Source organism: Rhinolophus ferrumequinum, chromosome 12 (genome assembly GCF_004115265.2).
Source record: "Rhinolophus ferrumequinum isolate MPI-CBG mRhiFer1 chromosome 12, mRhiFer1_v1.p, whole genome shotgun sequence".
In the NCBI taxonomy this organism is placed as follows: domain Eukaryota; kingdom Metazoa; phylum Chordata; class Mammalia; order Chiroptera; family Rhinolophidae; genus Rhinolophus; species Rhinolophus ferrumequinum.
This window is the reverse complement of record NC_046295.1, coordinates 77,072,952-77,194,510: the sequence shown is the minus strand read 5'-3', so window position 1 is coordinate 77,194,510 and position 121,559 is coordinate 77,072,952. Positions and strand designations below refer to the sequence as shown.

The window sequence follows — 121,559 nt, the reverse complement described above, 5'->3', positions numbered from 1 at the left end:
GACAATAGTAGAACCTATCTCATGAGGTGGTTGTGAAAATGTGGTGACATTAAGATGTGAAAGTTTAAGAAATGGCCAGAAAAACCCCCAAATGAGAATGCATACAGGCTTTCATGGTGAATCTAGAAGGGCGCATAGGTGCAAACAGTGACTGCAGTCTGGAATAGGACTGAGGAAGATGGGGTGCTCTCCAGCCCCGAAGGGAGCTGGGCTGCAGTGTTCCCAGGCACTGGGTCCTGTGCAGCTGCTCACCAGATACTTGAAGTGCCCTTTGGAGCTAGGTACTCGTGGCTGAGACAGCAGCTACCGTGTTTCCCCGAAAATAAGACCTACCCTGAAAACATGTCCCAGTTAAGCTCGTCAGCCAGACAGACAGATGCATTTAGTACGTTATGACGATGTTCCAGAAGATGACATGACTGTATTTAAATAAATGTAGATTGTTGTACATGAAAAAAATAAGACATCCCCTGAAAATATGCCGTGTCTTTTGGAGCAAAAGTTAATATAAGACCTGGTCTTATTTTCTGAGAAATACGGTAATGCCCATTGACTATCCACGTGTCCACTCTCATTTCCCAGCCTCGCTAAGTCAACTTGGGCCAAGTGACTGGTTCTGGACAATTGTCTGTGAGCAGAAGTGATGTCTGCCGATTTTGGGGTGAGTTTGGAGTTGATGTGTCTTCTCCATATCTTTTCTCCTGCTGTGGGTCCCAGTGGTAAAGCTCTGACATTTGAGGGCTAGCAGACATCAGACGGTGTGAGACAAAGAAACCTTTAGTGGGTTCAGCCGTGGAGATTTGGGGGTGGTTTGTTGAGGCAGCTAAAGCTAATGGCCCTGCTGCATACAGTACTACTATTATTTCCACTTATGGAGGCCGGGTAACTTGCTCATAGCCACACAGCTTGTAAGTGGGCAGAGCTGGAACTCAAACCCAGGCTGGATTCGCATGGCCGGTTTTTAGAAACTATACTTACTTCACCTCATCACAGCCTGTCCCCAAGTGCTGCTGTTACATCTGATATCTTCTGAGAATGTCCAGCAGGAGAGGGCCAGAGGGGCAGCTGGAATAGTCAGGCCACTTAGAAAGTCTGGTGTGAAATCCTGCCATTCTGGATTGCACTGAGCTGTTGCAATACTCTAGTTTCACTCCCACCAGTGATGGTTGGTCATGATAAGCAACACCCAATAAGGAAATGACAGCTCACCCTTGCTCGGTAGAGGTTGCAGCTGGCGACTGGAGCCCTCATTCTGTAGATGGATTTACAAGGGATGTTGCTATTTCATTCTCAGCTCTTACCCGCTTGTCCCCCAAACCACAAAAGCAGTACTGAAAATTATCAGCTCCAGAGATAGACTTGGGCTCAAATCCCAGCTCTGCCACTTACAGGTTGTGTGACTTCGCCTCTCTGAGCCTCAATTTCCTCATCTGTAAAATGGGGATAGCAATACTAATGACTCATAGGATGGCTGTAAGCATTAGAGACAATGCATGTAACGCACTGAGCACAATGCCTGGCACAGGTAAGACTGTTATAACAAAGGCAGGCTCTCTTTCTCCCAGGTGAGATAGGGATTTATCAGAGGAGAGGGAATCCGCGTACAAATTCACACCAAGATCATTCATGTTTATTTACAAATAGGATACATACACGGGAATCACGGGGACATCTTAGGAACCTCAGAGCAGGGAACACATTTTCATCCCTGTCCCCCTCTTTGCCGGGCTCCCTCCTGACTCAGTTTGGGCTCGCTAGAAAGCGGCTTCTGACACTTTCTTGCTGGAAAGCCTGCAGGTGCACTGTAGGTTGGGCTCTCGCTGCTTCTCATGTCCACCTCCACCTGTCCCAGTGGGCCATGGACAAGGGGCTGTGAGCCTCTGCTCAGTCATTCATGTCCAGACCAAACTCTGGATACAACTCTTTGGTGGTGACACCTCGGATCACAGCTGAAAAGAAGGATGAATGTCCAGTGGGAGGAGTGGGAGAATGGCCAAAGCCTTGACCCACCCAGGACTCATTCTTGCACCTTCTTCCTGCTCCCCTAGTTGCCAAGATAACCCTGCTGCTACTCCTCCCAGGCCCCTCCACCATGGGCCCTGCCTCCTGGTCACCCCAAACTAGACTCACAGAACCCTCACCCCAGAGGAGTCAAACAAAGCTGCCCTGGAATCCTTTCTCCACACAGAGTCACTAGAAGCATCTGCTAAAAATGGAAACGTCCATTTACATTGTATCCAAGGCCTGCTGGAAGCCCCACTCCTTCGCCTGGCTCATGGGCCATGCCCTGGCTGTTTGGTGACGTGCTGTTCCTCCTGTGCCTTCAAAGGCTCTTCTTTCCTCCCATGGGAAGGGCTCTCCTCGGAGGGCCCCCGACCACCTTATCTCACCCCACCTGCCACCTTTTCCCTCCCTCAATGTTCTCAATCTCTGCCATTTGTCTCCTTCATAGCACTTAACACATTTTATAATTCATTCGTGTTCCTTTACTTAATGGCCATTCCCCTTCCCCACGCTAACACCGAAACAGAAGTCACGCGAAAACAGAGACCTTCAAGTGTCTGCTTCTCCAACGTGAGCCCACGCCCTGGACAGTAGCACAGGGTAGACAGGTCTGAAGCTGGGGTCTATCTAACAGGCGCTAATGCCCTCACCATCAGGACTCCAGCCCCTCACGCTCCTGTCTTCCTGGGCCCTGCCCATTCTCCTCTCCTCATCCATCTGTATTTCCCTCCTGGTTTTCTCCTTCCCCTTCTTTGGAACCCATTCCCCCACTGAAACACAGAGAAGCCCTCCCAGCTGCGGAATCCAGGATGCTGACAGGCAGTTCTACGACACGTGATAAAAGGGGCCGGCCTGGTGGCTCAGGTGGTTAGAGCTCTGTGCTCCTAACTCCAAAGGCTGCCGGTTCGATTCCCACGTGGGCCAGTGGGCTCTCAACCACAAGGTTGCTGGTTCAATTCCTCGAGTCCCGCAAGGGATGGTGGGCTGCGCCCCCTGCAACTAACAACGGCAACTGGACCTGGAGCTGAGCTGCGCCCTGCATAACTAAGATTGAAAGGACAACAACTTGAAGCTGAACGGCTCCCTCCACAACTAAGACTGAAAGGACAACAACTCGACTTGGAAAAAAGTCCTGGAAGTACACACTGTTCCCCAATAAAGTCCTGTCCTGCAGCAGCTGGACCCACAGCCCCTGCCTTGAACACCATCCCAAATGGTCACCGGCCACAGTGTCCACCAATCCAAGCCAGGTGATGCATCTGCGGCCACCTACACAAGTCCTTACCTCCCAGGTGGGCTGTCTGAGCCAGCGCAGACACACAGGTATCTGTGCCTTGGCTAAGCCCTCAGGTCAGTGAGACTGTGTTCAAGGAAGAATAAAATACCCCTTTAAGTCACACAGAGTCGCCCTTGCACTTTTTGCCTCTACAGCAAGTCAGCCACTTGAGGCCAGGATGGTGTCTTAATCAGTGTGAGTAGGCCCCAGAAGACTGGGAACCCTAGTCTTCAGTGCAGCAGGTGGGCGAGCCCATGCTCAAATCTGCCTGCAGCTCCAAAGCAGATTCTACAGTGGAGGGGAAAATCCCCAGGGAGCTGTACAGCTGCTTCGCTAGGTGACCGGAGGGCAGGGGCACTCAGAGAATGGAGCAGCTGTGAAGGGTGGGAGGGTTGGCACGTGAGAAGGCCCAGGAGCAGAATGCAACCACCCCTGGGGGGGGATGGGGATTCCTTCCAAGCCCTGATGCTCCCCTGGAGTCCCGCGTCTCACCGAGTTTGCCCAGCAGCATCTGGCCTACGTCCTTGATGTCGTTGTACTCGTGCAGCTGGGAGATGTGGTCGTCCAGTTCATCCACACTGTAGCCTCTGGGTCAAAGGGTGGAGAGAGAGAATCGTTAAGAAAGCTGATGAGGACGCAAGGTTCAGAGAGTAATGAGGCATCTACTTAACAAATGGTCACTAAGGGCCTACTAGGTGCACTACACTGGGGACATAGAGATGGCAACACAGACACTGCCCACTGAAGATTACAGCAGGGCAGGGGTCAGCCCCTGGTACATGCTCCCTGTGCCCTTAGGGAGGAGTCCCAACCACACTGCTACTGTGACCCTGGCCACAGGTGGGCACACCAGTGGCTAATCAGATCCCCTCAAGTGAAATGCACATTCAAAAGCTGCTTAGTCTGTGCCATGTGGCTGGAGCAAGGGGTGTGAGAACACGCAGGAGTTGTGCAAGAACCAGCACCTCCCAGGCACTGAAAACCCCACCTGCAGAGACAGAATGGAGTCCGGGTGCAGACAGGTGCAGAGCCGAGAATGTGGGCCCTGGAGAGAGACTGGGAGAGCGATAACCTCCATTCCTGCCAGCTTTCCAGTCCTAGCTCTTGGTCCACCCAGCCTGACCACACCCGACCCCAGAGAGGCTGCTGAGACACCATGAACCCAACGGTATGGTTCTGTTTTTATGCTGAGCTAGTATGACTGCGTTGCAATTACTGGGCTCGAGTTAAAAGTTATCTGAACGATGCTGAGGAACCCAGTGAGACTCACTCAGATATTAACTGGGAGAGCTCCTTGTCCAGCACGTCCCTCTTCTCCTTCAGTTTCTGAATGTCAAGGTGCACAGAATCCTCGTTGGCCCCAGCAGCCTGGCCAGACTTGGGAGACGGCCGCTGAGTGGCACAAAAAGTCATTAGCCAGACGGAGCCATTGTCCCCCATTCACAACCTACACGTTTTCCTCAATATTACCACGTCTGCTTGGTAATAGACACCTCCCCACGCCCGAATAAGACCACATTTCCCAGCTTCCCTTGGAATTAGATGTGGCCCTAAACCTAAGTTCTGGCAAATGGAACTTAATCAGAAATGGTGTATGCAACGGGACACTGGAGCTGCGCAGTGTCTTGGATGATGAGATAGACGCCACGTTGAAGATGAGGTGCAACAAGACAGAGCCCTGGGTCCCTGATGACTGTTAAAGCCATTATTATTTGGGGTTTTCATTCACTCCCAGCCAAACCCAATTCTAACTAAAGGACCATATCTGACTCCAGAGAATCCACGTCAGGTCTACTTGGATTCTTCTCTCAAGTCTATGATGTTGCTGGGTTTATTTCATTGGATAACAAAATCTTTCTCTGGGACTACAATTCATCTTTGCCCTTTCTGCCTCTCAAAGCTGCGAAGGCGAGTGCCTGGTATGCTGCTACTGTTCAGGAAACGTGTGTTGGATCAACTGTATGAACGCTACCAGAACAGACGGAGGAAGACGTGGTTCCAATCTTCCAGCCAGTCAACAAAGACTACCAGGAGCTGACAAAGGCTCCAGGGATTCACCAATGGAGAAGACAGCAAGCCTGGCCCCTGCCTTCATGGAACCGATAGCATAGTCCCAAATATAAAACACCAAACAACTATGCTCTTCTTGCAGAGATCTCCATTTAAAGTTCTACTCACAGGTCACACTTCATCAGAAAGGCCTTCTCTGACCACCCCATTTAAATGGGTACTTCTCAAAGACTCACTATCCCTTTGTCCTGATGTTTTATGACATCTGTCACCACCGGACATGTTATGCCTTTCAGTGAAAATATTTTCCTTTTCCCTCCTTTCTTCTGCCACCCCACCCCACCCCACCCCACCCCACCCCCGTTCAAGCCGTTGTTTCTCAGTCTAGTTGTGTAGTCCATGCTGGTATTGAGTCTTGCGCTCCCCCAGGCTGAGGCAGTTGGTCACAGGTCAGCCACTCACAGAAGCTCACACACCCTCCGGCTGCTCACGGGCAGCCCAGCTCCAGGGAGAGTTGTTGTTCACAATCTTAGCTGTAGAGGGCGCAGCTCACTGGCCCATGTGGGGATTGAACCGGACGCCTTGGGCTTTAGGAACACGGCACTTCTACAGCCTGAGCCACCGGGCCAGCCGGGAAATATTATTTTCATTGTCGGCCTTACACCACTGGAGTGTAAGGTCCATGAGGGCAGGGACTTTGTTAGACTCACTGCTGATTGCACTGTGTCTACAGTAGTACCCGGCACATAGTAGGCATTCAATTTATCTAATGAATGCATGAATTACAAATAACTAATCAACTAACTACAAGTCTTTGAAGTTGAGTGCTTTGAAGTTGAAGTGCAGTGTGCTACAGGCGTGTCTAACAGGGTCGCTGGACTGAGCTAGAAGTGGGGGTGAGGCTTCTCTGAGAAGCTCAATTCTACAGGATGAGTAGACATCAGCTTGGCAAAAAGCTGGAAAAGTATTCCAGACAGAGGACAGACGGTACATCCAAACGCCCTAAGACAGGAGAGAGCACATATGTTGGAGGGAATGAGAAGGGTTTACCTGTGGGTGGGATGGGTGAGGGAGGGCATGGTGGTGTCAAAAAGAACCAACCCCTTGTGGTGCTGTCAGGAAGGAGAGACAGAGCCCACTTGGAGAGCCTGGGGTGCCATTGACAAAGACAGGGCACTGCTTCTTCTTTGAAGCTTGGTGGGCACGAGGAAAAGAAGGGGAAGGGCTGAGAAATAACCCAGAGTTTCTTCGGATAAGGGGAAACCTTGGAGAGGGCTGGGGGTGGGTCAGCTGCTGTGGGGATGGAGAGGACGGCTAGGAGCAGCAGTACTTACACGGTGGAGGGTAAGGGGGGCGCAGGCATACTCACAGGGGATCGGAAGGCCCCGCCGCAACTTTTGGAAAGTCCTGGTTGAGTCCTGGAGAGGAATCCGAGGGAAAAAATGGCTGATTGGACCTAGAATTCGCTCCGGGAAGAGGGGGTACTGTGGGGGTGTTGGAGGAGTTGGGAAGTAGGAGCTACCGGCACTGGATCCAGTCGGGAAGGGGGCAGATACGCTCCCGGGATCAGGGTGGAGATCCTCGAGGAAGGAGAGATTCTGATAGGATGGAGTGTGTAGACTGGGTCGGGGTCTCGAGGTGATCTCTGGGATGAGAAAGTCTGGGGCAGACTTATGGGAGTCAGGTCAGGGATTGTGAAGGGATGAGTTTTCCCCCTGCAGCCCGCTCCTAGCCCACCTCCTGAGCCCTGGGGTCCGGGGCCCCCGTTTCGAGGGGGTTTGCTGTGCAGAAGGGTCCAGGGCGAGGGACGGAGCGCGGCCTCTCAGGTCCGCGGGTTAATCAGAATCCTGCGATGGAGCCCAAGAACCGTCACACAGCGAGCTGCGCGCGCACCCTGAGAAATAAGGCCCCGCCCCTCCCCGAGGTGGGCGGAGACAGGGGCCGCACGCACATCTTTTGTCGTGACGTCTTTCTCATAGACCAATAGTATTAGAGAATTGAGGCCCCGCCCACACCGCTGCGGCCTAGTTACCCCGGTCCCTCCTTTTGTGGCTCCGTCTCGCACTTGCGCCGTAGCGACCGGAAGCACACTCCGCAGTGGATGTCGGGTTGTGGCTCAAATTGTCCCGCCTCCTCCGCCCCCGTCCCGGGATGTCGGAAGAAACCCGACAGAAGAAATTGGCCGCGGCCAAGAAAAAGGTAAAACGTGCCGGGTCGCGGCTCCCTGACCCAGCCCAAGGCCCCTCCGACGGCTGGGCCGTGGCCAGAGTATGTGCCGCCTCGGAGGCACACGGGGCAAGCCCCTCGGAGCCTGTTGGCTCCCCACCAAAATCTTCTCACCAGTCCCACCCCCCCACTCCCCGGCAGCCCAGCCCCCGCCCTCGCTTGTCGCTCCCGGGTGACTTTGGGCCGGTAACCCCCGGGACTCCCGGCTCGGCCCTTGTCTCCTGCCGCCAAGAACCGGACCTTCTGGGCTCTCTGGGCTCCGTGGGCTCCCTGGACTCCCAGTTGCTAAGGACCTCGGTCCGGGCCCTGCGCTCCCTTCCCCCTCCGCGGAGCGGCGACTGGGGCATCCATAGGGAAGAGTGGAATGTAGTTACGTCACAATCACCCTCGGAACCGTCTTTACAGCCGCGAGCCAGGTGTTCGATCTAAAGACCCAGCCTCCTAGTGTTTTCGCTCTCTCCGTTTTCTTTGGTCGCGGCACAAATTTCCACCTTGAAGGGGACTCGGCACTATGGGACCTAGATCGGAGAGGTTTCAGGCTTCCTGTAGACTGTACCCCATGCTTAGACACTGATAGCGTAAAAAGCCTACATTTCACTAGTGATCTCAAAACGTTGACCACATCTCTGGGTGGCAATGGGGAGAATGTGTTTAGTTTGGTTTTCTCCCGTTTCCAGTCCCCAGAGAGTGTTCCTAATTTTTAATCTGAATTCTCTACCTCACGTTCTAATCATGCCCTATGATCCTGAGACCAGATTCGCCCTCAATCAGTGTTCTTTGGTGTGAGCTCTGCTTGTCCTCTGTGGAGCAGATCCCGAGAAACTGCTCTTCACAGCTGGGAATCATCCCCAAATCATCATCTCAACATGGGGGGCTCTGAGTGCCACAGGATAAATATGGGACTGAAGCATCCGTTTTGCTGGAGGCTCTTGAGAGAGAAAAAGCCTTTTTATATTAGTGCATTTAGGGATTACATTTACATAGATTTGTAAGATTATAATAGACGTCTCTCAAAATGGTGCTTGAGTTGTCTTTGCTACAATCGCAGATTCACTAGGGGTGTGTCTTCACTGCCTTCTACCATTGGGCTCCATTGATGTCAAAGTTTGAGAAGTACTGCTGTGCATCTCAATAGATGTATAAGAAGGGACCCTCATGCCTGATCACTTCAATGTTTACTTTTCCACCTCTGCCTCTGATTTTGCCCCCTGGCAGCTGCTGCTTTATGGCATAACCCCTGGACCTCAGCGTCAGAAGACTGAATTTAAATTCCATTATTGCCTTTTTTTTTTTTAAAGGCTATGTGATCAGTCCCTTTCTTCAGCCATGAAGTGAGAATTACAACACCTTGTAGAGTTGTTGTGGCATCGCATCAAATGGCGCATATGAGTATTTTGTAAACTGTAAAGTAGGATGTGAATACAGGGCTTTATAGTTCTCGTGAGTCTTACTGCGTTTCCTCTCTGCAGTTGAGAGAATTTCAGAAGAAAAACAACCTTGGTGTTCCTTCAGGAGCAAAGAAGAAAAAGAAAAGTAAAAATGGCAGTGAGACAACCACTTCTGATGGTTGTCACTCGCCTGAGGAGGTGAGTCTTGGCTGGCCAGGCTACTGGGGATGGAAGACTAGAACTTAGTGGTTAGATTGTGGAAGAAGTGTCAGGTACTGGTTAAGAAGTCTGGATTTGAATCTTATTTCTCCCTCTGCTAGGGATATGATTTGGGGAAATTCTTTAAGCTCTTTGGGTCTGTTTCCACATCAGTAAAATCCGGGTACTACTTACTTACCCTCATGGAGTTTAAATGAGACTGTTGTTTCTATCTGAATCCCTTAAATACAGAGCCTGGTGTAGAGTAAACATTCAGGAAAGGGGAGTTGCTATTGGACTTACTGCTCTGGTGGTTTTCCTCATCCCCAGCCTCAAGGGGAGGCCACTTACTATCAGGCTCTCCCTTTAGGAAGCACCAGAGGAGCCCCCGGGTGTGGTGAGGAGAGCCCTAGGCACTGGATTAGGAGTTTCGAGCTCATCTCAGCCACAGCTTGCTGGGTAACCTCAGGAAAAGGACTTCCTCCCCTGGGCCTCAGTTTCCTCATCTGTAAGATGATATTGTTGGATCAGATAATGTCTTCCAAACTTATGTTTTAGCTGTAATCCCCTTTGGTTCAGCAAACCTTTACTTGGAAATCGAGGTTTTAAAATGGAGATGAGGGTCTGGAGCCCTGCCAGGTTCGCCTCTAGCAGCCTGGGCCTGAGGAGAGGGGCTAATGGGCATATTCAGAGCTGCACTGGTCAGGTGACTCCACTCTTTGTGAGTGCATCGTTCAGGGGACTTTTCCATCTGTTCCTTGGCGTTGATTTCTGCCTCTGGCAAGGCAGCAAGCGGCTGTTTGGAACGATGGCACAGGCCGTGGTGTTGACCTTCTTCTCTCTCCTCTAGCATTCTCTTTCCCGGAACCCATCTCTTCTCCCTTCCCTGGCCCTCTTGCCTCTCTCTAAGACACTTTTCTCTGTCTCTCCCTGCCCTTGTTTTTCCCTTTCCGCCTCCTGTAGATTCAGGACATTCTGAAGGTGCTGGTGTCCGACCTTAACCGCTCCAATGGGGTTGCGCTGCCCCCATTGGACAAGTGGAAGGTGAGGCATGCCGAGATCCCCTCTCTGGCTTGCTCTCTGTCAGCTCTGCACGCCCCCAAGGCTTCTCTGGTTTGGGGGATACTTTGCTTCTGGCTTCTTTTGTGTTGCTGTCATTAACCCTCGGCCTGTTCATGTCTGCTTTTTCACCTGCTTGATTGACTGGGGTTTTTTTTTTTTCCCTCCCCCCATATCTTTCAGCATCTTGGAAAAGTTGAGATGTACCTTGAAGTTTTTTTTTTGTTTTTTTTATTAAAGTTTATTGGGGTGACAATTATTAGTAAAGTTACATAGATTTCAGGTGTACAATTCTGTATTACATCATCTATAAATCACATGGTATGTTCACCACCCAGAGTCAGTTCTCTTTCCATCACCATATATTTGTACCTTGAAGTTTAAAAGTAGTTTGGGAATAGTTTCCAGAGCAGGTATGTGGGATTTGCGCTTTTTGAGCCTCAAGTGTGAATGTCCAGTGGTGCTCTCAGACTAGGAGAGATTAAATAAAACTAAACCTTCAGGTCTTGTCCTGTGGGCATCTGTCCCTAAAAGACCCATAGACCACAGAGCAGTTGGTGGTTTTTCGAGGTGACTCATTCATTTTGGCTTGAGAGTCGGCAACCTAGGATTAAGAGAGAGGGGGTTTGCATTGTAGTTACAAGGTTTGAGATTATTTCTTCAGAGAAACTAACTGTAAAAATGTAAGGTTAAGCAAACAATGGGGGATCAGGACATCTGTTTCACAAATCAGCTGGACACTTAACCATATTCAGCGGGCCCTTGGTAGTGGAGGTACTTGGCCAGATGCCGGAGAAAGTAGGGGAACCAGAGAGAATGCCCACGGAGGGAGGCAGGCTCCACTGAAAGAAGCAGGATAGGATGTGGCAACATTCCAAATGCCCAACTGAGGGAGAGGTTGGTTTTAAGTGGACTTAAAGCTGGAGGGGGTGGCATTTGAGGTAGCATTCATCTCTGTGGAGAGAGGGGGAAATGGGAGTCCCAGGCCAAGGGCGTGGTGCAGGTAACGGCCAGGAGTATGAGTTCATGGAACATAATCTGTGTTTATCAGGAGATGACCTTCTCCGGATGTGATGTTGGCACTTCCTCCTTAATTAACTTCCTTGGAGGACGTCTGCCAGGCCAGAGGAGTAGGGCTAAAATGGCACCAGATCCTGTTGGAGAAGGCCATGGCAAGAGGGGCTGGGATTGGGCCCTGCTGGCTGGTGTTAGTCTTTCAATCATCAGGACTGCTCACGCCCCGTCGGTCCGGTCTCTGTAGGTGCTATGACTCACCTTGTCAGCTCAGAGGAGACGCTGAGTAGCACGGGGCGGGCAGCACCGGCCCAGAAGAGTCCTGAAGCCGAGTCTTTATGCTAATGTTCTGTGCCCACATCCCTCTGTCCTCCTGGAAATGAAGACCCAGACCCCATAGTCTCTTCCTGTTTCCAAGTCCTCTCTTTATCAATAACTGTTTCCCACTAAAGTTTTCTAGTCCAGTAATGCAGGCCAGTGATTGCATTATCCTGGGCAGAAATGATAGCATTTCCAGAAATGGGGACTCATGGAGAAATAAAAAATGTTTTTAGTGGAATAGGACATTTGAGAGGAGTGGAGAATGTTTTTGTGAAACTCCAGACTTAGCTACAAGACTTAAAATTACGAAATAAGTTGGTTGCTTACAACATAATCAGGTTATGTATATTTAAGTCCTTAGAAAAAGACTTTTTCCCCCTTCCGAGCTTTCTTGTGTCTTATGCTAGGGATCAGTAGGGACCCAAGAGAGACCCAGCGCTGGCCAGGGCCCATGCCTGGGAGAGTGCCCACCTCCCCCAAAGTCTCCTGCCTGAATCCCTGCTCCTAACCTGTTAAGAGTCAGTTGTACAGGTTGGCAAAGCAACACCGGGTTCCAGGGTCAAAGGTCACAGCTTGGACAGTAAACACGCAACTAGCTTGACCCAACCTCAGCTTCCTCAGGCTTTGTAGCACTTGCTCTAAGGAGGGCAGCAGATAGGGGTCTTCAGAGGCCAGGGCTGAGGGGTCTAGAGAGAGCAGGCAGCTACCCGGCCCCCCCCAGAGAGGTGCAGCCTCTTCCTCCTGGACCCGGTTTCGCTGGACAGGCCTTGGCTACCCAGGGCTCTTTCCTCATCAAGCTTCAGTGTGTCACCCATATTCCTCATCTCTTTGCCCATTTGTCCTGTTGGACGTTGGCTCTCTAGAGCCAGAGGCTTGGACTAAGTGTCCGGCCTGAGACTGGGGGGAGGCTGGGTGGGGCTCTGGTCAAGCAAGTGAGTCCAGTTGGGGGAGACAGAACAGCTTCTCCATGGCTCCTGGTCCTCAGGATTGTTCTTCAGGAAACTGAGTCAAAGGGTAGACATCTTCCCTTTGGTTTCTTAGGTGGTTTCTTGGTTGGGGAGGTATTTGGAGCTAGGAGGTTGGGGTGGTGTTACTTTTTCCCTCTAGGAACAGGAAGAGGCTTCTAGTTGGGCAGCTTCTTTTCCAGAGAAGGCCTGAGTCGAGCAAACGCAGCCAGTGGTGGGGGAGGAGAGAAGGGAGGAAAGGAGGGGGAGACAGGAAAGAGGCCGAGAGCTGTGCTGACCACATCTCCTTCTCTATCACTGCTACCCTCTGCCCAGCAGGGGCCCACGGTGAGGGTCACTGAGGCACAGACAGGCTTTCTGGAAGAACAGTGCCTTCCTTCTCCCTGACTTGGCACACCTTCCTTCCACCTGCTGTGGCTGCCACAGGTCAGACCCTGGTACTGTCTTTTTCTGAGGCCAGTGAGAACAAGGCCCCCGTGTGTTCACAAAGGAGGTCGTGCAGTCTTCTTTGAGCTCTGGCTGGCCAGACGCTCCAGAGCAGCCCCAGCCCTGGGCGAGCCACAGCCACACCCCAGAGTGGCTCCCAGCATGTGTGACTGTCACTCTGACTGCAGCAACACCTGTCCTACCCGCTCCGCACCCCCGCATCCATGGCAGCGAGATGCCGTCTTTCCCGCATGGCCCCCTAACCCCTTGCTCTGTTCTGTGACAGGGGCCCAAAGACCGTGCCGCTCCTGCAGCACCACCTGCTGATGACACCATGTCCCCTGACGGTGTCGTTTACCAATGTGCTAGTCCCCCCCGTGTCACTAGCATGGCATCAACTCAGGTTTGTGCCTCTTCCGCCTTTGCCCACTGCCCCACTTTATGTGCGCCCTTCCTCCTTCCCAGAGGACTGGACCTACCATGGACTCTTCCCCTTTATTCAGGTAGCTTGGTCCCTAGGGCCAACCAGCACCCTTCCTGAGGCCTGGGATGGGGGCGGCCAAGACCAGATGTTTCCTTAAGGTTCAGGAAGATGGAAGGTTGTCGGGATGAGTTTGGCCCGCCCCACCCCCGGGTCGTTCTTACCACACATTGAATGACCACCTCATGCGTTTCTTCCCAAACAGAACTATGATGCTGAAAATGGTCCTAGTCCTCTGGAAGAAAGCACGTGAGTGTCTCCTATGGGGGCAGCCGTCCCTAGGCTGAGGGAGTCAGGCAGGCCGCTGCCCGTGACCCTTTCTTTCCCATCGAGCCTCCTGCACCCCTGACTCCTGTGTTCGTCCCCAGATTTTCATCTACCGAGGGCCTGCGTCAGCTTTCGCAGCAACTCAATGGTCTTGTTGCCGAGGTACCCCAGAAACTGGAGCCTAGAGGGGGTTGGAGGGGCAAGGACAATATGATAGAAACCGAGGCAGAGTTCCTAAGAGGAAGGGAAGGTGCTGGGAGCAGCCCGCTGGGCTGGGTCACGTGTTTAGCTAGTCATTCCTTCTCGAGTCTCCTCTTCGAAGCTGTGCGAATGCAGGAGTTGGACCACGAGATGGGGTATGTCATTTTATCCTGCTGCGGAGAGCACAGGATGAGAGCTGCTTAGGAGGGGTGGGGTAAGGGGGAGATAAGATCCGGGAGAGGCTGGCGCAAAGGGGTTACAGGAAGAGGGGGCAAAATTAGGCGGAGAAGACAGGAAGTCGGAGGGCTTCGGCGTGGAGGGGACAGAGAGCATCTCCATGTGCGCTCTCTCATCTCTCCTAGTCTGCGTCCTTCGTCAACGGGGAGGGCCGAGCATCTCCTGCTGATGTAAAGGTTCTGGAGGTGAGTGGCCCTGCACTGTGGCCCAGGGGCCCTGTAGGCCAGCCCCTCCCCCCAAAGCAGGGGCTGGGTGCCCCGCTGCCAGCTGAGACAGCCCAGACACCCCCCAACCCTAATGATTGCTCTTTCTACCTCTCCCCCTACTCTTCCTCCAACTCCTCCTTTCTGCATGCGCCTCAGAGCCGGTTCCAAGAGCTAGCTGGAGCCCTGGAGTCCAGCACACTAGGAAATAAACAACTCAGTAGCAAGATAGAGGAATTGGTAAGAGTCCAGGGGGTCCCCGAATTCCACACTGCCAAGTGGGGGCGCTGAAGAAAGGGGCTGGTGGCCTCTGGTGCCAAGGGAGAACGGGATGCCGGGGGCCTAGGTCTCAGCTGGAGGGACCCTAGAACACGGAGCATGTGGTATGGCTTTTTCTGTGGCTGCCTTCTTTGCCTGCTCTCTGTCCCCCAGCCACCCCTGCTTGAGCCCTCTCCACACTTGCCCTGGTTGCTCTGTTGCCTCTGGGGAAAGCACTAGCTTTACTGTTCTGCTCTGGCCCTGACTCCGCCCCGAATTTGCTGTCTTTGACCTTGAACAAGTCACTTTTCTCTGGGCTTCAGGTTCCTGAGGAGGTAGAATTAAAGGGTCCATATAAGCTCAAAAGAATCAAACACTTAAAGATCCTTTTCGTTCCTGTGTCTCTGCTACTGAGAACAGAACCCAGCCTGTGGTGTGTGCTCAGTAAATATTCGATGAATGAATGCACCCTTCCAGACCGTGAGCTGGCAGAAGGGGTAGCCTTCCCTTCTCAAACCCCATTTCTAGAGGTTTATGTCCTTGTTCTCTCACGGGAATCTGGATTGAGGTGCTCATTTCTGTAGCTGGGAGCAAAGCTACCCAACACCCAAAGTCTCTGCTTGAACTTCGCCATGAACTTTCCCTTGAAACCCCATTCCTGGCCCTTGCCCATCCCTCTTTCTTGGTCTGGGGAGCGTAATAAGGGGGACAACTTCAGTTACCTTCCTTTGACTCTTCCCACAGGAAAAACAGAACCGGGAAACTCTGGATCAACTAGAAAAAGTAATGTGATTTCTTTGCTCGTTATACATGGCTGAGGGGTTTGGGAAGGCCTTAGACGCAGAGACCCATTCTTGTCTCGCCTGCTCCCAGCCTGCAGAAAGAAGGGGCCTGCCTCACCCTTCCCTGCCCCACCCCAACCTGGCCTCATGGGTGGGCCTGTCCGAGGCTATGGGTGGCTTTCTGGGCGCATGTCGTTTGCTATTTCATCCGTGTCTCCTCCCAGTAAGATAACGTTTCTTTTTTCCTACAGGAGAAGGAGGAATGTGAGCAAATGATTGCGAATGAAAAAGGGGCTCTAAGAAAACAGCTGCAGGTGAGTGGAGTGGCAGGGATGCCCTCGTATCCCCTAGGGAACATTTCTTTTCCTCTGTTTCAGCACTTGTTTGGCTTTTCTCCCAAAGGTTCATATCCAGACGATAGGGATACTAGTGTCTGAGAAGTCAGAATTACAGACAGCCCTGTACCATACTCAGCACGCAGTCAGGCAGAGAGAAGGTGGGAATCTAGCCGCCCTGTCCTCCTTCAGCCCAGCAGCACATGGGCAGACCTCCAGTGGCATTCCATCCTTGGGCTCCATTTCTGCCATTCCAGGAATGGCGGAGGAGTTTGCTGGTCGCCTGCAGTCTTCCCAGCAGCGCGTCAAAGAGCTGGAGCGGATGCTGTCCACCTTGTCCTCGCAGCAGAAACAGGCGAACAGGGTGAGCCTAGCCACCCACCCAGCCACTGGAGGCGCAGCTGCCCCGAAGGGGGACAGCCTCGAGGTCCCTTCTGTAGGGTGGAGTGTCTGGCTGCTCAGAACGCAGCGCAGGCCATTTCTCGCTGCTTTGAGGTTGTGTGGTTGTTAGAAGGAACCCGGGGGTGAGTTGTTTGCTGTGGGGATGGGGGTGCGCTGTCTCCCCAGCGAGCACTGGGTGCCAGCCCTGCCCCAGCTCGCTGTGGGCCTGGCCAGGAGCGAGGTGTTTGGGCTGCATAGGTAGAGAGCAGTGTTTTCAGCGTGTTATCCTGTGTGCAGAAAGCGAAGAGGTGTGTGTGAGAGGGATAACACAAGCCGTGTCCAAAAGGGACCGTAAAACCCAGGGGAGAGGACCACGGTGGCTGGGAGACGTGTACCTTCTGAGATGCAGGGCTACGTCAATGTATCATCCATTCAAAAAATGAACAAAAGATTACAATACAAATTGAATCTCCCCCCTTATAATGCGCTCCCACCGCAGGAAGAAAACGGGGTTCAAGAATCAGACAGACCTGAGTGTTCAGGCATAGCTCTGTGATTTTAGGCAAGCGACTTAACCTCTGATGCTCCGTGTTGTTCACCTGTAAGATGGAGATAATGATAGTAACTGCCTCCTGTGGTGCTTGTGAGGATTAAAAGGGTTAATACGGTGCCTGGTAAGCGTTCACCAAAGGTTTACAAGTGACGATGGTAATAGTAACAACAGCAGCAGCATTGTCTGCTATCTCTGGGCCTCTGTCAGCGGCTGTGAATTAGATCTCTCTCCCTGCCCCTTCCACCCTTACCGGGTTCTTATCAAAAGCAGAGGAGAACGTGGGCATGGAAGTGCTTTGAAAACCCGGAGTGACTCCGGGTGAGGAGGTGTTGCTGTGGAGTTACTGTAGCTGCTGTTAGTCTGAGCTACGTCTCCTGCCTGCCCAGGCCTGACCCGGCCTTTTTCTATTTACAGCAAAAGGACGAATTAACCAAAGACCGGGACACCCTCACGGTGGAACTTGTGAAGAGAAAGTAGGAAGGGGGTGGGGGCGGCGTTGGGGGGCCCGGGCCTGGGTGGTGTGTTGGGAAGTGGGAGGACCACAAGCAGCATGGTGAGGCAGTCGTCCCCGGGGACGCGTGCAGAGCCAGCTCTCGTCCCAGCTGTGTTCCCGACTTAGGCTTGGCCGCATGCAACGCATATCCTCTCTGTGGCCTGTCACTTGGGACTTTTGATCCCGGGGCCCCTTCCAGTGCCACTATTCTGTGGTTCTTTGGTGAGGGCAGTGGGGCAGTCACCAAAGCGGTCCTTTCTGTTCTTTATTCATGCCTTTTTCCACTGCCCCCGGTCACAGCCATACCATTGATGACCTAAAGCAGCAGAAATCAGAACTGGAGGAGAAGCTTCGGGTCTTGATGACCGAGAAGTCGGCCATGCAGACTGGGACAGAGGAGCTGCAAAAGAAGCTGGAGATGTCAGAGCTCCTACTGCAACAGGTGAGGGGCTGCAGCCCCAGGGACTCCAGGGCCCACCGCACCCCTCCCCCCGCCCCCCGCCCCCCGAGCCAGGAACTAGAAAATTTAGATCCTTCTTCTGGTCCTCCATAGAATCCTCTAGATTTTGATTGAAAAATCTATAACGTGGGGTCCTGCCCAGAACTGCCGGATCAGAGTCTCAAGGATAGGGCTTATTTATTGTTTAAAGCATTCTGGTTGAAAACCATCGTTTTATAGATAACATTTATCAGGCTAGCCCATGAATCTGTTTACTTCTTTTTGGGGCCAAGCCACCAGGTAATCTGGGTATCTGGGTCAGAGAGCTCCTCTTTTTCAGTTTTTCTTCACACTGAAAATACCCTGCCTTCATGTAACTTCCTTCCACTGGGGTCTTTCTTCTCTCCAGAATAACACAGGAAAAGTGGCATCTTTTTTCCAAGACAGACTTTCAGATACTTTGAAAGGGGGTGTGTGTGAGTTTCCCATCCTTCCTACCGTGTTTCCCCGAAAATAAGACTGGGTGTTATACTGTATTTCCCCGAAAATAAGACCAGGTCTTATATTAATTTTTGCTCCAAAAGACGCATTAGGGTGTATTTGCAGGGGATGTCTTATATTTTTCATGTACAACCATATACATTTATTCAAATACAGTCATGTCATCTTCTTCTGGGACATCGTCATAACGTACTAAATGCTTCCGTCTGGCTGACGATCTTAACTGGGGCTTATTTTCGGGGTAGGTCTTACTTACAGGGAAACACGGTAAGGTCTTTTTGGAGCTTAACAGCCCCAGCTCATTCAACCATTTCTCATGCTATCATCCTCTTGATTGCTCTCTCCTGGATGTGACCTGATTGTCAGCGCTCTTCTGTGGGACCCCAGAGTGAAATTGGTCTGGCCTGGGCAGCAGGCAGCTCTTCCGACCTCCTCTCCTCTCCTCCCATTCATCCATCCACTAGGGGGCAATCTTTATGCCTGGTCCTGTGATAGGCAATCTAATAAATGGGCTACGAGAGATAGAAGTTAGAGCTTAAGGGTGCTTTGACCCAACCACGCCACTTTGAGGACCAGCACCCGGGTGTAGCCTCACTCATTATAGCCACCTAGGTAAAGGTATGCTGACGATATGCTATATTCATAGATAGGACTACTGTGCAACCATTACAAAAATTGAATATACCTGGTATGCAGCAAAGTGAAAATAAGTTGTAGAACCATATATGCTAGAACCATAAAACAACAGAACTATAATGTGCATTCATTAAACATGTGCGTGTATGTATAGAAAGGGTCTGGAAGGATGCACATCAGATGGATGGGATTGGGTGCTAGAGGAAAGGTTGGGAGGACTTTGAACACTTACTGTCTGAATAGTGTACAATGAGTATTTAGTAAATATAAACCCTACGGACGGGGTACAATAATATAAGGAAAGAAATCTTTATTGACCCTGAGTTGCACGTGGTTCCTAGCTCAGACCCTTTAGGGGAGGCACTGCGTGAAACAGCCTGGGTCCCCCAGATCTCACCTCATTTTTCACCATCCAGTTTTCTAGTCCTTCTGAAACCCCTGGTGATGGCAGGCAGCAGTTACTGGAGCAGGCCCTGGAGGAGCGAGCACAGCTGGAGATATATGTGGGGCAGGTGAGGCTTTGTACACGGAGGGGTGTGGAAGGAGATGACCCCAGGTGACCAGGAGCAGGTGAGGCCCAGTGGCAGCCCCTGCTAATGTCTATACTCATTTTTACAGCTGCAGGATTCGCTAAAGCAACTGCAGATGGAGAGAGACCAGTATGCAGAGAATCTAAAAGAAGAGAACGACATTTGGTACCGAAGAATGCAACAGATGACAGAGCAGGTGACGTGACCTTCTCAGATAGGTCACCCCACCTTAGATAGGTCACTTGATCTTTCTGGGCATCTGTCAAATGGGAATCCGATCACTTGCTCTATGCAGCCAGAGGCAGATGTGTGTGTTTTGTAGATGGGGGTAGAGAGGGAGATGGTCGCCTGGCCATTTCCTCCATCCCCTCCCTCCATACTTTCCTTCCCCCATGCTTTGGGCAGATGCGCAAGTTAGGTGAGGAGAAGGAGCACAGCATGAATCAGGTGCGGGAGCTGGAGGCCAGCTTGGCTGAACTGAGGAACCAGATAGGTAAGCTGAGGTTGGAGTGATCTGGGAGCAGGATTTGTCGGGGGAGCCGATGAGGGTGGTTGGACTGCCCCCGAGGAGGTGGGTGGATGGAAGGGCATTGTGGCAAAGGGAAGAGGTCTGTACCAGGAGTTGGCAAATCTTGTAATCTCGCTGAGCCTCAGTGTCCCCATGTGCAAAAAAAGGGTAGAGTGCCCACTGTCAATCACCACACTGTCTTGCACATAAAAATGTAAAGATCTCTTTGAAAGTGTCTTGAAAGATTGAAGATCACATGAGCATGAGGAATTATCAGTCAGGAAACCAAGATTTCGGGTGAGGAGGCCGAGTTAGGAGCCATGGATCAAGAATAGGGTTTTTGACTTTTCACAAAGATGGCGCCGAAAGCGAAGAAGGAAGCCCCTGCCCCTCCCAAAGCCGAAGCCAAAGCGAAGGCTTTGAAGGCAAAGAAAGCAGTCCTAAAAGGCATCCACAGCCACAAAAAAAAGAAGATCCGGACGTCACCCACCTTCCGAAGGCCCAAGACACTGCGGCTCCGAAGGCAGCCTAAATATCCTCGGAAGAGCGCTCCCAGGAGAAACAAGCTTGACCACTATGCCATCATCAAATTCCCCCTAACTACCGAGTCAGCCATGAAGAAGATAGAAGACAACAATACACTTGTGTTCATTGTGGACGTCAAGGCCAACAAGCACCAGATCAAACAGGCTGTGAAGAAGCTCTATGACATTGACGTGGCCAAGGTCAACACCCTGATCAGGCCTGATGGAGAGAAGAAGGCATATGTTCGACTGGCTCCTGACTACGATGCTTTGGATGTTGCCAACAAAATTGGGATCATCTAAACTGAGTCCAGCTGGCAAATTCTAAATACAAACTTTTTCACTGTAAAAAAAAAAAAAAAAAAAAAAAGAATAGGGTTTTTGAGATTATAGAGGCCAGAGGCCCTGATGGTATGCTTCTTTTCTCAGCTGTCCCCCCACCCCAGGACCCCCCAGCAGGGCCCTCAGAGATGGAACAACAGCTTCAAGCTGAGGCAGAACAGCTACGAAAGGAACTGGAGAGCCTGGCAGGGCAGTTGCAGGCCCAGGTACAAGACAACGAGGGTCTGAGTCGCCTGAATCGGGAGCAGGAGCAGCGGCTGCTGGAGCTAGAGCGGGCAGCCGAGAGCTGGGGGCAGCAGACCGAACAGCACAAGCAGATCCTGGAGAACATGCAGAGTGACCGCGTCACCATCAGCCGAGCACTATCCCAGAACCGCGAGCTCAAGGAGCAGCTGGCCGAGCTGCAGAACGGCTTCGTCAGGCTGGTGCGCCGCCCCACCTGCCCCACCTGCCTCCGCCTTGTCAAGTCCTCAGGCACAGGGCGAGACACCACCTCTCTGGGCCTTTGTTTTTCCACCTTTAAAATGGGGTGGTGCAGGCCCTAAGTGAAGTGGTGCCTATGGAGACTCGCTATGACCCAGAAAGCCCTGCTCCCATGATTTTCCACCCTTCCCTGAGCTATGGGAAGGGGATACCATGTTCTGGGGTCTCCACCTGCATTGGGTGGCTGCTGATGGCTTCTCTCTCTCCAGAGCAATGAGAATATGGAGATTACCAGCGCGCTGCAGTCAGAGCAGCACACCAAGAACGAGCTGGCCAAGAAGCTGGGCCAGCTGCAGGAGAAGCTGGGGGAGCTGAAGGAGACGGTAACCTTGCCCCAGCTGAGAAGGGCTCGGGGATAGGCACCAGCCTCTGGGGGCGGGGAGGCACTTGGGCAGGGATAAGCTGGGTGCCAGGGCCGGAACAGAGGCAGCCCCAGCGTAGAGATACAGGTTACCCCAGAGTTCTCCAGAGCCTGTGACTGCTTGTTGCTCCCTGCCATCTGACCTTTAGAGGTGGATAACCCTGCATCGTCATCCCTCCTAGAGGCCTTGAGCCCAACTAGAGAAGAAGAGACGTGGACGGTGGGCAGTGGGCGGCTTCTTGCAGTGAGGCCTGGGTGCTAACCTCAGCCTCCCGGTTGCTATTCACATCACATCTCTAAGCCTCAGTTTCCTTAACTAAAGGGGAGACGAGCATTTTCCTCATAGTGGTACTGAGGACGCGGTGAGAATCAGGCACGTACAGTGTCAGGCAGTTAGTGTAGATGCTGGTTGGTGCACTCTGCTTTTCCACCAGTCTGGCTCAGAGTTAAAATAGGTGGTTACGAGCTGTGGGGCTGGGTGCAGGTGACATGGGGTTCTGGGCAAGGGAGTCAGTCACTGAGGCCCTGGAGTGAGGACGTCGGGCCCGGGCAGGTGGCCGAGCCCCTCCGTGGTTACCTCAGGCACAGGCGTCTGCCTGTGCTACGGGCTCAGAGTCGGGAAGCAAGCCACCCCATGTCCTCCCTCCCGGGGGCTCCTTGCAGGTGGAACTGAAGAGCCAAGAGGCCCAGAGTCTGCAGCAGCAGCGGGACCAGTACCTGAGCCACCTGCAGCAGCACGTGGCCGCCTGTCAGCAGCTGGCAGCGGAGAAAGAGATGCTGCACAAGCAGGTCCTGCTGCAGACCCATCTCATCGACCAACTGCAGCAGGAGGAAAGTCAGGGCAAGGCGCAGGCCGACATGGTCCGCCAGGAGCTGCAGGAGGCCCAGGTGAGGGATTTGAGTGCTGGGCCCCGAGTGGGAAGGCCTGCAACCCATGTCCTTTCTCACTCTCTTTCCTCGTCCCTTAGGGGCACCTGAAAGCTGCCAACCAGCAGAATCAGAAGCTGCAGGCCCAGCTGAGCCTGATGGCTCTGCCTGGGGAAGGTAATTGGGACTGCCCAGAGGGAGCGGACAGAGCCCAGGGAGGAGGGGGACTCTTAGCAGCATAGGATTGAGTTAGAAGAGCCCTTAGGACAGCGAGTCCGTTTCCTCCGGGGACTGGCAAGCCCAGGGTCGCACGGTGAGGCGGGGCAGATCTGGGCCCTGTTGCTGGGCTGCTGCACCTCCGTTGGGGAGTTGCCTGAGGACCCTCTGGCTGCCCAACAGGAGCCGGACTGGACAGTGAGGAGGAGGACGGGGAGGCTCCCCAGCCAAAGCTGAGCATACCAGAGGACCTGGATAGCCCAGAGGCCATGGTGAGTCGACCTCCCTGCCCCTGCCTGTCCCACCTTCCTGCCTCTCTCATATCCCTCCCAGACACCCTCTGACCTGTTGGCTTCCGCCCTCTGACTTCTCTTGATCCCCCACTCCCCTGGGAGCCAGTGGTCAGCCACGGCACAGTCCTTGAACCACAGGTGTGCCCAGAGGCCCCGAGGAGTGGAGATCCTCTGCCTCCGCGCCCCTCCGTGTCCTGAGCATTCCCCTACAAAAGCACACACGCACCTCTTGCCCTCAGGTGGCATTTTTAAACTCGGCCTTAGCCAGTGCTCAGGAAGAGCAGGCACAGCTGCGCGGGCAGCTGAAGGAGCAAAAGCTGCGCTGCCGGCGCCTGGCTCAGGTGGTAGCCCCGTCCCAGCACGAGCTGGAGGAGGCCCCAGGCCCCAGCACTGGGGGGGAAAGCGTGCCTGTGGAGACCCACCAGACCCTCCAGGTGGCCATGGACAAACTGCAGGTGAGAGAATCTCCCCCAGCAATGGGCGGGCAGGGTGGGGCGCGGTGGGAGGGGCCAGCCACTCCTGAGTCTGCTTGTTGGCTGCAGAGCCGCTTTACGGAGCTCATGCAGGAGAAGGTGGATCTGAAGGAGCGGGTAGAGGAACTGGAGCATCGCTGCATCCAGCTGTCCGGGGAAACAGACACCATTGGTGAGTGGGACGGCCAGGGCAGGGGCATTGTACGGTGGATGGGGAGCCTGACAGCTGAGCCCTGTCCACCTGGCCGCCCTCCTGCAGGAGAGTACATCGCCCTTTACCAGAGTCAAAGAGCCGTGCTGAAGCAGCGGCACCGCGAGAAGGAGGAGTACATTAGTCGGCTGGCTCAGGACAAAGAGGAAATGAAGGTAGAGGCCCTGACCATCTCTGCGGGGGGAGGGAGGTGGGGTAGGAGCAGGGGTGTGGGTTGCTGAGCGCCTGTCCCTCCAGGTGAAGCTCCTGGAGCTGCAGGAACTGGTGTTACGCCTGGTGGACGAGCGTAATGAATGGTATGGCAAGTTCCTGGCGGCTGCCCAGAACCCTGCTAGCGAGCCCACTGCAGCGCCCCCAGCCGCCCAGGAGAGTGGTGCTGCTGACAGCCAGGATGGTGAGTAGAGCCCTCGGGAAAGGCAGGCAGGCAGGCAAGAGCTCGGCTTGCACAGCGCTCTGAGCCCTGCCTCCCTTTCTCCAAAGATCTTCGCGAGGTAAGCCTCGCTGACAGTGGGGAGCCTATCCAGGGAGAGGCCCTGCAGGGCTTAGCTACCCCTGAGAACCCCACCGCGCAGCAGATCATGCAGTTGCTACGAGAGATCCAGAACCCCCAGGAGCGCCCAGGCTTGGGCAATAACCCCTGCATCCCCTTCTTCTACCGGGCCGACGACCACGACGAGGTGAAGATCATGGTGGTCTAATAGCCCAGCACTAGCAGACAAAACTGGACCGTCTCCTCCCCATCCTGTCACCCCTTTGATCCTTAGACTAGCAAGATAGGACCCCTGAGAAAGGGGTATGATGAGATACACACCTACGGCTCCCTTGGCCCCTTGGCCAGGGCTGTCTTAATCTCTGGGCTGTTACTAGTTTCAGAAAAACGAAGAGCCAGAGTTAGTTTATTTAGGAGGCTTCTCCTCACCCCCACCAAGCAGTCCTTCAGAGGGGCTCATGCATCCTCTACTCAGAGGCACTTTGGGGCATAAGTGCCCCCCTCGCCCAGTTAGACAGCTGGGCAGCACTCTCATAGGCCTGGGGACAGTTGGGGCTCACCAAGGTCGGGCACGGGCATAGCTGGTGGTGGGGTGGGCTCCCTCCCTCAGTGTATATATTATATCTATGTAACATTTTGTATATTCTGGGAGTAGGGCAGCCCCCTATATCATAACGGAGGTCGGAGCTGGCAAATGGGGAGCAGTTTCTATTAATTAAATATTGGGGGGTGAGGGGAAACTTATTTATTGATAGTATAGGACAGATGGAGACAGGGACGGGGGTTATGCCCGGGTGATTTGACTCCTGTTTTTTGCTTTTTATTTCGGAATAAATGGATTTAGCCATACTGCTTGGCTTTGCGTGTTCCCGTTTCAGGTCACTGGGTCCTGGGTTCCCTGCCGTGGGCACTGAGCAGGGAGCAGATCCTGTCAGCAGAGGGCAGGTTTCTGCACTGTGTCTGAGCATGTCCAGTGGGCTGGTAGAGATCTAGGCCTGGTACTGCATGCTGCTTGGTGAAGCCTGGGGGACCTCACGGGGATTGCCATGGGGCTGGAAGGGGCAGTCCTGCTCTAATGGCCGACAGACCCAGAAGCCTGAGCTAAACCTGGGCAGGGAAAGCAGGGTGCCAGCACTCAAGAGCTGACTTCCAGGCCAGATAGTTTCCGTTCCCTGACCCTTGACCCTGCCCTCTCTGGGGGCCTGTTTGTCCTGTCCCTCCACAGTGCCCGCCCATGCCCCACGTTATCCCTTCAGGCTGAGTTGGTGGCCCTGTACCCCAGTGGCCAGAGCAGGGTTCACAAGATGAGGACCTGCTAACTTCCAGGTGTTTTCCTAGTAGGCCTTGGAAAGGACGGGGCCTTGTTTCACCACTCCTTACGGCACCCTAGCAATAGCTGGTCCTTCCCCACCCCTGGACCCCCATGTTGAAACCTTCACCTCTCCCTGACTGCCACAGAAAACACAAGCCAGCAGAGGACACACTGTTGCCCATTGTCCAGAAATGGGTTTTATTGTCAGCCAAGAGACAGCAAGACGTGGTGGTCAGAACCACACAGCTGCCTGTACAGCACCTCCACACTCGGGGGAGGGATGGGAAAGCGGCAGAGGGGGGCTGGCTGTCCACAGGCTGGGCATGACAGGGAGGGTCATCGGAGGTGGCACACTTTGGAGAGGGGGATGTCAGGGTGACAGTGTTCCCTTGTAATTGGGCCACAAGACTCCCAAGGACAGCACGGTGATTCCCAGCATTAGAGGCGAGGCTATGGCGGCCATTTGTGTGTGTGTGTATGTGTTTGTGTGTATTTTATATATATATATATATGTATGAGTATTTATAGATATTTATAGAACGGGCAGGAGCAATACCACAGAGGGGCACAATTTTCACCAACGTCACGCTGGGTATGTCAGCTCACCACTACAACAGACTAAGTCACAGATGGAGGGGGGAGGCTTTGGGGTTGGGAGCCACTGTCAAGTCACAGAACAGCCGTCCAGGCAGGCTTGGAAAGGGAGGTCTCCGAGGAATAGAAGGGATCTGGTTAGAGGTCGAAGGGGGGCCTGGGGCTCTCAGGACGGGATGGACTTGCCTGACCCGATCGGCTGGCAGTTGGAGAGAAAGCCAAGAGAGAACAGGAGAGAGAAGGAGGGAGAGAGCTGGTAAGGCAAGGGCGACCAAGCCCAGCAGGGGTGGGACGGGAGGGCAGGGGAAGAAGCAGCAGGTGGGTGTGGGCAAGGGTTCTGGAATAGAGGAGAGAGACAAAAAGGAAGGAGGAAGGGAGGAGCTGGAGATGGGTGTGGGTCAGAGCTTCACAGGGGTCTGGAGTGGGGTCTGGGCTGGAGGCTGGGGCGGCCCTCCCCCTGCCACGCACACTGGTCTCTCACACACCACCAGGCAGCGCACCCACAGCTCCAGACACGTTCAGACCTGTCTGGCTTCCCTCTTCTCTGGTCCCCTTATCTTGCAACCCACTGGCCCAGGGCCGCCACTAGCCTCAGGGAGTATGGGGCTGTGAGCCCCATGGAACAGCCACCAGGCCCGATGGAAAAGACAGGAGAAAGAACACTGTTTGAACCAGGAGGGCAAAGCGAAAAGGATGGCTGGAGGGAGCACTGGAGGCCCCTCTGGGTGGGCAGAAAGCCCAGGAGTCCTCTGAAGGGACTCTGGGGAGGCAGGAAGGGGAGGCAGCCGGATGCCAGTGGCCATAGGTTTATAAGTCTAAGAGGGGAGCCTCAGCTGGTCGGGGGACCGCAGGTCGTGTAGGTGAGGCTGGGCCCTTCCTGCTGAGGAAAAGCAGAAGAGCGAGAGTCAGTGGCAGGGGCAGAGTGGCAGGCAGGTTCCCTGGGTGAGTTTTGTGACTCAGCCAGGGTGGAACTCCGAGAAGCTGACTTGCCCAGGTCAGCAGACATAGTCATCCCCTTGGCTGAAGGGTGTAGGTCACCCCTAGGAGCAACAAGCTCCCCATGGGGGAGTAACCACCCCCACAGACTGGGGGTGGTGGTTTATCTGGAGGCAAAGATGCTGCCTTCAGTTGAGCGCTAGCAGGCGTGACAATACCAAGGAGGCAGGGGCAGCGACTGTGGAATCCTGCCTTGCCTGGGAGCCATGTTCTGGGCTGATGGCGTGGACCGGACCTTCAGGCTTTCAGAAATCATCAACCAACCAGAGCCTTCGGCCCAGATCGCTGTTCAATTGCTGACACGATAGAGGTGGGACTCTGACCTCCTCTGCCCTATTGTGGATTTGGTTCCCAGAGCTACCAGGCTGCGAGCTGGCTGCCCTGCCCCAGCAGCATGGCTCAGATTGGGGAATGACTATGGTACCCCCAGGGTGAAGTTCTAGGGTCTCTGGCTGCGTGAATCCAGCCCCACATACAACTCCCTCCAGGCTCCCTGCCTCGACACCATAAACCATGAGCTCTCTGCCCTCTGACAGCTCCAGAGAGCACCCATGTCTGCCAGCTTGGGTGCGGAGCCTGTCCCAAGAGCTCCCCAGGCTCAGCCATGGAGGTCCTGAGCAGTGGCACTGAGTCCCGAGGCTCGCTGAGAAGGGAGGTGAGAGAGCCAGCTGGCAGTGAGGACAGAAAGAAGAATAAGTCTGGAGCTGCAGAAGGGAGAGGGAGAGGAGCCTGGCTCTGAGGTCCCAGGTGTGCCCCCCAATGTGGAGCTGGTGCAGCAGGGGGCAGACACACCATTCATGCAGCAGGCCGAGAGGCATGTACCTACCGTGGCTGACGCTCCTCAGGGGTCACTGATAGTGATTCTGAAAGACAGCACGAAATCAACATGGCAGTTCACACACACGGACGGGGCAGGCCTGGGGGTGGGGGACACGCACACGCACACGCCCGGGCGTGCACACACATGCTATGAGGCCCCAAGGCCCTGCATGCACACACTGACACACATGCCCACAAACAACACGCATACACCTCCCACACCTCCCACTGCCCAGCACCCCCACTGGCCGGCACGTGCAGCACAGATCTGGGGCATGCAGCCACTTGGCACACTGAAGCACACGCGTGGGCTGAGTCACAGCACAGAAGCTCGCCTGCACACAGGAGGCATTTGCACCAGCTCCCTCCACACTCGTGCCTAGTGTGCTCAGAGGGTAACCTGCAATGCTCCATATGGGGCAGGTTTTGCTTTCGTAGGGTCCAGCTGTCATTTCTCCACCTAAGAGCCTTCCATGGCTCCCTACTGTCCACAGCATTGAGTCCTAATGAGTTAAACTCTTCTGTGGACTTTGAAGTTTCTCCAACCTGCCCCACTGTACCCACTGCAACCTTTGCTTATTCTTCCTCATTCTATCTGCCCTCCACTCTGGCCAGTGGCTCTCTTCAATGCATCCCACACCGAACCTTTACCCACATGGCTGCTCCCTACCCAAATGCCCTCCAACTGCTTACTACCTGAGGCGTATCTCAGTCAGCCCCCAGACCTCACTGAAGTCAAGCTGCCTCAAAGCTCCCCCAGGTTGCTCTCCTCCCTGAGGCAGGGCTACGGTTGACCAAAAGTTTCCCCTGTTTTAGTAAGTCTGGAGTTAGAGCAGGTACCAAATCTTACAGTTCCCATATGTCACACCTCAGCAGGTCAAGTACCCTTAAGAATCTGAACTCACATTGGAAGTTAGCCAAGTGCTCCTAGAGCCACATTTGCAGTTAATGCAGCATCCTTCTAGCCACTGTCTCCCTTGATCCCCACACCAACCCTGGGAGAAAGGCAGAACGTTGATTTTCATTTGATAGAAGGGAAACTGAAGCCCTGGAAGGGAAAGTGACTTGCTTACAGGCCCAGGGTGAACCAGAACCTCTGCACTCCAGCCCAGGGCTCTCGACCAACACCATGCTTCCTACTTTGGTCATCAGATCACCATAGAGTAAGAGCCAACTCTATCTCACTTTGGGTTCATGGAGGCTAGACCCGTGGCCCTATCCTCCAGCCATCTGGAAACATACATGGATGCTATTGGTCTGATGTGCCCTTCCTCAGAAAACATGGCCAGTGGAAACAGGGCAGACTGAGTTAGATATCAGAGTGAGCTTCCTTAAAAGAGGGTCATGGATCAAGAAGGCAAAGCCAAGGGATGAAGTAGAATCCTTTTTTCCTGGAAATCTCTGGGAAAGGGGCAGCCTTCACGCACTCCTGCCCCACACCCACCATGTTGGTCCAGGCCAGGTAGGGCCAGAGGAACAGAGAAGGAAAAAGCCATCAGATTGCCCCACGGCTCCCATACCCCCTTCCCAGCTGTCCCATGTCCTACCCCATGCCTGGGAGCCATTCTTACACTCTCACACCTGTGTGCACGCCCACACACACCACACACCTTGCTGGTCACACAGTCACAGCCTGGCCTCTGTTTCTGTGGGCCAGGGGTGGGACACCCTCCTGGGGCAGTTCAAAAGAGTCAGGACTGGAAGTGGAGGCATCAGGGTAGCCCTGAGTGTGAGTGAACAAAATCTGCACATCAGGAGAGGATGGGGTTCAGATGCTAAGACCTAAGGTAGGCTCACTAGGGGATGGGAGAGAGAAGTCGAGGACGAATAGAGAACGGAGGCAGCGTAAAGGGGAAAGGAAGAGGAATGCAGTGTGTGGGAGATAGAGAAGAGTAAAAAGGGAGGGAAGCGCCATGCAAGTGCTGGAAAGAAGGGGGCAGGTGGGATGAACCCCACGGCCCCCTCCCCAGAAACGACCACCTCCGGGACTCAGCGCTCCTTGGGGAGCAGGCTCCGCCAGCCCTCGGCCACTCCAAGAGTGCCTTGGATGGAGAGGGCCGGCTCTGGCGGCCAGGGCCGATGCTCCAGATCCGGCCTCATCTCCCTCCCCGCCACGCCCGCCCGGCGGTCTCTCCCGCCGACGCTTTCAGCCCCTACTCACCTGGGGACCCCGGGCGGGGCGCGGTTGGGGCGCGAGGGCACCTGGGGGGGAGGACCGAAGGGGTCAGGGGAAGCCCCCGGCCTGGAGGGCACGGGGGGCGCCCCCCCCAGGGCGGACCCAGCAGGCGGAGGCCCAGGTGCAGGGCCCCGCGACCCGGGCCGGGCTGGGGGCACGGCGGGGGCTCGGCGCTGCGGCGTGGGGCTGGACGTGGGTGACCTGTGGACCACAGGGAGCGGAGGACAAGGAAGGGAGAGAGATGAGCGGCTCCGCCCCACCCTTAGGCCCCGCCCCCAGCCTTGTGCCGGCCACGCCCATGCGCGCAAAGCCCCGCCTCACCCCAGGTGAACGCCGACGCTTAAGCCCCGCCCCCGGTGGCTCCAACATTCCAGCTCCACCCCGCCTCGCAGCCAGCACTCCACGGCAAGCCCCACCCCGCGACAAGCCCCGCCCCTCTCTAAGCTCCGCCCCTCGCTCCAAGTGGGAGCCGCCCCGGTGACGCGGGCGCGCCACTGCCCGGTCCCGGCCCTCCTCCCGCGGGCCCCGGGTTGGGGGGCTTTGGGGCCGTGGGGGCCAGCCCTGATACCTGCGTCCAGCCGGTACGCTCTGCACCTGCAGCCAGGAGTCGTCCACAGGCGGAGGCATAGGCGTGCTGACAGTTGTCGTGTTGATGTCTCCGATGATGCTGAGCGCCTCCTTCAGTGCGTGGTACATGCGTAGCATCTCGTCACGCCGCTGCGCCTGCTCGGCCGACTCCTCCATCAGTGTGTTCTGGTCCCCGCACGAGTACAGGTTGGCCAGCAACTCCGAGAAGATGAATTCCTTGGTCTGCGTGCGGGCGGTGAAGAAAGGAGAGGGCTGGGACCTTTCTGGTACCACTCTGCCCGCCCCCACTGGCCCTGTTAGAACTGTGGGCTGGACTGTAAGCTCTGGGAAAGGGGCTCTGCCTAAATTCAGACACCTCCCCTGCTTCCCTGCCTATCCACTCCCCATCCGCGACCCTTGTCCTTTTCTCAGATGGTCCAGAGAGGAAGAGTGACCTGTTTAAGGTCACAAATCTGGGAGGAAAGCTCAGGACCTGTCATACAACTAGGCCACCTCCTTACTCAGCTTTTTTCAGCCTCAGTTTCCTCATCTGTAAAATGGGAGTTATTACACCCTTTCCAGGACTTGCATGCTCCACTGGACCAAAATAAGGAAGATGACAGTTTAAATTTTTCTGAGCCCTTGAGTAACAGGTGTAAATATGTGCTTGCACTGGCGGAGATGTGAGTCTCTGTGCGTAGGGGGAGGGTTAACGTTCTCCTTCAAGTCCCCAGGTGTTACCTGGCCTAGGCTCTGGGACATTCATGGAGAGATGCTGAGGTTTTTACACCATAGGCCTGTGTCGTATTTGTTATTCACGAATGTGTTGAGCGCCTCCTACGTGTTGCTATGCACTTTATATTCATTTAATCCTCTCCTCTATTATATACCTATATATACATATATACGTATAAGGAAACAGGCTCAGAGAAGGTAGTTCATTTGCTCATAGTCGTACAGAGAATTTATGGCAAAGCCAGGCTTCTAACCACTGGTGGTAGTGGTTCTGTGGAGTGTATATTTCAAAATGTCTGGGAAGGAGTTCTCAAAAGACACAGATTTCTAGCTCCTTCTGGAAAACATTTAAGTATGTTTGAAACAACTCGGGTATGTGAATCTATAAAATAGTACATGAAACTCACATTATATTTCTGTTGAATGGCTCTGCTGTGGACCTATGCCTCCCTCCCTAGACGTGGTCCCACAGGGCTGGCCTGTGTCTCCCTGGTCTCAGCAGAGCCCCCCGCCCCCCAGCGATGCACCCACGTTGTTAATCATGAGGTGCATGATGGTCTTAGGCATGAGGTCCCGCACGGTCTTGTTGACGATGGCCATGTATGAGTCCACCAGGTTTCGGATGGTCTCCACCTGCCGTTCCAGCTGTGGGTCCATGGAGTGCATGAAGCTGTCTGAGCCATTCTCTTCAGTGTCACTGGCCTGCCATGGAGAACGGAGGGAATCAGGGTGGCTCGGTCCTTGAAGCCAGGTTCCAGCCCCCCCCAGGATCTTAGCCCTTCCCCTCCAAAAGTGCCTGGAACACTGAGGCAGAGAGAAGCAACTGGCCCGAACACACAGACACCAGCTTCCCCATATGCTCTGGGTCTCTGGGCTCTGCCCCCAGACTCTCAAGACCCCAGACCCTCATTCAGCCTTATCTTGGCTGTGACTCTAGTGCCTAGAATTTGCCTCAGTTTCCCAGTCCATGAATTAGGAAAGACATCTCCAAGGTTTCCTCCTGACTCTAAAGGCCTGGCTAGAGCTGATCTGATGCCAGGCTGCAGACGCGTGGCAGCAGGTGAGGGAAGGGCATACTCACTTTCTCCTTGTCCTGGGAGGCCCACACCATAGCCATAGAGGTCACCACACAGAATTGCCACCGCAGCCAACAGTGAGCACAGCCGAAGCAGATACACAGAGAAGAAAAGGGGAGGGATTGAGTGAACCCTGCACTGCACCCCAACTCTAAGGCAATGCTAGACACTGCCACAGTGAAAGAAGGGAGAAAAGAGAAGGCAGTCACAAGAAACCACCATCGTATGAAGGGGATGCAGGAAATGCCATGTGCTGCAGACAAGGGGACACAAAAAACTGCCACTGGATAAGGACGGGAGGAAGATTTAACACTGATCCCGTCCCAGGGCAGGTAGGGGGAGGGTCCCTCCTATTCTAAACCCAGGGAGTGTTTGAGAAACGTGCTATGAGTTGGTATCACCGAGGATGGTGCTTCAGGCCTCCTATTATCGGCGACTTGCCCCTCCCCTCCCTGCCCTGTCACTCACTCCAACGCGCTCGGGGTACACGCCAGCCCTCAGGAAGGAGGCCTTCCAGCTATCCACCTCCTCCTGTGTCTCGCAGGCCAGTTCCAGCTGCCGATAGTCCTTGTAGACATTCCTGCAAGATGGGGCAGGAGGTGAGGGGAGCTAGGGTGAAGCCCATTCACCCTGGTGGTTAAAGGCATGCGTGGACTGGGGTCATCACGCCACCTGGGGGCCAGTCCTGGCTTTCTCATTTCCAAGCTAGGTGACACTGGGTAAGTCCCTTCCTCTCTCCAAACCTCAGTTTCCTCATCTGGATGATGGGTTAACAACAACAATTCCTGCCTCCTAGGGTTATTGTGAGGATTCGGTGAAATGAGCAGTATAAAATACTCTATTAGAAAGGGACTGAGCCTTCAATAAAGGGCCACCTATGACAGTGCCGCTCCTGGCTTGGGTCTCAGCCCCCCACCAGCTCCCTCCCTGTCTCTCTTGGGACTCCCCTGATGGCAGCTGTATTGAACCCTCATCTGTGGATAGGAGAAAGCCCATTAGAGTCAGCCCTGGGTTGGGAGTTGAGAGGCCTGGTACAGCCACTGGCCCCGCCCGGACACTGAGCAACATGGAAAGGGGACCAGGCCTGACTGGGGCTGTCCTTTGTCCCCAGTGCCTGACAGTGTCTTACGCAGAGCATCCACTAACCAAGTGTCTGTGGAAGGACGGAAGGGGAGGAGGGATGGAGGAAGGGAGGAAGGAAGAGAGATGGAGGCACAGTGAGCAGGAAGGAGCTCTTGAATGCTGCCTAGCACACACTAGGGACTCCATGATATTTGTCAAATGAATGACTTGCTGTGGGGCTTGGGGCAGGTCCCTCTCTTTGCTGGACCTATGTACCACCTTTCTCCTCAGTGGGGGTGGTTTGGGGCTTGCAGGGTCTGGGGCCCCAGCGGGGGGCAGGCAGGCACCTCTGCTCCGTGTTAAACAGGGCAAAGATATGCTTGCTCGACATGAAGCCCTTCTCCACGTCCCGCAGCTTCAGATTGTCCACGGACAGCATATATTTCTTCTCTTTCTCCTGTGGGTAGAGCCATGGGTGAGGGGGGGGGCACTGTTCTCTGCCACATCTCACTCCCTAAGGGCTCTCCATGCTAGGGAGCACCTGTGAACCCTCAGAGTGGCCCCAGGCTTCTGGGGACCAGCCCCTCGTGCCGCACAGGCGCTGACGAAAGCCTGGCTATGAAGCCCTGGGCCTGCTGGACACCTCCAGTTCACAGTGGCGTTCAAGTCATTCCACCACCTCTGCATACCTGCCAGGGTGGCGAGGCTGAAGGTGGCTCCCACATCCCGCCCCCAAAACGCCCTGGATGCAAGCCAGGCCGGCCCCAACCAGAGTCCCCTCACTGGAGCCTCTCTCGCTCCTGGCCTGGCTGCTGGGCCTGCTTTGGATAAGCCTCTGACTTCATTTCCTGACTGTAGAGACAGGAAGGGGGGCCACCAGCCCTGAGGCTTCAAAGGGCTGGCTCAGCCCACACCCCCCAGACGCCCATGTGTTAGCAATCAGCCACATAACACAGGCCTGGCCATGGTGAGTCTCTGTGCAAACGTGTATGGTTGTATGTGTGTGTGTGTGTGTGTGTGTGTGTGTGTGTGTGTGTGCGCACAAACACATACAAACCGGAGCATATATCCTATCACTATTGTGTGTGTGTGTACATGTGTGTCTGAGGAGGTGGCCAGCATGGCCGTGTGTCCACGTGAGCATGTTTGTGTGCACACTTTGGTAGATGTGTGTGGAAATGGTAAATGCCTATGTGTTTGCATGAAAGTTGGACAGTCGGACACGTACTGTCCAACTGTGTGTATTTACGTACTCACAGTTTGTGCAATGGGCTGGAGATTCTGGTCGCTCTGTAGTCGTCTGGGAGGAGTTATGTGTATATGTGGATGGGCATATGGGTGCCAGGCCTATGTGCACATGTGTGTGTGCCTGGTGTGGCCGACATGTGTCTGTGGGCTGCTGTCAATGGGAGGGCCCAGGGATCTCTGGAGGAGGGACCCCAGGATGGGGCTCTGGGAGGAGGGGAGAGGTTTCTGCTGCTTGTACCCCATTTGCCCACCCAGCACCACAGGATTCATGCTGGTGTGGGGGGAAGGGGTGGTCTATGTGGGTCTCTGGGAGTCAGGGCGTGGGCAGGAGCCTCGCCCAGGATCTCAGGTGGGGGCCTGGGTCTAGGAGGACCCTGCTGCCTGTCCTTGCGTCATCCTGCCCACCGCCCTCTGCCCCCCGCACCCGCCTGGCCTGTCCAGCCACATAAAGCCCTCTTTATGGCAGGCGGATGGCCGGGAGCCCCAGAGGGCGGCTGGGGGAGGAGAGAAGGAAGTTGCACACGAGGCCAGAGAACATCTGGAAGCGTTCGAGGGAGGCCCCGCCACCACCACCCTGCGCTCTGGGGTTGGACACTAGGCAGGAGTGGCCTCCTCCCCTCACCCCTCCCTTCCTGCTGGCCAGCCCCCTCCCCAGGCCCCTCCCTCCCAGCCACAGCTACTGCTCACCCCTGCCACGTCAAAGGAGGCAGAAGGGGAGCCGGGAGCAGAGAAGGGACCTCGGGCTGGCTGGGCTGGGGATGGGGGCCTTGGATCTCCAAGAGACGGGCTGAAGCTCCCACCCGATGACAGACACTGCCACCTGGATGGACCAGAGGACACGTCCACTCCGTCTACCCAGTGTTTAGACTATCTGTTCAGGATCCCAAATTGTACAGTAGTCTGCACATTGGTTAGGCTGGCTGGGTTAGACCCTCGGCGCCGCTGGAGAGCCGGACCGACCCCCGTCATCCCAGAGCTGGAGCTCGGAGCTGGGGCAGGGACGTGGGGGGCATAGGGAGGACTGGGAGGAGGTGCAGAAGGATGGGGGTGCCATTCTGTTGTGGGATGGGGTGAGGGGTGCTGATGGGCGGCAAAGGAAGACTGAGAAGCTGGGGGGAGGGGTTGCCAATGAGGGCTGGGGATATGGGTGGCCTCCGGTCTGCCCAGAGGGCCACCCAAGTCCCAAAGACCAGAGTGCTGGCAGCTGGAGGGAGAAAAGGGACAGATCACCCTCCCCCTAGCCGGGACCACCTCCATGCCCCCAGATGTTCTAGTGCAAAAATCCACTCACACCCAACACACACACATCACGTAGCCTTGACACGCACACCTCACAACTCAGGCACATACATCCCCACACCCGCACTTTAAATCACACATCCATGCCCTAAGCACACATGTACACTACATGTGCACACATGTGTGCACACACACACACACATACACACCCTCCCAACGGAACACTGGCCGTCTCCCATCCTTACATCCCAAATACACACATATTCTCAAATACACACATACACCCTTCCTCAAGCCCACTCACTCCACACACACACTTATACACCCAGCACGGGCACACACGCCCAAGAGTCACACTTCAGGCACACACAGTCTGCCCCCAAATGCACACACAAACCCTCCTATACCAAACACACCTAGATGCTTACACCCCAACAGTCTCCCACAAAACACCCTCACACAATAGCCACAAGCCTCACACCCCCGCACCTCCCAGCATTCACTCTCCACACCCACTCCCAGGCCCCACATCCACTCAGGGCTGGCTTCAACACACGACTAAACTCAAATGTACACACAAAGCTCAAAAAAGACTCCCCCCCACACAGGTACGAGACAGGGGCCCCTCTCGGATACACTGCCCCGCCCCCTAGTGTAGCCAGTCACTGGCCCTGAGTCCCAGGTCATACTATCTGCACTCCCCAGACCACCATGGGGGGCGTCTAGGGACCCAGCCTGGGCTATGGAGCAGGAAGTAGCCCCCCACCCGCCTGCCATGCCACCTCACACTCCATCCCTTCCATGGGCCCTTGTGCTCAGGGAGAGGCCAGGCTTGGGGTAATGAGGTCCAGATGGTTTGGCACCCCTGCCAGTGACGACAGAGGGCCCCGCCCAAGGTGGGGATGGGGGGGTACTGCCCAGAGCGACTTAGAGGGGGCAGGGATCAAGGAGGGGCTTGGAGACCAGAATCGCAGCCCCCACGTTGTGCCCTCCTTCCCCATTGAAAGTACCGTCTCCTCCAACAGACCCCTCAGGAAGAAGAAAGTCCCTTCCCCCACTCTGGGGCCAGCTGGAGTTCATTACCACAAGCCTCCCCCAGCCCTCCCTGCTCTCTCTGGTCACCTCTGGAATCCAGATGTGGAAGCCAAATAGATTCATTCTTAAAGGAGACCAGCAGCAGGGGAGGGAGGTGGCGGGGGTCTGTGTGCACTCGTGGGCAGTGACGGGTTTGGAGTGGTGCTTCTGTGGGGCCTGGAGGCACGCTGGGGATCTCCCTTGGACGGCCAGGGTCTGGGGGACTGGGGTACAGGGGTTAACAGGGTGTCTGGCAGCTGGACTAGTGTGTGTCATGGGCCTGTGGGGGCCACAGACGAGGCGGCACGCCCTGGAGTGGGAAAACAGGAAGGCCGCAGGGCTGGAGGGGTCAGGGAGGAGAACCTAGTACCCCTGCTCACCCTCTCCAGGGCACTTAGCCCCAAGCTCCCCAGCCCTGCCAAGCCGTCTCCATCCAGCCTGGATGAGCCCCCAGGATGGCCTGCCACCGGTCCTTGCAGTCCACCTCCAGACCAAAAGGTCTTTGATGGGATTTTTAAAAACCTCTCTTGGGTGGTCCAGTCCACGCCACGCCCGTGGTAGCGTCTGAGCCACCAGCCCAACCCTTCAATGACCACTGGCCCTTTACTCACCTCGTCATCTTTGTACCAGGACAGATTCTCGGCGGTCAGCACAAACCAGTACTCCTTGGAGCCCCCCTTCATGATGCCAATATTGTTGATTGTCAGCCAGCCTTTCCGGATGACCTGGAGGGGGCGGGGGCGGGAGGTCAGTGGGCAGAGGCCAGGCTTCCGGGTGGAGGATGGGGTAGGCAAAGAGAGGCACTCGAAAGCCCACCCCTGCCCCAGCTCATGGAGGCCTGGCTGGTCAGGGAGGGTGGGGGCCCTACCTGCCCTGGTTTGAACCAGAAGCGAACAGAGCGGAAGACAGAGGAAGGCAGGGGTGAGCTCAAGATAAAGAGCCCTCTGACAGTCAGAGCTGTCTGAGTAGGGGACTGGTGGCCTTGGTAGGGGATGAGCTCCCCACCACTAAAAGAGTACAAGCAAAGCTTAGGTGGCCAACTGGGCAAGAGAACTCTGAGTGTCTTTTCAGCTTGAGATCCAATTGATTCTAAGACTGGTTTCTGACCTCAGAGACTTTGCACATGCTGCCGTTGCCTCTGCCTAGGAAGTACTTCCTCTCCTGTTCTTACCCTCTGGGTATCAGCTCAGAAATGATATTCTCAGGCAGGCCTTCCCTGGCCTCCAGTATAAGTCAGGAACCCCATTTTAATCTTTTATCACTCCCTTACGTCTTCTTCTGTGATAATGATTGCAATTTCAAATTAATGTGCATGATGCCCGTGTGTGCATGTGAGTGTGCGTGTGCGTGTGTGCATATGTTTGTGTGTGTGTGAGATTACCTGTTGATGTCAGCTTCTCTTGCTAAATTGTGAACTCTCTCATTCACTGGTGTACCCCAGTACCTTGCAGAGTGCTTAGTAGATGGTAAGTGATCAACAAATATTTGTGGTATGAATATACGAGTGCTGTAACAGTAGGATTCTAACAGCCTCTGGCCCCAAGCCCCGGACACAGGTGGGGTGATAGGGAGTGGGGGCAGAGGGGAGGGGCTGAGCACCAATTGTTCAGGCCCCTTCTTCCTGGGGAAAGCTCAGAGTAACAGGCAAAGGTCTCTTTTCACAGCAGGAAGCAGCTGTTCCTAGGACTGTCCTGGCCCATCACCATAGGCCAGAGCTGTGGATGGTATTCTAAGAGCAGAGTCACTGCGCAGACGCTGGGCCCCATGACCCCTCTCCTACCACGTCCCCATCCAGTGGATCCCTTCAGTGTCTTTGGGATTGAGTCCAAATGCCACACCCTAGCACTGGGATTGCCCAGCATCTGACCAACAGGTCTCGCCATCCTGCTCCCTGCCCTGCCCTGCTGCCTTTGTTCTCCCTCAGCCACCCCCAGCCCTGCCCTCCCTCTGCTCATCCAGAGCCCCAGCAGCAGGGACCTCCCGCTTCCCCGACTCCCGCCCTGCCTGGGCCCTGCCTGCTGGTCCAGGTCTCCACGGGGCAGTGCCAAGGTCTGTCTCCTGTCCAGGGGCCAGCAGTGTAGGCACCAGTGAGTGTTCGTTGAACCAAACTGCCCTGAGATATTACATCCATCCATTCCTTCATCCTACTGCGCACCTACTGTGTGCCAGGCACTGGGCTGGAGGCTGAGGATTTACTGATGAACAAGACAGACCCAGCCCTTTCCCTCATGGGGTTTGGGATGGAAATAGGTGTGAAGTCAATAATCATACAAACGCACAGATTATTACAGAGACTCTGGCCTCTGGAAAAGCCCAGGACTCTATGGCTCATGTGTACAACTAGTGTGGAGAAGTGATGTGTCAGCAGAGATCTGAAGGACAGAACAGGTGAGGACAGACTTGTCTCTTGACATTTCATTCATCTCTTTCCTCCACTTTCTGGCGGAGACGGCTAGCTTAAAAACATGTTTCTCTCTCATCCATCTACTCATCCACCCACCCCCCCACCCCCCCACCCATCCATCAAACAGTTATTGGAGCACCCCTACTCAGTGCCAGGCACCAGCGAGGCATTTGGACCCGCCCCAGCCCCCACGGTCTCACACTGCCTGAAGTAATGCTTAGCTCATGCGTACCGATGGACAGACTGACTCCGTGTGTGGCTAGGCCTTGCCTCTGGCCTGAGAGCATGTGTGGACACCCTGGTGCTGGTCTGTGCAAGCAGCTCAAGCCAAAGGGTGCCATCTTGCCCATCCCCACTACAAACGGGCCCCTTCCTCCCCCTCACTATACAAGCCAAGAGCCCCAGTCCTGGTACTCACCAGAATCTCATCCTGCAAAGAGGTAACCATAGCAACCACGAGAAGCATCGGGAGAGAGGAGAGAGGGTTACTGAGGCAGAGTGGGAGGCGTGTGGCCGGCAGCTGACAGGCTCCTTGGCCCCTTGGGACCATTCCCCTTCGGGGAGGGGGCTCTCAGAGCTTGGCGTCCATCCGGCACCCTCCATCCCTCGGGCTGGGGCACCGGGGCTCACTCACCTGGTTCCCTGAAGCCTTCTTCTTGTTCATCTGGTTGCTCCTCTGCTGAGCACTAATGGGGAGAGAGGGAAGCGTCTCAGAACTTCTCCTCTCAAGAAGCCCAGCTCCATTGCCACTGCTCAATGGACACCAAACCCAGAAGCCCTGGGTTTTACTCTCTCCCTCTCCCCGTCACATGAGGTGTCACCTTCTCTGCTTAGGGAGCACTCACTTGGCAAAGCCTATGAAGTCCTCATGGTTGGTATTCATGTAAGCCAGCTCAATATCGATGAGAAGCATGACCTTCAAGGATACACAGGTCAGGAGGCACGTGGAAAAGACACCACAAAGTTTTAAAATGTATGAGAAGCTGGGAGAAACATACTTGCAGCACGTATCGAATCCAAATAAATAAATCCATAATCCATGATCCATAATACATACATAACAGTATCCATAATAAATAAATAGTTTCTACAAATCCATAAGTGAGACGAGAAACACAAATCAAAATAGCCAAAGAACATGAATGTGTAATTCATAGAAGGGATACATGTAACCAATAAGGATATGTAAAAAATGCTCACCCTCATTAATAAAGAAATATGTTAAAACCACGAGACCTTTTTTAAACCTATCAATTTAATAATAAATATTGGTAATGACCAGTGTGGGCACAATTGTGAGAAGACGGATTCTCTTATAGACTATTGATGGAAGTATAAATTTGTATCACCTTCGTGGAGGGCAATTTGGCAATATTTAACAACATTAAAATGCACATATTCACATCTAGAACTACATCTCACAGATAAATTCATTAAGTGAGCAAAGATATAGGTACCAGGGTGTGTGTGGTTTACAACAGAGAAAAATTGGGAGCAAGCCAATGGCCAGTGGAAGGTGAAATAGATTATGGTACCCTCCGAACAATAAAGCTGTTCAAAGGATGAGGACAATTTCTAGGTTTTGGCATGGGAAGATCCTCTTCGCAAATGGTTAAGAGTGATGGGATTCGTCATTGAGCTGTGGTGAGAGTGACATTCCTGATGCACATGCAGGGTTCAGACCCGGGAGCTGCTGCTTCCTGTGAGACTGGGGCCTGCGCTCACTGAGCCTCAAGTTCAAAGGAAGTGTTTTGGCCTCATAGGAGTGGGGAAGATACAACGAGATGAGGCAGGTGACACATCTGACATGTAATAGGTGCTCCACAGATGTCAGCTCCTACAATTATCTTTAGAGAAGAAAGGCACGACACAACCCAGGATTGTGGTTCTTTAAGATTCAGATGGAATCTGGAATCTGTGTGTGCCTAGGAAAAATGCCCGCAAGGGGACACACCAAACGGTTAATGGTTATTTTGTGGGAGGGAGGGGGGCAGGGAGGACTGAATGGAGGAACATTTGCTTGTCATTTAATCACTTCTATATTCATTGAATATTTTATTGAATCTTTATCACTTTTATCATTAAAAGGAGACCAATAAGGATTTAAAAACAACATCAACAACAAAAATGTGACCGACTGGGGACAGAGTCACTGTGGAAAAGGGATGTGTAAGGATAGAGGCTGGGAAGGGTAGCAGAGGTGGTCATAGACAGAAGGATGACAGAGATGGATGAGGAAAGAGGACGAGCCTGTGAGCTTTGTGAAGCCAGAAAGAGGACACGCTTATCTGTGCTTCTTCCAGCTTAGAGACAGCATCCAGTAATATTGTTTGTGACTGAATGAATGAATGTTTGATAAATGACTACATAAAAGGAAGGGGGTGGCTATGACACATATAAGGTGACCCAGAGACACAGCACATAGACAGAGGCCCAAAGAGAGATGACCAGAGGATAGACCGCCAAAAAGTTGAGAAGCAGATGGTGGGAATGTAGAAGGGTGCTGCACTGTGGAAAATCACTCTGGTGCTTCCTCAAAAAATTAAACACAGAACTATTATATGGCCCAGCAATTCCACTTCTGGATATGTACCCATGAGAATTGAAAGCAGGGTCTCCAAAAGATACTTGTGCACCAATGTTTATAGAAGAATTATTCACACTAGCCAAGAAAGGAGTGGAAACAACCCAAATGGATAAACAAAATGTGGTCTATACATACAATGGAATATTATTCAGTCTTAAAAAGGAAGAAAATTCTGACACCTGCTACAATATGGATGAACCTGGAGAACATTTTGCTAAGTGAAAGAAGCCAGACACAAAAGGACAAATGTTACATGTTTCCACTTATATGAGGTCCCTAGAGTTTTCAAATTCATAGAAACAGAAAGTAGAATAGTGGGTGCCAGGGGCTGGGGTAAAGCGGAATGGGGAGTTAGTGTTTCATGGGGACAGAGTTTCATTTTGGGAAGATGAAAAAGTTCTGGAAATGGATGGTGGTGATGGTTGCACAACAATGTGAATGTATTTAATACCAGAAAACTGCACACTTAGAAATGGTTAAAATAGTACATTTTGTTATATGTATATAATATATTCCAGAGAGAGAGAGAGAGAGAGAGAGAGAGAGAGAAAGTTGGTGTCAGGATGGAAAGTATGAGGGAGGCTGAGAAGGAAAAGACAAAGTGGGAAGAAGGAAGAGAGTCCAGGGACCTGAGGAAAGGCTAGGGAAGAGGGGCTGGGACGTGGGCTCACCTGCTCCTTTGTGCGACCCTCGCGCTCCCGGATGTGAGTGGTCACAATGCGCTCCATCTCCTCGCGCAGCCGCGGGTATTGCTGGAGCTGGGGAAAAGTGGGAGGCGAGAGAGCCACGTACACAGGGGGCACAGGCAGGGAGCACCCAAACCCCACCAGGGTCCAGGGGAATGGGGTGGAGGAACACACAGAATGCCTGAGAGCAGGGGTAGAGAGACCTGGGGTCCCAGGAAGCTGATGGCACCAAACCATGGCCACCCCTTTCCCCCAAGTGTGGGTTCCAAATGGCAATTCAAGGTTTTTCCTGGTTTCAGGCCCTCTTCACTGTCCTACCTGAGCAACTTCGAGGAGGAGGGCAGTTCCCATGGGCAGAAATGCCATGGGAATCAGTGTGCTCCTCGGCTGCCAGCGTGGTGGCAGTCATCTTGGAAGCAGACATATTCCACTGAGGCCTTTGCTTGGCGGACCATAAGCTCCCAAAGCTTTCACTGACCCTCAGGGCTACCCTTGCCTTCCCAAAGCCTTGGTGGGACAGTCAGGTGGGGCATCAAGCAGGGAACTCCTGTCCGGGAAGATTGTGGGGAGGGCAGGGCCTAAGGTGCCAGTTGGCCTCCTGAATCAGGCTGGGGACAGGCAATGCTCCTTGTCAGAGCTGGGAGATGGGAAAACCAGCAGTCACACATACGACATGCAGAAGCCACAGGCACAGTCATGCGAGGGTGTGGGGGGGCATGCGGAGTGGGGGTGCCAGCAGCATGAGCAGTACCCCGCGGGGGGCCTGGCTGGGCCCCTGGCCCTCTTGGTGGAATCCACCCAGTTTAGCCTCCCTTTGCATGCTCCAGCCTGGAACCATCATCCCCATCCACATCTGTCTGGCCCTGAGCCGGCCAGCCACACTGTCTCTACCCCACTCCTTTGGGGTTAGGAGCTCAGCACCACCCATTTCCCCCCAGTTTGTATCAACTGAGGCTGAAGGGGAAGTTACTGCAAGCCCTTCTCCTCTGCCTGTGAACTCTGCCCTCAGCTCAGTCAGGCTCTGGACAAAGTCCAGGTTGACTCATTCTCCCTCAAGACACTGTTGGATGTCACCTCCATCCGAAAGCCTGCTCTGACCACCCTGAGAGCTGGGTAAAGGGTCTCTCTGTGGCCCCTGTTACCTTCCCTCATCAAACTGTATTATAATTGCCCTGAAGGCAGGGGCAGGGCCAGGCACACCACCAGTGCTCAGAGAGGGCACATTGAAGGAATGAGGGAATGAATGGATGGAAGGATGTCTTTGCCCTCCTTGCCACAGTGTGTGGACATGGGTTCCTCTGCCCTCTGCCTCATGAACAGGCAACTCCTTGAGGAGGGAGACTCGCGGGGCTGCTGATGGTGGGAGCCCAACCACAGGGACCTCCAGTCCTGCTGGCCAACCCTTCCCATCGGTGGCCACATGGGGCCCGAGGGAGACAAAGCCAGAACCACTCTTGTCCCTCGTCCCATGACGAGGATCAGGCCCCTCAGGGGGATCTCCCTGTGTGGGAAGAGAGCTGGAAGTTAGCGTCACTGGGTCACAGGTAGTGATTCTGAGCGCAAGATGGAGGCCAAGGATATGGGGGGGGGGGGCATTGGGAGAGGCAGGAGGAGAGGGAAGAAAGCAGCGCCCAGGAGAGGCAGATGTGAGAAATGTCACATCCTCCCACCCCCACCCTGTCACCGCACCATCCTGTGGCTGTGCCAAAGGCGTGGCTGATGTGGCCAAGTACAAGGGACCTGGTGGAGGGGCAGCCTGAGACCAGTGGACCCTGCTGCCCCATGAGACTCAAGGAGTGGTTCCCACTCCTTCTCGAAATCTCCAACTTGAAGCAGAGATTCAGGAGTGAGTCACAGCCATCAGGCCTCCTCTGAGATGGTCCCAAGTGCTCTCTCCGAGGGTGGGGCTTTGCAGAGGAGGGAGGAGGGGGGCAAGTAGGGAGGAGGAGGGAGCAATTTGCCAAAGAGCATGACCAGTTCTCCCACTAACTGCCTGGATATTACATTTGTCAAGTTTTCCACGTGTCCCACATGGCAGGGAAGCCTCAGCTCCTTTGAGAAGTCTTGTTCCCTTTGAGCTTCTTTTTCCATTCTGGCTGCCTCAGAGCATTTCCAGGACTTTTAGCCAGTTTTTAAAATGGAACTTTTCTCTTTCAGTCCTTGGCTGAGCAGGACAGCCAGCCTGGAGGCCACCAGTTAGTGGTCGGGGCAAAGGCCCTGGAGCTACATGGCTCTGGGTTCAAAGCTCAGCCCCTGCCCTGCCGACTCTCCTTTGAAAAGTGAGTGGTCCTCTCTGAGCCTGTTGCTCCGTGGGTAAAACGTGGTAGTAATGGCACTTTCACTTTGAGGGTTGTTGGGAGGACTGAGCAGCAATCACATGCCTGACAGGAAACTCTAGATTTCATCCAGAGATGAAAACGAATTCCGGTAGGGATAGGATAATGAGAGCTGACTGGTTTTCAAACCTCTGGCAGGAGTGGCTTGCTAAGCTTAGAAGTGGAACACCAAACACCTCGTGTCACTTTGTTGCGATCTTTGTTTCATTGCGGTGGTCTGGGATCAGAACCTGCACTATCAGCAAGGTCTGCCCGTGAGGGCTTCCATTGTCTGTGTGATACTTTATGTAATCAATTCCCTCTCGATGAACATCTGGGTTGTTTCCAAACTTTTACCATTAACAATAATTATTGCTTTCTTTTGGAAGGCAATTCAGCAAAGTATTCCACGGTTTTTAGATATGTATATCTAGTAATCGGTCTTCTAGGAATCTATCCTAAGGAAATAATCGTCAAGAAAGAAAAATAAACGTCATTATACATAAAGATGTTCATTGCCAGGTTATTTATAATATTGGAAAACTAGAGACAATTTAAATGTTCACCAATAGAAAAATGGTGAAATAAACCATGATAAGTCTATTCGATAGAATATTACACAATCATTAAAAATGTTTATGTAGACTATGTACTAATACTCCAATAGTGCATATTATTAAGAGAAAAAAACAGGATGCTAATACATTCACAGTGTGATTACATTACAAAGTAAACAAACCTGTGTATAGAAAAAAGCTTTGGAGGAATATAAATTGGTGAAAACTTTTTGGAAGGCAATCTGACCAAAATTGTGAAAGCTTATATTCATTGACTAGGCAATTCTATATTTAGAAATGTGCTCTAAAGAAACAAGATAAAAACTATGAATACATCTATATACAGATGTCCATTGAAGCACTGTTGTAAAAGAAAAACAAGAAAAACCAGGTTGGAACAACCTAAGTATCTGTCAACAGGATATTGACTATATAATGACGTATGCCACATTTCTACTGGGAAATACAATTCAGCAGTTCAAGGGCATGCTCTTTATGTAGCTACATCCAAGGATTCCACACTGCTCAGTAAGAAGGAAGAATTTATGGGTCAGTGTGTGTAGTGTGATCCTGTTTAGGTTAAAACTGGTGTATATTTGTAATTAGTTAGGATGGGTGTGCTGTTAGCAGTCCTTCACTCTAGGGTTGTGGGATTATGGGGACTCTTGCTTTCTCTGTGCTCTTGGAATATTTTTGTCACAATCATGTGTGATCAAAACAAAATTAATACTGATAATTTCATTTTTTTAAAAAAAGGAGTATACTGGGAGGAAATGTACAAAAATCGCAATAGCGGCTCTCTGGAAAGAGAGGGCTGTTGCCTTCTTTTTACTCTTTGGCATTTTCCACATTTTCTTTAATTGAGAATGCGTAACTTTTATAATTAAAAACCAACGTTTAAAAAAATGTTAGTTATATTTTGTCTTTCATAAAGCGATTTGTGGCAGCTCAAAACACACTCTTGGATGTTTTTCCAAGTTTGACAAAAGTAAGACAGTGTTGCTTAGCAGTCACAATGCAGTGAGACCATGACATATGCCACGAAAAATACTAGGGCATGGGGGCGTCCAGCCCAGGTTTGATTCCACCTGGAGCAGGCGCTGAGTGGATGCTAACTAGCTTAGTCTATCCCCACTTGACACAAAAGTGGGCAAAAAGGAGAAAGGATTGTGAAAAGTGTGCACAAGGCTAAGTGTGTATGAGCCGTGGAACTGACACTTATTTGAAACAAAGTTAAGGCAGTTGTGCCCCCACCTCCCCAGAATAGGGAGCTTTTTTAAATACAGACCAGGCTGAACCCTCCCCCAGAGGTTCTGGTTCAGGTTTTTGCAGGGAGGGGTTGGCATTTGATTCTGGAAAGGCTCCCCCAGGCAAGTGATGCTCCTGCACTCCCCTGGGAAGAACTGCTTCAGACAACCTGGCTAAAAATGATCCAAATGCCCAAAAGCAGACAAATAGGAAAAAGGCATCTAAAGGTCACGGACGACTCAAAAGCGGCTGACCCTGCCAAACACGTTATAGATCACTGTAAGGCGAGCAATCCAATATGCTTTGAGGCAAATTGGTTTCGAGGGACTGAGAGAGTCTCCCACCCCAGAGGCCCCGATCCCTGATCTCTACCCTCAGCCTCCCTCATCTGAATCCCACTCTGCTTTTCTTGTCTGAGACTCAGTTTCATCATCTGTAAAATTGGGATAATACTACCACTTCGCAGGGTTGTTGAGAGGATTAAGTCAAATAACAAGGGCAAGCACCTAATCCAATGCTTGGCACATAGTAGGTGCTCAAAAAGTAGCAGCCATCCCCTTATGATCCTCGCTGTCATTGTCATTCTTATTGGTGGAAGGGGCCACTGAGGATGTTTGGGTTGGAGCAAAGTCTTCTGGCAGAAATGGGGGTCTGAAGGGATTGTGAGTACAAGTAGACCCAGGGTTATAAGCTGGCACGAAACCTCAGGGCGGGAATCACCTGGCCAGCATGGGCATCCAAATGGGTGGCCCAGAGGCTGCCAGGCCTGCTTAGTGCCCACGGGAGGCTGTGGCCATGAGGCAGGGACAGCCAGGCCCAGTCCCACCCAGGTGGCCGCCATACCTTTTCGCTACACTTTCTGATGGTGGCCGTGAGCTCACTGACTACCATATCCACACACTTGATACTGGGCTCTTTGAGCTTCTGCACCTGCTTTTTCACTGTGGCTTCAAAAGCGAGGTCAGGTGTGAAGAGGCCCGTCCTGCACCCGGGGAGGAGGAGGAGCAGCCACAGGTGGGCGGGTGGGTGAGGAGAAGGGGAGGAGTGAAAGCCAAGCAGGGCCAGGGTTGGGGTGGAGGATGGCACAGGCATGGGGCAAGAGAGAGAGACACCGACACAGAGAAAGAGAGAGAACAGAAGACAATGTGAGCGTGGGACCCAGCCCCCCCTACCACCACCCAGGGTTGGCACCTCCCAGGTGCTGTCAAGCATCCCCCAGGGCTCTGTGGGTACGGGGGTGCTTCTGAAGGACCAAGCCCCTGCTCTATACAAGGCCGCTTACTGAGTTCAGATCATCTCCCCAGGGCTTCGCCCCACTCCTCAGCTACACTGAGCTTGCCCTCTCTTTCCAATGTCATCTTTGCCACAGCCTTGGGCCCTCCTAAGGGTCTAACCCAGGCCAGAACACCACCCACCCCTTCTGTTCAATTCTAGGTTTCCCAATACCTCTTGGGTTCACTTCACCCTGACTCCAAAGCCCAGTACAATTCCCTACCTTCACTAGGGTTGCTGCATCCAGCTGCCCAGGCTGTGCACTGCACAACTCCAGGGGGCTCCATTTGCATAGACTACAGCGCAGATAATGCCTCCTGGAGTTTGCAGTGCAGCTGCCTGACCTCCACTCTCCAGCTCCCTGCTCTACTCCTGCCCTTCCCTTTCTCCTCAAGGGGTATCTGTTGCCTTTCCTCCAAAGGGGTCTGGAACAATTCAGCTTGGAAAGACAGAAAGAGAGAGAAGAGGAAAGACAGAAAGAGTGGAGGTGGTGATAGAGAGGGGCCAGGGCAGCAGTGGGGAGAGGAAAGGGAGGGAGGCTGGGGGTAAAACTGAATGAGCACTGGACTTGGAGTCCAAAGCCTTGGCTTCCAGGAACAGTTCTGTCACCTCCTAGCTAATATGACCTTGATCTCTTGAGCCTCAGTTTTCCTGCTGTGAAATGGGTGCCATCCTGCCCTGCCCTCCTTGGGTGGTTCTCTGAGGCTCAGATGACATAGCAGATGGAAGAGGACTCTGTCTCTGGAAGGCCAGATGTGGATGGAAGGGACGGAGCAGGTCCTGAGTGAGGCTGGGGTGAGAATGGGGAGGATGAAGGGCTTTGGGGGGGAGTCAGGGTACCTGCTGGACCTGGGTCCTCTGCACTCCTCTGGCCATCCAGGCCCCTGGAGCAGCACCCAAAAAGGTCCTGTACCTCACTTGTGACCAGGGCCAAGGCTTCCCCAAGACCCCTCCTTGGAGCCCCAAAGATGACTCACCTCTGAGGGCAGGGAGGAGGCTCAGGGTCCCCTTAAGCTCTCTTCTTCCTGAGCGGGGGGGCTCTTGGTGGGCTCCCAGGGTCGACAGCCACCATCAACCCTGTTGTACTAGTGTCTAATCTCTTGGTCTCCTAAGCCTGGCGGCCAGGAGACGGGTGAGGCCCCCTCGGAGAGCCCCCCTCTCCTGGTCTGTGGTGACCTGCCTCCCCCACCCCGCTGAGGTCTGTACATGCTACCGAGGAGGCAGTGGGAGACGTGGGGAAGGAGCGCCTGGCAGCAGTGCAGGATGGGGGCAGAGGCGGGGGCTGGCCTGGGCCGCCAGGTTACCTTCTTGGTGCACTGTCTAACGGTGCTGATTAGCTCCGAGATAACCATGTCCACACACTTGAGACACGGTTCTCGGATCTTCTTCACCTGCTTTTTCACAATGGTCTCAAAGGCCATGTCTGGGGTAAAGAGCCCCGTTCTGAACACCCAGAGCGGGAGAAGGGCAGTGTCACAGGCCAGCTCTCACCAGGAGTGCCAGGCCAGGGCCCTGCCCCACTCCCCTGAGCTCTGCCCTCAGGGTCCTCCCACTACCCCTCTCTGGGCTTCATTGTGCCTATCTGTAAAATGGGCAGGAGGGATTCTAAAGAAGGACGATCAATTGATGTTCTTTGGGACAAGACAAGGTCTGCTTATAACTGCGTTCAAGTCCTGCTTCCTCTTAAGTTTCTGTTCATACAAAAGTTTCTATGGTTTGAAAACTGCCGAACTGGGTTCTCTTGAAGAGCCTTTCCAGGAATAGAGCATTTTATTTAAAGACTAAGAGAGGTGTTTTTTTTGTTTTTTTTTTCTGGGGCTTGGCCAATGCAGTTATCAGTCTGTAAATTCCATGCCAAACCTTGGAATTGAGCCTGCATGAAAACAGGGGCACTTTGGTCTTGTTCACTGCCTGGCACACAGCAGGTACTTTAAATTTCCTCGTTGAAAGAACACATCGTGTAAATATGGGCTCCTGAAGGGGGTCTAACCCCCTTCTATTTCCCAGTGCCCCCTCCTGCTCCACAGACCTTGGGGTTGGCTAGGAGGGAAGTGGGGTGGGATGGGGCCCACTTTGGGCTCTTGGGACCACGGAGGGGCTGGAGTGATGAGAGGCCCTGTCCCATCATAAAAGGACACAAGCCAATACCTAGACGCCCCACCCCAAGCCCTACTCAGTGGTTCGGGCAGCTTTGAGTAGCTACCTGGGTGGAACTGGGGGTGCTGTCGAACCCTAGGAAAGGGCAGAGGGCCCAGACCCAGAGGGTGCTACCCAGCCACCTATGTCCTGAGCTCTGCCCAGCTAGTCCAGTCTCCAGGCCCTGTTCCCAGGAATAGCAAAGGAGGAGAACAACAGGTTGTAGCAATGGTGGTGGCCCAAGCCTCCCATCCATCTCCCCAGCCGGAGCCTGCCCGAGCTGGGGGCCAGAAAGTCAGAGTTGAGGGGACCAGGACTCTTGGTCCTTCCTTAGGGAGGTTAGCTTCACCAATCCGTGTGCCTCTGAACTAGATCCCCTGCCTTCCGGGGTTTGCCCCCCCTGCCACCCCCCTCCCAATACATGCCTAATGCCATGGATATTCTTGATAGCGTAGCTGATCTCCCTGCGGAGTTCCTTCTCGTCAAACTCCATCTGCGCACGAGAACAAAAGATGGCTGGTCAGGGCCTGTCCTGCTACCTGATGGGGGAGGTCAAGATGGGGGCCTGCCCCGCTCCCAGGGCTGGGCACCAGGGCCTCTGGTGGGGTCAGAAAGGCGTACATGGGAGAGTCCTGAGCCCCCCTGCCCCGGGGAGCCTGTCCTACCTTGACTAGCTCAAAGGGGAAGCGCTCATGAAAGATCCGGTTGATGCGTGCTCCCCCCGAAAGTTCATAGGTGTCGATCTGGTCCCCTGAGCCCTCAATGCGCTTCTCAAAGTCCACGGCGAACTGCTGGACCATCCTGGGGGGAGAGCGGTGTGGCCTGAGGGGGTGGCAGCAGCCCAGTGGAGGGGGCCCCGGGAGAGCCCTGTGCCGAGATGCTGGGGGAAGGGGCAGCTCAGGGGTGGGGAGGGCCTCACTGCAGCAGGGCCTTGGTCTTGCGCGCTGGGTCATCAGGGCGGAAGTTCTTGTACTCGTCCACCTCCTTCTCGATGGATAGCAGCTGGCTCTGAAGTTTGTTCCGCAGCCCCGGCAGGGTGTCCCGAATGTGGTTCGTCAGTTGCTAGGGTGGGGGTGAGATAAGGGTTAAGGCCGTGGTCACAAATCCAGAATGCCCACAGGGTCAGGCCGCAAGGGGGGCTGTGCCGGGGAGCAGGCCGTGGACGTGGTGAGGTAGACAGCTGGAGTGGGCAGCCACAGCCCTGCCCACCAGAACAAAAGATGACTAAGGGCAGCGCCTGGCACACAGCAGGTGCTCATTGAATTCATGAATGAATAACTCAATTTTCAAAGAAGCCAGCAATCTAGATTTTTATTTGAAATCACCCACTTTTTGACTAATTTAATATTTTCGGACGCCATGGTCTGCTTCAGGGGCAGCGATGGCTGGCAGCTGTCCCCTCCTCAAGTCCTCACTCTGGCTATGTCCTCACACGGTATCTCCCTGAACCTCACGATGACCCTAAAAAAGTGTCTTATCATCATTATCACCATTTTACAGATGCAGAGGTAGAGGCTCAGAGAGCTGGAGAGTGTCTCTGGGTGAATACCAAAGCTGGGATTGGAACCAGGACTCTGGCCTCCAGACTCCCCAATCCTGTCCCCTGCCACACTGCATTCCCCATTGCCTTCCTCCTATCAACACACGCACGTCTCAGTTCTGGGAGCCCCAGTCCAGATGGAGAAACATCCTAGGAAAGCCCCTGGGATTGCTGTCCCCCTCTCCAGGTCAGCCTCTCCCCATTTCAGAAGGAAACAAGGTCTTCAGCCGTGTACACTCCAATACTGGCCTCCAAACCCAAGCCCTTGCCAGTGCCACCCTCCCCACAAGGTCTTGGTCTTCTCTCCATCCTTAGGGGTTCCAGAGCTCCCCTCCCAGGCCCCAGACAGGGAAAGGGAAAAGTCAGCAAAGCTCTGCTACTTCATTGTGGGACAGTGGGCAAATTCCTTTGCTTTTCTGGGCCTCAGTTTGTTCATCTGTATAATAGGGATGCTAACCTCTGTTGGTGACCCTCACAAAACACACTTAAATGATTCTGTTCTCATGCTGGTTTCTCCAGGCCTCATTCTGGCCTGAGCCACTACCTGGTTGAGGACCTTCTGCAGGTAGGGTGTGCCCATGCGGTCAGCCAAGTGGCGGTAGGATGGGTGGGAGAGGAAAAACTTGCGTTCGGCGGCCAAGGCAGCCGTGATGTCCTTCTTGCCATCGATGTCCTTTTGGCTCCGGTTCACCACCCCAATGTAGCCTGTGGATGGGGTCGAGGTCAGGGTCAACCAGCTTTTTAGAGAGCAGGGGTGAAGGGAAGGCAGTGGAGTGGGTCAGGGGAGTGGCCTGCCTACCTCTGCGCAGGGGGAGCAGCTTGTTCTCCAGCACGTCGCGGGCATCTGTGCCCTCGTCCATCAGATCCAACTTGGTGATGACCCCGATGGTGCGCTGACCTGGGGGGCAGCAAGGAGAGGGTTGTCTACATCTGCTCTTGCCTCACACAGGAGGCCCCATGCACTCTCACTCCCACACTGCTGCCCCCATCTCGCCACTCCCTCCATCACTCACTGCCAGCTTCTGCTCTCCCTACCCCTATTCATTCTCCACAGAGTGGCCAAAATGATTTTTAAAGGCATAAATTGGATCTCACCACTGCTCGCTTAGACCCTCCAGTGGCTCTCTCTTACACTGTGGATAGACCCCCAGGGCCTTGCGCCATTGGTGGCTTCAGGTAGGAACCTACCCTGGGGGTCCACCTCCTTGGCGATCTTCAGGGCATCGGAGTTCGCCAGGTCGGAGTTGGCCGGGGACACGGCCAAGATGAGGCAGTTCTCCTTGGTGACAAACTGCATAAGCATGTCCCGGATCTGGAACTCGATGTCGGCAGGTTGGTCCCCCACTGGGACCTTGGTCATTCCGGGCAGGTCCACCAGGGTCAGGTTCAGCACTGGACAGGGCGGCGAGAGGGCGGGCTGAAGGCACGGGGCGTGGCCGTGGGCGGGCGGATTCAGGAACAGGGCCGGCCCAAGGGAGAATGGCCGAAGATGGGTGGGGTTAAGGAAAGACACTGGGTGGGCTAAAGCAGTCCGTTGGAGGCGTGGCTAGGAGTGGGCGGAGTCACGGCAAGGTGAGGCTTGGGGGCAGGACGCTCAGAGGAGGGGACTGTGGGGGCGGAGTCTGCCGGAGGAGGGTCGCCCACACAGGGAGGTGCCAGCAAAGGGGTGGGGCCAAGAAAATAGTCCTAAGGGGCAGGACTAAGCGAGGGAGCCCAGAAACAGGGGGCGGGGCCAGGTCTCCTCACCATGCGGTGAATAGACACGGAGGTTGATGGGCACGGGTGAGATGCCCTTGTTGGTGCCGGTGACCCGGTCGGTCTCAGCCTCGATCTCCAGGCGCACCTCCTCGAAGTCGGTGAACTTCTTCCCCTTGCAATGCAGGAACTCAGCATATTCTGCTCCAGAAGCGGGGGTGGGGGGTAGGGGATGGGAGGATTGGAAAGAAGGTGGGGGAGTCAGCATCATAGCCCGGAACCCACCTGCGTCCCATCTACCACTGGGAATAGAACTCCACCCCAAACACTGCCTTCTCCTCCCTCCCCACAACAACGCTGCCTCTCGGTTATGGATTTGTATCCCCACTGTCCAGATGGGGAATCGAAGCCCAGAGAGGGGAAGCCCTGCCCAAAGTCACACAGCAAGCTAGTTCAGCAGCTAGGCTGAACCTTGGGTATGGGGTGGGGGACTGGAGAGGCCAGCCCGCCTGCTGGGTGGAGGAGAGCACGTACCTGTGGTAGCATTGACAAGCTGCAGGACCAGGGGCCGTCTGGTGACAATGCCAGATCCTCGGGGCAGGAAGTCCCTGTGGTGAATAGGTGAATCAGAGGTGAGAGGAGGGTCAGGGACCAAGGAGGTTCCCTCTGTCCTAGGTGCACCTGTCCTGCCACCAGGGGCTCCAACGCTCCCCCATAGTATCCCATCACACCTTAGCCCAAAGGCTTCAGGTCATTAAGGGGAGACCGTAGCTCAGAAAGGTGGAAAAGAGCTCCCCAAGTCCCCTGGGTCACAGAATTGATGCATCTGAGCTGTCAAGAGACAAGACCAACAAGTTCCCAGGCCTCTCTCAGGTCTGCCTTATGTTGGTTCTGAGCCAATGGGAAGTCCCTGTCCCAACTCAGCCACTTCCAGTCAAGGCAGGAGAAACTGAGGCACAGGGTGCCCCACATGCATAAGTGTCCAGTGGCCACAGAACGGATTCCAAGGAAACAGAGCTGTACCTCCTCCCCTCCCTTCCGCTGTGCGGAAGGGCTGCATCTCACTTCCCCTTCCCAGGGCCCTGTCGGGCTGGGGTTGAGGATGAGGGGGGTAGGGGGAAGAAAGAGGCAAGGAAAAGAGCTCATGCCTAAGTGCCTACTGCACTCCAGGTTCTTTGTGGGCAACATCTCAGGGACTCCACACGATAGCCCCGTGAGGTAGGTGCTGTTATCATCCCCATTTTACAGATGAGAAAACTGAGGTTCAGAGATGTTCAGGTTGCGCCGCTGGTATCTAACTAGCAGACCCTGGACCCAGATCAGTTTAACTCTGCAGTGAAAGCTCCCTGCTCTTCAATCCCATGGAGACCCAGCTCCCTTGAAGAACTGGACTAAGGGGTTCCAAAGGCACCCCCTGCCCCCAGACCCGATGTCTATACCTCAGACATCTGCTTGTGCTGATGTCAACCTCAGCGGCCCTTTTGGCTAACTCTTGTGGGTACAAATTCATTCTGTCCTGTCAACTCTTCTCATTTCCCCTCCTCCATGGCCCCACCCAGGCCAGCACAGGCCTGGGGGTGGAGGCCTCCCCAGGGATCAGGCTGTCAGAACCCACAGTCACGGGATCCCCAGGACCCAGGAAAGGGGAGAGGAAGCTAGGGTCTGAGGGACTGTAAGGATCCAGTCAGCCGTCTCATTCATGGAGAGCCACACAGAGGCCCAGGGAGGGGAAAAGACACACTGAAGTTCATGCAGGGCTGGGACAGAGCCAGAGCAAGAATCCTGCGCTTCTGCCACCAGCCCAGAACCTGACTGGGACTCAGACAGCTTCTTGAACCCCAAGGTTGGGGCAGAGGGTCCCGGGGACAACAGAGTAGGTCCAGGTTCCTGGGGTCCAGGCCTTCTCTTGGGGTCCTGTGGAGGCCTCCCTCCTCCTGTGTCCTTACCCTGCCGTTCCCTCTGGGGAGATAATGGGGAGGACTCAGCCACTTGCGTGGAAGAAGGAGAAGGATGATAAATCCTGCATTTATTCATCATTTCTAGGTGCTAGGCAAGTACTTTGTACTTTGCCAAACTGCGAGCTTCAGAAGGGCAGGGCTTGCATGTTTCTGTCCCCCACCACTGTACTCCAGTGCCCAGCACAAGGCTTAGCACACAAGAGGTCCTTAATAAATGCTGACCGAATCCCCAAGTCCTCAAACAGTGCTCTGATAGGCAAATGATCATTTCATAGATGTGGCAACTGAGGCTCAGAGAGGTGGAGGGACTTGTCCCAGGTTACCAGTCGGGGCTGGCAGAGCTGGGATTTAATCCTGAGTGTCTGTTGGACCCCAGAGCCTGGGAACTTCCCTGGGAAACTCTGCTGCTCCCTAAACTCGAGGAGCCAGACGTGGCTTTTTATTGACTTCATTTCAGCTCTGCCTACGACACATTTAGGAGCAGCTGCTCTGTGCCAGGCCCTGTGCTGGGCCTTGGGGAGGGGAGACGATGAGTCAGACAGTTCCCACCCCAGGAGCTCAGTGTGGGGGGGAGACAGACGACAGACAAGTAAACAGATAATGCAATGCAGTGTGACTTGTGCTGGAACCGAGGTGCAGCAGGCAGCACAGAGAAGGAGGTGATTAACCGTGTGGATGGACTTCCTTTCCCTCTCTCTCCCATTCCTTACTGACTCCTTTGGAAGGGTGACCCCTAGTATTTGGAACAGGCCACTGTTCTTACAGAGCTTGGGGTGGGAATGGGGGCCTGGGGTCCACTCTTTTCCCCACTAGCTCCTCACCCAGCAATACCATGGCAACAGTAGTTGCCATGGAAACTGCAGGAGGGGCTGGGAAGGATGGGACTCCCCACAGAGAGGCCCCCACCATTGCAGAGACACGGACTTTCCCTAGAGCTCTTCCCTGAGAGCCCTTCCCCCGCACAGATGGGCCCATGGCAGGCCTGGGCCCTGGCAGGCCTGAGGGGCAGAGGTTTGGGAGGGGCCGCGTAGAAGGTGCCCAGGGCTAGGCTAGAGGGGGTGGCCGGGGTCTGGACCAGCCCTGCCCCAGGACTACTTACAGGACAAGCAGCTTATGGGAAGTGGAGATCAGAGGGCAGGGCCATATGTAGGAGCAGAGCCCGTCCTCAGACCAGCATTTCCTGGGTTAGGGTGGGGATGGGGTGCTCGCGTGGGAAGGGGCCCCATCTCTGCCATGGCCCAGGTTCTCAAAGTGAGGCCCTCATATGGCAGGAGGGCATCAGAATTCCCTGGGCAGCTTGTTCAAATGCATATTCCTCAGACCTGCTGGGTTAGAATCTCAATTGGAGAGGTGGGGCAGAGGAGGGGAGAAGGGGAGCTGAATTTTAAACATGCTCCCCATGTGATTTTCATGTTCTCTTTCAAGTTTAAGGATCACTTAGTGCCAGGCATAGGCCCTGGGTTCGAATCCCACCTTGGCCATTCCTGGGCCTGGTGCCCTTGGGCAAGTTGCTTCGCTCTGGGCCTGAGTCCTCAGCTGTGGACCGGTGTGATATAAACTGGGCGTCATGTACTCTACCCCATATGGCTGTGGCATATGGAGACTTTCGACGGAAAGAGCTTAGCCTGTGCCCTGTATACAGTAGGCGCTCAGCAGCTGCAGGGGGCTGCCGAGGACTGCCTCCTGTTCTCAGCCTCCTTCCTAGGAGGATTGCCAAGTAGCAGCAAGGAATCCAAGATCCTGAAGAACCTGTGCCTCACCTCCTCCGGCCACTGACTCGTATCTTAGGATTTTGGCCACGAAATGTTGGATAGAAACGATGGACACTGAGGAGGAGAAGCTTTCAGGCGCCATCTCTCTCCTCCCATCATTGTCCACAAGGTGGGACATAGGTCCAGAGAGGAGCAGGGAGCTATGAGGACATACGGTGGTGAGAGCGGTGACCGAGATGGGACCCACGCCTGGACAGGCATTGAAGAGCACCTGGTGGGCTCCCCTGTCCAGACTGGGAGAGCCTCACTCCCTGCCAGACTCCTGCGCTGGGCACAGGCTCAACACCTAGTAGGTGCTCACACAACTCAAAGGAGGGAGCATGGCTCAGGCCTCGCAGTTTCTCAGCTCCAGCCTTCACCTGGACACACTGTTCCCCCGGCGCTCTGTTAACGTGCTCCCTGTCACCGCCCCATCGGGGATTTGGGCCTGATGCAACCTCCAGCCAGTGATGCTCGTGCACCTCCCACCCGAGTCCTAGTTTGTCTGAGCGGGAGAGAACAGGTGCCCAGAGAAGTGTGTCGGGCCCACCAGCCTCGGTGGCCGTGTGGGCAGGATGGATGGTGGCATGCCAGCTCTCCCCACTCATTCTGGGCAGATGGTGGTTTCCCAGGGAGGCCTTGCCTTGCCATCTGCAGAGGCTCCTTCAACCCTGAAGCACAGGGAGGATGAAATAAACACCTCTCAGGACCTCCAAAGCACATGCTTCCTGTCTGAACTGGCACTGTCACCCCCAGAGGGATCTGGAGAAGGTACACTAAAGGTACCCCTACTTGGATGCCTGAGATCTGGGGCCAGAGCACAGGGACCCTGGTTGCCAGGTCCTGTTGAATGCAAACTATGCCAGAGGATATCATGCTTGGTCTGGCATGTACCCAGTGGCTGTCATCCGTATAAGTCTCCTATTTCCTGGGCTCTGATGTCAGATAGGCCCAGCATTGAATATCAGAGCTGCCAGTTAGAAGCTGTGTAGCTGTGGATAAATGACCGTACTTCTTTGAGCCTCAGTTTCCACATCAGTAAAATGGGCTGCTATGAGGTTTATATAAGTTAATTCCTGAATTAATCGTAGCTGTTGTGATTATAAATTATGATAACTTGTTAAGCAAGCTGAAAACACAGGCTGGGCTCCCACAACAGTGTCACCAAATAATGCAGGAGGGAGGGAGCTGGAAGGTGGGTTTCCTGGGGGCTGGAAGAGTAAGCAGTGGGCCAGGATCTTTTCAGCCACATCTTGTCCCTGGGAGTGGAAGGCCAGGGGCCCAAGTGGGTTCTGAGGTGCCCTCTGAAGCAGGGAGCTGGGGTGGAGGTGAGGGAGCAGACGGGCCAAGAAATACAGTTGGGAGGAGGTGAGGCTGCCTCCAGGAAACAAGTCCCTCTCTGTTCCCCCTGCCCCAGGAGGCCCCAGGCGTGCCTGTGTCACACAGCCCATGAATTTCCAGCAGAGGTTTGAACATTTCAGGGCAGTCCTGGCCTTGGCTTCCCCTCATGTTCTGATGCCCTGAGAGCAGGGACTGGCTGGTAGTGTTTACCACCGTGTCCCCAGCACCCAGCACGGAGTCTGCCACATACCAGCCATGCCTGGCACCCCTGTTGGCCAAACGAATGATTTCAAGATGAGCGCCTCCAGTTGTCCTGTCATCACCCTCACTGTACAGATATGGAAAGTGAGGTACAAAAAGGAAAGAGTGCTGTCCAAGATCATAATGCAAGTTGGTGACAGGGTAGGACGGGTACCCAGGGCTCTGGACCCCAGGTCAGGCGCTGTCTCCACAACAACCATTTCCTCTAGCAAAGAAAATCTATGATCTTTTCTCCATCTTATCCTTCCATCCTTCCTACCTTTCTTCTTTGTCTCCTTCCTTCCTTCTTTCCTTTCTTCCCTCCCTCCCTTCTTTCCTTCTTCCTTCCCTTCTTTCCTAGCATTGATGACTTTATATTTTCAAAAGGGAAATAGATTTTTCTTTTGCCCCCTACTTTTAAAAATCATATGTTCTCCCTTTTTTAAATGTTCAGAAAATACCTAGAATGTTTAAAAAATAAAAAAGCAACCATCATTGCCACACCTGGGGAGCACCACTGTGAACATTTTATCATTTAGAATAATAATCATGGCAAACACTGATGGATGGTTGACTGATCGCCAGGGAGTCTGCCGGGGGGCTTTCCAATCTACATCATCACAAGGTGGTTTGTGGGGGAGATGGAAGTATTCTAAAATTAGCTGTGATGATGGTTGCACGAATCTGTAAATAAATATGCTAAAAAATCATTGAGTTGTGCACTAACACCGGCTGAATTTTATGGCTTGTAAGTTACACCCCAGTGAAGCTGTTTAAGAAATCTTCACCCTCTTGACTACTCCGGCACAGGGCTGTTTGAAGTTGCTGTGACCAGTTTCCCCATCTTACAGGGGAGAAACTGAGGCTCAGAGACAGGAAGTCAGGTGCTCCTCACATGTCCACACACAGACAGGACTCCTCCCCACACTTAGGTGGCAGCTGGAGCTACCCAACAGCTCACCATAAACATTTCCCGTCATTCAGTCGGGAGCTGTATCTGGACCCTTAGCACAGCAGTTTGATGCGAAGGATGCTCAGCTCCACTGTTAAATTATTTCCCTGCTCTGAACCTCCATTTCCCCATCAGTGAAATGGGACACAGTCCACAGAGCAAAGGGTCCCCAGGGGCCAAGAGAAGGTGCCCAGCTGGAGCACCTCTCCTAGGCCACGCTTGAGTGCCCTGGAATTCTCTCTCAAGCAATGTCAAGCCCCATGTTAGGGTCTGCCCTCCGGAGGGCTGTCCTCACTGTGGGGAGACAGTCCGGGGACAAGGGCGGATCCTTTCTTGGGGTATGGATGGAGCTGAGATATGAGGGCTGGGGTATCCACATGCAAAACCAGGAGGCCCCTTGTGGAACAGGATGGAGTGGGAAGAGAGGGGCAGCCTGGGAAGAAGGGCCACCTGCTCCCACTCCTCCACATCCCACCACAGAACTCTGAAATTTTAAATTCAAAACCAGCCTGCCAGGTTGTTATGCAGGTGTGTTTGTCAAGGTGGGAGGGCAGAATGTATTGTATTTAGCAATCCCGTGGCTTGATTTATAATTGGAGTATTTAGACATATGGCACATGGGCCTCTGTTTCTGTTCTTATAGCACTGTAGCCATGACTGGCTTCCTCGGCTCCTGTCCCTTGTACCAGCTTGCCTGCATCCCCTCCCTTGAGGCTCTGACCCTCTGACCCCAGCCAAGACCCGAGGATTCTTCTGGCGCCAGGATCAGATGCAGAAGCTGATGCCATCTGCCAGAGTCACCTTTCATTCCCAGCTCCACTGGGTGGGGCGGGGGTTGGGGAAGAGGTCTCTGGCCCAGGCGGGCCGTGAGTCTAGCTATGGGCCTGTCTCCACCTGTGGCAGGAGCATGCTCTGAGCAGTGTGTCTGCCCTGCAGGCAGCAACATGGGCTCTCTGGGTGGAGGTGGCTGTCCAGGGGCCACTAGAGCCTCCCACCCTTCCTGTGGCCTCCGCTCCTTGGGCCTTTGCTCAGGTAGGCCCCGCACCTGGAGCATGTTCACTCATTTGCCTGAAGACGTATTTTTGCTCGGGTCCAGATTTAAATGCTCAGATGCCTTCTCTGGCCCCCTGACGACTCCTCTGCCTTCAACGCCAAGCTCCTCGTGCCCTTCTTCAAACACACAACAAAAGAGCTCTTTGTGTGATTTAGCGTCTGTCTGTCCCACTCAGCTGTGAGCCCCCTTGAGAGCAGGGATGGTCCGGCTTGTTCACAGCCATATGCTCAGTGCCTGGCACGCTGCAAGTGCCAAGGAGATGTCAATTCCCTCTGCCTGCTCTGGTCAGTGACTTTCTATCTATGATGTCTCCGTTATCTCCTATTCCTCTTTGGCCTCAGTCTCAAAATCTGGGAAATGGGACCACTAAAGTGTATCCCGAAATGTTCAGAGGAAGAGACAGAACTAAGTAGGGGGGATGGGCTGCCCCCCATGGGAAGGGCTGAAGCTAACCACGAGAGGGGCCCTCAGAGGCCAGAGAGGAGCGCCAGGTCTTGCTGAGATGAGAATGTGGAGGAAGAGGCGAGAGGACTAGTAGAGGCAGGGAGCCTGAGTGGGGTAGGCAGAGTCAGCGGCTCACAGGGAAACCCAAAACCTTGCCTCCCAGGCTACCCATGCTTGCTCTGGGCAGAGGCTCACTCACCAGCCCCTTGCCTCACGCTGGATGGAGAAGGTCCCCCACCCCTAGCCCCACCCTGGCCCAGGCAGGAACAGAACTGGTGTGTCTTCTATGCCAGGCCTTCCCCAGAGCACTTTGCAGGCATTATCTCAACGCTTACCGCAATCCCATCCGATGAGGAAATAGTAGCTGAGTAGGGCTCAGCTTGTAAGTGGCACAGCTGAGCTACAAACCTCAGTCTGATTCCAGAGCCTGAGCTCTCAGACCCTCTGCCACATTCCCACTGGCCTTGGCCTCTCCGGGGGCCAAGCAGGCAGGGAGGGTGGGCTCTGTCCATTTGTCAACCTGCCTGGGCACCAGAGTGAAAGGCTGGGGTGCTGGAGCCTGGAAGCTTGTCCTAGGACACCCCACTCTTGGAGCTTGATGGGTATTAGGAGGAGGGGTAGGCAGCCGGGGTCAGACAAAGCAGAGCCTAGAGCACCAGGCATCTGCTCATGAAATTCTGGGGTGTCTGGGGTCCCACGCACACTCCTCTATCTGCAGTACCCCTAGGATGATCTCATCTACTCTACAAGGACGAATTCCAAATTTATATTCCCAGCCCACCTTCCCTGAACTCCAGACTTGCATTCCCACACTGCACACGCTACATCTCAGACTCAACATGTTCAAAACCAAACTCCTGATCTTATCCCCGCCCCCACACCTGCTCCTCCCACACTCCGTTAATGGCACCAACACCCACCCAGGGTCAAGATGCTGAAGTCATCCTTGATCCCTCTTTTCTCACCCTCCACAGCCCATCCACGGGCCAGTCTTGTGGGACCTTCCTCAAAATATGTCCTAAACCACACCCTGTCCCTCCTCTCCACTGCTGAAGCCTGGTCCAGGCCCCATCACCTCTTGCTCATCCCAGCAGCCTCCTCACTTGTCTCCTGTCCCCTCTTAACGTCCCTAAGTCACACACTTGCTGGAATCAGCTCAAGTCACTCCACTACTTAAAAGCTTCTGCTAATAAGGAAAACAAACCCAACTCCTCACCATAGTCTGAGGACCTTGTAGGTCTAGCCCCCATCTCCCTCTCTGATACCATGTCCCCAGTGCCCCCCAAACACCAACCACAGTGGCTCCTTTCTGTTCTTCAAACACACCAAATTTTGTTACTGCCCCAGGGCCTTTGCATTTGCTGTTCCCTCAGCCTATAATGCTTCTCTCCACATGGCTTCTCATCCCTTAGTTCTCATCTCAGATGCCACTCCGTCCTAGAGACCTTCCCTGACCTCCCTGTGGAAAGCAGCCCTTCTCTCCTCCCCGACAGTGACCACGTTCTCCAGGTGTCTTCTTCACACACATTCTTCTGGATTCACTCTTTCAGTTTTCTCTCTGCAATGCAGAGCTTCTGTCTTTTCTATCATAGAATCCCCAGAGCCGAGACACTGTGGACACTTCATGAGTGTTTGCTGAAATGACTGAACGAATCAGCCTCAGTTTTCCCTCTGTAAAAGGGGGATGAAGAAATAGCATAGATCAGACAAGTCCGAGCAGGGTCCTGGGCAGCTGCTGGCCACCTCCATTGCAGAGCTGAGAACAGGGTCCTCCTGGGAGCCCGGGAGCCCAGGCCGGCCTACAGCTGCCTCTACTTCCTCTGATGCATTTTTCCACTTCCTCTCCATGGGGGATTGACTCCTGGGAAGTCCCAGGAGGCTGAGCGGCTGTTACCATGCTCACCAGTCTGGGGACCCAGCCCTAGGTAGAGAGGTCAGGAGCCCATGAGGGAGCAGGCAGGGCTTGCTGGGGGCCCCACTGAACCTTGGTTTTTCACCTGCTCTACCCTGGGCCTGCATCTGGATACCTGGTGCAGCCTCTTCCAGGGCCACCGTCAAAGAGCATTAGGGTTCGGAGAGCAGCGCAAGGGCCCAGGCCTCCTGGGCCAGAGTCCACATCCTGCACCATCACTCGACAAAGAGTTGCTGAAGTCAGCTGTGGCCGGGCTGGCCTGCTGTGCTACCTACAGACTGACACCTCTCTCTCCTGGACAGTAAACTCCAAAAGGGCAGGCAGGGGTCAGGTCTGTCCTGGCACATGCAGGCCCCCAAACCTAACTATCAATACCCGCCCCCACGTGTTGACAAAAGGACTTTTACACCCATGGACTCATTGGAGCTCCACAGCCACCGTCTCAGGAAGGCAGGGCAGCAGCCATCATTGTTCCCATCCTACAGATGGGGAAAATGGAGGCCATACCATTCCATGTCCCTGTGCTCAGTACTGGGCTTGGCTCTCAGAGGCTGTGCAAGGTCGAGACTAGGAACCTGGGCTCTGGAGTCTAATAGGCACTGTCTATGTGACCTTGGGCGAGGCATCTAACCTCAAGGTCTAGTTTCCTCATCTAGGCACCATGGTACCTGCCTCATGGGGCTGTTGTGAACCATCTTGTGAAGCATGGTGTGGGCACATGGGAAGGGCACAGAAGATGGGAGCTAAGGTCGCCTTCCCCACCAGCACCTGCCCAGAGCACACAACCTGGCACAGAGCAGGAGTTCAGCAAACATTCAATGGATGAAAGGTAGGAATGTGGTTTGTACACTGTAAAGTGCTGGATATCTATGAGTGCCATTTAAAGGGTTAAGGCCTCCAGGGTCCCTCCACCCCCACCCTCACCCCCTCATTCTGACTGCTGGCCCATCTGTGTGTCTCTTGCCTGTGTCGCTGCAGTTCTGGGGGTCACGTGAGCAGGAGGGTTCTTTGGGAGCCTTCCCTCATCCTCCACAGACAGACGGTCTCCTCCTCTGCTGACCAGATGGGCCCAGCCGCCCCCACGATGGCTTTCCAACATCCCACAGATACATCACTTCAGTCAAGACCTTTCCCTCTCCCCACTACAGTTTGCACTGGGCTTCCCAGGTCATTGGAGGGGCAGAAATAATCATCCAGTCCAACTATCCATATTAGATGGGAAACTGAAGCTCAGAGAGGGCAAGTGACTGGCCAGAGGTTTCACAGCAAAACCTGATTTGGACCCAGGATGTCTCTCCCCAGAACTGCTGTTCCTCAGAGGGAGGGGCCTCTACCTTCCTCTCCCACATTGCCAGTGGCTTCCTTAGCCATGAAGGTCATTGGAAGAAAGCTAGGGTTTCTGAAGGTGAGGGAGAGAGACGACAGAGTGGAGAGGTCAGTGTCAATTCTCCGGCCTCCAACCTCAGTCTGCCCAGCCCCCATCCAGCCTCCAGCACCAGGAGAGCGCCATCCTCTCTCTCTCTCCTTCTCAGTACCCCAAAAAGCCATTTCTGCCTCCCCTATCTTGAGGGAACTTGGGGGGGTCACAACACTGCCTGTCCCTCTAAACCCAGGACCTTCTGTCTTTGTGGTTGCCCCCCACTCGCTGCCACCTGGCCCTTCCAGCGCCTTGTGGGATCAAAGGCAGAAGGAGGATTAGGTTCTGCAAATGGCTCCCCCCTCCCCGCCATCCTGCCTCCCTGTCTTAGTCATCTCTGCCCTCCACTGCCTTCTCCCTCCATTACAATCCCTCTGCCAGACCAAGGGGAGAACGACTTTGACAGACGTCCTCCACCCAGGGGCGGCGGCAGAATAAGGGGCCGGCTGCTCATAAAAGGATCAGAAGCAGTTTCTCCCCCACCCCCCTTCCCTTCCTCATCCTGCAGCCCGCGCCTCCCCCCACGGCCGCGCTGCGCACGGATGGCGGCGGGAGCCGCAGAGGTGTGTGTGTGAGAGGGGGTAGGCTGTGCCTGGTCCTTGATGCCCACAGAGCTATGTCCTCTACCAGGGGCTATGGGGGGTGTCCCCTACCACTGTCCAGGAATTCCCATGGGGGGAGGGAGCTGTCCTCCGTAGAGCCTAGGGGTAGGGGGCCCTGCCCCGGGGGTGTTGCCCCTCCAAGGTACTCCTGGAGGGAGTCGGAGGGAGCCACTGAGTAATTCAAGGCCCCTCGGTGCCCTTGTGAGGTATCGGGGGACAACCCTGTGTAAGGGTCTCCTGGCAGAGCGCTGTCTTCCCAAACGGATGGGGCGGAGGAGGGGGCGTGATACAGTAGCTGGTGGCCTGACGCCGCTCGTGGACAAGCGGGGGGCGCTGCCGCCTCTGAGGGGCTCTCGTGGAGGAGGAGGGCCACCTCCCTCTGGCTGGAGGTGGGGGGCGCACGGTCGCGGGTGCAGCGCCAGGGGCTGTGAGGTCGCGGCGCCGTCGGAGCCGGGGGCGGAGGCCCAGGGGACCCAGGTGTAGGGAGTGCGCGCTCCGGGGAGCGCCTCTCCTACCTGCCAACGAAATTCTCCAACACAGAGCTCTTGCCGGCGCTCTGGCCTCCCACCACGGCGATCTGCGGCAGGTCGAGGTCCGCGTTCTGGCCAATGGCGGAGAAGGCGTCCTGCAGCCGGTTGACCAGCGGGATGAGATCTTCCATGCCGCGGTTGCCCATGGCTGCGGCGGGCCCCGAGGGCTGCGATCTGGCCGCCGCTTCGGCTCCGGGCTCCGGCTCCGCCGCAGCAGCCGCGCGCTCCGACTGCCTGCGCCTCGGGCCCCCCGCCCCTCCAGGATTGGAGGGGAGCGTGTCCCGGACTGCCGCCAGAGGGCGCCCGCGGCGCTGCAGTCCGGCCGCCGTGCGCAGGCGCCGTCAGCGGCCCCATGGGGATTGCAGTTTTCTCTTTCTGCGGGTTTTGGGGAGCTTGAGCCAGCCGTGTGTGGGAATGTGGATAATGCGCCGAAGAGGTCATTCTGAAATGGGTGAGGGTCTCACCCCCTGGTACCGGGCCTCTTGGATAGTGGTCATGGCTGCCTCACTTCATCTTATAGATAGGGAAACTGAGGCTTGGCGAGAAAATGGCATCCTCCAAGGGCACAGTCTCCTGACCAGGAGTTCAATTTGGCCTCACTGCCTTTTACTCTTAAGTTCTCACACTAATTCATCTCCAGCATGTCCCTTTGGGCCTCACTTTCTCTGTTTCTAGAAGGAGAAATATAGAACATTAATTCAACAGATATTTACTGAGCACCTACTGTGTGGCGGGCCTGTCCTAGGCACTGGAGATACAGCAATGAACAACACAGACAAGGTGTCTCATAGATCTTACATCCAGGTGGCAGAGACAGACAGTCAATGATTGACTACACAGATCAATGAAATAGCAAAAGTGAAAAAAAGTTTATACTAAGAACAATGGAGGAAATAAACGGGTTGTGAAAAGAGGTAACTGTGTGGGTATGAAAAATCCACTTTAGCTTGGGAGGAGTCATGGGGATTCTCTGAGGAGGTGACATTTGAGAAGAGACCTAAATGATGAGAAGCCAGCCAGCCACAGCCAGATCAGGCCCTATCCTAGGAGCCTGGCCTGGGCCTTAGACAAGCTGTATCACCCAGGTCCCTCCACGTCTCTAAGCCTCAGTTATCTAATCTGGGTAATGGGGATAACGATAGATTAGAAATGCCTGTGAAGGGCATGGACCTGGCCTGGCGCTCAAGAGACTTTTACTACACCCTGCTTGCAGGATGCCGATGCTGACAGCCCTCGAGACAGTTGGAGCATCAGCCACCCACAACACCCCTCCTGAGCAGCTGCTTCAAGCCAGCCTGGTAACCATGTTTCCCCGAAAAAAAAGACCTAACCGGAAAATAAGCCCTAGCATGATTTTTCAGGATGACATCCCCTGAACACAAGCCCTAATGCATCTTTTGGAGCAAAAATTAATATAAGACCCTGTCTCATTTTCAGGGAAACACAGTTATTATGCTCTGAGAACCAGAGAGGAAGCCTGGAGTACAGTCATTAATTTGAGGAGGGGCTGCAGTTTGCAGATGTCTACCTAGAGGGGCACCGTCATGGCTGGGTTGTTTTTCCTAATTACGATAGTGAAACTTATTGTAAAAATCAGCCTTTACACAGTATTTGAAAACTTCTGGTCATCCTCCCACCCAGAGATAATCAGTCTTTATAACTTAGTGTTTATTCTCTGGCTTTTTGCATATGTATTCACTTTGTTTTCTTTTGTTTTTACAGAAGTGGAATCTTATACATCCTGTCCTGCTGAATCACTGATGCCAGACCAGCAGCCTGGGCATGACCTACTCAGAAATGCAGAATCTCAAGCCCCACTTATAACCTGCTGGATCACAACCTGAATTTCATAAGAACCAAGTGCCCCAGAAGATTCCTATGCACTTCAACGTTGGAGAAGCTCTGCAACTTGCTTTTTTAGTAACGGTATGTGTTTGACCTGTTTCAATGTAAGAACCAACAGATCGGTCATGGTTCTTGTTCACGGCTGCATAGTTTTCCAGTTTGGCAGTGCCCTGTTTTTGTTTCCTGGTCTGCTAAAAATGGATGTGCTAGGCTTGAAGAATGGATGAATAAAATGCCACTGTGGGATGTAGAGAAGGGTTGATGTTCTGGATAGAGGAACCAGTATAAGCGAAGGTATGGAATCAGAAAGGAAATGAACCTGAAATCTACCCTGGCCTCAGTTTCCCACAGATTTTGGTGAGGACTGAAGAAGTGCTACTGTAGAAGGTTCTCCCCAGGCACTGAGAAGCTGGGGGCTCTGAGGGCCAATAAATTAAATGAGTCTTAGAAATGGCTTTGACTCTCTCTTTTGAGCACCCAAGAGGGAGAATTCTCTCTGGACCTCCTGCAGCTTTAACCACTAACGGCTAGGCAGGTTTACAATAGGAACATTCACTGGGCATTTCCTCTCCACCAGGTTACTCTGCTGAGAGATTCAACCCTCAGGAGGGAGAAGTTTTTTTTTTTTTTTTTAGATTTTATTGGGGAGGGGAACAGGACTTTATTGGGAACAGTGTGTACTTCCAAGCCTGTTTTTCCAAGTCAAGTTGTTGTCCTTTCAATCTTAGTTGTGGAGGGTGCCGTTCAGCTTCAAGTTGTTCTTTCAGTCTTAGTTGTGGAGGGCGCAGCTCAACTCCAGGTCCAGTTGCCGTTTTCTAGTTGCAGGGGGCACAGCCCACCATCCCTTGCGGGCGACGAACCGGCAACCTTGTGGTTGAGAGGACGCACTCCAACCAACTGAGCCATCCAGGAGCTCAGCGGCAGCTCAGCTCAAAGTGCCGTGTTCAATCTTAGTTGCAGAGGGTGGAGCCCACCATCCCTTGCGGGACTCGAGGAATTGAACTGGCAACCTTGTGGTTGAGAGCCCACTGGCCCATGTGGGAATCAAACCGGCAGCCTTCGGAGTTAGGAGCATGGAGCTCCAACCGCCTGAGCCACCGGGCCGGCCCCGAGAAGTTTTTATTAGTTCCTTTTGACAGATGAGGAAACCGAGGCACAAAGGGGTTCATGAGGAATGAGTCTAAGGTCACAAAGCCAGGAAGTGATAGAGTGAAGATGTGAATGGAGGTCGTCAGACTCAGAGCTTCCACATTTCTATCCTACACTACACCAGCTCTTGTAACCTATATATATTTTAGTGCACATAAAACAGTAGCCCTTTCTGATAGGGTTTCTGTTGTGCATACAGTAGGTGCTCAGTAAATGCTGGTTATATTGAATTGAACAGTGGCCTTCTTATACAGCTCGTCGGTCAAGCCATTATATTTAGTCACAGGGTCTGATCAGGGTCTGGGCCCTTTGGGTTCATTTGTTCATTTATTCTTCAACAGGTTATTGATCAGTGACTACTTCATGCCAGACCTCAAGCAAGACATAGGGGGATGAAGAGGTTAATAAGATGTAGGACAGGTCCTTCTAGAATGGATTCACTGGGGAGAGAAAGACAAGCTAAGCAGACCAGGTGCATAGGGCAATGGCACCTGGCCCAGTCTGGGGCAAGGTCACTGCTGAGGGAGCAGCTGAGCCAGGCTGGGCCACATCCCCTCCTCTGCATGGCTGGGGACTGGGCACCAAGATTTCCCAGGGGCTTTTGGGCACTGATGGTCCAAGCATCTGTGCTTGCAGCATCCCATCTTATAGTGAGGTGCTCCCCATGAGCCTGGAATAAGGCAGGTACCCTTGTGTGCTGATGGTTAGGTACATATGATTCAACGGCACAGCTGGAAAGCTGGCCTGGCTGGTGTTCAAATCCCACCTCTGCCGCTTTCTAACCTGATGACTTTAGGCAAGTCGCTTCACCTCCCTGACCCTCAGTTTCTTCAGTAAAAAGGGGATAATAATATTACCTAACTCTTACATACAATGGAATATTACTCAGCCATAAACAAGAAGGAAATCTTACCATTTGTGACAACATGGATGGACCTAGAGGGTATTATGCTAAGGGAAATAAGTCAGACTGAGAAAGACAAATATCGTGTGATCTCACTTATATGTAGAATCTAAAGAAAAGAAACAAAGAAACAAAACAGAAAAAGAAAATGCTACCTAACTCATAGAGCTGTGCAAGGAGGGTTTTGTGATGTCATAATAATTCAGGTAGAACATGAAAATGGTGCATGGTACAGTGAATAATTAGAACTATGATGCAATTATAAGCATCATCGTCATCATTGTACTGTCTGAAGAAACGTCAGTCTCGTGAAGGTAGCAGAGGGTGTCACCTCTTGATGGGAAAGCTAAAGGATCGCAAATACACTGGCGTTTGTAGGAGAGACACACCTGGGTTAGGAGGCCTGGATTGGGGGCCAGCTCAGTCCCTGGATGGTTCAGCTTGTGGGAATTCCAGGCCCCAGTGCGCCCCATTTCGCCCAATTCCCCACGTGGACAGAGGGCTTTGAGGGCGTATCCAGCAATCAGGGAAGGCGTCCTGATGTTTGAATTGACCTGGGAACACTGGACAGGAATTGGCCTGGTGAGGAGTCAGAAGCAAGGGGGAGCATTGTAAGGAAAATGTGGTTCCTTTGGGGACAGAAGGAGCCACTGTAGCTGGACCTGCTAAGGGGAGGGGATGAGGGACAGCGTGTTACCCACAATTCAGTCCTGTCCAGCAGAGACGGCCACATTAAGGTCCTAAGTCGGGAGGGGCCCCAGGTCACTCTGAAAAGTAGGGGCAGCAACAAGGCTATGCCCATTGTGCCCGTCCCCACCTCTTTTCTCTGTCTCCCTCACCCTCTATGTATCGGTAAAGGCACAGGTGGGTGACAGCTACTGGGGAGGCCACGTGATAAGCGTACGGTCTTATATTTTCCCCTGCCTCGTGTCTGACCTGGAGCTGTCGCTGAACACAGCCTGCTCCTGGGGTTTCTGAGCTAGGTGTCTGGTTGTGGTCTCATTCTATTACCTACGTTGGTGTGCTGGGCTGGGTGCCTCAATGGGGCTGTGATGTCGACAAGGGAAGAGCTGCTACGATAGACACCAACCTGAGGATGGAGGGAGGATACAGCATCCCAGAGTCATTCATTCATTCATTCATTCATTCACTCACTCAGTTAATCAACCTTCCCCCCGTAACCATGATGTGTGAGGCTCTGAGTTGGGTCCCACGGACATGGGGACAACTCAGCAGCTGCTTTCTGCCATCAAGGGGCACGTGACATTACTGAGGGCAGATGTAATGCCAGGTAAAGAGGTGGTAGGTTACAAGACAAAGACACCATAACCAATAGGTGGTTAGAAAGTACACTGGGGAAATAGTGATTATAGCCACCATAAAAATGATGCAGGTACTAGATCAAGAAACCTGCAAAACTCTGACATAACACAAAGCTCGATAAACGGACATATTCACCTCATTCTTAAACTGAAAAACTCAGGGTAAAGATGTCAGCTCTTCTCCAACTTAAACACATTTCATGCAACATTGATTGAAATTCAATGTTGGGATTCAATGATGGGATTTTGGGGGCAGCAGGGGGAGTGAGGAGGGCGAGGAGACGGTTTGACAAAATCATTCTATAATTGACCTGGAAAACATTTACAAGATTGGCAATTGGCAGGACATATTTTTATAAAGCATAACAATGTCAGGGGTTTGTGTTATTAGGCACTAAAATGTATTCCAAAATTATAATAGTCATACTATGTGATGTCATCATGGAAAGAGACAGGCAGATTCCTGGAGCAGAATAGGTCTGGACATAGATCCACATGAGTATAAGAGTTTATTTCCTGATAAAGGTGCATCTCAAATTAGATGCAAGAAACAAGTCTCCATGTGACGCTACCGTCTCAGACTTCATTTGGAATGCAAAGAGATGGGGCCTCTCTTCTCTCCCCAAACACATTCCTTTTGGGGGGGGCTTTGCCTGCAAGGGATTGATTAAAAACAATTGACGTGAATCTAGCCCTAAACAATGTCCCCAGAGCGCTCCTATCCACAATCTCCTCTGTTCTTCAAGAAGACAGCACAAGGTCATACACATTTTAGAGAATGTTCACTCCCTCCCCATGATAGTCATTCAAACCCATCAAAACCAAATTAGAAAAAAAGGAGAGAAAGTAACCCGCCCGTGAGCCCAGTACACACATATATTTATTCTTTCCGAAACCAGGATCATAATGTGTCTGCAGTTTTGTAACTCCTGAGTTCACTTTGCATCACATTGCGAGTGTTTAACTATCCTTTGAAAACACAATTTCTGATGGCCGTGTGCTACTCCTTAAGAAGTAGACACCAGGATTTATTTAGCTGTTGCCCTAAAGTTGATTATTTTCCAGACAGCTATTATAATGTTTCTGTAAATGACCTGCTGGCTTATAAATCTCTCGTTTCTGATTATTTTCTTGGGCTAGATTCCTACCAGTGGGGTTACCAGGTCAAAGGGCAGAACACATTCAAGAGTCTTGATGGATTATTTGCCAATTGCTTTCCAGAAAGCAGGAAACACAGGAAGCCAGCGCTGGCTTTCCCTACCTTCAGCAGCATGAGCATTTTTTCAGGATTTTTTACTTTGGCAATTTGCTAGGCTGGCTTCCTGCCAGGTGCCAGTGCTAAGCATTATGTAATATGGCCCTCACACCCCCCTGGGAGGGGACACCCATTCTCTCTGAGAAGAAATGAGCTCAGAGAGAACTCTCCTGACTGCCAGCGTCGACTAGCCAGAAGACAGCCGAGCCCTGATTCGACTTCGGACGTCTCCAACGCTTGGTCAGGGTGTCAGAATGCTTGGAAGCCTGGGCGATCTTGACTCGGCCCTTCTCTCCCTCCTTACTGTCTCCGTCTCGATTTTCACCGCAGTGAGTTTTCTAATCTGGGCGGATGTGATGCTGTCGCACTCTTCCCTAGCGCTCCCTGCCCTTCGGGGATAAAGCCTAACGCCTCAGGCGGGCCTTCAAAGCCACCATCCTCCAGGTTGCCCTTCCATCCAAAGGCGTCGGCGATGTTCCCGAACCCCCGCCCTGCCCCGCGCTCAGGCCATGCTGAACCACTTTCGCGCCTCTAAGTCCAGGCGGACTAAGGCACCTGTGCCGCCGCCCGAGGCTGCAGTAGAGCGGGTCCAAAGCTTTAGGGCAACGCCTGTCATAGGAGTGCAGATTGCTTGACACTCGAGTCTGCGCGTCCCTAGCGCCACCAAGCGCCGTGCCTGTATACAGTCGGCGCTTAATTCAAAGGGAGCGAATTGCCCCGGGCTGTTAGAGTTACAGACAGCTGAGTAACAGCAAGGGGAACAGGGATTGCTACTTAGTAACCACAGGTTTTAGGCTCAGTGACTCCGTGTGGGGACCGAGGATAGGGGCGCCGGGTCGCGGGACAGAGTCGTAATTAAAGGGTCCTTTGAGGGCAGGATGAGCGCCGTTTTTTATCATTGAACTCGGCCCTTCTCACCGCCTCTCGAGTCAAACTGGAGAAAAATCACTTTCAAACGGACCTCCCCACCCCTTTTTAGGGCACATTCTTCTGCCGGGCTGTGCTGGTCGCCCTCTCACCGGGTCTCGGTCCCCGAATGTCCAGCGGCTGGCTGCGTGCCCCCTCACCCCCCAGCCCCACGCGCCATCCTCCTCCCCCCCCATCACGGGACAGTGGTGGCCGCGGGGAGGTCGGTTGTGGATAGTCTCTTTGAAGTCGCCCGCGTGTACCCCCTAGACGACAAATCCCTGCGGGCGACAGACAGACCTGGCGCTCAGGGCCGCTCCTTCCCGACGCAGAGGACACAGGACGGAGGGTCTGCGTTGCCCGGGGCCCCCTCGCAGCGCAAAGCCGCGCCCGCCTCCGCCTGGGCGCTAGGTGAGCGTGTGTCGTCCCCGCAGCGTAACTCGTGCTCCGGGACGGTCCTCCAGCGCGGCCAGCGGCACCCGAACCTCCGGTCCTCCAGAGGGCGCTGCCCAGCCCGGCCCTCAGACCAGCCTTCTGAATCGACAGGCCCAAGTGGAGCTGCCGGAGTCCTGGAACCCCGAGCCGGAGCCGCGTGCTGCCCACCCTACCGGAGGGGGCGACGCGACAGCGGAGGGGCTGCGGGGAGGAGGCCGTGCAGTTCCCGCAGCCAAAGCCGCGCCGGGAGGTGAGGTGAGCTGGCCGAGGACGGCTGGGGGAACGGACGGAAGGCTTAGCGGCCACTATAATGGAGGCTGAGGGCTTCAGGGGCAGGTGGGGTTACGGAGGTGATGTGTAATGCGGCTGTATCTGCAGAGGAAGGGGTTCGCGGAATGGCTGGGGGAGGGGATTAGGATGGCGAGAAGCCTTCCTCCTACCTTGTTCACGGGCGAAAGTGAAAGACGGGGGTGGGGGTGGGGATGCTGCTGTTATTGACACCAAATCGGGAGAGGGTGGGAGTATGGGGGGCTGGCATTCGTAAGCGGTTGGCGCAGAGAAACACTGAAGGGGGAGGTGTGTTTGCGTCGGATGCTCCTGAAAGGATGGACGGTGAGAGTTGGAGAGAGGGAGGGCGGGGTTGGGCATTTGAAGGAGGGACTGTTGGCAGGATTTGGGGGAAATGGGGAGGGTACTTGACTCCTGCTGCTGCTGGCAGAATTGGGGGTGTAATAATGGGGTGAGGTGCAAATGTGGCATGCTGTGGGCAGTCCTGGGAGTGCAATGCTCAGCTGGCACTATATGAGGGCCCGGGGTTGGAGTGCGTGGATAACCATGGACGGGAGGAGAGCTGAGCTGCCTTGTGCTGGGGTTCCCAGCCTTACTCCCCTTCCTTCCTCCAGCCACCATGTTCAACCAGCAACAGCAGCAGCTCCAGCAGTTGCAGCAGCAGCAGCTCCAGCAGCAGCTGCAACAGCAGCAGCAGTTGCTGCAGCTCCAGCAGCTGCTCCAGCAGTCCCCACCGCAGGCCCCACTGCCCATGGCCGTCAGCCGGTGAGTTTCCCCAGAAAGGGTGGGCGGCTCTAGCCCTGCCACTTAGATTCATGTCTCACCCGCCTTCCCAGCCCTTTCTCCCAGAGCAGTGCCTGTTTGAGTCCTGCAGGTCATCAAACGGGGGCAGAGAATGGAGGTGAGGCGACTCAGGAAAGACGGAGGGTCTGACTCTCCCAGTAACGCTCTGACACCTGTTTTCAACACAGGGGGCTCCCCCAGCAGCAGCCACAGCAGCAGCTTCTGAATCTCCAGGGCGCCAGCTCAGCCTCCCTTCTCAATGGCTCTGTGCTACAGAGAGCTTTGCTTTTGCAGCAGTTGCAAGGTATGGCCACAAGCCCTTCTCACTCCGTCTTAGTGGCAGTTTCCCAGCAGCCCCATCGCATTAAATCTCACCAGATCCACACAGTACCCCTGACAGGGAGCTAGTGTCAGCATCCTAGTTTACAGACGAAGACACTGAGGCTTCAGGAGGTGTAAGCCCCTAAATGGCTCAGCTGCATACAGGTCTATCTGATCACGGAGGTGTGCCCTTGGCTGTGGTGCTGGCTCTATGGACAGTACTCAGCATATTTTACTGACATTTAGATTAGATGAGACAGTGGCCAGAATGATCTATTTTGACCACCGTCCTCCTCATCCCATTTGACAGATGAGGAAGCTGAGGTCCAGAGAAGGGAAGTCATTTGCCCTGGGTCACCGCAGCACCAGCAGTGCCTAAGCTAGACCAAGGCCTACGCCTCCTGACCCCCTTGATCTCTTGAGTGGGTGTCTCTAGCCCTCTAAGTTAAGCCTGTTTCCCTTGCCTCAGTTTCCCCATGTGGAGGGCAGTATCTTAGCTCTTCTTTCCAAGATGCTGCTCCTCATACCTCAGTCCCTGTGGGACTAATCCAGGGGTCCAGTGACCTGGGGCCACCTCATAATCAGACCCAGCCCCTCCCACACGGTAAGTGTGACTTGCTGGGTTAGGTACTATGCTGAGGCCTTTATAAACCTAATTCCTTGAATCTGCTGACAACTCTAAGGGGGGATACACTCATGATCCCATTTTACAGGTGATGAAACGGGGGCCCAGAGAGGGGTCATGTGCCCAAGGTCACACAGCAAGTAGGTGTTGATTAGAGGGAGAATTAGAGCCCAGATCTTACTACAGAGCTGTATTCTTAGGCAGTAGATTATCCTGCCGTCCAGCAGGGTATGCAGCCAGGTCAGACGATGTGATGGTTGTCACGCTGCAGTCCTGTCAGGGTCACATAGATGTGGATGGCCCTGGGAGCTGGCTTAGAAATCACAGATGGATGGGTGCAGAGATAAAACCACACACATGACCCACAATGAGTACATATATATCTCCCCCCTTTCTTTCCCATTTTAAAAGCTACACCTTCAAAGAAAAGTGAAAAAAGTATTTTAAAAAGAGGATAAGAAAAACCCAAATTACCATGTGTAGACTTGCCCCCTGAAGAAAAGAACCACTTGCCAAGGTTTTGCTGTTATTTCCTCCCATTTTTTCCTAGGCACAAAATTGGGGATTTGTATATGATTGTGGTTATTGATATAAGTGAAAGGCTGTATCCTGTTTCTTTTTCATTGATTAGAATGGCGTCATCATATATCATATAATTTGACAGTTTCTATAAAAATTATTTTTAACAGCTGTTTACGATTCCACTGGAGGGATATACCTTTGCTTACCTAAACCTTCTCAGCTGTTCTCCCGTTTTTTTCTCTTTTAAATGACACTGGGATGAATATCATGTTTGAGAGTATTTTCTTAGAATGGATTCCCAAGAGTAGAATGACTGGGTCGGGGGTCGGGGAGTGGATGTTTTATGGCTCTTGATAAGTATTGCCAAATTGCTTTCCCAAAGGACTGGACCAGTTTGCAATGCCACCAGCCACGTATGACACTGTCGGTCTCACCATGCCCACGGCAACATTGGGTATTATATGCTTTTTTATATATTAATATATATGGATATATACATATAATTTACTGATTTGGTTGGCAAAAAAAGCTGTATCATGAATGTTTTAGTTTACATTTCTTGGAGCACTAGTGCAGTTTAACATTTTATATTTGTCTGTTAAATATTTGTATTTCTTTTGTGACTTGTCCATGTCCTTTGTCATTTTTCTTTTAGAGTGTGCCATTGTTTATCTCACTGTTTTCAAGAGCTTATTGGCATTCTCTCTCTGCACATATGTATATATGTATTTGTTTTAAGTTAGTGTTCATTGAACACTTACTATATACCAGGTACATGTGTATATCTCATTGAATCCTCATAAAACACTGTGAGTCAAACACTATTATCCCCCTTTTACAGATCAGAGAACTGAGGCTAAGACGGGGAAACTGATTTACTTAAGGTCATGGAGCTTGTACTGTAGAGTCTGGATTTGAACCAGCTGTCACAGCACATCCGACCCATGCCCTTTAACCTTTGTCCTTCTAGTGCCAGCATTGGGGCAAGAAGTTGAACTGTCTTTCATGGCTCAAAAACTTCCCAAGCACTGGGCTTCCAAGTCTGATGCGGTGCCTACCTTTAAGGAGGTCCCAGTGTGGTTGGGTGGTAGGCAGTGGGAAACAGACCAAGAAATTGTGTAGCAGATTCTAGAACAGGCACTCTGGGGCATCTGGGGACCCAGAAAAGATCTGGGAAAGCCTCCCAGAGGAGAAACACCTATACGGAGGACTGCAGGATGACTGGTAGGTAGTGGGGGCAGAATGTCCCAGGAGGAAGGGACAGAATGTGCAAAAGCCCAAAGGCAGGGAGAAACCAGGCTTGTTTGAGGGATGCATGGGAGCATGTGGCTGGAGTCTAGTGGGGGCTTGTGTGGGGAGAATGGCAAGAAAGGAGGTCGAGGAAGAGGCAGGGCCAGATCTCTCACCATGAGCAGCAGGGAGCTATGGAAGGTTTTATGCAGGGAAGTCAGAATATGGTTTTAGAAAGATCACTGCTGCTATCCAGTGCAAAAGCTGTGGCTGGCATTCAGGCAGGGGTTGAAGTGGCTTTGGAAGGGCGGCTGGGAGTGGAGATGGAAAGGGGAGTCAGGCTGAACTGGGAAGAGGGGTAGGAGAGAGGGTTGATAGGATATGTGTCGGCTTGGATGGGGGCAGTGCATAAAGAGGGGGGTCAGGAGGACCCTCAGAACCATGGCTGGGGCCAGTGGGCCCCTCCCAGGGGCCCTGGATATCTCCTCCACTTTGTGACTATTGTGACAATAATACCTACCCTGATGATGGCTGGGCCGAGTGACTGAGGCCATGCATGGAAAGTGCTTAGCACCTACTTCCCAGGGTAGCTGGTGGGGGTAGGGGAGGGTCTTATTATTCCAGGGACCAGTCGTCTTGCTGGTTCTTCCTCTGGGTCCTGTGCTGTATCTTTCACACACCATAAGCTGTACCCTAGAGTATGCCTGAGGGTGAGTGGGTTTGCTGGGGCTTCCCAAGCCGCTGACCTGGGAGGCATTGGGAGGGAAAAGGCAGTCCCCCAGCTAGAGCATAAAACCAGCCTTAATGCTCAACGTGGGACTGGGTCCTCAGCTCTCATCTCTCCCCTTGAGTGGGAAGGGTTACCTTCAAAGTTTTCTGTGATTTTCCCATGATGCTTTGCGGTCTGAGCCCTGACCCTAACATCTACCATCCAACCACGGTTGAAATCCCTTTTCTTCCCTCTTCTTACTTACAGGTAACTTCCGTGGCTACAACCTGGCAACCCCGAACCTGACAGCACCCAGCCTCACACCCCCCCAGCTGGCCACCCCAAATCTACAGCAGTTCTTTCCCCAGGCCACTCGGCAGTCTCTGCTGGGCCCCCCTCCTGTGGGGGTCCCCATAAACCCCTCCCAGCTCAACCTTTCAGGGCGGGCCGCCCAGAAACAGGCCCGGACCCCCTCCTCCACTCCCCCCAATCGCAAGGTGAGTGATGGCTGGGATAGAGCAGGTGGGGATGGGAGTGGGAGAGGGCTTACCTGGGTGTCAAGTGAGCTCCCCACTCCAGCTCACCCTGGGCCTTTGGGCAAGTCACACCCCTCTTTGTGCCTCAGTTTCTTCATCTGTAAAATGAGCAGGAGGTAAGTTGGACTCGTCTAGTGTTTCCCAAACTTGCAATAGTCCCGAACCCCTGCAATGATTTTTGCCATGTCCAAACACCAGCAGTATTATTTACCTAATATTTTTCTTTTTTTAAAAAAATTGAGATCTAATTGACACATAATGTATTAGTGTTAGGTGTACCCTAATAGTTTCCTTTAAAATGAGCACTGCCCAAGGGACATAGAATGCAAGCTATATATATATATATTTAAATTTTTCTAGCAATCACATTGACAAAGTGAAATGAAACAGGTGAAGTTAATTTTATTCATATACTTTATTTAACCCAATATATTAAAAGATTATCATTCCAACATGTAAGCAATTTAAAAAAATGAATGAGGCATTTTACGTTCCTTTTTTTTCCTACTAAGTCTTAAAGTCTGGTGTGTATTTTATATTGACATCGCAATTTGGCTTGCCACATTTCAGGTGCTTACAAGCCACCCACGTGTGGCTAATTACTCCTGCCTGGGATAGCACCGTGTTAAATGAACTAGCTTCTTCTTCGTTACATTTATTTTAAAAGGAACCATTATATCGCTACCTAAAATGTAAAATCAGTGTAAATTAATTGCCATATGTGCAAGTAAAAGAAAGGTAATTGGGGTGAAACAATGTTATAAAATCTGAAGGTCTGGCCCTCGCTTTCTATGGTTGAGAGGAGGTAACAGCATCAAAGGAACGCTCTCCCTGACCTAAGCAGAGAAACTCAAAGAGACTTGCAAAGCGAATACCGTCCTCCCTGAGGCTGTCCTGTCCCTGAGCATCCTGGCAGATCCTCAAACACACCACGCTCCCAAGAGCGTTCTGGGGTGGGGATGGTACCCCCCTTTTTGCCTGCTCTGGGCCAGCGCCCATCAGGAGGTGAGGCATTTCCCTCCAGAGAGGGATCCTGGCCTCTGACCTTCCAGTGGGCCTGTCCTCACGTGGTCTTGTCTATGACCACCCCCTACCCACATTTTACATGTAGGAAAACCGAGGCTCAGAGTCGGTGGATGTTGCCCTGGGCTGCACAGCTGTTGAGACAGTCCCAGAGTTGGGCCTGCTGACTCACAGCCCAGTGCTGGGTCGTGAGAGCTGGGTGATCCTGAAAGGCACGGAGTCCTGCTCTGGTGCATGTGCCGGCTCGCTGTTGGTTCCTTTGGCTTAGTAGAAGGGAGGGAGGCTGCAGGTGGGGCTCCTGGGGCTTCCTGGGGGCCCTAGAACCAGAGGGAGCCATGCATGTATTTAGCAAACATCTGTAAGTCCCTGCAGGGGGCTCAGTGGTGCAGATGTCCCATCTGGCCTGGCCCACCTGGAGATCTTGGGCTAGGGAGGAGGATGGGGGTGGTGGTAAGACAGTAATGCAAATAATGCTTTCACCAGTTAATTAAGACTGTGGCAAGGGCCACAAAAGGGAAGCCCAAGGCCCTCTGGCAACCTGTCCTAAGGGTTGCACCTATTCTGGTGCAGGAAGTATCTTCGAGGCTCTGGGGGGAGGCCTGGGGCTTTGGGGAATCAGAGAGAAGGCCAGTGTGGAAATAGAAAGGGGGAAGGAGAGCTGCTGAGGCTGGAGGGGTAGGTGTGGGGACAGAGGTCCGATTGTGTAGGAGGTAGGGGAGGTGGTGTCAGGCTCGGGGTAAGAAAGGTGTACTCCAGGCCTGTAAGAAGTCACAGGAGGGTTTCAGCCTGCAAGAGACAAGAGACATGATGACGTTTGCATGTGAGAAAGATTCCTCTGGCTGCTGAGTGGAGAAGCGTGTGGGGAGTCAGGTGGCAGCACCATGGCCAGGAGAGGGCTTGTGTCCTCCAGACCTGGGTTTACTAAACAGGCAGCTAGAAGGAATGTCCTCGACACGATTCCCGGGGTGTTTAGGATCGTCTCTTGGCAGCTCTGGGGCCAGGCCCATCAGAGGGCCCCAGGCCCCTTCATCTCCTGGGGGACTGTTGCAGCCATTCTTGGGCAAGGATGTGTTTACAAGGGTGGGTGGTGGATGTCAGAATGGTTTCTGAAAGGAAGCAGGATTCTTCTTCTCAGACGACGCCTGTGGAAGACAGCGCAGACCCCCCAGAGGGGTCTGAGGAAGCCACAGAGCCCCGAACGGACACACCAGGTGAGGGAAGCTGCTAGCCTTTCAAAGGGGATGCAGGTTGGGGCAGGTGACTGCAGGATTGGTCGTGGAGACAGTTCTGGGAGGCTGGGATCTTGGGGGGGGGGGTGAGCCCAGGCCTCATCTCCTGGAGCTTGTTCGTGCTTTACTTGCCAATGGCAGTCATTCATCTGCCCTCCATTCTAGACCAAGATTCCCCTCCCAGCCCAGATGACATCACTAAGGAGAAACGTACTCCAGCACCTGAGCCAGAGTCTTCTTATGAGGCGTCCGAGCCACCCACTAAAAGGTCAAAGAGGTAACTGATGCTGAAAACCTCCTAGGACCCAGGAGCTCTGTACTCCTATTCCTGCAAAGGCAGAGGGTGGGTGTAGTTGGGGGCAGGACCCTTCAGGGGAGCAGGAGCAAGGAAAGGGCCTTGGCCTCTGGCTTGGAGGAAGGTAAACCTAATTCTGCACCTCACCTGGGAAGGCCCCCGGCTGGACTCTGGTGTTTTCACCGTGGCTGAGCCATCTGGAAGCAGACAAGGTGGCCAGGGTGGAGGAATGAAGATATGCATCTGGGACCTCAGGGTGGGTAGAAGGTGTGCAGCTTTATAGGGCCTAGGATACATATTAGCAAGTTGTGGGAGGTGGGAACGAGTGATCCTGCCAATTTATGTAGGTGAAACTGCGTCCCTGAGAGCCAAAGGGGCTTACCCAAATACGCAGCTTGAACATGGTAGAGTGATGACTGGAACCTGGGTCCTGGACTTTCTAGGGAGCCCCTGGGACCAATTGGAAGATATGAATTTGATACTCTTTTGATCATTGCTAGCTCAGAGGAGCCCACAGAGAAGGGGCGCCCAGGGCAGCTGCAGGCGAAGGTCCATCCACAGGCCCGGACGACAGCACTGAAGCAGACACAGACACCCGAGCTACTGCCTGAGCCACCAGAAGCCCGAGTGCTGCCACGATTCCAGCCACGGGTTCTGCAGATCCAGGCCCAGGTGCAGCCACAGATGCCACCAGCAGATGCCCAGGTGCAGCCAAAGCTGCAGAAACAGGCACAGACACAGACGTCTCCAGAGCATTTAGTGCCACAGCAGGTGCATCCGCAGCTGCAGAAAGAGGTGGAGCCACAGAAGCAGGTGCAGCCACAGGTGCAGCCACAGGCACATTCACAGCCCCCAAGGCAGGGGCAGCCACAGCTGCAGAAGCAGGCACAGACACAGACATATCCGCAGGTCCAGTCAGAAGCACAGCCAAAGTTCCAGACAGTGGAGCAGCCACCGGAACAACCTTCAGAGCAGTCTCCAGTGCAGCCACTGGACCAGACCCAGGGGCAGCCTCAGACCCAGCCACAGGTGCCAGCATCGGAGCAAGCACCAGTTCCAGTTAATTCCACTGTGCTGGAGACACGGCCTGATATGGTAGAAGTTGGAGCGGGTAAGTGAGTGCTGGCTCCCAGTTGGCCTAGTGATGGGAAAGCTCTGCCCAGGCCCTTCTTTCCTCCCCTGGCACTGTACAGTCCTGACTGGGTATTGTCTGGGACCAAGGGTTGGACCGAGAACCAGGATTTGGGGCTGTCTACACCTTAGACTTCAAGGCCATGGCTATGGACAGAGAAAGTGGCCCATGGACCTGGATCCCTCTGGGCAAAGTGGGAGGTGGACCCTGGGAAACAGAGCACATCTGTCATTTCAGGCCAGGAGGAGGCCTCACCAGAGCCCGTGGGGGCCCAGGTCAGCGTGGAGGAGAGCCAGGAAGAGCTGACCAGTGGTCTGGATGTGGGGGAATGTGAAAAAAGAGCAAGGGAGATGCTCAGGGTGCGTAGAGATGCTGACGTGCCCACTGTGCCCAGCTGTGGGGGGGCCTCGTCCCGCCCCAGCCCACCTCTGGGCCCCATCACATTTCCTCACCTGGCAGATGATGGTGGCTTGTCAAACTCATTCTTTCGTGTTGCCTTCACATGCCTTTGCTCTGAAGATCTGGAAGTACTTTTGGTGACAAGAATCCCTTCTAACCTGCTCATTACAAAACTAGTGCCCCTAGTCCCCTGACATGGTGTGACGTTGCTCTAATGGAGAGAGCAGAGTGGCAGCCCATGTCGGGGGATCAGGCCCCAGCTTTGCCTCACACTAATTGTGGCCAAACCCATTGCATTTTTTGCATCTCAGTTTCTCCATCTGTCATGTGGGGATTGGGGTGGGTGGACTTGAGAGTTAGGTGGGACTGGGTTGGAATCCTGACTGTAGTGCGTCCTAGCTGTGTGAGCTTGGGAAATCACCCAATGGCTCAGCCTCAGTTTCCCCCTCTGTAAAGTGGGCTGTCAGGAGGGCCTGATGAGACAGTGCCCATAGATGTTTAGCACTGGGGCTGGCCCCCTATAAGTGCCCAGCTGGTGGTAGCTCTGCTTCTGCTTCCGGTGCAGGTGTGGGGTACCGGGGGCTCCCTGAAGGTCACCATCCTGCAGAGCAGTGACAGTCGGGCCTTTAGCACTGTATCCCTCACACCTGGGCCCCGTTCTGGCGACTCCATCTCTGCCACCTCTGCTGCCACCAGCACGCCGTCTAAGCAGACCCTCCAGTTCTTCTGCTACATCTGCAAGACCAACTGCAGCAGCCAGCAGGTACTGCCAACCGGGCCCTGGGGGTTGGGTAGGTCGAGGGGAGGGTCTGAGTGGGATGCCAAGCCTGCCTTTACCACGGCCGCCTGAGTGGCCACATGGTGCGCCATGAGCCCCGCCCCTGGCAGCCGTGCACTTGCTCAGAAAACATTTCCTGACCAGCCATGAAGGCAGGAGTTTAGAGTCAGGCAGAGCTGGTATGAATCCGTCCTGACCAGCTGTGTAGCCCTCGGAAGGTGAATTTCACCCTTCATGCCTCGGTTTCTTCATGCATCAGATGAAGAAACATTTAGAACCCACCTCACTGGGTGGTTCTGAGGATTCCACGACTTCACATTGAAGCCCTGAGCCCCAGGCTGGGCCCAGAGCGAGCACAGCATTCATAACAGCTTCCTGCTCAGATTACTGCTCCTAGTGCCACTGTCACTCGGTGCCCCTCCTGAGCAGAGCCGGGGGACCTGGAAGTTAAATCAGACTGCTTCTTGTCTCTGAGGCACTCACACAGCTCCAGGATGAGCAGAAGCACTGGCTACTGTGTGCTCGCTCTGTGCCTCAGTCTTCTCTGGCCCACACAGGGTTGTGAGAGAAATGGCCTCATAGCGGTGGTGGGGCGGCCATGCGGCTGAGGTTGGAGACCTCCTCTGTGGCCCCGCCCTGACCGCCATTCCGGGGCTCTCGCCTCATGCCCCTCCCTGGCTCCTTTGTGTTGAAGGAGTTCCAGGACCACATGTCGGGGGCCCAGCACCAGCAGCGGCTCGGGGAGATCCAGCACATGAGCCACGCCTGCCTCCTGTCCCTGTTGCCTGTGCCCCGGGATGTCCTGGAGAGAGAGGATGAGTGAGTGTGGATCTTGGAGGCTCTCTACTGAGGGGTGGGCAGTCTCGCAGGCCAGACGAGGCTGAGAGGGGCCCTGAATCTACCAGCTGCAAGGTTTGCCTTTGGGTTTAGCATTGCCTTTCCCCAGAGGCCTCTTCGCAGCAACTGTGTGGCCTTGGACCTCAGTTTTCCTCGTCTGTAAAATGGCCTGGTGAAGGGTGTAATGCAGGAATTCATGACCCAGACAGTTTCTTAAGGTTCCTGCCATCCTGGCAGGAAGAGTGTGACCATCCAAGTGGGAAGGAAGTGGGTTGCCCACTTGTGGCACTGGGGCTGCTTCTCTCGTCCCCTGGCACATGTCCTGACCCCACCACAGGGGTATAACGGTGAGGAGCAGTTCATCTTGTGGTCTGAGGTTCGAGCTACCCTGCGTGTCCCCCTTTCATTGTCATGGGCGCTTGGTCAGTCAGAATCACCAGCCCTCCTAGAGTCTGAGACTGGCTCTTGGCGTGGGAAGGTGGGAGCTGGAGGACCTCACACGACCCGTGGGCAGTCACAGAGGCTGGCAGGGGCTGGGAGGTGTCATCAGGGAGAAGCAGGTCATGTTGGCTCAGGCCATCCGGGGACATGGGCTCTGTCTCACGGGATAGCTGTCCCTCAGATCCTGGTCCCCTAGTTTTTCAGGAGAATCCGGAAACCAGATTTGTAGGGTCTCCCAATTTCAAAATGTTAACAGCTAGTTCCCAATTAACACAAACCAAACCTTATGGAGGCCAAATGAAACACTTCCACAGGCTGGACAGGCCCTGAGGCTGTCCGTGGTCAGGGACTCTGCTGTGAGCATTACAGAGGGTCAGCTTGAACTCCCAAGTGGGGTGAGGGGACAGGTGCCCTGAGTGACAGGGAGCGCTCTCTCCAAAGGTAGCAGTGTCTCTGTTAGCATTCCTCATTTTGCGAAGAGCTTCCCTACGTGGCTTTGCAGTATGTTCTCGAGCTTTAAACCTCCCCCCTGCCCGCTGACCTAGGACGTATACTTAGGTGACATCATCATAAACACAGGAGAAAGGGCACTCACAAAATATTCGTTGCAGAGTTAATGTCATAATGAAAAAATGTCATTGGAAATGATCTAAAATATCCCAAACTAGAGGATTAGGCTAGATCGGTTAGGTCCACGTGGTGGAACAACTGATAGATAGGACAGTGGCAGGAATTTATGATAATGTGGAAACGTGCCTAATCCAGTGTCAAATCAGAACAGGAGTCAAAGCTGCATTTGCAGAATGAACTTCATGATGTCAAAATAGATCTCGTCACACAAGAACACTGCACAGAGGTAGCCCAAGCTCGTAACAAGCTTCCAGTGGAGGGGATTTGTTGACCTGTCTCCTGATGACGCCGCCCCTGGAATCCGGACTTGGCCCCCTAAGGCCACACAGAACGTGGCAGTCCTTCAGAGAGGCTGCCTGTCCTTCCTTCATCTGACACAGTCAGAAACTCAAGGCCGATCCCATGCCAGGCCCTGGGGATTCTGGGATGCAGTCCTGGCCTCCCAGAGCTCCCCATAGCCCAGTGTGGGTGGAAAATGGATGAGGTCCTGCCAATTCATTGTGGACAAAGCTGTGGCCGTGACACATTGGGGCCTCAGAGGGGGACCTGGCCTTACTGGGATGGGGACAGGTCCAGGAATGGGGGGAGGGGCAAGAACAGCTCTGGGAACGAAAGGGCATTTAAACCGAAGGATAAAGAGGAATTTTCAAGGCCAGACATCCGCAGTTGTATCGCTGTCCTGGTGGCCCCTTGGCATCCCAAGTGCTTCTGCATCTCATTCCGCAACCCCCCGGCCTCCCCCGACCCAAGTTTCCTTGGTTATTATTTAAGTATTGTTCCAGATGAATCTCAGAACCATTTTGTTAAGTTTCAAAAAAAGATCCTATTGGAATGGCACTTGGATTATGGAGCATCTGGGAGACTGCTGTCTTTCCAGTAAACATAGTGTCACACTACTCGTTTTGATTATTCTTCAGAGAGCCTCCGCTGAGGCGTTGGTGCAACACCTGCCGCGTCTACTACATGGGGGACCTGATCCAGCACCGCAGGACACAGGACCACAAGGTACGAGGGCACACATGCTGCGAAGGCACCCCCTGTGCTGTCTCCAAGCCGAGGGCTGGAGGGGAGGGCGCCCCGGTTGGGAGTGGAAGGTCAGTGTCAGCCTTTGTCTCTGCATGGCCATAACTCTAAAGTGTGGCTTCTCGATGAGAGTCATGTTTCTTCTCTGGGCTTCAGTTTCTCCCTCTGCTCAGGGTGGGCAACGTGCCATCTCACCATGCCATTCAGCTATGGGGCTCGTGGGGCTCCTCTTGGTGCTCATCTTCTCTCCCTGTTTTCTCTCTGTCCTGTCTGTTGCCACCTGCCATCCCACCTCGGAGCCAGAGGCATAGGGAGGGGACATGTTGCCCATGTTTGGTACAGGGGTGAGCGCAGCCAGCTGATTACAGATGTGGTGGCTTGCAGGTGGGAAGCGAGGTCTCGCTGGCTGCACCTGGGGACACTGCCCGCCACCCACTTGGCCTGCCCTTCTTTCCCCAGATCGCCAAACAGTCCCTGCGACCTTTCTGCACTGTTTGCAACCGCTACTTCAAGACCCCCCGCAAGTTTGTGGAGCACGTGAAGTCCCAAGGGCACAAGGACAAAGCTAAGGAGGTAACGCCAGCTCCCTCAAAGGTAATGGGCCCAGAGAGGTACAGAGCCTTGGCCAAGGCCACACAGCAAGTTGAGATTTATCCCAGACTGAGCTCACAGCAGGTCTGGAGGCGTTGGAATTCCCAGGGGTATGAGGTGCATGGGATGTGGCACCTTGGCTGCCCTGAGCTTCCCTGAGCCCTGGCCCACTCCCCTGGGCAGCTGAAGATGCTCGAGAAGGAGATAGCTGGCCAAGATGAGGACCACTTCATCACAGTGGACGCTGTGGGCTGCTTTGAGGGAGATGAGGAAGAGGAGGAGGACGAAGAAGAAGAAGAAGAAGAAGAAATCGAGGTTGACGAGGAATTCTGCAAACAGGTGCTTGGGGGAGGAGGGGATTCGGGAGGCAGGCTGGAGGCTGGACTCCCAGCCCAGGGGGGAACCTCCTTCCATCTCCCGGGGCCAGCAGGAGCCACTGTGCTGGCATTTGTAGGCACTACCACATGGCACAGTTGAGTATTAATAGGAACTGTATGCTAGATGACTATATGGAAATATTATCACAGTGACTGGTGACAGGTGAAATATGTGAGGGCCTCGAAGGTCCGGCTGAAATTCTGAATTGAGGACGGGAAAGGACACCTTGGCTGAGGGGACAGCCTCAGTAAGTGGGGGAGCTATGTGGTGTATACAGTCAAGTCAGTGTAAGAGGATGATGAAGGTGATAGCGAGAGCAGGCGACAGTTTTTGAGCACCTACTGTAGGCCAGGCATGTATCAAGCACTTTCCTGGCAGAATCTTACCAACTTGGATGCCAGGAAATGCGACTCCAGAGCTTGTGCTCAGAACTCCCCCGCCCCTCTGCCTCCCATGAGCGAGAAGCTGGAGGATGGTGGATTCTTTTCAGTTTAACAAATGCTTCCGGAGCACCCGTTCTGGGCCAGGCCCTGCCCCAGTGCCTGACACCAGAGCTACGTGGGGACCGAGGCCTGGCCCCTGCCCTCACAGAGCTCACCTGTTCCAGTCCATGGTGATGACGGGGCAGCAGAAAGGGGACACCGAGGGGCTGCAGCCCCGAGCAGGTTAGGGGTGAAGCTGGCTTTGGTATCCGGCAGTCAGCAGGGGTGTCCCAGGCAAGCGCCTTGGCCTCTCTGAGTCTCAGTTTCTTCTGCTCAGAAGTAATAGCCCCAACTCGGGCTGTGAGGGAGGGCCACAGCCCAGGGTAGCAAATGGAAGTGGTCGCCACTCTTAAAAACCATGTTTGTTTGCTTGGTACGTGGTGGAGGGCACTGCTAGGCGTGGTGGGGCTGATGTGCTGGAGTCAGACAGTCTCACCTGGAAGGGGCTTATGTCCAGCAGGTGAAATGAGGGGTCCTAGGTGACCTGAAACCCACCCACTCCCCAGGAATGAGGTCACTGCAGCACCAGGTAGGACCTTAGGGACCTGGCAGGGTGCTCACAGTTAAAAGTGTAACCAAGACTTGGGGTCCACCAGGGTTCACTACCCTCCTCCTCCCTAAACCAGCTGTGTGACCCTAGGCAAATAAGTTCATGTGCCTGGGCCTCAGTTTCCTGTTATGCAAAATGGGTGAACTATAGCAGGTTGTGAGGATTCAATGAGATGACGTGTGTGATGCGTTGGGCACCCCTGGCACGTAGTATGGCCACTGTGGGAGCAGGCCTTCCTGGAGGAGGGGGCTGGTGGAGCTGAGCCTAGGAAGTATGGGTTGGGCAGGGCACTCGGGAGGCAGGACCAGCATGTGCAAAGGCTCAGAGAATGCCACCCACAACCTCCTCGAAATCAAGGGGACATTGTGTTCAAGAGCATGGGCGGGTTCCTGGCCCCCGACCTGCATTCAAGGGGTGGGGTCTTGGGGAAGCCAGATCCGAGGCCACACTTGCATGTTTCCAGGTGAGGTCCAGAGATATATCCACAGAGGAGTGGAAAGGCTCAGAGACCTACAGCCCCAATACTGCATATGGTAAGACCCCAGCCCTGACCCCAACCTCCAGGGGACCCCCCACCCAGATCCCTGCCACGGCATCCTGGCCTATCCCCTTGTCTTCTCTTCTCCCACCTGGAGGGTGGGAGAGCACATGGACCCCTAAACAGGGCAGGACACCTGGCTGGCGTGGGGGATGTGAACACAGAGACCCTGCTGTCCCACAGGTGTGGACTTCCTGGTACCTGTGATGGGCTATGTCTGCCACATCTGCCACAAGTTCTACCACAGCACCTCGGGGGCGCAGCTCTCCCACTGCAAGTCCTTGGCCCACTTCGAGAACCTGCAGGTGACTCAGACTCTATTCGAGCTGATGGGGCTGATGGCCAATGGCCACCTCCCCGCTATGCTTGACCTCAGCCCCAGGGACACTCCACAGGGAGGCCCTGCCCACGGAGGGACAGAGCTGGGGTGGGGCCGGGCTCTTTCTGCTGTCGTTCTCGGGGGGTTGCTGAGGGACAGGCGGTTAGCTCCAGAGCTCTGGCCCAGGGAGGCTGAGCGTATCACACAGGGTCACATAGCACGTCCAATCTGTCTCAGCCTGGCTGGGGAAGCGGCTGCTGGCCAGCACACCAGGAGGGAGAGAGCCCTGCCTCACCCACACTTTCTATGTCCAGAAATACAAGAAGGCCAAGAAGCCCAGCCCCGCCACCACCAGGCCCGTGAGCCGCCGGTGTGCCATCACCGCCCGGAACGCCTTGACTGCTCTCTTCACCTCCACCGGCCGTTCCCATACGCAGCCCGGCATCCAGGACACAGCCAAACACCCCAGCAAGGTGACGGCCCAGCCCCCCCAGCCCCCACCACCCCGGCGCTCAAACCGCCTCAAAACCTGATAGAAGGAGCTCCCTACACCCACCCCATCTGGGTCCAGATCTGTGCTTTTAGGAGTCTGCATGAACTTGGACACGGTTGGTGTTTTTACTCAAAAATCCAATAAAAGGTAGTTTGGCTGTATAGTGCCCACCAGCACTTGTGTGTGGGGAGACGGGACGGGGAGCACCCCAGCCAGCACCCAGCCTCCAAGACAGTATGAGGGCGGAACCGGCCTAACCAGGGAACCTGGGATCACGAGGCACTTCACCTCTGAGCCTTGCTTTCCCTCTTAATAATGTATCAGGGCGAGGAAAGTACCTTCAAGTAAGGTCTCATTTAATCTTCACGGTGACTCTAGGAGAGACCTCTTGTTTCCTCCAAATTACAAATGAAGAAACTAAGGCCTGGCAAAGTCAAGTGACTTGCTGACGGTCATACATCGGGTGAGTGGCGAGGATGTGACCCCAGGCCGAAGCTCTGCACCCGTCCTAGCCTCTCTCTCCAGCTGGATCCTGTGGAAATTTAAGTGCAGGACGGGGGGGGGGGGGGGGGGCCCTCGCTGCTCCTCTGGTTCTGAGTTCATGGTTCACGCCCTTCTCGTCAGTTGACCTTACAATGAATCATCCGCGAATGTGGCCCAGCCTATGTTGGATCTTTACTTCTGCTATCTCCCCCTTTGGAAAGACCCCTGCAGAGACAAGCGGACCAACCCTATTATTGGCCAACTGGAGAGGGGCCGAGAGCAGGAGGGCGGTGCCCAAGGTTATACAGCATGTTTTGGTGTTGGTTGTCTTAGTGATAAGCCCTAGTACCCAGAGAAGCTAAGCTCATCACACAGCGTCACACAGCATGTCCGATGCTGTCTCAGCCTGGCTGGGGAAGCAGCTGCTGGCCAGGAGCACACCAGGTGGGGAGGAAGTCCTGACTTCACCTGCACCCTACGTCTGGAAATACACGAAAGCCAAGAACCGCAAGCCCACGTGTCGCGAGCGTGTGAGCAACGTCTGGAAAGTCTTGGCCGCTCTGTTCATCTGTCAGCCACAGGGGTCGTCATCCCAGGATACAGAGAGGCGCAGTGGTGTCGGAGACCTGTTTAATGTGGACCTTCAAAGCCTGGGCAGAGTGGAGAGTGCCCTGGAATTATTGGGCAGGCAGGCAAGATAGATGGGTCGCAGGCCCACACCTGGCCCCAGGAGGGGAGGCTGGCTGGTGAGCGCTGGCCCAGACACGCCAAGGGGAGTACCTGAAGGGTGGCCCAGGCAGGCAGACCCACCAGGGGACCTGTAGGCCAGCCCTTAAGAACGTATCTAAGTCAGGTGGTGAGTGCCCAGGCCAGAGCCTGGCCCCGGGAGGCAGGGTTGGGGCCTGGTTGGGGGATCCTGAAGCCTAGGGGCTGGCATCGCTGGGGGCCTCCCCGAGCTGCTGCTGGAACTCAAGGCGTGTCTGCCGGTTGGACTCAAGCAGCTCCTGGAGGCGGGCGTGGAGGTGGTCATTCTTCTCCTCCAGGTGGTCCAGACAGGAATTGATCTGGTCTAACATGGAGTTGATGGCAGCATATTCTGGAAGGAAGAGGAAAGAGAGCCAAGGTCCTGTATCTCCTCAGGGCTCACAGACATCCTTTCCCCATCTATTCCCCAGCCTGCCTCAGTGTCACCATCTGGAAAATGAGTGGATATCAAAGGAGGAAAGGCTTTGGAGACATAATAGTGATACTTTAGCACACCACATTTTTTCTAGGGTTACGGTGGTCAGGGAGATTAGCCAGTGTCCTGCCTGGGAAGTTCTGCCACATGCCAAGTTCTTGCCACATCCTCCATCTGCCTAGAGGCCAGAGCTCACATTCCTGAGTGGAGCAATCAAGGCCTCTGTCCCCAAGCAGGCCCATCTTTCCAGCTCTTCCATGGCCTCTGCCCTCAGGATAAAGCACCGAGAAGACTCCAAAGCCCCACTTCCCTCTCCAGCCTCACCTCCCATGCCTTTGCCTTTCCACTCTCACATCTGCCTTTGCCTGCCTCAGGCCCCTTGAACATGCCATTGCTTCTGCCGGGAATGTACTGTGTCTTGTCTTTCTACTCTCCTCCTGGATGAGTCCCACGTATCCTTCAAGTCTCAGCATGGATGTCGCCACAGGGAGCTCTCAGACTGGACCAGGCCTCTTCCTGATCCCCTTCCTCACACCTCCATGGCCCTCACCTCCGGACTGACTGCTGTGATTATCTGTGTGCTGGTCTGGCTCCCCTATAGAGCTCTGTGAGAGGTGGAATGGTCTTGTGTTCACTGCTGTTTCCCTGAGGCCCCACTGTCACACAATAAACATTTGTTGAATGAATGAATGGATGAATGAATGAATGAAGCCTCTAACTTTCCAGCCTTTCTCCCTTTGCTAAATTGTCCCTGCCGCCCAGAAGGCCTCAACCACAACAGCCATTTAAGGACCAGCTCAAAATACCTCTTCTTCCGAGAAGACTTCCATGGTCTCCACCAGAAACCGTCACTTCCTCTTCCACAGCCAATCCCGACCTGCCTCTCTCAGCAACACAATGTCCCTTAGGACCCAAGGTCTGGGCCTGTGCCCACTGCGGGACCCAGTTCTGAGCCAGCCCATGACTCAGATACACTCCACTGCCAGCTTGGAACAAAGGGGAAGTGGCTGACAGTGTTTGGAAAAAGCCAGGGCTGGAAGAGAGTGTCTGGGATATGGGTGCGAATGAGTGTGCCTTCTGGAGGAAGAGCACCCGTGACCCGGAGTTGGCACACCTCACAGAGGCCAGAGTCCTGGAAAGTCTGTTGGATCTTACAATCCAACCCCCTTGTGGCACAGATAGGGAAACCAAGGCCCACGGAGGTGGCAGAGCCAACTTGGGGAACAGGAACATTTGGGTTTCAGCTCCAGCTCTGCTCCATCTCAGCAAGTTACAGCACCTTCTAGAAAAGGGAGATAAAGAACTAGGTATCTGTGAGGTCTCAAATATATCAAGAACTCAGAGTCTGGCCACAGAAAGTACTTAATAGGTGGTCATTATCAACATGTCACATTTTGTGTCCTGAGACACAGCCAGGAGGATGGGGGAGATGGGTGTCTCCATACCACTGGGGCAGGTTTTATTTGCATCAAGGGTATGTTCCAGTTCCAAGCCTTTGCCTCCCTCCTCCCGCTGTGCTAAGACCTGTGAATCTGCCAGCATCCACTCAATGTGACTCCTGGGAGGCCCTTCCGGACGCTCCCACCACAAGTGCCAGCATGATTACACACATCTGGCCACCGCTCACCAGCAGTGCCTCGGGCAAAGTGGCCAGCCAAACACTTACCCCTGTGGGAGGTCTTCAACCTCTATTAAATGCAAACCCTGGGTGATGAAAGTGTTCTAAAACTAATATAGTGATTGATGCACAACTCTGGATATTCTAAAGCCCAACTAATTGTACAATTTAAATGGGTGAATTGGATAGTATGTGAATTATAGTTCAATAAAGCTGTCACCACAAAAAACACAGATTCCATACTTACCCCACATTTACTAAGTCCTGCACTCTTAAGTTAACGCATCAATTTTTATTACACTAAAGAGAACAACCACTTACTGAACACTTGTATGCTAGGAACCTACTAAGTATTTTCCATTCATTTTTCTATTTCATCCCGACACATCTCAATGCAGGAGACGCTAATCATTATTTTACAGATGGGGAAACTGGGGCTCCAGAGGGTGCGAAGGGAGTTGATGGTTCTCTCTCACAAAACCTCCCCTCCCACCTCCCGCAGTGCTGTGCACTGAAACATGCTAATTTGTAAGCAAGTCACATTCGCTAGGGCTCCAGGCCACACCAGAAAAGGTGGTGGGGGATGCTGACTCAGCAAGGCGGGCGCGCCCACCCAGACAGCCCCTTTGGCTGAGCCAGGAAGGTCCACCGGCCCCGCCCCCTAAGGAGCCTCCGTCCACACACGGGCTGAACGAAGTGGCTGGAGCAAATCTCAAAAAGGCGAGTGTCCCTGGAGAGGCCTTAGTCTCCCCATCTGCAAAACGGGGGGGGGGGGGCTGTCCACAGTTCTCGAATGCCGCTGCCGTTTCCAGGGACGCACTCGCAGGTGCTCGCCCTGAACCCAGAGACGGCACCTGCAGCTGCAACCCACCCAGGGTCGGGGGGTGTTGAGAGGGCTCTCCGGTCCCTTCCAAGCCCCTATCCCCGCACCTACTCCCCTTGCCAGGAAGGTACCACTGAGAAAGCAAAGGTCGTTTCAGCAGTCCCCCTGGATCACCTGCTTCCCCGAAGCCGTCGTCCTCTCCTTCCGCGCCCGCCTCCACCGGTATGCCCAGGTCCCCGTTGGGGCCCGACATTGCGGGCTCGGGCGCCGCAAGGGCCGCAAGACGATGAAACACTGCGACCGTCACGCCGACAGCCGGCGCCGGGCGGAAGGTGGAGGCGACCGATAGACTTCAGGGCCGGAAGGGTGGAACCCCGCCTCCGATTGCGGCCTGGCGGCCGGGGTCCCGCCCTCAAGGCCGGAGTTTCGCGGCCCGAGCTCCGCCCCGCCCCGCCCACAACCAGAACTCCGCTCCCGCCCACCGTCAGGCCCCGCCCCAGAGCCCCGCCCCACGCTGCCTAGCAGTGGAGCCCCGCTCCTCTCCCAGCCTCCGGGTGAGGCCAAACCGGGGCTGCCCGCCGAGAAACCTAGATGGTGGAGGCTCGGGTCCTCAGCAAGGGCGAGCGAGCTGGGCAGACGGCGGGGCAGCCTGGGACCCTCGCCCTGTCCTTTCCTGCCGCTGGGGACCTGCAGATGGGTGAGCCGACGCCTGCCGGTGGGCGAAAACTGAGTCGTGTGGTTTCTAAGGTCCTCTTATGACTTCAGGAAAATTTTCTTTCAGTCGTGGTCTGTGTGGCAGAGTGCTGCATGTGGCTGTTGGTGAAGGAAGGCTGCCATCATTCCCCACCTCTTTTACCAGCTGGGAAAGGGAGGCCTGTCCCAAATCACCCAGCTTGCAAGAGTCGCTCCTGAGCTGCGGTGTGAGCGCCGCCAGGGGCCCAGCTTTGAGTGAGGCCCATGTCCCAGGGGAGAAGGGCTCACTTACTGGAACTACAGTAGCTTCACCACCAAGAGACCCCAGGGCTGCTGCAGCCTGGTCCTGATCTCACACTGGTTGTTGGTAGGCCACCCTCGGGATAGGGGTCAGGTACAGTTATGTTCCTTGACTATGATAATGGAGAGGGATCTTCTTTGTCCCAGAAGCTGTCCCACCATTTCACCTGAGGAAGGTGGCAGTGCGGTTGAATCCACAACCTGTAATCAGGGCCACCACTAACTTGCATATGGGCAGTGCCTTCTTTTCTTTGAATCAGGTTGAGTAGAGGTGAGACCTCAGCCAAACCATTGCCCAAAAAATGTCAGTGACCGGCCGAAATGTGTGTCGTTTTAAGCTGCCAGTTTGTGGTCATTTGTTATAGCAGCAATAGGAAACTAATAAACCAGGTGACCCTGGGGGAAAACACAGAGCCCATTTGTGTCCTCACAGTTTGATCCTGGAAGGCCCAGCAGCCCCGGGTGGTGACGGGAAGCTGCGTTGCTTGGGTCAAGGCAGAGAAACTGTCTCTGCTGCCCAAATCGGAGTCCAAGGCCAGGCTGGCTTGGTGCAGCTTCCACCCCTCAACTAGTGGGGCTCTGGCCAGTTGCCCCCTGGGTGCCCTTCTTGGTGTGGGGCTTTCTGGCCGTGGGCATAGCCCCATCCCTCACTCAGCCCCGGCTGCACCAAGCTGGTCTCTCCCTGGAGTCTGGCCCAGATTTCTGAGGCTGCAGGAGCATCTTGTCGGGCTTGGCTCTCAGGCCTGTCTTGCTTCCTGGAGGCTGAGGCTGCTCACAGCTCCAGTTTCATCCCACTTCTCTGGCCAAGGACGAATGGTGTAGGTGTGCAAGAGAAGCCTGGGTTTCTTCAGAAGCTCACCCCTCTGGCCTCTGACTTTACAAGGGGAGAAGAAGCCGGAGAGGGAGTTCCTGTGTGTGATGCAGACAAACACGGGCTACAGCTGCAGCCTGTGGTGGACAGGGGCTTGTCAGGCGCCAGACACAGACCTAGCCAAGTGGTGGTACAGGCCTGGAGCTCTCAAGCCTTCTGGAATCTGGATTCCTCGCAGCATATTCCCCTCTTCGCCTCCCCTAGCCCTACTGCTGGTAGTCCAGAGGTCATCATAAAAGGGAGGTGTGGGTGAGGGACAGTGCTCTAAATGCAGTCAGCATGGACACTGTCACCCCCCAGTGGGGGCAGGTGGGTGAACACAGGTCCCAGAGGAGGCTCACAGAGGGGCAGGGGACCACCCCTGGTGACCCTCTCTGCCTGACACAACCTCAAGCTGGGCAGGCCTCTGCCCCACCCACTGTTCACCCCTCTTGCCCGGCTGCCATCATTTAGTATCCACAGGGGTCCTAGTGAGTTGTGGATGACAGCACCTCAGCCTCTCCAGTCCCCTCCAGCTGTCCAGTCCTGGCTGGGCTTTGCTATCGGACCCGTTGCAGTGGCCAAGGCATGAGGTGGGGCCCCATTAGTGTTTCCACTGGACTGGGCACCCCTTGGAGGCAGGGATATGTGAGGGCTGCCATTGGTCTGGGGGTGGGCCCAGGACTGGAAGCTAGGAAGTGTTCAGTCAAAGCTGGACTTGGGTTCTGTGGCCTCCAACCCTCACTGAGGACGGCAAGGGAGTCTGGGAATGATGCTAACGAGAGCTTATGCTTTGCCCTTCCCCTTCCCAGATGGCCCAGCGATCAAGGAACACAGACTGGGAGTTTGGGGGCATGTGTTTATTTAGCAGTTGAGGGGGGACTCCATCCGCAGGGTGGCCTGGGGAGCAGCTGGTGGGCCAAACTGTGAGAAGGATCTTCTGGCTCTCTGATTGGAGAATGGGTTGGTAGGGGCAGCTGGGTAGCATCCTGGGCGGAGGTCAGTATGAGGGCAGTGGGGGTGGAGAGAAACAGGAGGCACCTGAGAAGGACACAGGGGAGTAAAGGTGGCAGCAGTGTTGGGTGGGGGAGCAAAGGCAGTCCTGAGGCCCCCTCACCCTGCTTCACCTTGGTTGCCATCAGTCCCCTCCCCAGCCATACTCACCGCATGCTCATTCGTCATCCATCGATGCACTTGTCTGCAGGGGAAGAGAGTCCATCAGAATGGACAGGAATGTGTGTGTGTGTGTGTGTGTGTGTGTGTGTGTGTGTGGCCCCTGACCACCAGGGCCCCTGCACTGCCCCCAGGCTGCCCTAGGCCCGAGCCTGGCCCAAGAACAGACCTGAGAGTTCCCTTCAGGGATGTGGCAACAGGGCCAGACGATGGGGAAAGGAACTAGGAGAAAGGCCTGAAAAAACCTGGGGTCACCTGTTCTCTAGAGGAGGAAAGTGAGCCCCAGCTACCTGCTTGGGCACCCAGACCTCCTGCCCGTTCACCTGATGAACCCTGGCAGCCCCTCAGGCTGGGACTGCCCAGTGGCTCTTTGAGTGCCTGGCTGGAGCCCCTTGCCCAGGGCGGGCCGCCTGAAGACAAATGTACCTCCCAAGTCAGTGGTGAGGAAAACCCCAGGATGAGGGAGGAGGTGGCCCAGGACAGCAGAACCTGGAGTGTAGGGGAAGGTGGCCCAGGACAAAGGGGTGCCCCAAGACAGCAGGACATGGGGCAAAAGGGAGGTGGCCCCAGGCAGTGAGACTGGGGAAACTCGGACCTGGGCCTGAAACTCTCATCTGGGCAGGCCCAAGTTATCTGTCAGGGAAGAACACGTGGGGCCCAGAACCCGGGGGGCTCCACACACCCCTAGCTGGTGCGTGATCTTCCTGAACCCAAAGTGGCTCCAGTGACTGGAGCAGGGGACCAAGGCCCTCCTCTCTCCTGGAGCAGCGTCAGATGTGGACAGGCCCCGTGTCCCTTTCTCCTCTCCCCAAATGACCATTACCGATCGGGACAGGAAAGAGGATGTGGTCATCAGTGAGGCCCAGAGATTTGGTGAAGCGGATGAAGTCCTCCTTCAGTTCAGGGGTCAGCTCCTTGGTCCTCCCTGTGGCCAAGATGGCCGTAAGTGGCCGGCAGACACTCCATAAATATTGTTGAGTGCACAAATGAGCCTCAGCGCCCTTCCTCATGGAGGGTCTGCAGAAAGCCCTCTCTCCTCCCCAGGGCTTGGAGCGAAGCTGATGGGCTGGTTGGGGGTGAGCCCCTCCAGTGTGACCAGGAGCTGGGTCCCGGACGGGGTGGGTGAACACCCACCATAGAGGGTGATCTTGAAGTTCTCCTGGTTTTGGGAAACTGCCTTGAAGAACACCACGGCAAACTCATTATAGTTGGTGGTCACCACTCGCACAGTGTAGCTCTTTAGATTCGGGTAACCTGCGGGGTGGAGAGAGGGGTCAGCCCTGGCTGGGAGGATGGAGCAGCTCCTTGCTACCCGGTTCCCCGCCCAGGACAGCATCTATGTGGAGGCACAGGGAGGTCTGTGTCCCCTCTGGGCGGATCCCGCTCCCCAGGAATTCCAACCCCAGGGCCCACATCGTTCAGGACTCACCCTTAATATTGCCCAGGTTGAATTCGCCAGGCTGGGAACTTGGGACAAAAGTTCTGATAAAGTAGTCACAGTTCTGGTTCCTGTGGCGGTAAAAGATGTGTGGGTGAGAGGGAAGACACACAGGCGTGGACCCCCTGGGCTGGATGAAGTGGGGGTCAAGGCTGCAGCTGAAGGGGCCAGGATTCTGATTCTGGAGGGGCCAGCCCATCCTCTACCACAGCAGGAGGCCCAGGTCTCCCCCTCTGAGCCCGTCTGGGCTAGCTGACGTGCTCAGACCCTCCCTCCAGCGTCCACTGTCCTTCTGTCTTCAGGACTGTCTCCCCCTGGTGGCCCTCCCTATATACTATCCTCTGCACCCCAGGCATTTGTCTCCTATTCTTATCTTTCTGTTTCCTTCTCTGTGACCTCTCCTGGGGAATTGACCTACCAAGGTTCTAGTCGGCTCCATGCCATGGACTCCCCTAGCTCTTGTGCCAGCCCTGACCTCTCACCCTGTCCCTGGCACCCCAAAGCTGATCTCCCCAAACCCGCTCTTCTCCTGCCTCTTGCTCCACAAGTGCTCTAGCCCCAATCCCCCAGGTGCGAGAGCCAGAAACCCACAGGAGCTGGGTGAGCCCTTGTGTCCCGCCAGTCCTCTCCTCACCGGCTCCCTGGGGTGCCAGTGCCTTAGGCCCCTGGCATTGTGGAACCTGCCCCCCTCCAGGCTGCTCACAAGCCCCTGCCCAGGGCAGCCTGGCAATGCCATGCTTCTGCCTGAAGGAGAGGCTCTCTTCGAGTCTACCAGCCTCTGCTGTGAACCCCCCACATGTCCTGCCAAGGTAGGTTGGCTTCTTCAGGGCCCAGCCCGAAGCCACCTCCCTGGAAGCCCCCAACTGAAGTCCTGGGTGGGGTTCCAGGCTGGGTCCAGTGAGCCTCTTCCTACCCAGGACACCCCTGCTCCCTCTGTCTCGTTTCCTGAGGACTGTGGCCCTCCTTACCACTCTCTGTATGTCTGTACTGAAGTGACCAGTAAATGCTGATTTAATGAAGAAGGGAACAGATACATAAATCCAATACCGAGCAGCAAGATGGAGGGAGGACTACCTGCCAGCCTGCAACGCCCCTTAGCCCTGACATCACTCTGCCCTCAGGCACTGCCAGGGCAGCCCCCCAGGTCCCCATGCTCCCCCAGGAGGAAGCGGCTCTCACTTGAGCAGGATGGAGGTGACATTGTAGCTGTGGTCTTCTTTCAGCTCGTAGGTGGTGGAGTACATCTTAAACTTGCCTTGTTCTTCTTTCGAAAATGCGTTCCCCGCCAGGCCCACCACGTACCACTTCCCCTGGAACTGCAGGGAGGGTGGTGATAGGCAGAGTGGGCCCCACGAGCCCCTCTACCTGGGCCCTAGGGCTCCTGACGGGGCCCTTAGGATCGGGCAGGAGCTAGAGGCCGTCAGACCAGGAAGGAGCCCCGAGTCTGGCAGGGACCCTTGGCAAGTGACCAACTGGCCCCGCTGAGCCTCAGTTTCCTTATCATGCAGAGGGACTGAAGATATTCCCATCCTGCATGTCCTATGGAGACAAGGGAGAGGGTGTGGACCAGGGAAGATCAGTGAAGTCGGCGTGGGTAAGGGGGCACGGGGCATGGCTTCCATCAGGGGACGGAAGGGCATTCTGAGCTGAAGCCTGGGCCCATCCTGCTTCCTAGGACTCTTTGCCTCTTCTTCCTTCTGCTCCCACCCTCCCAGCTGCCCCTCCAGGCCCCTTCCCTACCTGATCATCTTGGAAGTTGGGCTGCAGCGGGACCCTGAGCAGAGAAGGGGCTGGGATGAGGTTTGGGGTGGCGTCCTGGGCCTGGATCTGCAGGGCTCCCAGCAGGGAGAAGCCCAGCCACAGGAGACCTCGGGGCATGATTTCAGGGCTTAAGAAGCTGGGCAGCTGCTGGGCCTGCAGGTGGTGAAGGAGGAGGAGGTAAGTGAGGAGGCTGGCCGAGGGAACCCTATTTATGGTCCCCCTGTTTGCCGACTCACCCCAGGGTGGAGTGAACTATCCTTTGCCAAACTCAGGAAGAGTGAGGTAAGTACCGCAACTCCTGCCGAAACATTTGGCAGGATTCTTGTCCCTCATGGTTAGGATTGTGCAAGGTGGAGGAACAGGAAGTCCAGGGGAGTCGTGAAGGAACATTCCACAGAGCTCCACACCTCTGGCAAGGACAAAGGCTCCCCCAGTATGCTCTCTCTGCCCCTTCCCTCCTCTCTGGTTGGCCCTGTTCATAGTCAGGAGTCCTAATCTGGCTGAGACATCATCTCTGACCGCCAGGAACTCCTGCTTAGCCCAAGGCCAAGCTGGGTTCTGTGCTGCGAGAGCCCCCACTCCTGGCACCTGATGAATGCAAACAATGCCTTGCCCCCGTTTCCTGGTTCTTGAGGGACAGGGAAGGATGGGGCAGCTAAACGCGGATATTTGTGACAGAGAAGGGCTCTGTGTTGCTTGAGATCACGGGTCCCAGATCCTGCCCCTCCCAGGGGCCCCACACAGGCACTGGCACAGGGTGAGACCTCCCTTCCCCGAGGCAGACCTGGGAGGGCTCCCGCCTTGAGTTGGCCCCTCCCACCCTCCATGCCCCATTTGCAGCTGACCCCTCCGGACACAGACCCCAAGCTGGGCAATTCAGCCGCATAAAATAGCATGGAGGCTGCAGTCCCAGCTCCATGCTGGTGGGGGTGGGAAATGAGGGGCACACCTGCACTGGGTGAGGTAACCTGCGGGAATTGGGGCCTGAAGGCCAGCTTTCTACACTACTGCTCTGGACACCAAGTGCTTTGGGTCACAGAAAGAGCAAGGACTTGGTCTCATCCTTGACAGGTCATTGAGACTATGCACCATCTCTGGCCACAGCCTTGGTGCCCAGGCCTGGGCCCTGGAAGTGTTCCTACCATAGCTGATCCCAGCTTTGTCCTAGAGAGGAGTTTCCTCACTGGGGGTCTGGCCATCCCTGGGAGGTGGTGACGGGTCCCAGCCCCTGGGAAGTGTCTTCCAGATGTCAGCATGAGGACCGAGGCTGTCTAGCTACCTGCCCTGAGGCTGAATTGAGGATTCAGCAGCTTAAGGGAACTGACAGGAGCCCCACTGGCTCTATTCACCTGCTGCTAGGAAACCAGCACCCCCAGCCTGGGCTCTGGGGGGCGGGGGGCAGGCTCCAAGAGAAGTGGCTTTGGACAGGGTCCTGAGCTGTTGAGTAGGGGACAGCCTTGACCATCCTAAGGCAAAGAGGTCCCCTTAGGCTCTGCACTGCTTCCCTGTCTGGGTGATGAAAGAACAGGAAGTGGAGATGAACAAAGCTTCAGGGAACGATGTTGCCACCAAAGCTGCGTGCCCTTCAGAGGTGCCAGTGGCCACCCGCCATCCAAGGGCTCCTCCCCTGCTACTCTCTTTGACCTTAAAAGGTATCTTCAAGCCTGAGGTGACTTCTGGATGTGGAGGAAACTAACAGTGGAGCCCCAAAGAATTTTAACTAGGGGAGGGGCAGTGCCCTGGATCACTGGATGAAATATTCCAGACTCTGAAAGTCAGGGGGCAGAGTGGCCAACAATCCCTGTTATAAACTGGGAAGGTGGGTAAGGCTGGGTCTACAGCATGAGAAAACCGAGGCCAGATACAGGAGGGGAGATGGCCCAGCTCAGGGGCGCTGGCCCCCTGGGTACCGAGAGCTGTGCTGCAGATTCTGCGAGGCCACACATACACAGTGCCGGGGGCACACACACGAGGTGTCGCCACATAAGGGCATCTCTGAGTTTCTGACCAAACCCCCGCAGTGCCCATGCTTCTTTATTCTGGCTCCAGGCCTGTCCAGACCCACTGACTTCGTCTGTCTCTCTGTCATCATCTCTGTGTGGTCTTGGCCTTGGCTGAAACCTGGTACGGCCATCTCATCACTTCTTCCTCACATGGCTGCCTCCTGCCTTCTCTGCTGGCGTCACCCTGGAGGTTGGGCTGGTCCAGGATCTGAGCGAGGAGACGAGATCCGTCCAGGGATTTGAGCCTCAGCAGTGTACAGTGTCCCAGCCATACTTTGTGGGTGTTGTTGGGGGAAAGCATTGAGAGGATGTGACCACCAGTGGACCCTCGAGCTGGGCCCAGGCCTTTGGAGCCTCCTCACCTCTCCTGTCCTTGAAGGTTTGCTCTGCCCACCATTTGCACAGTGGGAGCCGTTGTCAAGCTCGCAGCCCCGAGAGAGCACTGTGGTGTGAGACCATCTGGATTGAACACGTGACTGAGCCCCATGAAGGCCTCTATAAACTTTAAGATTCTGGCGGGAGCGTGTGGAGAGCTACTCGTCTTGTAGCGCCAAGACAAGCCCCGTAAGGAAGTTTCCTCCATGGCTTATTAAACCTGCCACCTACCAATCGGGAGTGGCTGCCTCTTTCTTCAGTCTCTCCTTGCTCTCCGTGTACAGGGGCCAGTTTGTGAACCAGCTGGGATCCACGGACAGTCATGGTTTTATGGCTGGGGCAGAGGTCAGGCCAACAGGAGGTGGGTGCTGGGCTGGTTATAGCTGGAGGGCCGGGATCAGGGAGGATGCTTCTTGCGTTCTGCCTAAGGAAGAGAGCGGTCCTGCAGGCTGGGCCGGAGATAAAGGAGAAATGCTCTGCTCACACTCCTCAGAGTCTAGCAGGGCTTCGGGGGTAGGGTCAGCTCAACTGGGCCTGGGCCTCTGGCCAAGGAGGGGATTCTTGGGTCTCCGTGCCCGGGGCTTGGGGTCTCTGGGGCCCGGGGCTCTCAGAACGGTCTGCACTGTACACGTGGCACTGTGTGGGCAATTCCCCTTGGCCCCTCTCGTTTTCCACTGTGGCCCCTGGGCTGCTCCACCAGCTTCTCTCTCTCTCTCTCTCTCTCTCTCTCGCCCCTACAAATGTCCCAATGAGGCCACAACAAGCCACACAGAAACTCTGGGGCCAAGCCCCTCCTGAGAGAAGCCAGGGCTGGGCCTTCCCAGTCCTGCTCTGGGTCCCCTTTAGCAATGGCAGGACCTTAAACACCATCCACACCTGGGTTTCTCTGTGGCAAGGAGCCAGGAGAAGTCTGGCTGCTCCAGACCTCCCCCACTGTCTCTGGCAGGTGGCTCTCCCCTTCCATACGCCCGACACACAGGGACCCAGGCCCCATGCCTGGTCTAATCCACCCAGGAAGGCACCTAAGTGTTCTGTGTACTTACTGCATCTCAGGAATCCAGTCTAACCCCCTGGACTGGTTTCTGGAAGCTTGTGAGCAGTGGTTAGTCCAGCTACAATGCCTGGGGCAATAGCAATGCCCTGTGACTGGCTAGAAGGTCTGGCCAAGATGTGCCCGGGTAGGGGTTGACTAGGCTTCTTGGGGCCACACTGGGGAGAAGATTCTAAGCGGATGCCCTAGGAGGCATCATGGCACCAGGAACTCTTGGGGTCCACAGATGGGCCGTCCTTGGCCCTGCAGGTCCAGACACCCAGGAGGGGGAAGGCCTGCTCTTCTAGGGCTTTGGCTTGATTCTCTAGTTTCCAGAAGCACCTTTCCAGCCCCTATGCCCCATCTCTCATGCCAGGGCTTACTTAAGAAATACCTGGTGGGGATCGTGCCTGCAGAAAAGCTCCGAAAGTCAGCTCTTTCTGACCCGCCCCCACCATATACCCACTGGATTCCTCCCTCTGGGGAGGTCCTTGGAGTCCCCTGGGCAAGGGGCAGCAGGCCTTGTCACACGAGGTCTGGGTCTAGGGCTGTCTTCTGGTTCTGGTCCTTGGGTGCCTGGCCCATGCAAGTTCTTATATGGGTGCTCCTGCCTTTCACTCTGGGGCCTGGACTCCCATGCAGGTAACAGGGCCCCTGATGACCAGAAGAGGGGACTGTAGGCCACTGCTCTGAGCAGGGTCTGCAGTGGGCTTCTGGCACTCCTGGAGCTGGGCAGGAGTACCTCTGTCATAGGCCTCTGCTCCTCGCCGCTCTGCACCCCTCCTGCCTGGGCTGTAGCCCCAGCACCCCAGGAAAGGGCACCTTTACCTTGGCCACTCGTGGGTCACCTCCATGCTCTCTGTATCCTAGGCCCTTGGCTGGGCCTCTGCTGGACACCATCAAAGGCAGCTTGTGTGAGGATGGGTCTGGCTCTCCCGAAAGGCTGGTTTGCCTTCGTACCCTGAGTGCCCAGGACACACCAGGAGAGTGCCTAGGCCAGGGGGCAGGGTAGTGGGTGCTGGAAAGGTTAAATGAGAACAAATGTCTGAGAGGTGCTCAGGCTCTTGCCTGGGTCCTCCCTGGGTGCCTGCCACCGGAGACTGACCAGGCAGGGGCCCTTGCACCCCTCCCCATTAATCTCAGTGGTTGAAGGACGTTGGTGTCTGGCGGGGTCCTCCTTGGGACCAACTGTTTATTTCCGATGGGGTGAGGTCGGTGGCTGTGACAGGCAGCGAGGACAAGGTTAGGCTCAGGAGGAAGAGCATGTCTACCTTCAAAAGGAGAAGGGGGTTGAGCGGCTGGTTAGCTCAGTTGGGTAGAGCGTTGTGCTGAGAACGCCAAGGTTGCCCGTTTGATCCCCACATAGGCTACTGTGAGCTGCACCCTGCTTAAAAAGAAAAAGAAAAAGGAGAAGGGGGCGACCTGGGCCAGTGGAGAGTGGGGCAAAGGGCCAGGAGAGTAGTATAGAGAATGGAGAAGACACAGAGAACACCCACTGAGGCCTTGGGCTCGGCTTGGCCACTGTCCCTCTGTAGCCCAATTCTCAGGGGGACCAGGTCGGGAGTCTGAGGGGGTAGTGTGGTTTCTGGGGACTTTGGATTGGAGGACCTGCCCCTTCCCTCTTCTTGTGACTCAGAATCACCTCTCAGGGATGAGAACGCTCTGCAAAGGCGCGATGGGCAGGCCAGAGGATGTAGGGCCCAGGTCTGGGTGGCTGCCTCTGGGCCCAGAGTGCCTTAGGTCTGGAGTGAGTACTGGCCTCCAGGGTCGGGGCAGCCTCAAGGGAGACTCCTGAGTCACTTGGCTTGGGTCTGCCAGGGCTGGAGTGTCCCATGACTCCTCTGCCTCTGTCCACACCCCTGGGTCTCCCTGTTGTGGGCCGCTGTTATAGACTGAATGTTTGTGTCCCCCCCCCAATTCATATGTTCAAACCAAATCCCTGGTATAATGGTATTTGGAGTGGGGAGGCCTCTGGGAGGTAATTAGGTCATGAGGGTGGTGCCCTCATAAATGAGATTAATGCCCTTGTCAGAAGCCCCAGAGAGCTCCCCCACCCCTTCCCCCATGTGAGGACACAGCGAGAAGACAGTTGTCTGTGAACCAGGAAGTGGGCCCTCACCAGACACTGAATCTACCACTGGCTTCATCTTGAACTTCCAGCCTCCAGAACTGACATTTCTGTCATTTGTAAGCCACCGAGTCTGTGGTATTTATAGCAGCCCCAGTGGACTGAGACAGCCACCTTCTCACATCGCTGAGTCTCCCTGTCCTGGGGCACATTTTCCCCACATCCTTAGGTCCCCTGCCCAGCCGTGCTCTTGGCCTTCCCCCCAGAGCATACTTTCCTAACTGTGATGTTCCCACTTTTAGCAGCGTCCGCAATGTGGATAGAATTGAAAACACCACATTCAAAGGCCAGGAGTCTGAAATCAGTTCACTTTGCCGAAATCAAGGTGTGGGCAGGGCCGCACTCCCTCCAGAGCCTCCAGGGGACGCTTCCTTGCCTCTTTCAGCTTCTGGTGGCTGCGGGCATTCCTTGGCTTGTGGCCCCATCACTCTAATCTCTGCCTCTCTTCACATTCTCTTCTCCCCCGTGTGTTATCTCCCTCTGTCTCTCTCTTATGGGCACACTTGTGATCGACCCAGATAAACTGGGATGATCTCTGTAGTGCAGGGGATCCTGCCGACTTCGCCAAGTGTCGTGCGGGGCGTCTGGCGGGGTCTCTGGTCCCGCTCCCCACACAAGAACGCAGGACATGGTGAGGCCAAACAGGAACACCCACGGAGCCATAGGTAGGGGAGTCACACCACTATACTCTCACTGGCGGCTGGGTTGGAGACACAGGAACCAGGAGCCACACAATATTCAACCCTCACTGCGCCGCGTGCAGGCTCAGCCACCATCTTCTTGCTAGCTCCCCCTTCCTTCTTCTCTCCTCTTCTTGCTACTAGCCTAGCCACGGCAGTTATATTCATGGCTAATGGCTCACTGGTTACAGCTGACGGCCAACTAGCCACAGCTGATGGCCATTTGATCAGTCGATGGCCATTTACTACCTGAGCCAGCACCTTTCTATGTGAGGCCGAGAGCCTGGAAACTGCTTTTTGGGGCTCTGTCCCCACAATCTCTTTATGTCAAAATCCAAGCTTATTTAAGAGGTGGAATAAGAGGCAAAGAAAGAAGGACAGATGGAAGGGAGAAGGAAAAGGGAAGGGCCAACCATTAGTGTGGAAAACCTGTCTTCTACTATTAAAATATTGGTGAGTTGTAAAAATAATTTTATTCTTCTCTTAGGTATTTGATAACAGAATGCACTCTATATTGTATTATGAATCAGAAATTGGAATGTTGTCAAATCTTCAGGAAAGGGAAAAATCTGGGCCATACCAAGAAAAAAAAATAGCTTGTTTTGTTTTCTTCTGAAGAGAGTAATGCATACATTTAATTTATACACCTTAAAAATCAGGCATTAGGATACTGTTACGAAATTTTAAAAAGTAGTAATAAATGGGGCAGCTGGATTACTCAGTTGGTTAGAGCGGGAGCTCCTAACAAGGTTGCTGATTTGATTCCCACATGGGCCAGTGAGCTAGCTGCGCCCTCTACAACTAGATTGAAAACAATGGCTTGAGCTTGGAGCTGAGCCGCTGGTGGGGGGTCACTTGGCTCAGTGGTGAACCAAGGTCACCGGTTCGAGTCCCACATGGTTCCAGTGAGCTGTGCCCTCCACAACTAGATTGAAAAAAAAAAAGAAAACAAGGACTTGACTTGGAGCTGAGCTGCGCCCTCCACAATTAGATTGAGAAATGACTTGACATTCTGGAAAAACATTGTTCCCCAATATTCCCCATTAAAAAAAAAAACACAAAACAAAACAAAACAAAAAAAGCCACAAGTCCCCAAACTAAAAAAAAAAAGAAAAAAAAGTAGTAATAAAGAAAATCTTTACCACATCTGCAAAGACTCTGTTTCTAAATAAAAGTTACATTGTCAGGTTCTGGGAATTAGGACATGAATATCCTTTGAGGGCCATTTTCCAGCCTATCATAGTCCCCTTGACTCATGCAGACTCCTTCTCCCCACCCCAGGCTGTACCATCCTGGGCCACCCACACCCCAGACCTACTCACAGAGGGACTTGGGTTCCTCTCAGAAGGGGCCTTAGGCCCTGGGTGGCCTGGCCTGTGCAGGCAGCTGCAGCCCGGCTGCTCAGAGGCCCTAGTCTCCCTGGCTGAGAAGCTTCAGGGCTCGGCTCAGTCCTAGGCAGGGTTCTGGGTGCCCCAGCAGGGGCTGTGGCTAAAACGTGGAAGCCTTGCCCTTCTACAGTTGGCTTCCCCTTCCTGTGTAGCTAAGGGTTCCTACAGGCTGCCAAGGGCACACCAAGTGTACCTCTGAGTGCGTGCGGTTAGTATTAAATATTAAAAGCCCGGGGTGGAGGTGGGGGTGAGGAGAGTTCCACCACAGGGCTTAGCCTAGTATTCAAGGGCCTCAGGGTCCTTCCCTTCCCTGACCAGTGCCCCTCCCTTTCTATCTATTATTATCTCCACTGGGAGCAGGGTGGGGAGGGAGCGGCTTCTCTCACCTCCTGCCTCTCTACAGTTCTATTGTAGAGAACTGCAGGGGAAGGTGGGGGGCTGATTTTGGCCTTGGAGTGTGTGGACTGGAATCAAAGTACTGCCAAGAAAAGTCAAAGGCAAGCAACTGGCTGCATCAGCCCCTGTTGAAGAGCAAAGCAGGCAGGGTGGCCTGGGAGGGGCTGCTGCTTGGGAAGGGCAGGCAGGAAGGGGTGCCAGGTCCTCCTGTGGCGGGAGGGGACCATCTGAAAAGAAATCCTGGGTGAACAGCATTCTGGACACCCTGAAGGGCCCCCCTCCACCAGACAGCCAGATCTAGCATGAAACAGACTCTTAATGTCCTGCCAGACTCACCGGGGGACATGTACAGACTTCAGTATGTGTTTTATAACAAGAAAAGCTGCAAAGTCGAAAGGAAAATGTCCAAAGTAAAAATTTAGAAAAGAAACCACAGTATAAATCCAAAGAAAATAGGAGACAATGAAGTTAAGAGCAGAAATTAATAGAAAGATATAATAGGAATATCAAAGTCAAAAGTTGACTATTGGAAAAGACTAATAACATAGTTAGAAATTTAGAAAAACTTCTCAATACATAAAGATATAAGGCACAAATAAACAGAAGAAGAAATAAAAAAAGGGGGGTGGGTGGCTCTAACTATACAATTTATAGACATTAAAAGGGTAAAAGAATGCGGGAGGTAATGAAATGGGAAACTTCCCAGAAAACTGTAACTTACCAAAATGCATTCAAGAAGTGAAAGAAAGTCTGAGTGGCCTTATAACCACCACAGAAATAGAATCAGTTTTTAACAAATCTTCCCACAAAGAGAACACTAGCAATGCGATATAAACCGAACATCTCCAAAGCGCAAAATTTGACATTTTAAAAAATAAACTTTTAAAAGTTTCATAGAAAAATTATGAAAATAATTTTGGCAGAGTTCCCATATAGCCTGAACCCAGTTTCCCTTATTATGAATATCTTATATTAGTATGGTACATTTGTTACAATTTATGAATTACTAGTGATACATTATTATTAACTGAAGTCCATACTTTATTGGGATTTCCTTAGTGTTCAGATAATCTCCTTTTTCCTGTTCCAGGATCCTATCTAGGATACCATTTTACATTTAGTCCTCATGTCTCCAGGCTCCTCTGGGCTCTGACAGTTTCTCAGATTTTCCTTGGTTTTGATGAATTTCCTTGACTGTTTTGAGTACTGCTCAGGTATTTAGTAGAATGTCCCTCTATTGGGACTTGTCAGGTGTTTTTCTCATGATTAGACTGGGGTTATGGGTTTTAGGAGGAAGACCACAGGTAAAGTGCCACTTTCACCACATCGTATCAAAGACACATACTGTCCACATGACTAATCACGGCTGATGTTGATCTTGATCACTTGGCTGAGGTATGTTGTCAGGTGTCTCCGCTGTAAGGTTACTCTTCTTCCCCCTTTGCAAACTGTCCCCTTGGGAAGGAAGTTACCCTCTACAGCCCGCATCTATAGAGTGGGAATTTTGCTCCATCTCCTGGAGGGCAGTGTGTCTACATAAATTATTTGGAATTCTTCTGCATGGGAGATTTCTCTTCTCCCCATTTATTTATTAATGCAATCATTTATTTGTATCAGAATGGGCTCATGGATATTTATCTTGTACTTTGGGTTATAATTCAAAACTCATTTTGTTGCTCAAATTGTTCCAGCTTTGGCCACCGAGAGCTCCCGGATCCTTTTGACGTACTCCTTTCATTGCGGTTTTTGAGCAACTTGATAAGTCTTGACGTATATAAATAAATGCCTTTGAAACTATCAACGCAAACCTCCTCGCGAGCAGAACTCTGTCCAGGTGCTGCCCACAACCTGTATCGCCTCCAGATCCCCGCCCACTCTTCGAGCCCCGCCCCTCTCCAGGCTGCTGGGCGGGGCCATCCCCGGGCTGCCCGGCGAGAAGCCTAGATGGTGGAGGCTGGGGCCTCAGCTCCGACTAGTGAGCCCAGCAGAGGGCCGGGGGCAGCGTGGGTCCCCCATTTTGTTCCATCAAGCTGGTGAGTACCTACGGGTGGGCGAACCTGCGCCTTTGCGTGGGCGAAATTGGAGACACATGGTTCCTAAGGTCCCCAATGTGTAGAGAAGTTTTTATGGTTCGGGTCCTAGGAGAAATGGTGCAGCGGTGCGGGAGGGCAGAAAGAGCCGGAGTGGCTGGTACGGGTTCGGTAGTTTCCGCCGCCTTCAAGAACCCGAAGCCATGACCCTTTCCCTGACCCTCCGAAGGGTTCAGTCTCTTTCAGCTGTGTACATGAGGTAGAAATTACTAACCGCTTATTACGGACGACGTTGAGACTTAAAAGCCACACACGGAGCTGCGTGGCCCAGCCGGAGCTAGTGCCCAGGCATTCTTTGCACTCGGCCCGGGTCACCACCGAGATCTGTTACGTCTACATGTTCAGAAGCAGCGGCATTTAACGACTCCCGGACATCCCCGGTGCGGCGATGTCGGGTGTATGAAAGCTGGGCGCCGGGTACGCACGCCCCAAGCCGCGAGGGCAGTAGCCCCCTGCCCGCGCGGCGTCTCTGTCACCACTGGCAACCCGCGGAGCGCGAGAGACGCTGCCCTTTAAGGGAAGCCTAAATCCGGCCTTCTTCGTTTCGCGCGCCCGCCCGCGGCGCCGGTACAGCGAACATGGCCCAGGCTGCACGCGCGTTGTGGCCAGGCGGGCGCGCTCTGGCCTGGAGGCTGGGTGGTCGCCTTGCGCCCGGACTCCCAGCACAGAGCCGAACCGGCTTCGCGGGGGCGGCAGGAGGCCCGGGCCCCGCTGCCACCGCCCGCAAGGGAAGCCCACGGCTCCTGGGGGCTGCGGCGCTGGCCCTGGGGGGCGCCATGGGGCTGTACTACACCGCGCGGTGGCACCTGCATGCGCAGAATCTCCGCGCGAAGCGCTCAGCCACGCAGGTAAGCCTGGGCTGGACCGAGCTACTGGAAGGGGCTGTGGTGTCAGCGCTGAACTTCGGGACATCTAGGAAGCGACAAGGTCGGGAATCGCCTCCTCGGTCCGCCGGTGACCTTGGGAGAGTGATGGTTTTTGTCTCCGTTCCCTCAGCGTCCTCATCTGTGAAATGGGGGCGCTACCGATGCCTGCTAACTAAAATTGTTGTCTTTGTCTTAAAGGCGTTTTGCTAACTTGTTTCAAGACTTTTTAATGGGAAGATTTGGAGATCACAGAAAAGGGGAAGCCTCTTTCACAGTTTATCACTTTTCAAACATTTTTGTTCATCCCCTCCCATCATCCCTAAATCCTAAGGTTGTGTATTTATTTATTAGCATTGTTAGTAGTATTTTCATGCAACCGATGACCCTTAGACTCCAGGCCTCCAGACAGGGAGGGACACGTAAGTGTCCCTCGAGCCAGGGGGTGACCCAGGTGCCTTTGCAATGCTTTATACACAGCACTAGCACAGCCATTCTCTGCTGGGATCTCCACCACCCACCCACAGGCGCTTTTTTCTGTATCCAGGGTAACAGGGGTGGGTGAAGTTCTTTGTATCTCCCTGCCCACCTCCAAGGGTCCAGCCTGTTCTGAACTGTTCAGCCCATCTGAACATTGACTGCAGCTGTGACTTTCAAACATGAACATGCAGCAAGCTCACTTGGGGCTTTCCTGCTGGAGGGAGCCAGGATCCAGGCCCAGGGCCCAGACACAACACTCCCCTCTTGGAGATTTGAGGTAGACCCCACTCTGGCCAACGCTGGGCCACTGGCTGGGTTGTAGCCCACCTCTGTTGCTCTCACTCAGAAGTCCCTGGGGTTGGAGTGGGGATGGGCACGCTGAGTTGAAACGATTGCTCTGCGTCTGGGAGGGCACACCTGTGGGTGTCTGGTGTCCCTTTGGAACAGGAGGAAGAAGAGAGGTTTTTGTCCAGTGTAGGACAGAGATCAGAAGATGTCTCCTACACAGACTTCCCGCCTGGGGAGCGCTCTGGATGGGGGCTGAGCCTGCGCTGTCCACCGCATGAGCCTGCTCCCCACCTCCCCATACCCTCTTTCTCCACGCCACCCCCCATTCCTCCCAACGTTCTCAGGGTCATCTTAGAAGACTTCTCTAGGAAACAAGTTTGCTTGGGGGCAGCGCTGGGTACCAGGCCTCAGAAGCCCCCCTCCCTCTGCTCCCCACCCAGCTCTCCCTGTCCGGCCGCCTGCAGCTGACCCTGTACCAGTACAAAACATGTCCCTTCTGCAGCAAGGTCCGTGCCTTCCTGGACTTCCATGCCCTGCCCTACCAGGTGGTGGAGGTGAACCCCGTGCTTAGGGCCGAGATCAAGTTCTCCTCCTACAGGAAGGTGCCCATCCTGCTGGCCCAGGAAGGAGACAGCTTGGTGAGCTTCGGGAGCCCCCCACCATGTCCCGGGTTGTCCTGGAGTACCCTCGAGTCGGGCTCTGCACTGCAGCCCTGGAAGGAACTTGGGCTCTTGGCCTCACCTGAGGGTTATGAAGGGAAAGTAGCTGTGTGCAGTAGATAATAAATAGAGGCTGCCTTCCTTCCCTACCAACACCAAACACTAGCCTAGTCTAAGAGGGGCAGAGCACCACAGAGCTTAACAATGCGGGTTCTGAAATCAGGGTGGTCTGGGTTCAAGGTGTGGCTCTGACCCTCTGGCTGTGTGACTTGAGGACAGCCACTTAGGCTCTCTGGGCTTGCTTCCTCATTAATCAACAGAGGCCTATACTCTCTGGGTTGTAGGGAATGCCTGGCACAGTACTTAGCTCCTAGTGTGTAGCTTCTGGAGTCCACCCTGTCCCTCAGTGCCCAGGAGGCCAGGTGGGCCCCGACCCTCCTCCCCATTAGCCACACTTGGGTCTCCCTTATGATGGGCCTCCCTGAGAGTGGGCAGGGTATCCTGCGGGGCGGGGAGAGCTCAGTGGGCATTGGTTTTAGGGGGAAGCCCCCAGGGGTGGGTAAATAGCGCCCCAGTTCCTGTGGAATTCCTGGGCACTGGTGTTATTCAGTGGCCCCTGTGATCCTGCCAGGGTCAGTCAGCTCCTGACCCCCTCCTGTGATGTAAACCAACCTCTTCTCCTCCAGCAACAACTGAACGACTCCTCTGTCATCATCAGCGCCCTTAAGACCTACCTGGTATCGGGGTAAGGAGCCCGTCAGACGCCCAGGCGGGTGTCAGTGTGTCCCTTCCGTCTCCGGGGAGGCCTCACCTGAATTAGTGCGTGGGGCGCAGGCGGGGCCGCTGTTCACATCTCCAGCATGGGCCTGGGCATCCTGCTCTGAGACCCCCTCCTCTCCGTCCATCTCCCTCTGAGACCCGGGAGATGCCAGGTCTCAGAGCAAGTATCTGGGGGCAGCTGCTGTGTTCCTCATCTGTCAGGGAAGTGCTCCTGGTGTCTGCCCCGAATGCCTCTTGCTGCAGGACCTCCTGTGTCACCTACAAGAGGGTGGGAAGCCTTTGTGCATGGGTCCTGGCTCCACTGCGGGGCTGGATCAGGCGGGGGGGTGAGGGGGGTCATCACCCTAAAGAGGGGAGGGTTCAGTCTCCTGGAGGAGGAAGGAGTCGGGGTGAGGCTCTGGATGTCCCCCAAAGGCAGCCCCTGGAAGACATCATCACCTACTATCCGCCCATGAAGGCCATGAATGACCAGGGCAAGGAGGTGACCGAATTCTGCAACAAGTACTGGCTCATGCTAGACGAGAAGGAGGCCCAGCGGATGTATGGTGGGAAGGAGGCCAGGACGTGAGTGGGGTTGGGGCCAGCCCCGGGGAGGTGGCGGGGGTGGGGGGGGCGCAGGCTGAGAGGCGATGTGAGGGGAAAGCAGCGTGGGAAACCAGGCGGGCTGGCGCCGAGCCCCAGGCCGGGCTGAGTCTCCGTAAGGACCAGCTGCTTGGGCCTCAGCTGCCACCCATACGCTAGGACTGAGACAGTGGGTCTGCTCGCCCCCCTCCCAGGCCCGGGCTTCGGAAGCCCACCGGGCCCGCCCTCTGTCCCGTTGGCCTGCAGGGAGGAAATGAAGTGGCGGCAGTGGGCAGACGACTGGCTGGTGCACCTCATCTCCCCCAACGTGTACCGCACGCCTGCCGAGGCCCTGGCCTCCTTTGACTACATTGTCAGGGAGGGCAAGTTCGGGGCCGTGGAGGGGGCCATGGCCAAGTACCTGGGCGCAGCTGCCATGTACCTCATCAGCAAGCGGCTCAAGAGCAGGTGATGGTGCACGTGTGTATGTGTGGCAGCTTCCCCACTGTCCCCACCTGGGCCAGGATGGGAGTCCCCTGATGGACTTCCCTCATCCCTGCCCAGGCACCACCTCCAGGATGACGTGCGTGAGGACCTCTATGAGGCTGCCGATAAGTGGGTGGCAGCGGTGGGCAAAAACCGGCCCTTCATGGGGGGCCAGGAGCCGAACCTTGCTGACCTGGTGAGTGTGGTGGTGATGGTGGGGGGTGCCCAGATCGAGGGGCCTATCTTTGGGGACAGAGAAGCCCAGGTGGGGAAAGGCCAGATGTAGGCAGTACCTACATCTCCCAGCTCTCCTCCCTCAGCAGCACCTGGCTCCATCTTTTGTCAGGGGCTTAAAGACTGCCTTGGTTCCCATAACTGACAAGTTCAATGGAAGGGTTGGCTTCAGGTCCGGCTGGATCCAGGGGCCCAAGCTGTGTTACCAGGGCTCAGGCTTTCCTGCTGCCTCTCAACTCCTTGCAGTTGGCCTTAGCCTGAGGCCGGCCTGGTCCTGTGCTCCAGCCTTCCCCCAGCAAAAGCCCTGGCCTCCATGTCTGTCGTGAAGCAGTCCTGCAGCCAGGGTGGAACACATTGATTGGCAGGCCCAGTCTCAGAGCTGGGTGGTGGGGGAGGTCTCAGGACCTGAGAGTGGGGGCAGGCATTGTCCCAAAGGAAACTCTGGTGCGGGGGGTGGCGGGGGTTTGCCTAGTAGGGGAGTGTGGGTGTGGGGCAGGCGAAACCTGCAGCCACCCCATGCAAGTCATTCAAAGCCCTATGTGCAAAATTAGTCCGGTGGGTCTCAGAGCTCTCAGAGAGGGGAGGTGACAGGCCCCAGGGCACACAGCTGGCAGGTAATGGGATGGATCTGGATGTCCCCTCTGGACCCACCCTAGGCGGTGTACGGCGTGCTGCGTGTGATGGAGGGCCTGGAGGCCTTTGATGACCTGATGCAACACACTCGCATCCAGCCCTGGTACCTGCGGGTAGAGAAGGCCATCGCTGAGGCCCCGCAGTGAGCTGAGCCTCCCTGCTGGGAGGAACTGGGACACGGCAGAAGACACTGGCTGCCAGGGACAAGGGTCGCTGAGCCAGCATGCGGCAATGCTGTCCGGGGAGGGGGCGGGAGCGTTCGCTTCTGCCCACCCCCATCCCCCCAGCATTCTCTGTTTCTAACACTGGACGCCTGCTGGAGCCCTGGGACGCGAGGGGATGAGGCCCAGGCTCCGTTTCCTATCACAGTCCCCTGTGGGGCCCGGAGGGGCTGCCTACCCCCACCCTGGGCCTCCTGCTGTCACCTGTTCTCTGGGGCTCTCAGTGGCTGCCCCCTCTCCACCCTATAGGTGGGAATTGGGTTGGGCTCCTGCTTTGGACAAAGGAAGTAGGGACACTCCATTTAGGGAGAGCCCCAGCCTTGGTTCCCCTGGTTTCTGCTTTTCCCAAGCACCCCCAGGACTCTGTGTCTTATTTGAAATAAAAAGATTGCTGCTCCCCTCCTGACGGTGCTGTGGTGAGCTCTGTGGCAGGGGCTGCAGGTGGCTGCCAGCTCGGATGGCTTTGGAATGGGGTCAAGCCCAGCCCTGCTGGTAACTACTGTTTGTCCAGTATTACTAAGTGTCAGACCTGCGGTTAAAGGCTTAGCAGGCTTCATGTCACATGAGGCTTGGGACATCAGCAGCGAGGCTCAGAGGTGGTCCAGGGTACAGTCTCTGAGGGACTGACTGGGACTCTGGGTGGTGGCTCCCCTCTCTGAGCCTCAGTTTCCTCATCTGCCAAATGGGCATCATGATAGTCCCCACCTCCTGGGGAAGTTGTGAGGGTTCAGTGACAAGATGCAGGTCAAGTGCACAGAATGATGTTGGCTCAGAGCAGGAGCCGGGGTTGTCCTAGTCCTGCTGTACAGACCAAGGACACCAAGGTCAGAGAGCAGTGCCTTGCAGGGCCCCTGGCAGCAGCTGGCCACCCCGGGCTTCAATCCCAGGCCTGGGATCTTACAGGTATGGACGCTAGGATAGGATCTATAGGGAGAAGCCAGCTCTGGGAATGGGGGGGCTGTGGGTAGAGCCCCCTTCTAAACGGTGCCCTGGGCTGAGGTCTTTGTTTCCCTGCTTTTGGCAGATGAGGGGCATGGTAGCCCACCATGGCAGCACTCCAGAGGCCAGACGGATGGCCAGTGCGCCCAGCTCCCCCCACTGGGCCCTCTCTGTTGGGTGGTGACTGGACAACCCTTCCAGACCCAACCTGGAGGGTATTTAAATTTTCTATGTTACTTTTTAAAAACATAAAAATAATTCATGTTCCCTGTAATAGCAAACATTCAAATAAAGTAGAAGTGTGATGAGCACTCTGGAAGCAGACAGCACGACATCTGGAATCAGTGGCTTTAGTTTCTCCTGCAGGCCTGGTCTGCCACCTGTCTGTTCTCGTGCCATCGTGGCCATCTGTTTTTGTCAGCATGTGTCTCGCTGGCCCATTCTGGATGGCTGCAGAGTGCTCCACTTACGCACCATAACCCACTGGCCAGGCCTGTGTTGTGGAGTGTACCCGGCAAGTTTCCCTTCCTGTCTGCTGGGGGCTGTGGGAGGAAGGAGAGAAGCCGAGGCCTGAGGCCACACCAGCCTGTGGCATGAGGAGCCATGGAGGCTGCCTCCGAGGGGCCAACAGGTATCAGGGTCCCCAGAGCCAGCACTGTGTCCAGCATGCTGTTCCTGCTCCAGGAGCCTGGGGTCGTCTGTGCCTCCCTCAGGAAAGGACAGGAACTAGGCCAGGAGCACCACGGTGGCCAAGGGACAGCCTTCCCTGCCTCCCTGCTGTGCCCTGCCCCACTTTCCCTGCTCTTCACAGCCAGCCTTTTCCTGCCATCCTCAGACCTCACCCGGAGTTACTGGGTACCTTTCCACCTGCTCAAGGAGGCAGACTCTTCCTTCCTTGTCTTAGTCCCATATTCCCCAAAGGAAGCATCTGATGTGTCCCGGCTTGGTTCAAGGTGTCCACCTTCTGTCCATGACATTGTGTGACCGGGGAGAATCTCACTGCCACACCCTACCCTGTGCTCCCTGCCCTGCTCAGCCCAACGATTGGGATTTCCAGCCTCGGCTTCCCCTTGAGACCCAGTCCCACGAAGGAGGCCCTGGGTGCAGGCGGGGCCCCAGCTACTAGCCATTTCCCTTCTCCCTGTTTTCACATAACAGATGTTTTCTTTTGTCTCCACATTTTGCAGAGGAGGATACGGTTGGTAGCTGAACTATGCAGGGGACAGGGGCCTGACTCCTGACTGGGGCTTTTTCCCTGGGGCTGCTGCAGGCACAGAGGACCATGCCTGTATCATCCTCACCCTCCTCTGAATGGTCACCTTAAGGAAAACTCCAAGGACTGTACTAGCTAGACCCATTCTCTGTGACTTGGGCTGGAGACTGGCTAGTCAACCCAAAGCTACCATGGGACACCAACTGAGCCCTGCTTCTTTCAGCGAGTATCACTCCGGAAGAGGTGACAACCCTGCCTCAGTTTTCCCAAATGTTCCTTGGCCTGGCCCCCAGGCATGTTTTCCCATAACCACGAGAGGGCGATAGAGGACACGAAAAACCTGTGGGAGATGGGACCATGGCCTGCTGCTGCCACCTTGTGGTCAACTATGGGATTGCATCTTCTCTTGGCAGTCTTTATTATCCAAGGACCCTGTTTGCCCATTGGTAAAATCCGGTTTGGCAATGCAAGGATTTGAAGATGAGCAGGTAGGAAAAGCCACACCTATTAGAGGAAAGTGCCTCAAGCCAGAAACGCTTGCCCCATCTTGGTCACGCTCAGGTCTTGGCATATCCCCTCCTATGGCCTTGATGGTAGCAGAAGGCCTGAGGTGGGAACCCTGCCACTGCCCACAGTGACCTTGGGCAAGACCCATCCTTGCTCATCCTTGGGCCAACCCTTGGAGGTCAGTTAACCTCCGTGGGGTTAGTGCCATCAGGGATGAGAAGGTTGCACAGAGTCCATGTGCCCAGTCAACACTTGAGGGGCGTTTTTATGCAGCTAGTGGGTTTGCTGTCTGTTCTCAGAACACACTCCCTGCTTTGTTCCCAACTGGTCTCCCAGAGCTCAGGAAGTAAGAAGGGAAGAGAATTGTGACAAAGGCGGGGCTCCCCTCCTCCCTGGGAGTCAGGAGGGCTCCCTGGGGAGAGCAAGCCACAGCCAGGCTTCAAGAATCAGGAGGATTCTGGTTCGGTTTTGTTTGTTAGATTGTTAAATTTTTAAATTTCACCTTGATTATGTAAATAATCGATGTTTGTTGTACATAAATAGAACTGGCAGATAAGTAAACAGATACCAATTATTCATATTCACCGTCCCAGCACTCATAGATATAACCACTTAAAACTTTTTTGGAATACAGCCTTCTAGTTTATTTCTGATGTAGCCTACATTATATATCTATATCTTTATCTCTATATATGTGTGTGCATATGTGGGGACAGAGCCCCAAAAAGCAGTTTCCAGGCTCTCGGCCTCACATAGAAAGGTGCTGGCTCAGGTAGTAAATGGTCGTCGACTGTGATCAAATGGCCATCAGCTGTGGCTAGTTGGCCGTCAGCTGTAACCAGTGAGCAATTGGCCACTAATATAACTGCTGTGGCTACGCTAGCAAAAAAAAGGGGGAGCTAGCAAGAAGATGGTGGCTGAGTCTGCAAGCGGCACAGTGAGGGTTGAGAATTGTGTTGCTCCTGGTTCCTGTGTCTCCAACCCAGCTGCCAGTGAGAGTATAGTGGTATGACTCCCCTACCTATGGCTCCGTGGGTGTTCCTTTTTGGCCTCACCATGTCCTGCGTTCTTGTGTGGGGAGCGGGAGCAGAGACCCCACAGACCCCGCCTGACGCCCCGCACGACACATGGCGAAGTCGGCAGGATGCCCTGCACTACACATGGCGCAGCGAGCAGGGTACGGTGTTGGCCAAAGCTCCCCGAAGGGCAGTGGAGCAGTTTGTGCATATGAACACTCAGTTGCAGGAAGACCAGGAAGAGCAGCTGCCTGAGAGCTGGAACCCCGTGGAGGGGTGGAAAGACGTGGACGGTTCCCCAACCAGCAAAGGCTGGAGAAAGCGAAGGTCGTTGCGGCCCCGTGGGCTGGAAAGTGCTTGCTGAGGCAGCCCGGATGCAGGACTTGTAGTCCGAGGAGGAAAGGCTTGCTGAGTCCTCCGTGGGAGCTGAGGGTGAGGTCAAGGTCATCCCTCACCCTCAGGACAGCCCTGGCGAATGACTATGGACTATGGGGAATTGCCTTCCATCCCTAATTTAATGGACAGCTTGACTATTTGTTTGGGAACATACCACAATGTAGTGGAACTGGTGGATGTTTGCTTTTGTGTCTTGACCGGCCGCCATCGAGAATATGTAAGCACCTTGACTGTGAGCCGCTGTTGTTCCAGCACAGTGCCATGAGAGGCCCAGAGAGAGTGGCAGTGCCCTGAGAGCCCTGGCTGTGTCCAGGAAGTCTGGCTGAGCCCAGAGAGAGTGGCGGTGCCCTGAGAGGCCCTGGCTGTGTCCAGGAAGCCTGGCTGTGTCCAGAGAGAATGGCAGTGCCCTGAGAGGCCCTCGTGTGCCCAGGTAGACTAGTGGTACCCTAAGAAGTCCAGGAAGTCTGGCTGTGCCCAGAAGTACTGGTGGTGTCCTGAGAAACCCTGGCTGTGCCCGGGGAGACTAGTGGTACCCTAAGAAGTCCAGGAAGTCTGGCTGTGCCCAGAAGTACTGGTGGTGTCCTGAGAAACCCTGGCTGTGCCCGGGGAGACTAATGGTACCCTAAGAAGTCCAGGAAGTCTGGCTGTGCCCAGAAGTACTGGTGGTGCCCTGAGAAACCCTGGCTGTGACCAGAGAGCTTGGCTGTGTCCAGGAAATAGCATTCACCTCCAGGCTCCTCGCACAGGGCCCCTTGCGGAAGACGCTTGTCGCGTAGATTGTGAGGCGAGACCCTGTAGGGGTGGAGTGTGGGGACAGAGCCCCAAAAAGCAGTTTCCAGGCTCTCGGCCTCACATAGAAAGGTGCTGGCTCAGGTAGTAAATGGTCGTCGACTGTGATCAAATGGCCATCAGCTGTGGCTAGTTGGCCGTCAGCTGTAACCAGTGAGCAATTGGCCACTAATATAACTGCTGTGGCTACGCTAGCAAAAAAAAGGGGGAGCTAGCAAGAAGATGGTGGCTGAGTCTGCAAGCGGCACAGTGAGGGTTGAGAATTGTGTTGCTCCTGGTTCCTGTGTCTCCAACCCAGCTGCCAGTGAGAGTATAGTGGTATGACTCCCCTACCTATGGCTCCGTGGGTGTTCCTTTTTGGCCTCACCATGTCCTGCGTTCTTGTGTGGGGAGCGGGAGCAGAGACCCCACAGACCCCGCCTGACGCCCCGCACGACACATGGCGAAGTCGGCAGGATGCCCTGCACTACACATGGCGCAGCGAGCAGGGTACGGTGTTGGCCAAAGCTCCCCGAAGGGCAGTGGAGCAGTTTGTGCATATGAACACTCAGTTGCAGGAAGACCAGGAAGAGCAGCTGCCTGAGAGCTGGAACCCCGTGGAGGGGTGGAAAGACGTGGACGGTTCCCCAACCAGCAAAGGCTGGAGAAAGCGAAGGTCGTTGCGGCCCCGTGGGCTGGAAAGTGCTTGCTGAGGCAGCCCGGATGCAGGACTTGTAGTCCGAGGAGGAAAGGCTTGCTGAGTCCTCCGTGGGAGCTGAGGGTGAGGTCAAGGTCATCCCTCACCCTCAGGACAGCCCTGGCGAATGACTATGGACTATGGGGAATTGCCTTCCATCCCTAATTTAATGGACAGCTTGACTATTTGTTTGGGAACATACCACAATGTAGTGGAACTGGTGGATGTTTGCTTTTGTGTCTTGACCGGCCGCCATCGAGAATATGTAAGCACCTTGACTGTGAGCCGCTGTTGTTCCAGCACGGTGCCATGAGAGGCCCAGAGAGAGTGGCAGTGCCCTGAGAGCCCTGGCTGTGTCCAGGAAGTCTGGCTGAGCCCAGAGAGAGTGGCGGTGCCCTGAGAGGCCCTGGCTGTGTCCAGGAAGCCTGGCTGTGTCCAGAGAGAATGGCAGTGCCCTGAGAGGCCCTCGTGTGCCCAGGTAGACTAGTGGTACCCTAAGAAGTCCAGGAAGTCTGGCTGTGCCCAGAAGTACTGGTGGTGTCCTGAGAAACCCTGGCTGTGCCCGGGGAGACTAGTGGTACCCTAAGAAGTCCAGGAAGTCTGGCTGTGCCCAGAAGTACTGGTGGTGTCCTGAGAAACCCTGGCTGTGCCCGGGGAGACTGGTGGTACCCTAAGAAATCCAGGAAGTCTGGCTGTGCCCAGAAGTACTGGTGGTGCCCTGAGAAACCCTGGCTATGCCCAGGGAGACTGGTGGTACCCTAAGAAGCCCAGGAAGTCTGGCTGTGCCCAGAAGTACTGGTGGTGCCCTGAGAAACCCTGGCTGTGCCCGGGGAGACTAGTGGTACCCTAAGAAGTCCAGGAAGTCTGGCTGTGCCCAGAAGTACTGGTGGTGTCCTGAGAAACCCTGGCTGTGCCCGGGGAGACTAGTGGTACCCTAAGAAGTCCAGGAA

At 54.5% G+C, this 121,559-nt stretch overlaps 8 protein-coding genes across 45 annotated transcripts; 4 read left to right on the top strand and 4 right to left on the bottom strand.

Moving 5' to 3' along the window:
- Positions 1 to 1,593: 1,593 nt before the first annotated feature.
- On the bottom strand, positions 1,594 to 7,125 carry SWI5 (SWI5 homologous recombination repair protein; the record flags this gene model as incomplete). The annotated part of the gene is made up of 5 exons (XM_033122959.1): positions 1,594 to 1,949; positions 3,773 to 3,867; positions 4,551 to 4,672; positions 6,660 to 6,708; positions 7,028 to 7,125. Coding segments are annotated over 5 exons (429 nt in total), but the record flags the coding sequence as incomplete, so codon positions are not given.
- A 219-nt stretch (positions 7,126 to 7,344) lies between these two features.
- GOLGA2 (golgin A2) lies at positions 7,345 to 24,801 on the top strand. 7 transcript variants are annotated; one of them, XM_033122948.1, is made up of 27 exons: positions 7,345 to 7,489; positions 8,986 to 9,102; positions 10,066 to 10,146; positions 13,174 to 13,290; positions 13,574 to 13,617; positions 13,737 to 13,797; positions 14,199 to 14,258; positions 14,436 to 14,516; positions 15,279 to 15,317; positions 15,568 to 15,630; positions 15,719 to 15,812; positions 15,909 to 16,015; positions 17,000 to 17,058; positions 17,379 to 17,520; positions 19,071 to 19,166; positions 19,273 to 19,380; positions 19,590 to 19,677; positions 20,646 to 20,983; positions 21,251 to 21,364; positions 22,066 to 22,290; positions 22,371 to 22,446; positions 22,669 to 22,757; positions 23,018 to 23,233; positions 23,321 to 23,423; positions 23,511 to 23,617; positions 23,700 to 23,856; positions 23,943 to 24,801. In XM_033122948.1, the coding sequence occupies exons 1-27, from the start codon at positions 7,442 to 7,444 to the stop codon at positions 24,158 to 24,160; spliced, it is 3,048 nt and encodes a 1,015-aa protein (XP_032978839.1). In that variant the 5' UTR covers positions 7,345 to 7,441; the 3' UTR covers positions 24,161 to 24,801. The 7 variants fall into 7 exon arrangements, with proteins under 7 accessions (XP_032978839.1, XP_032978841.1, XP_032978843.1 ...); XM_033122950.1 differs by lacking the exon at positions 10,066 to 10,146; XM_033122952.1 differs by lacking the exon at positions 13,174 to 13,290.
- On the top strand, positions 20,034 to 20,586 carry LOC117031942 (60S ribosomal protein L23a-like). The gene has a single exon (XM_033122958.1). The coding sequence runs from the start codon at positions 20,049 to 20,051 to the stop codon at positions 20,517 to 20,519; it is 471 nt and encodes a 156-aa protein (XP_032978849.1). The 5' UTR covers positions 20,034 to 20,048; the 3' UTR covers positions 20,520 to 20,586.
- Positions 24,802 to 25,433: 632 nt separating the features above from the next.
- Positions 25,434 to 65,765, bottom strand: DNM1 (dynamin 1). Of its 20 annotated transcripts, none has more exons than XR_004424652.1 (23): positions 65,477 to 65,765; positions 53,825 to 53,898; positions 53,342 to 53,491; positions 52,784 to 52,987; positions 52,395 to 52,493; positions 52,140 to 52,300; positions 50,975 to 51,117; positions 50,721 to 50,856; positions 50,481 to 50,548; positions 47,491 to 47,629; positions 42,513 to 42,599; positions 40,100 to 40,170; positions 39,889 to 39,940; positions 39,673 to 39,684; positions 37,462 to 37,575; positions 33,637 to 33,746; positions 32,696 to 32,807; positions 32,233 to 32,244; positions 31,683 to 31,853; positions 30,444 to 30,659; positions 29,835 to 30,050; positions 27,681 to 27,717; positions 25,434 to 26,738 (listed from the first exon to the last, which is right to left on the bottom strand). XR_004424652.1 is itself a non-coding variant. In XM_033122989.1 (23 exons), exons 1-22 carry the CDS (start codon positions 65,635 to 65,637, stop codon positions 27,696 to 27,698), a joined length of 2,556 nt encoding a protein of 851 aa, XP_032978880.1. In that variant the 5' UTR covers positions 65,638 to 65,765; the 3' UTR covers positions 25,434 to 26,738; positions 27,681 to 27,695. The 20 variants fall into 20 exon arrangements, 12 of the variants coding, with proteins under 12 accessions (XP_032978880.1, XP_032978876.1, XP_032978878.1 ...); XR_004424654.1 differs by having other exon boundaries at positions 25,434 to 26,735; XR_004424659.1 differs by having other exon boundaries at positions 25,434 to 26,061.
- CIZ1 (CDKN1A interacting zinc finger protein 1) lies at positions 64,849 to 90,412 on the top strand. Of its 9 annotated transcripts, none has more exons than XM_033122976.1 (19): positions 64,849 to 64,922; positions 67,214 to 67,417; positions 73,307 to 73,562; positions 74,210 to 74,360; positions 74,567 to 74,682; positions 76,229 to 76,300; positions 78,053 to 78,282; positions 80,465 to 80,555; positions 80,739 to 80,850; positions 81,369 to 81,979; positions 82,238 to 82,359; positions 82,965 to 83,162; positions 83,872 to 83,996; positions 86,003 to 86,090; positions 86,568 to 86,681; positions 86,883 to 87,038; positions 88,573 to 88,642; positions 88,831 to 88,952; positions 89,281 to 90,412. In XM_033122976.1, the coding sequence occupies exons 4-19, from the start codon at positions 74,215 to 74,217 to the stop codon at positions 89,497 to 89,499; spliced, it is 2,592 nt and encodes an 863-aa protein (XP_032978867.1). In that variant the 5' UTR covers positions 64,849 to 64,922; positions 67,214 to 67,417; positions 73,307 to 73,562; positions 74,210 to 74,214; the 3' UTR covers positions 89,500 to 90,412. The 9 variants fall into 9 exon arrangements, 8 of the variants coding, with proteins under 8 accessions (XP_032978867.1, XP_032978862.1, XP_032978866.1 ...); XM_033122975.1 differs by lacking the exons at positions 64,849 to 64,922; positions 67,214 to 67,417 and adding an exon at positions 71,990 to 72,295 and having other exon boundaries at positions 73,419 to 73,557; positions 80,480 to 80,555; positions 81,369 to 81,693; positions 81,778 to 81,979; XM_033122973.1 differs by lacking the exons at positions 64,849 to 64,922; positions 67,214 to 67,417 and adding an exon at positions 71,993 to 72,295 and having other exon boundaries at positions 73,419 to 73,557; positions 81,369 to 81,693; positions 81,778 to 81,979.
- A 143-nt stretch (positions 90,413 to 90,555) lies between these two features.
- On the bottom strand, positions 90,556 to 93,957 carry BBLN (bublin coiled coil protein). Its single transcript, XM_033122991.1, has 2 exons — positions 93,738 to 93,957; positions 90,556 to 91,038 (listed from the first exon to the last, which is right to left on the bottom strand). The coding sequence occupies exons 1-2, from the start codon at positions 93,814 to 93,816 to the stop codon at positions 90,866 to 90,868; spliced, it is 252 nt and encodes an 83-aa protein (XP_032978882.1). The 5' UTR covers positions 93,817 to 93,957; the 3' UTR covers positions 90,556 to 90,865.
- A 2,288-nt stretch (positions 93,958 to 96,245) lies between these two features.
- Positions 96,246 to 105,333, bottom strand: LCN2 (lipocalin 2). The gene is given in 10 exon segments (XM_033122056.1): positions 96,246 to 96,447; positions 96,571 to 96,604; positions 97,403 to 97,504; positions 97,714 to 97,833; positions 98,009 to 98,088; positions 99,197 to 99,333; positions 99,758 to 100,030; positions 104,015 to 104,092; positions 104,094 to 104,177; positions 105,322 to 105,333. Coding segments are annotated over 9 exon segments (906 nt in total). The 3' UTR covers positions 96,246 to 96,447; positions 96,571 to 96,584.
- A 3,347-nt stretch (positions 105,334 to 108,680) lies between these two features.
- On the top strand, positions 108,681 to 115,476 carry PTGES2 (prostaglandin E synthase 2). 5 transcript variants are annotated; one of them, XM_033122671.1, is made up of 8 exons: positions 108,681 to 109,811; positions 110,038 to 110,716; positions 111,940 to 112,137; positions 112,845 to 112,903; positions 113,353 to 113,502; positions 113,767 to 113,967; positions 114,064 to 114,181; positions 114,876 to 115,476. In XM_033122671.1, the coding sequence occupies exons 2-8, from the start codon at positions 110,447 to 110,449 to the stop codon at positions 114,996 to 114,998; spliced, it is 1,119 nt and encodes a 372-aa protein (XP_032978562.1). In that variant the 5' UTR covers positions 108,681 to 109,811; positions 110,038 to 110,446; the 3' UTR covers positions 114,999 to 115,476. The 5 variants fall into 5 exon arrangements, with proteins under 5 accessions (XP_032978562.1, XP_032978565.1, XP_032978564.1 ...); XM_033122673.1 differs by having other exon boundaries at positions 109,685 to 109,811; positions 110,045 to 110,716; XM_033122674.1 differs by lacking the exon at positions 110,038 to 110,716 and having other exon boundaries at positions 109,574 to 109,811; positions 112,002 to 112,137.
- Positions 115,477 to 121,559: the final 6,083 nt, after the last annotated feature.

Excerpts from the sequence above, each read along its gene's own strand:
- GOLGA2 (XM_033122948.1), top strand. The coding sequence starts at position 7,442 with ATGTCGGAAGAAACCCGACAGAAGAAATTGGCCGCGGCCAAGAAAAAG. Across the intron at positions 10,147-13,173 it reads CCCCATTGGACAAGTGGAAG|GGGCCCAAAGACCGTGCCGC; the intron begins GTGAGGCATGCC and ends GTTCTGTGACAG. Across the intron at positions 16,016-16,999 it reads AGCAGAAACAGGCGAACAGG|CAAAAGGACGAATTAACCAA; the intron begins GTGAGCCTAGCC and ends TTCTATTTACAG.
- CIZ1 (XM_033122970.1), top strand. The coding sequence starts at position 72,221 with ATGCTTGGAAGCCTGGGCGATCTTGACTCGGCCCTTCTCTCCCTCCTT. Across the intron at positions 72,296-73,418 it reads CCGTCTCGATTTTCACCGCA|GCCCAAGTGGAGCTGCCGGA; the intron begins GTGAGTTTTCTA and ends CTGAATCGACAG. Across the intron at positions 76,301-78,052 it reads CATGCCCACGGCAACATTGG|GTAACTTCCGTGGCTACAAC; the intron begins GTATTATATGCT and ends TCTTACTTACAG.
- DNM1 (XM_033122979.1), bottom strand. The coding sequence starts at position 65,637 with ATGGGCAACCGCGGCATGGAAGATCTCATCCCGCTGGTCAACCGGCTG. Across the intron at positions 52,988-53,341 it reads CCGTGTCTATTCACCGCATG|TGCTGAACCTGACCCTGGTG; the intron begins GTGAGGAGACCT and ends CGCCCTGTCCAG. Across the intron at positions 50,549-50,720 it reads TCCCCTTTGAGCTAGTCAAG|ATGGAGTTTGACGAGAAGGA; the intron begins GTAGGACAGGCT and ends TCTCGTGCGCAG.
- LOC117031942 (XM_033122958.1), top strand. The coding sequence starts at position 20,049 with ATGGCGCCGAAAGCGAAGAAGGAAGCCCCTGCCCCTCCCAAAGCCGAA.
- BBLN (XM_033122991.1), bottom strand. The coding sequence starts at position 93,816 with ATGTCGGGCCCCAACGGGGACCTGGGCATACCGGTGGAGGCGGGCGCG. Across the intron at positions 91,039-93,737 it reads CGACGGCTTCGGGGAAGCAG|AATATGCTGCCATCAACTCC; the intron begins GTGATCCAGGGG and ends TCTTCCTTCCAG.
- PTGES2 (XM_033122671.1), top strand. The coding sequence starts at position 110,447 with ATGGCCCAGGCTGCACGCGCGTTGTGGCCAGGCGGGCGCGCTCTGGCC. Across the intron at positions 112,138-112,844 it reads CCCAGGAAGGAGACAGCTTG|CAACAACTGAACGACTCCTC; the intron begins GTGAGCTTCGGG and ends CTTCTCCTCCAG. Across the intron at positions 113,968-114,063 it reads AGCAAGCGGCTCAAGAGCAG|GCACCACCTCCAGGATGACG; the intron begins GTGATGGTGCAC and ends ATCCCTGCCCAG.